The sequence below is a fragment of the Salmo trutta genome, chromosome 6 (assembly GCF_901001165.1).
Source record: "Salmo trutta chromosome 6, fSalTru1.1, whole genome shotgun sequence".
NCBI lineage: Eukaryota > Metazoa > Chordata > Actinopteri > Salmoniformes > Salmonidae > Salmo > Salmo trutta.
In genome coordinates this window covers 56,473,966-56,593,965 of record NC_042962.1, presented here as the reverse complement: position 1 = coordinate 56,593,965, position 120,000 = coordinate 56,473,966, and the positions used below count along the sequence as shown (strand labels likewise).

Sequence of the window (120,000 nt, the reverse complement as noted above, 5' to 3'; positions counted from 1 at the left end):
CAACTTACCATCTTGAGACAAGGCCGAGTATAGCCCACAAAGATCTCTGCCACGGCACAACCCAAGGGGGGGCGCCAACCTGGACAGGAAGATCACATTAGTGACTCAACCTACTCAAGTGACGCACCCCTCCTAGGGACGGCATTGAAGAGCACCAGTAAGCCAGTGACTCAGCCCCTGTAACAGGCTTAGAGGCAGAGAATTCCAGCGGAGAGAGAGGAACCGGCCAGGCAGAGACAGCAAGGGCGGTTCGTTGCTCTAGTGCCTTTCCGTTCACCTTCAGACTTAAAGGTTGAGACCAAGTCTGCGTCTCTCACATGGGTAGGCAGACCATTCCATAAAAATGGAGCTCTATAAGAGAAAGCCCTGCCTCCAGCTGTTTGCTTAGAAATTCTAGGGCCAGTAAGGAGGCCTGCGTCTTGTGACCGTAGCGTACGTGTAGGTATGTGCGACAGAACCAAATCGGAAAGATAGGTCATCGTGGTATGGTGTATGTGGTACGGTCACCATGGTACGGTCATCGTGGTATGGTCTACGTGTAATTCGTTGATGTTACGAGGACTCTTCCATACAATGTTTTTCCTACTCCTTTTCGATTGCTAACTATTGTCTAAATGTGATGTCTAATGGCTAAATGGCTAAAAACACAAAGTGAGCCGTATTCAACTGGAGAACACTATTATCCAGAGCATGAGAGCACTTTGCAGGAAATCGCTTCATGTTGCTCTTTACACTTTCCCTGTATATACATCACCGCTGGGTTTTGGTTGGTTGGTTGGTCCTCAGAGGCTTCACTAATGAGCCGCAGAGCATCTCCTGTGTGTCATCATTGTCATGTGCCGTCATCAGAGAGCAAGGCAAGACAACAACCATTACACTACAACCAACCAGTAGAAAAGCAGGAATTAACTAAGAGCCTTTGCTCATTAGTATTAGCAGACGATACATTGTGGCAAACATTGTTGAGGAGAAAAACAGTGATTTGAAATGCTGAGCTCACCTCTATGCACAGTGCAGCAACACTGAACACTACCTGAGAATTGTCAGAGCCAATCAACACCCTGGACATAGAATCTCCACAATAAATTGTAGATAGGCACTGCACCACACTATTTAGCCTGCATTAACTGTACTCAGCTCCATGATTAAACCCTGGCTGTCCCTGGGTAGGTGTCCTGGAACGTACTCCAGTCTTAAAAGGTCTACATCATCTTCGCAAGCAAGCAGGCAGGCAGGCAGGCAGGCAGGCAGGCAGGCAGGTAGAGATTGTGTAATTTGTATCGTTTTCTAGACTGGTTCTGGGAGTAGCAGTGATCTTTATACAGTGGTTCCTCAAATACCCTTTTCAGAGGGGCTCCTCGAGGAACCTTTTTCAAACTGGAAAGGTTTCCCTTGTGTGGCAATTCCTTTCTAAGAGTGTAGCATATGTGATGATTGCACAGTACTGGTGCAATCATCACATTTGGTACTGGTGCAATCATCACATTTGGTACTGGTGCAATCATCACATTTGATATAATCCTGACCTGTCTTGTATTGCTCTGTTGCACTGTGTAATAGGCCAGTGACCCAGTACTAGTGGATGCACAACAGAAATACAATTGTTGAGTGTAATGAGCCAACATTAAAATAGAAAGCTCTGATAAGCAAAACTTGACCAGAGGTTAGGGAGGCACCGGAGTGGGACTTGATCAAGGCTCATGGGTACTGAGAGCAGTCCATGGGGTTATGAAGAGGCACAGGGGGGAAATACAAGATAACAGAGAACAGAACGCAGGCTTTAGACTGGAGAAGGGTACCATTTGGGATGGAGCCAGAGGCAGCCTTTTAGCCATGCCAGGCTGATTGCTGGGTTGATGATTGCAGTCTGTAGAGTGGCTTCAGGTGAATTGGTTTGGAGCTATCGACAGATCAGCAAAAGTGGAGGGCCAAGTCCCCTGTAATGGTGATTGCAGAGTAGCCTCAGGAGGAATGGCTAGTTCAGAGAAACAGGAGGTAGACAGTGGTAAAGGACATGCCTGGTGCCACTGTCCAGGTTCCTGTCATGTGTAGAGGCCCGGAGGTGCTGAAGGGGTAACTTCAGGGTGTGTTTCTCTGGACAGCGGGTACTACTAATACTAATGAGTCCTCAGGATAATAGTCATCATGTGCTAGAATGTTGCAGGGGCTCCGTGCAGTTAAAAAGGCAGAACCCGATTTTAATAAATACCACCGGGGGGAAATCAAGGCATTTTCTCCCTAGAAAGTGGGGACATACCAGGTCACAGAGAGTCATGTATTGAGCATCTTCTAAACACTCAATCACACCATGGATGCACTGTACTGTACAAACATCCAAGTTAACATAACATTTGAAAGAAGATAATATATATATATGAGACAATATGATAAGAAACACTCAATGTCTTCTAATCATGCATGCAGAGAGGAGTTTCCCCCGTGTTTATGAATTTTTAACATGCCAAGGAGTCCATTACATTCCAGTGCATCAAAGACATCAGCCAGTCATTAGTGACTGGACATGAAATATTTACAGGCCCTGTTCTGTCAGTCAGCTAATATACATTAGCAGGATCTTTCTTAGGAGCTGACCAGAGTTAATATTCATGACAATGAGAAACGTCACCATAACGAGGAAGGAGAGTTATGCGTCAAGTCAACTTTATTACTCTACCTCCATAAAATAAATGAAGAGCCAGATAATTCTGCACCAAACATTAATGAAATTGTAACTGTATAACTTTACTAGGGGAACATTAGGTCCAGTCATTTAGATGACATTTACATGTCAGCTTTTAGAGTTAAAGATCAAGGTTACAGCGTAGGTTGAATAAAGCTCCTCTTCAATCATTACAGCTTGTATGCAGAATGTAATGAATACTCAGGGAGAAAAAGGTGTAGATTCACGAGCCGAGCGCGGCAGGTGTTAATTTCGCCTTCACAGAAGGCAAGAATCATGGTCGCAGGCAATGGTCATACACAGATAGGCAAACAGGCAGGTGAATCAAAATAAGGAGCTGATGAGACCAGGTGAAAAACTAACACAGGTGAAATCAATGAACAAAAATGAAAGACAGGCATTCCAGAACGAAACAGAACATAAGGTTGACTAAGAAAATAAAATACAGAACCTTACACAGAATTAACATGTGATTACTGTACATATGATTGATTTCAACACCCTTGGGATGTAATATCTCATACCAGACTGATGTCAGCTCTCAAAAATAGCCTTATCTTTTCGACTGGGTATTGAGTCAAACTGAGGCAAATTAAAAACAAGGGTGACCTTTTACTGGGTGTCAGGAGCCAATAAGGACTTGGAACCACAGAGCTGTTGCATTAATATAGATTAGAGCTGCAACACATTCATGCATGACCACCTGATCACTTCAAAGGCTGTAGTCTCTGCTGTAGTCTATACTGTGGTCTCTGCTGTAGTCTCTACTCTGGCTTTAGTCATACAGGGAGTGTGTCTGAAATGGCACCCTATTCCCTGTAATGCTTTTGACTAGAGGCATGTGGGCCTTCGTAGTGCACTATAAAGGAGATTAGGGGGCCATTTGGGACACACACAGGGATTAAAACAGCATTAATGATACAGAGAAGAACCAGAGTTTTGTTATGGTAGGTGACCCGTGCTACATGTAATGTAATGTTGGTGATGTGCTGCTTTACCTCTGTCTATATGCACGCTGACATCCTGTATGACTGCTTTACCTCTGTCTACATGACGTCCTGTATGACCGCTTTACCTCTGTCTACATGACGTCCTGTATGACCGCTTTACCTCTGTCTACATGACGTCCTGTATGACCGCTTTACCTCTGTCTACATGACGTCCTGTATGACCGCTTTACCTCTGTCTACATGACGTCCTGTATGACCGCTTTACCTCTGTCTACATGACGTCCTGTATGACCGCTTTACCTCTGTCTACATGACGTCCTGTATGACCGCTTTACCTCTGTCTACATGACGTCCTGTATGACTGCTTTACCTCTGTCTACATGACGTCCTGTATGACCGCTTTACCTCTGTCTACATGACGTCCTGTATGACTGCTTTACCTCTGTCTACATGACGTCCTGTATGACCGCTTTACCTCTGTCTACATGACGTCCTGTATGACATAATAAATCCCAGGGCTCTGGTCAAATGAAGTGCACTACATAGGGAATAGGGTGCCATTTGGGACACATCCTGTGTGTCTCTTGGAAGGCCCTGTCACTGAGCCCCGTGAGGCCCCAGGATGATGTCCATCACACGCTGGATTGTTGTAGGGGCAGCAGGTAGCCTAGTGGTTAAGAGCCTTGGGCCAGTAACCGAAAGGTCGCTGGTTTGAATCCCTGAGCCGAAGAGGTGAAACATCTGCCGATGTGCCCTTGAGCAAGGGACTTAACCCTAATTGCTCCTGTAAGTTGCTCTTGATAAGAGGGTTTACATGTTTTAGGATCTGTGATGTACACTCCTAATGAAGCTGAGAGCTGTAATCATAATACAGATCCTGGGTCAGTCAGTAAGGGTATCTCCAGGGTGGGGGTCTCCTTCCCCAACTCCCCACTGGTTTCATTGGATTAGCTGTGCTTGTGCAGTAGGTTACACCAACACTACTGTATACCAGAACAAACCAGCTTTATCAGGACTATAGCTTGACCCAGACCTGAGCCTTGTAAAAATTGTCTACGTTTTCAACTACAGTCCTATTTCTCAATGACCCAGATGTTTTTAGTCAGATTCAGGAGGCACGGTCATAGAAATCTGGAAACACTGGACAGTTATTTTAGGGTATATAAAACTCCAAAACTGGCCTTACTGCTGGTAAGCAGTAAGGCCAGAGAAACAGTGAGTCACCGTAGTTCAATTAGTTGGCTGGCTCATTCACATCAAAGGTCATCCTGTGGCCAGGGAACTACAGTAACCTACATGCAGAGTTGACATTTGATATAGTTATTTTAAGAACTTGAATTTAACAATCATTTTGGGAATTTCCCCGGCAAGCCATGACCCATCTCAGTATGACATGGAAATTACATTTTAAGTGCTTGTTAATCACTTCCTATTACTCTCACCATGACCAAGTTACCTAGTAAAACACATGGATATAAAAGCACTGTAGGCTTATACCAATGGAAAGAAATCAGTCACATGTGGGCACATTACATCGCATAGTGTGAGATTTTTTGGGAGAAATGATTGAGACATTTCCAGGACTTTCTTCTCATAAATATCCCCCTGCCCCTTCCCATATTCTGTGGCTCATATCTTCAGACAGCGCTAGGAAACGTTAAATAACTCATTGAATTCAGTGCAACTGTGCCCACGCCTTGCCCCAACATGGCTACATATTGAAAACCAGCTGATTAGCATGCCTTCTACAATATCTCTGGTACTCCTCATCACCTTGATCAAAACAGCCGGGTTACTACAGCAGAGCCCCACTTATGACCAATCAGAATCCACTTCCACCAATCAGAGCAAATCGGGAACCAATTAGGACAGAGCACGGAGCACTTAATGTTAATTTGCTAAATGAATGCCTCCATGTTGCAGACTGAAGATAAGTCATTTAGCATTGATTGGGAAACTGACATTTGTACCCTCTTTAATCCAATTTAACTCAGAGAGTACAAGCCCTATTTGATTAAATCCAGTAACTGGGTTACTGAGATAAAGTTAGGACATTTTTAATGCAGGACTGCACATAGTGTACCAAAACCTAGTGGGTTATTGTTAAACTGATACTTAGACTCGTGACACATGGACATAAACACAAACACACACAATCTCTCTCACTCACACACAGCCTCACACACATCACAGGGGTCAAGGGAAAAGAGCACAGAGTAATCTCTAGCTTTGGAAGTTGTCAGGTTAGACTGACTGGAAGGGAGATGGAGAGAGAGAGACATTAGTCTCATGTTGCTCCAGATGGGATGGCCTTTCTGCAGAGGCAAGATAAGCCTCGTTCACCTGAAAGTGGCAGACGCAACAGCAGCTGGAGGCCTATATGATATGGCTCATAGACAGATGGAGCGTTGTCGTATCACGGCCACAACTGAGCCGTCTATACAGGGAGAGACAACAGCGTTCAGCTGCAGAACTTTAGTATATTGCTATAGTAGCATGGTTTAGATGGGGTGAGAGAGATAGAGAGGGTGTGTGTGTGTGTGTGGCCTAAGAGTTAGGAGACAGCAGCAGTGTTGTTACACATCATGAACACACGTTACCATGGCAAAACATGTGAAGCAATCACAAGGCAGGATTAGTTTGACCTCTAAAACATAGCTGCATTATGTATAGGCTCTGGGCAGTACATGTCCTTTAGATAGAATGGAGAGTTGAACGTAGACGGGTTTCAGCCGCATGGCTCTTCTCAAGACAATTTCTCCCATTCAGACCACAGGAGGTTGGTGTCACTTTACAGATTTTTTTCAATTGCTAACAAGCTGCGGTCAATACTGAAGCCACTTTCTCAAAACACTTCACACAGTCTGCATTACCAACATGCAGCTTGGCCAAACAGTTAATCTCACCACCAAAACACTTCACACAGTCTGCATTACCAACATGCAGCTTGGCCAAACAGTTAATTTCACCACCAAAACACTTCATACATGTCTCAAAATAAGCTCGTTCGATCATAACACTGGCAACAATTCTCACTCAGAAAGCATAAAGTCACTCATAACACATTGACCTAAAAAAGCACTAAGAACAGGGAGCATTACATGAATTATGAACTTTTCTCTTTGAAGTTTGAATGATTTTTCACATAAATCAGTATTTCATTATAGAATAAGAATAACACCTTTTCACTTTATTGACTGTACTAAAGTAATGTATATGTCACAACAATGAATCAGAAACACAGCCATTTGCTTCAATAGCCTTTATTTATTCTATATCTTTGCATATAGTAATTTACTTGTAAAAAAAATGAGTTGAAACAACAAATTCCTGAAATTCCAGGGCTGCAATAATAATTTAAAAAAGAAAACCGTCAACAACATGTATAGTATAATCACTCATACTGTACAGTACTGTGAGGGTTCTAGTTCTCATCAACATGTATAGTATAATCACTCATACTGTACAGTACTGTGAGGGTTCTAGTTCTCATCAACATGTATAGTATAATCACTCATACTGTACAGTACTGTGAGGGTTCTAGTTCTCATCAACATGTATAGTATAATCACTCATACTGTACAGTACTGTGAGGGTTCTAGTTCTCATCAACATGTATAGTATAATCACTCATACTGTACAGTACTGTGAGGGTTCTAGTTCTCATCAACATGTATAGTATAATCACTCATACTGTACAGTACTGTGAGGGTTCTAGTTCTCATCAACATGTGTAGTATAATCACTCGTACTGTACAGTACTGTGAGGGTTCTAGTTCTCATCAACATGTGTAGTATAATCACTCATACTGTACAGTACTGTGAGGGTTCTAGTTCTCATCAACATGTGTAGTATAATCACTCATACTGTACAGTACTGTGAGGGTTCTAGTTCTCATCAACATGTGTAGTATAATCACTCATACTGTACAGTACTGTGAGGGTTCTAGTTCTCATCAACATGTATAGTATAATCACTCATACTGTACAGTACTGTGAGGGTTCTAGTTCTCATCAACATGTATAGTATAATCACTCATACTGTACAGTACTGTGAGGGTTCTAGTTCTCATCAACATGTATAGTATAATCACTCATACTGTACAGTACTGTGAGGGTTCTAGTTCTCATCAACATGTATAGTATAATCACTCATACTGTACAGTACTGTGAGGGTTCTAGTTCTCATCAACATGTATAGTATAATCACTCATACTGTACAGTACTGTGAGGGTTCTAGTTCTCATCAACATGTATAGTATAATCACTCATACTGTACAGTACTGTGAGGGTTCTAGTTCTCATCAACATGTGTAGTATAATCACTCATACTGTACAGTACTGTGAGGGTTCTAGTTCTCATCAACATGTGTAGTATAATCACTCATACTGTACAGTACTGTGAGGGTTCTAGTTCTCATCAACATGTATAGTATAATCACTCATACTGTACAGTACTGTGAGGGTTCTAGTTCTCATCAACATGTATAATATAATCACTCATACTGTACAGTACTGTGAGGGTTCTCGTTCTCATCAACATGTGTAGTATAATCACTCATACTGTACAGTACTGTGAGGGTTCTCGTTCTCATCAACATGTGTAGTATAATCACTCATACTGTACAGTACTGTGAGGGTTCTCGTTCTCATCAACATGTGTAGTATAATCACTCATACTGTACAGTACTGTGAGGGTTCTCGTTCTCATCAACATGTATAGTATAATCACTCATACTGTACAGTACTGTGAGGGTTCTAGTTCTCATCAACATGTCTAGTATAATCACTCATACTGTACAGTACTGTGAGGGTTCTAGTTCTCATCAACATGTCTAGTATAATCACTCATACTGTACAGTACTGTGAGGGTTCTAGTTCTCATCAACATGTCTAGTATAATCACTCATACTGTACAGTACTGTGAGGGTTCTAGTTCTCATCAACATGTCTAGTATAATCACTCATACTGTACAGTACTGTGAGGGTTCTAGTTCTCATCAACATGTATAGTATAATCACTCATACTGTACAGTACTGTGAGGGTTCTAGTTCTCATCAACATGTATAGTATAATCACTCATACTGTACAGTACTGTGAGGGTTCTAGTTCTCATCAACATGTATAGTATAATCACTCATACTGTACAGTACTGTGAGGGTTCTAGTTCTCATCAACATGTGTAGTATAATCACTCATACTGTACAGTACTGTGAGGGTTCTAGTTCTCATCAACATGTGTAGTATAATCACTCATACTGTACAGTACTGTGAGGGTTCTAGTTCTCATCAACATGTATAGTATAATCACTCATACTGTACAGTACTGTGAGGGTTCTAGTTCTCATCAACATGTATAGTATAATCACTCATACTGTACAGTACTGTGAGGGTTCTCGTTCTCATCAACATGTGTAGTATAATCACTCATACTGTACAGTACTGTGAGGGTTCTCGTTCTCATCAACATGTGTAGTATAATCACTCATACTGTACAGTACTGTGAGGGTTCTCGTTCTCATCAACATGTGTAGTATAATCACTCATACTGTACAGTACTGTGAGGGTTCTAGTTCTCATCAACATGTATAGTATAATCACTCATACTGTACAGTACTGTGAGGGTTCTAGTTCTCATCAACATGTCTAGTATAATCACTCATACTGTACAGTACTGTGAGGGTTCTAGTTCTCATCAACATGTCTAGTATAATCACTCATACTGTACAGTACTGTGAGGGTTCTAGTTCTCATCAACATGTCTAGTATAATCACTCATACTGTACAGTACTGTGAGGGTTCTAGTTCTCATCAACATGTATAGTATAATCACTCATACTGTACAGTACTGTGAGGGTTCTAGTTCTCATCAACATGTATAGTATAATCACTCATACTGTACAGTACTGTGAGGGTTCTAGTTCTCATCAACATGTATAGTATAATCACTCATACTGTACAGTACTGTGAGGGTTCTAGTTCTCATCAACATGTATAGTATAATCACTCATACTGTACAGTACTGTGAGGGTTCTAGATCTCATCAACATGTATAGTTTAAATCACTCATACTGTACAGTACTGTGAGGGTTCTAGTTCTCATCAACATGTATAGTATAATCACTCATACTGTACAGTACTGTGAGGGTTCTAGTTCTCATCAACATGTATAGTATAATCACTCATACTGTACAGTACTGTGAGGGTTCTAGTTCTCATCAACATGTATAGTATAATCACTCATACTGTACAGTACTGTGAGGGTTCTAGTTCTCATCAACATGTATAGTATAATCACTCATACTGTACAGTACTGTGAGGGTTCTAGTTCTCATCAACATGTATAGTATAATCACTCATACTGTACAGTAATGTGAGGGTTCTAGTTCTCATCAACATGTATAGTATAATCACTCATACTGTACAGTACTGTGAGGGTTCTAGTTCTCATCAACATGTATAGTATAATCACTCATACTGTACAGTACTGTGAGGGTTCTAGTTCTCATCAACATGTATAGTATAATCACTCATACTGTACAGTACTGTGAGGGTTCTAGTTCTCATCAACATGTATAGTATAATCACTCATACTGTACAGTACTGTGAGGGTTCTAGTTCTCATCAACATGTATAGTATAATCACTCATACTGTACAGTACTGTGAGGGTTCTAGTTCTCATCAACATGTATAGTATAATCACTCATACTGTACAGTACTGTGAGGGTTCTCGTTCTCATCAACATGTATAGTATAATCACTCATACTGTACAGTACTGTGAGGGTTCTCGTTCTCATCAACATGTATAGTATAATCACTCATACTGTACAGTACTGTGAGGGTTCTCGTTCTCATCAACATGTATAGTATAATCACTCATACTGTACAGTACTGTGAGGGTTCTCGTTCTCATCAACATGTATAGTATAATCACTCATACTGTACAGTACTGTGAGGGTTCTAGTTCTCATCAACATGTATAGTATAATCACTCATACTGTACAGTACTGTGAGGGTTCTAGTTCTCATCAACATGTATAGTATAATCACTCATACTGTACAGTACTGTGAGGGTTCTAGTTCTCATCAACATGTATAGTATAATCACTCATACTGTACAGTACTGTGAGGGTTCTAGTTCTCATCAACATGTATAGTATAATCACTCATACTGTACAGTACTGTGAGGGTTCTAGTTCTCATCAACATGTATAGTATAATCACTCATACTGTACAGTACTGTGAGGGTTCTCGTTCTCATCAACATGTATAGTATAATCACTCATACTGTACAGTACTGTGAGGGTTCTCGTTCTCATCAACATGTATAGTATAATCACTCATACTGTACAGTACTGTGAGGGTTCTCGTTCTCATCAACATGTATAGTATAATCACTCATACTGTACAGTACTGTGAGGGTTCTAGTTCTCATCAACATGTATAGTATAATCACTCATACTGTACAGTACTGTGAGGGTTCTAGTTCTCATCAACATGTATAGTATAATCACTCATACTGTACAGTACTGTGAGGGTTCTAGTTCTCATCAACATGTATAGTATAATCACTCATACTGTACAGTACTGTGAGGGTTCTAGTTCTCATCAACATGTATAGTATAATCACTCATACTGTACAGTACTGTGAGGGTTCTAGTTCTCATCAACATGTATAGTATAATCACTCATACTTTACAGTACTGTGAGGGTTCTAGTTCTCATCAACATGTATAGTATAATCACTCATACTGTACAGTACTGTGAGGGTTCTAGTTCTCATCAACATGTATAGTATAATCACTCATACTGTACAGTACTGTGAGGGTTCTAGTTCTCATCAACATGTATAGTATAATCACTCATACTGTACAGTACTGTGAGGGTTCTAGTTCTCATCAACATGTATAGTATAATCACTCATACTGTACAGTACTGTGAGGGTTCTAGTTCTCATCAACATGTATAGTATAATCACTCATACTGTACAGTACTGTGAGGGTTCTAGTTCTCATCAACATGTATAGTATAATCACTCATACTTTACAGTACTGTGAGGGTTCTAGTTCTCATCAACATGTATAGTATAATCACTCATACTGTACAGTACTGTGAGGGTTCTAGTTCTCATCAACATGTATAGTATAATCACTCATACTGTACAGTACTGTGAGGGTTCTAGTTCTCATCAACATGTATAATATAATCACTCATACTGTACAGTACTGTGAGGGTTCTAGATCTCATCAACATGTATAGTATAATCACTCATACTGCACAGTACTGTGAGGGTTCTAGTTCTCATCAACATGTATAGTATAATCACTCATACTGTACAGCATTGGCGAAAATCTGATATCATCTTTGGAGGGGACAATTACATAATTTTCTCAAGAGCAATTCCTGAGGGGGACACCAAAAGTAGTGCTGTAACACACATAGCCTACATTGTAATATGGTAAATGTATATTGAGGAACCAAAGAAATAAGGTGCTTGCCGTACTCCTAACTACCGGTACCCAAAACTACACAACTAATCACAACAGCAATACCATTGCCTTTAACAAATCTTAGTTCAGTCACCAGTTTAAGTTGAGAGTGGGGGTATCCATGGCATTTTCCAATTATGTTCCTATTTTACAAGTCCAAAAAATTGAGAACCTTTCATAATGTTGCCAAACAAAGACTCAACAAACTTACCTGAGACTCCCTGTCTCTGCCAGTCTGTTCCTGCATATCTGTCCCCAACTCTGCTGTCTGTGTGCCATCTGTTGCCTGCTCTGCCTAATGACATCATTGTGAAACATTTCCATTAGAATTTCATTTCTTTCTTATGAACATTTTATCAACTAGTCTTTGAGATATTAGGCTACTAGGGTTCTTACTATGCGTTTTGGTGTATTGAAAAATACTCTGATGTCCGTCTTTTATTTTTCTGCCATTTTTCTACCTGGCTGGCTGGCTACACACACAGTGTGTAGGTTATTTACAGTAGGAGATGGGCTTCTATCATCTTCAATCATTCTATTTGGGCTTCGATCTAAAAGGTAGCTAGCAAATGTGAAACGGATTAAAATGACAAGAGTTGACAGCTGTATGAGTTCACCATTTACACAACATATGCTGCAACCTTTTGTAATTGTAATAGTTTGTTTCATATTGGCTGGGTTCCAACAATAGCTGAATTTGCAAAGCTAGCGAGCACCAATTCAGTTTCAGTGGTGTTTGCTATAATCTTTGCTACCCGGGTTAAATAAAGGTGAAATAAAATAAATTAATAAAAGTTCACTTGCGACAATTTAGCTTTTGCAACGAGACCATTAAATATATTTAAGACAATGGTAGAAGAGAGTGTAGTTCTGTTCAGTTTGGATTTCAGTTTATCGCTAACCTTATCACAGGGACTTTGAAGCACTAACTTACATCATCTGCATGCTGATTCCATCTTTGACGACGCCACATAAATGGAATAGGTACTAGCTAGCTTAATAGTTAATATTTGCGCGCTAGCTCTGCATATTCAGCTAGTGTGTGTGCGCGATTGACTGGATTAACCTCACGTCAGTTACGTGCATTGAGTGCCTTTCAGACAGTAGATACGACCTCTCTGTTACCTAGCAAGCTAAGGAACTGGCAGTGGATCAAACCATTGTGAGGCAAAGGGTGGGGGGGTTGCAATCTTTTGAAACTTAAAAACACGCTATTAAGTGTCTATAATCAGCACAATTGCTTTCATTGCATATTATTAATATTATTTAAATTACATAGTTATGTTTCAGTGATATATTGGGGAGGACAAATCATATTTTTCTCAGGATGGGGGGGGGTCGTGTCCCCCCCCGTCCCCCCCCGGGATTTCCGCCCCTGCTGTACAGTACTGAGAGGGTTCTAGTTCTCTCTCCTGCATTTGGCCATAAGTTCTCATCAACATCACATCTTATGTCTTCTCTGGCGATGCATCTTGGAAAGTATCTTCTGGAATGTCTAATCCAACCCTGGCAGTCTTCAGGAGAAGTGTCCCCACACCCTGAAAAAGTATGGAGGCAGGAATAGTACTGACATCCTGGGATGTGCAGCAAACCAGTCTGACTGCAGCAGAGTGGTGGAATGCCACATTATCCCACACAACAACGAAGGTAGGGGAGTTTCTTGCCCCTCTCTCCTCCGCTGGCACAAGTCAATTATGCAGGTCATCAAGAAAATAAATTAGCCTCTCTGTTGTAGGGGCCAATGAATGGTTTGTGTAACAGCAAACCATCATTGGACAGTGCTGCACACATTGTGATGTTAGCTCCTCTCTGGCCTGTCCAATCACATTTCTTCCCCTGCGGCGTGTTTTTGCCAGGTTGAATCCAGCTTCATCCACAAAGATGAATGTATGTGCAGTTTGCCTGGCTTCCATCTCCATTACTCTCTAAAATACAGTAAATGCACAGTTTTACAGTACTTTACATTATGCATAGCTGTGTATGTACCCTGTTTGGTTACAGACATCTTACCTGGACATATTGATACCGGTGTTCTTTCACACGTTCCCTGTTTCTCTCAAAGTGTACAGTGCTTCATCTTTATTTTGTTTCTCCATTATCGTTGTGCTGACCGTATTCACATTCCCAAAAGTGATAGTCTGCCAGCACTCTGTCCCGAATTTCCCGCAGTTTTATTGTATTGTTGCCAGTTACCATGTCAACCACGGCAATTTCCTGCGCCTCTGATAATATTCTGCCTCTCCCTCCTGTGGGAGGCAACCTTTGGATCCTACTGAAAAACACAAAACAAATCAATATATTTCAAAATGTCAGTACATGTAAAAATGTGAACATACTGTATTGCACTGTAATATGTAGTTCAATTATCATTAAAGGATGCACATCTCACCTGTTGTTTTGCCAGAAAATGTGTACTATTGATGCAACTGTTGAACACTGCAGATTTGGTTGCACCCTTAAACCGGCCTCTCTCAAAGAGAGACCAGGGTTTACAACACGGTCAATAATTGTGGCCCTTATCTCATCAGAGACCACCGCTCTTGTTGTCCCTCTCCCTGCCACTTTTCTTTCCCCACCAACCTGTCTTCCTTCATCCATGTTTCCAAATGAAATCATTCGCAAGCCGTCCTCTTTTGTCTGTTTGGTAACAAGACTAAAAACAGCTGAAATTGCAATCAGCTGTGTTTGGAATGATTAAATATTCTGCTGAGATTTTCTATATGTTTCAATCTGGTTACAGCAGAAAGGCAAAACATTTGCCATCATTCTGTTTTCAATATGTTTTTAACAGTTTTGGAAACTGTGTGTTTGCATTTGAAAACATGTGCTGCAAATATATAGTTTTGCAGGTGGTGGAGTATGAATGAGAAAAGAGTTCATGGATTTCGTGGTCATTTGTAATGATGTGCGCTGAGAGTCGGGAACCAAGTTCAGGGAGTGAGTGTTTTAATAAAATAAACACAACATAATACAAAACAAGAAACACGACCAACGCACAGACATGAATCTGAAACATTAACAATAATGCCTGGGGAAGGAACCAAAAGGAGTGACATATAGGGAAGGTAATCAGGGAAGTGACGGAGTCCAGGTGAGTCTGATGACGTGCAGGTGCGTGTAACGATGGTGACAGGTGTGCTCCATAACGAGCAGCCTGGTGACCTAGAGGCAGGAGAGGGAGCACACATGACATCATTGAATGCATTTTGTGTGAAAGCAATGAAAAATGATTCACAGTTTGGTCCACATACGTTTCTGTTTCGCTGACTGTGTGAAGAGTTTTGACAATGCATGCTAGCAATTGAACAAAAAAAAAATTGGGGAGGACGGGCTCGTGGTAATGGCTGGAGCGGAATCGGTGGAATAGTATCAAATACATCAAACAAACCAGGTGTTTGATGCCATTCCATTAGCGCCGTTCCAGCCATTATTATGAGCCGTCCTCCCCTCAGCAGCCTCCACTGATTCAGAGGCTGTATTGTTTTGTTGGGCATGCGTACAAAGTCAAATACTAGTGCTTTCACGTCATAGTCTTCATAATGTTGAGCTACAGTTGGAGTGAATGCTATCGCTATGGCAGACTAGTATAAGAATACAGTCAGGTAACAACTCATATAAATTCTGTAGACCTACTCATAGAAGTACGGTTTCTGTAAATGAGTCTAATGACAGTCTGTTCATGTTATGTGACTCACAGTGTGACTGGCTCCAACTACATTGAGGTTTCAAAGACAAAGACAATAGGAGAATAATGATTTTCTGTCCGTCCTCCATTTCCCTTTCATCAATCTGTAGAATCACATTAAGTCAATATACTATATCTTACTAGGACACACGCAGTGGACGATTCTACAGGGGTTTTGCTGAGAGAGGTATAAATTCACAGACATTGAATGATCTAATTTTGCATCAGTTATTCACACTTTTAAATTGTGAAATGAATTAGGTCTACTTTGACCATTCCTTTTTAACGTCTTGTCCAAATGAATCAAGAACATGTACTTGTAAGAGTAGGATAAGTCCATTGAAGAACTGATGTAGTATAGGGACCTCTTGTGGTCACAAGCAGCTCTCATGTGGTTGTTGTCTGAGTTAGATCAACTCTCACCATTTGTGACCTACTTCTTTGGAATACTTAATATTTCATGATATTTTCACTTAGTCTGACTGAAAAAGCAATGCAATCAAACTAGTTTAGCATAATGAATAGACATTATCTGATATAGGTTTAGTTTGTCTTCATGTTTTTGATATTTACATACATTACATACACATTTAAATATATACTCGTTTTTTTTTAATGAAAAACTACATACAACTTGATTAGAGATTTCACTTCTCCTGTGGAAATCCTTCACTTCTGCTGCATAAAAGTCACGGTGTCGCCATGGAGAGATGACTTCCTTTTGGAAGAGAAAGCGGTCCAGCCGATGCTCAAATAAAGAAATAAAAAACTGTCATGGTGCAATACTTTGGGATGACAAAAGAGGTTGCTACATGTACTTCCCTAATGAAATAGCATGCAGTATGGATGCATCTCATACTGAAGTGGCTTCCTTTCCTTTCCTCCTTTCCTTCATCCCTACTAGGCACACACTGGTTGAATCAACGCTGTTTCCATGTAATTCCAATGAACCAAAGTGGAATAGATGTTGAATTGACCTCTGTGCCCAGTGGGTCTGCACATATCTTGTTGGATAGAGTTGGACATGTTAAAGCAAACACCTGATAAAGGTAATCACCATGTTGCTTTCACCGTTGCTTTATTTTCAGATCAGCGCAGATGAGGAAGTTGAGAAGAAAATAGGAAGCAGCGTTAGACTATTGAGAGTCACCCTCACTCACAGGGGTAGTGGTGGAAACCACATGTCCTGGTCTTTAGTGCAGTAGTCTATATAACTCAGCACATCACTGTCCCCCTTCCACTTTTCACTCTCTCTCGTTCTCTCTCTCTCACACACACACTCAATCATCATTTCACATGGGCAACTTTGCTGCCAACGAGGGACTTTCGGTCTTTGTCATTGTAAGTCTGTCAAATTAAATTCTATAATTACTCTACATTTCTGTTTTGGGGTGTAATGTCCTATTGATCTAACCAGGTGAATTGGGTCTGTTATAGCTGGTATGGCTGGGAATCAACGCTTACCTGTTTGTCCAGTTCTACATGAACTTCCTTACTGAGAGATGGTTCTACACACGGGTTCTTCTTGGGGTAAGTTTGAGAACCAAAGTCCTTAGATTTTCTATTTAAGAAATGGAGGTCAGTTTAAGATTTCGTACTCTGCTCTTAGTGTGTTAGACATCTTGGCAACCCAGAACCAAATCTGGAGTGCTGGCCTCTGGCCAACTGTTGTCATCTGTCAGCAGGGCCTGCTATATTACATATTTAGCATGTAGACCTTTATTCTTATTTTATTTTATATTTATACATGTATATTGTACAGTTAGTAGGTCATTCATATTGAATATGTGCAGTCCATATTACGCCTAACCCCTCTTGTCTGACAGAGATTGAAACAAAAAAGGAGTCACAAGTTGATGTGATATCTTTACTCTGTGGTTACAGCTGTGTGTACGGCTGACTACAGGTTCCTCACAGGAAGCCCAGGTGGCTAAACTAAAAGTAGTAATGACCAGAAGTGAAACTGAGTCTGCACTCTACTCTACGTCCCTCTCACTCCTGCTCAGTCCCTGAGGGCCCCTTTCAATTGAAACCAGTAACCAGAAGTAAAAAAAAACAGATTCAAACTGTAAAAATTGTTTTGTTCGACTAATTATTCCCACTTCATCTCTCTCTCCCCCTCTCTATCTAACCCTACTATCACTCCCCCCAGGATGCCCTCTCCTGGGCCAGGGCTCCTGCAGCCTGCCTCAACTTTAACTGCATGCTTATTCTGCTGCCAGTCTGCCGGAACCTTCTGTCCTTCCTCCGCGGCTCCATTCAGGTAACACAGACACACCCCGACCTTATTTAATTCAAATGTGTATGGGTAGTCATCTATAAATAATAGTTGGATCACATTTTTTCAAACGTTTCCTACACGTTCAGTGTTGCAGTCGCACAGCTGCTCGACAACTGGACAGAAACATCACCTTTCACAAGCTGGTGGCTTACATGATAGCATTTCACACAGGTACCCTTCTCACTCACTTAGTTTGCTTTACATTGCCGTCGATCGTCTTCATTGTTCATCTTCATTGTTCATCAAACAGATGTCTCTGTACAGATTGTAATCTTTACTTTGCCTTTGTCCTTGCCTAGCGGTCCACATCATCGCCCACCTGTTTAACTTTGAGTGGTTCATGGGAGCCCAGCTGTACAGGAACAGCAGCTCTCTGCCCTTTGTGCTGTCCCAGATTGGCACCGGAGACAATGCCTCCTACCTAAACCCCATCAGGACTGACCAGACCGTGAGTATTCTATTAGCTACAGATTTTCATTGTTCATTATGTCTATGACTGCCTAGAACACTGTGTTCATTATGTCTATGACTGCCTAGGACACTGTGTTCATTATGTCTATGACTGCCTAGAACACTGTGTTCATTATGTCTATGACTGCCTAGGACACTGTGTTCATTATGTCTATGACTGCCTAGGACACTGTGTTCATTATGTTTATAACTGCCTAGAACACTGTGTTCATTATGTCTATGACTGCCTAGGACACTATGTTCATTATGTTTATAACTGCCTAGAACACTGTGTTCATTATGTCTATGACTGCCTACGACACTGTGTTCATTATATTTATAACTGCCTAGGACACTGTGTTCATTATGTCTATGACTGCCTAGGACCCATTCTAGTGTCTTATGTAGTGTTATAAAGGCTTTAGGAATGCATAAAGTGTTACAGAGTATTCTGTATTTAATGTAGCTATGTCAAGAGGTCAGTTCTAACCAAGGACAGAATGTTGACACTTGATAGCAGATTATGACAGAGAGGAATCCCCCAGCATAGAAATAGAATGAATAGAATGATAATGTATTTCTATGTTCATCAGCTCATAACACACTATGACTCCTTCATTACTCATCGGCTGCCTCCTCTGAACAGAGAGATATAATATAGCTCATTATGCTGAGTCAGAAGGAAGCATTTCTGAACATTACCGACTTCCCTAAATAGGTTGAGCAGATAGTCCCAAACACAGCCTCCACACTCCCTCCGAGGCAACAACATGACTGCATTACTCTGAAATCCCCCTTCTCTGATTGGGTCAGAACCCAACCATAGTGATGTTCACTACCATCGCGGGGTTAACGGGCGTGGTCATCACCTTGGCCCTCATCCTCATCATTACATCATCCATGGAGGTCATCCGCAGGTCATACTTCGAGGTTTTCTGGTACACCCATCACCTCTTCATCATCTTCTTCATCGGACTTGTCTTCCACGGCTTTGGGTGAGTCAGTTAAAACTCTCACAAAAATGTGTGCACATTCATTGTTTCTCCATAATACCCCTTTTGAGTCAGTTGAACATTTCCCACAGAGACATAACATATTATTAGCCTCATTTTAAGATATTAAAAGGGTTCATACATGCTTATAACAAGTAATAAAAGCATTACACCTGCAGGTAAAGCCCTACCGTTTTATGTTTAAATCTCTCTAAAACGGTTTGCCACAGGCGAATTGTCCGAGGGCAGACCGCTACAAGTCTCCTGGAGAACAAGCCATCGCAGTGTGCAGATCAGTTTGAGTCATGGGGAAAGAACGGGACCTTCTGCCCTAAGCCAGAGTTTGCTGGGAACCCTCCTATGGTGAGCTATGACAGTTCGGTTTTTTACATGACTTAAGTGTGCTGCTTCTTTTTTGTAAAGAACATTTTTCTCTGTCGGTTTCCTCTTCAGACATGGAAGTGGGTGGTGGGGCCTATGATCTTGTATGTGTGTGAGAGACTGGTCCGATTCTACCGCTCCCAACAGAAGGTGGTCATCACCAAGGTCAGTACTGTCCTTCAAGCCAGTTTCTACACTCCCAACAGGCAATTTCTCTAACGGCCAATTTCTTTTAAAGTCAAAGCCAGCGTGATTGAGACAGTCGTCCTTGTTAGAAGGCAGCCCTGGTCAAGAACCAGAATCCTGCACTATGCAGTTCACGTCTACTCATCCAACAGTTAGTTGTCTCTTTTGGCCTCCAACTTGTTTTTCTCCCATCCTTCTCCTCTCCAGGTGGTGATGCACCCGTCCAAGACCCTGGAGCTCCAGATGAAGAGGAAGGGCTTCAGGATGGAGGTCGGCCAGTACGTCTTCATGCAGTGTCCCTGCGTCTCCCAGCTGGAGTGGCATCCCTTCACCCTCACCTCCGCCCCCGAGGAGGATCACTTCAGCGTCCACATCCGTATCGTGGGCGACTGGACCCAGGGCCTGTACGAGGCCTGCGGGGGGGACAAGAACGAAACCCAGGAGGCATGGAAACTGCCCAAGTACGTGCTTGAATGCAGAGAGCGAACATTTTCTACGACCCCATCCCCTTAACTAATCTTCGGTTAAATATCCATTAGGTTGAATGTCAATTAGGTTTTTTACTGCTATTTCTGCACTTAATGTCCCTACTTGACATCATAGTGTAGTTAGTGGGCTGTCATTTAGAACGTGAAGATGCGGTAGTAGTGTTTTCTTTTTACTGTGAAATAACGGTGAGGGGAAGTGCCATAAGAGAGGAAATGTGGTTTTCAGGAGTAGTACATTTCAATAACGGCAACATTGTGTAATTGTTTAACCAGAAAGTATCCAGTATATTAGATTCTTTCATGTTTTTACCATATAAATGTAATTAGAAAACTATTAAACTGTTATATGACTGTAACTCTCTCCCTGTATGCAGAATGGCGATAGATGGCCCGTTTGGTACGGCCAGTGAGGACGTGTTCGGCTATGAGGTGGTGATGCTGGTGGGTGCTGGCATCGGGGTCACCCCCTTCGCCTCCGTCCTCAAGTCAGTGTGGTACAAACACATCCAGGAGAACCAGAACGTCTTCACCAAGAAGGTGAGAGAGGGGCTCTGTCTGTCTGGTTTATTGTCTTTCTAAACTGCAGTGTAGGGTACTTCCCCATTTCATTCCAACAATGCTTCAGCTGAAATGTTCTTCATTGCATTATGATTTGCTTTTCTATTTCATTTCATCAAGTGAGAGAAAATCTCACTGCTATGAGTGCAATGTTCATTTATTTTCAACGTTTGCATCGTTCCTTTAGTCTGCTCTTCACTCCTTGTTATATGTCCAATATGTGATTCAAAAGGGCACTCTCACATCTGAGCTATCTTTGTTGCAGGTGCACAGTAACTGTTGAATAAGATGAGGAAAAAGAAGAAACCTGCACACTGCTCTTGATAGTATCACTGCTCTTTATTAAGCTTCACGTTGCAGCCTCAAGGCCTTCGTCAGAGCTTTGTTTTGTCCAATATGTGAAACGGACAATCTTTCTTCCATCTCCTCCATGCCAGATCTACTTCTATTGGCTGTGTCCTGAGACCCAGGCGTTTGAGTGGTTTGCTGACCTGCTGCAGTCTCTGGAGGGACAGATGACAGAGAAAGGCATGGTGGACTTCCTCAGCTACAACATCTACCTGACCCGCTGGAAAGAGACCGAGGTCAGCACACCACACTTTTCAGCAGGGGCGCAACTTTGGTTTTAGAAGTGGGGGGGACATCTTAAAAAAATAAATAATAATATCCAGTCGGACAAAACACTCCAAACAGCCTACCCGACCGGTCGGAGATGTCCGCATGGTCCTAAAGCACACCTTCGCCTCATTTTGTATCACATTCCAATGATAAAACTGTGTGGGGACAAAAATGCAATTTCAGAATGTGGTCCTCCCCCGGTCCCCAGTGAAAGTTGTGCCCCTTCTTTTCAGAGTAATACGTAGTAATTTTCTTCAACTCAAAAGAAAAAACCGATGTACAGATACACAGCACTAACACACACATATTTATGTTGTATGTACAAGGATGAAAGCAAAAAAATCTGCGTTGTCTCAAACTGAATAGCTATTGCCCATAGATGAGTGGGACAATGCATAATCACAAAATGAATCTCAAAAAGTGATTGTTTTTTTACAAAAGGCTGCTCACTTCAGAGTTCACCATGAGGCAGAGAATGACCCTATCACAGGGCTGAAGCAAAAGACTCTGTATGGGAAACCTAACTGGGACAATGAGTTTACTACTATTGGGACAAAGCATCCAGAGTGAGTGCCTTTCATCCTCTTTAATCCAAATTACAGCCAACAGAAATGGCATATTCCAGAGAGACATACGAGTTAGATGTACTCAAATTGTAAAATGTGTTACATGTACAGTTCACAACTTGTGGACTATTTGTAATTAATGTGTGTGTCCAGGAAAAAAGTAGGAGTGTTCCTGTGCGGTCCCACCCAGCTGGCTGACGTCTTGGAGAAGCAGTGCCTGTCTCACTCTGAGGCTGGCGTCAAGTTCATCTTCAACAAGGAAAACTTCTGAGACCCCAACACCCCTCCAAGAGCACCAATGAGGCAATAGCAATATTCCTACTTTGTTACCAACGTTAGCTTTCAATATTGCTCAGACCCAGAGTATCCTCTGGCTTGTAAGCCGTTTCACATTCCTAAACTGTTGTGTTGTTATCCCCAACATAAACAATCAATGGTTTTTAATATGGATTCTTTGGGTGAATCACATTTTTTTTAAACTTAAGTGCCCTTATCTCACACAACAGTTTATCAGATCATAGCACCAAAAATGGAAGTAAACTTCACTGTTCTAATGATCCTGACCTTCTACACCCCTCCTCCTCAGTGACATTTCACAATGTGTTTCTTGCACAAATCTCTGAAGAAATTACCAAATCTACCCGCATTTACCACAGAGGCAAGAACGTTACTCTTGTTCTGCAATACAACATGCAAAATCTAGTGTCAAAACTCTCTAGTTCCACTTCCTCCTGTTTCTGGTGTTGTATTTACAAGTTTGTATAAGCAAAATAGTATGCATAAAGCTTACTTAATTTAAAAAAACATTTTCTTTTCACTGCACCAGGTATAGCCTACCAGACATTTTGCCTTTGCAGCTTTCTTCAGTGTGTAGGTACAGCAAAAGTTTGTCTAAAATGAAAATGAGCAGCAACAAAAAGCTGTTTGGGATGTGATATTCTAGTTATCCCAGCTGCAGCTTCTCCTGCTGGACTCAATAGCAGCTGAGAGTTTCTGTAGGCTGGCCAAGTGAGTGATACATTTCAGTGACCAGTGAGCACACTGAGACATGTCAGTCCTGTGTGTGTCCTGTGTGTGTGAGTTCAGCTTCTCTTTTTACTGAGGTCAGAGTCAAATAAACCTAAAGTGCTGGTGAGGAAAAGTCATGCAGCTTGTGGCTGATCAACTAGACTGCATAAAGTATTGTAATAACGCTTGGCTAGTTGTTAAATACCTATGGATCTGCATGGTGTTGTATTTGTGCTGCTTGATATAAGTTATACACAGACATAAAAAGGTTTAATTTGAACGTTTAATGACATTGAGCTATGGGTCCTACAGTCTATCAATGGCATCTTCCACCCCACAAAATTACAGGCATATTATTATTTCTATGGAAACTTGTTTTTTTATTCTTTATTTGTTTAAACAATGATTGCAACTTGAAAGTCTGTATACAATATCCTGTGATCTGTTTACATTGCATTTCCTAAAGCAAGTTCATCTGATCTGTGATGAAAAATAATGTGCATAATAAACACACTGCTTTTCCTCACCCTATATCAAGGTAGTGGGACAACAGGACAAATATAAGCACCCAACAAAATAATTATTTATTCATTATAAGTAAAGCCAACATTATAGTTGGAACATTGGTATCGTAAGGTAGCAGCTTTGAAGCCAAGCTGTCATAATAGGAACATTTCAACTGATGCATTTAAAGTCAATGAATAAAGTCCCTTCAGGGTAGACAGCATTTCAGCCCATCCAGAGCATTTCAATAGATGCAGTAAATAGGTCAATGGAACGCAGACCGTGGGGATAGAAGGACGCAGGATTGGTGCACATTCAACATATCTGATCTAACAAAGTAGATATTTGTCAAATCCATCATGATTGATGTACTGTCACGGGCCCACAATGTGGTTACTAAAGTTCGATTTGGATATATTTGGCTGTTTTCACTGCATAACATTTAGAAGCAGTCCCTTTTCAGGTTTAGAAGAAGTGACTGCTAAATGCTAACTCCCATTCCTATAAGCTGGTAGCATAGCTAGCATACAGAAGTCAGTGGTCATCAGTCGGTTTTTCTTCTTCTAGTATTACATTGTTCTTGATTATTGCAATGTTGGGTTTTGAGTTTGCAAGAAAGGCATTTCACTGTACTTGTGCACGTGACATTAAAAACGTGACTCTTGATGGCATGAACATGTCTTGTCAAATACACAAACAATTACCTTATTTTTTTGGAGGGCAATTAGGAGAGTTGGGATCTTTCCTACATGCATTTCCATTGTTTTGGTTGAGTTACATTGACCCTTTACCACATCTATAGGCGTCTCGCTGCTTGTCCCATTCAGCATAGAATATACAGTGAGCTACTGATTACTGAATACCTCCCCTGCAGGATGGGTGAAGCATTGCACCTTCTATAAGCAGTATCAGGGTTGGTCCTGGTCTAGGGGGTTAAGGCCACAGCAAACACACTGACCACACAGTACATGGTGCGGTTCTCCCACTTCACTGTGCAGCTCCCTGAGAGAAAGGAACAGACAGTGCATGAGTCAGTTTGATAAGCAGTGTTTCCTAGGCAGCTGGGGAGGGCTGGTTTAGTGAAGAGACAGGTGGTTCCACCCCAAAGTGCCGCATGTCATGACACACCTGTTTTGTTGAATGAAAGAAGATTTGAAAGACAAGATGGCGGTATACACATTGACGATTACTTCATGGAGTAATAAATTTTTTTTAAAATAATGGCGCATTTCTAAATTAAAACACCACCTGCCACTGGACATTTTATTATATACATGTTTGGCTGAATCAAGAACGAAGTATTGCCAAGTTAAGGTTGGTCGAAAATTCTCTGTGCTACCAAACAGTACTTAATCTGTAACTCCCAGTAATAGATACCAAAAATCCTTGGTTAAATATCATTATCTGGTGTAAGAATCTGTAGCTAGGAAACCCTTTGAACTGAGCAGTGGTGGATGTTATCTTACCATCAGTAACAGTGTCCCAGTAGCAGGAGTTAGCTGTGTGGAGACCAGCACCACTCTTCTGCATGACAGCACAGCTAACTGTAGAGAGGAACAGGCAAGGGTCAAATTATGATCATCGTTAACAAAATATCAGTAAGCAATTGTGTTTTGTCACGTTTTTCACCATTGGCATCATACAATAAGTTTGCATGCTGGATTTACAGTAAAATGAACAAGTCTGTGTTCAATAGGAGATGACAGCAGCCATACCGATGTACTTGTATGACTTAGTCTGTTTGACCAGCAGGGTGAGGGCTTGCTCCACAATCTTAGCTGTCCACTGGTTCACAGTGTCCTGTCTGTAGCTCTCTTCTCCAATGATACTCTGAATACACTGCAAGACAGACAGTTTGGACACAGACACATCTGAGAAGGCTGGCCCCTTTAGGCATGTGGGGAGCATGGGACCTGATGTGAACAGTGCTGTATTCAGAGTCACGTCTATACTGGGGATATGAGTGTTTGTCTTGAGTAATCAGGGGACAAACAGACTGCGAGGCTGGAAACTGTTTCACGTGATACCTCAATGTCAACTTACACTAAGTATTAGCTAGCTAAATCTATATTTCAAAACCCATCTTAATATCCATATTCCCATTTGGTTATTCAAAACGTATTGATGCTGAATCAATAGTTACCTCTTTCACGGAGTTACTGGCCTCTTCAGAGTTGAAAGAGCCCTAGAAACAATGACGAGTCAGAGATGCCAGTGCAGGTCTTCAACTCATAACACCTTTCACTGCAGTTAGAATGGTCAAAACTCTAGGACTAAAACTGAAATGCAGTATTATCAAGGTAGTTAGGTAAATGCTGTAAAGCAGAGATTATATCTAGGTAGTTTAAACTTTAAACAATAGCTAACTAGTTGTCTTTCCCACTGTAATTGTATGGCTATTTGGCTAGCTAAGAAGATAACTCGGCTAGCTAACAGGCGTTGTTGTGCCAGCTAGTTAGCTAGCTACATTTTGGATTTCATACTCAAGAGTATAACAACGACATAGTTGGTAGCATATTCAGTACCTCGTCACCAGAAAATTCCTCCATTCTCGCCTTCTTAAAGTGATAGAAATAGCTGCTTTTCCAGTGAAAATCTGCTTGATAAATGTTTGAGAGATTTCCTGTTTGCCGTCACAGGTGGTTAACGAGTGGAGGGAAGCAGGTCACAGCCCCAAGAAATGAACTGAGAGTCTGTGAACACTGCCACCTAGCGAGCGAGCCTTAAATAACACAGGATAAAAGAGGACGGCGCGTTCCAGCAATCTCGTTGCATTAAAGTGAAAAATGATCAAATCTTTTACATAAAGTTGTTTTATTAGTATCCAAATCATGAGATGATTGTCACACCAGAACCAAGATCAAACGGTTTATGAAACGATGAAAATAAAATATCAGAACACACACAAATGTTATATTTCCCTGAAAAACACACAATAAGGTTACATTTAAAGTGCAATTGTGCATTTGGGATATTTCAGTCAGCAATAAATAGTATATCCACACAGTTTATAACACACGACTACGTTATAAAAACACGATCAAAACACACTGTGGTTAATTAAAGACATTTTGGTGCACATTAAATACAAGTATACACATTTATAATACATGTTTCGCATATGGGAAATTTGGGAACTGAATGTCAATAAATAGGTCACTTTGTGAGAAGTTAGCTAGTGTTCAAAGTGGAGTGGTTGTTTGTTGTGTACAGTCAATGTGCAACCTCTTCAAGGGTTTATTGGTTGTTGGCGCTGCCAGTCCAGTTCTCCAACCCCCTGTGAGTGGTGTCACAGTAGGGTGCAGGTGGTAGAGCGGGCACCTCTACCACCAGGGTCCGAGGGTGCTCTCAGAGGGGGCTGGGCACCACTAGCGCTGGTCTCTGATGGATCTCTGTTCTCCAGCCCTGCAGAGGGACCCTTGGCACTGGCAGGCAGCTCCCCCATGCCGGTGTCCTCTGTCTGCTTGGCTTTGGAGGAGGACAGGCGTTTGAACAGCAACAGCTGAGGGCAGTACAGAGGAGAGAACACTGAGATCTGACCTACTCAATCACTGACGTTCACAGAGCTTTATGAAGTGGTTTTCTGTTGTTTAAATTCCACCTCTTTGTTCCAATGACTTTCTGTTATACCTTTCTGTTGGTCCTTGGTTGGTTCTTGGGTTTCTCCTCTGTTGTTTGATTCTGCAGCTGAGTGCTGGATGCAGAGCTCTCCTCTGTCGGAGCCAAAGGACTGGGCTGACCCGAGTCCTCTGCACCTATACAAAACAGACACTTCATTATATTCCATCCACCCTTAGCACAGAAACAGTAAAGCATTAACCACATAAATAGTTCAAGACAAAGTTCACCTGTTTGTCAGACATTTCAGAAAATGTCTTTTATGCTCACCTTTCTGCACACCGTCTGGGAGAGTTTCTTCTTTCACACCCTCTGGTCCCTAGAAAGAGGGAATTCTGTTTTAGAAGTTAACAAACATACAGGTCCTAGATCTGTAGATTAGGGTCATTTGTAGGGTAGCGTACCTGGAGGGGTTCTGCTGTGGACTGGCTCTGACCCTGTAATGATTGTCCCTCCATGTCCTCAGATTTCTCTTTCTCCTCTGCTTTGGTGTTCTCCTCCTCTTTTTCTTCTTCTTCCTCCTCCTCCTCCTCTTCTTCTTCTTCCTCCTCCTCTTCTTCATCATCCTTATGTCCTTCCCCCTCTTCAGCTCTTAAATCCTGCAAAAAGGGATGAGAGTGAGTGGGGCAGACTGGTTAAAACAAGCGATAGTAAGTTAGGTAACAGATACAACTTAGTCACAGGGGAGAAACTACACACACACACACACACACACACACACACACACACAGGGAGAGTCAGCACTAAAGAGACTTGAGGAAGACTAGAGGTGGGTGCTTCACATTGGATATGGATAGTGGAGTCACAACAGGGAGCTAAGGGATTACAGACAGGGATAAAGGAAGGAAAGGGAACCCACCTGCCACTGGAAGGTTAATGCAAACAGCACTATGTATTCATGTGTAGAGAATGTGTTCAACACAAATGATATGATATCATACGTGATGGGACTAGTTCTTGACACTGATTTGGATCATTTTAGAACAACAAATATTTATTTAAACAGCAATAAAACTATTCTGTAATATTCATTATATCAAACAAATCATGATAAAGAAAAAGTTGTACAAAATCGTTAGAGGGCATGCCTGGAAAATAGTAGCTACAGAAGAACAAAGTTGAAAAGGGGATTTAAAAAAAGCATTTTAGCATCAAATCTTAACTGCCATGTAAAATGGTAAAGGACTATACAAGGAGATTGAAAGACAAGGCTGTGGACATTCAATTGATAAAGTAAAACAAAATGGAAGTCGTGAATAAAAACAGTGAGACAGTAAAGGCAGTTGATATAAAGTAAAACAAAATGGAAGTCATGAATAAAAACAGTAGGAGAAAAATCTAAAGTACACAAAAAGGTATAGGTTGTAAAAAGGCATTAAAATGCTCAATTAAGAGTGTTCCTGAGAGAAGTTGACAGACAGCACTGGTTTGGAACAGAACAGATAGGGCTATCATTTGAGATTGAGGTACTGAGGTAAAACATTGTCCCAGAACTCTTCCCCTTTCCCTGACCTCTGTTTGGACCCGTTACCTCTGGCCGCAGCATTCTGATGACTCTCCTGGCCTTTATTAGCTTTTCTTTTGTCAACCACCTCTTCTTCCTCCTCCTCCTCCTCCTCCTCATCATGTTTACTCTCCTCCTCTCTGGCTTCATTTCCTTCTTTCTCCTCCTCACCTTCACTCTCCTCCTCCTCTCCAGGTTCTTCATCTTCCTCATCATCTTCACTCTCCTCCTCCTCTCCAGGTTCTTCTTCCTCATCATCTTCACTCTCCTCCTCTCCAGCTTCATCCTCATCTTCACTCTCCTCCTCCTCTCTGGCTTCTTCTTCTTCTTCAGCCTCCTCCTCTTCACTCTTATTCTCTTCTTCCCTCTCCTCTGCAGTACCGCTCTCTTCCTCTCCTTCCTCCTCTGCCTCCGTTCCACTGTCTGCCTCATTCTCATCTTCCTCCTCTACAGATCCTACACTCTCATCCTCTTCCTCACCTTCTTCTTCATCCTCCTCTTCATAATTGGATTCCTTACTCTTGCTCTCAGTGTCACTATGCGATACTTCCCCACTCTCTTCCTCCTCCTTGCTCTCTCCCTCCCCTTCTTCCTCCTCCTCTCCCACACTCTCTCCCTCTCCTCCCACTGGGCTACTCGTCCCGTCACCCTCCTCCTCTTCCTCCAGTCCACTCTCCTCTTTCTCTGCATCCTCTAACTCACTTTCTTCTCCCTGATCTGTTTCAGTCTTACATTGCTCATCTCCTCCCTCGCTCTCCTCCTCTAATTCAGAGATCCCTCTATCCTCCTCCTCCTCACGGTCTTCCTCATCCGTCACCTCATCACGGCTCTTGGCCACTTCTTTTCCACCCCCACTTTCTACCCTCCTCGTTCCAACCCCTCCCTCACTCTCTTCCTCCTCACCCTCACTCTCCTGCTTGGCCGGTGTCTGATCGTCGCTGCTCCCTGTCTCGTCTCCACTCTCTTCCCCTCTTCTCTCCTCCTGTCTTCTGTTGTCTGGGAGACCAGAGTAGGACCTGCATTGCTCCTCCTCCACCCCCTGATCAGAGTTCCCCGGGGCGGGGATGATGTTGATGCGGACTGCTGTTCTCTTGCCTCCTGGTTCGGAGGCCATGGATGCAGACGACTGGCTCCAGGAAGACTGGGCGTCCTCAGCACTCTGTCTGCTGAACCTCTGGGCCCTGCTCTGACTCCGGACTGACTCACTGTCTGAAGGGGAACCAAACTGTCTGGCTGCCACTAGCCCCACACCTGACCCCAGAGATGACACTCCGGTCAGTAAGCTGCGCAGCGGTGTCCGTTCAGGTTGTTCAGTCTTTGGTTTGCTCTTTCCTCTTTCTGTGTTTTCATTCGTCGTTTTTTGTGGCACTTCAGACACCAGGTCTGTTTCAGCGGTCTTGTCCACAGGCAGTGCATCAGTTAGCTTAAGGCCTTGTGAATGTCTGCCACTCTTTCTATCTGGTGTCCTCCTAACAGCTACATGTTGACTTTTCACCTTTGTAGATATAGGGTTGACCTCTAAGAGAGTCTTTTTGACCTCTGCACTTTGACCTTTGGCTGCGCCCTTTATTTGGATTGCCTTAGAATCAACGACAAATCTCTCCCTCACTTTTCTCTCAACTGCTAACAGTTGTTTTTTCTGTGCGGACGGACAGGGTTTGGACTTGGCCTTGCTAATGTCCCCTATGCTGGAGGGCTTGGCAGGGCCAGCCTTCGGCTCAGCATGCTTTATCGCCTCCAGAGCCACAACGAGGTTCTCCTTGCCACTGCCTTTGCCCTGGGCAGCCCTGTGGCGCGGTCTCTTCTCTACCACCAGAGACCTGTCACTGGAGCTCCTCAGCAGCTCTGTGGGCAGTGCCCCCCGCGGGGTGGGTTCCACCCTCCTAGGGGTACAGAGTTCTGGCTGTTCCCCAGCCTTACCATGCCCTTTCACAAGCTTACCCTTCCTCTATCACCAGCGCCAGGAAGCAGAGGATGAAGAAAAGATGAAAGAGTTAGAGGAAAATAGTAAAGATGCATAGAAAACAGAGTGAAGAACACAACAGAGCTCAACGCTGAAAGAAAACCACAGACAGATGGTAGATAGTCACTGTAAATGGTACAGGGAAGCAGAATGGCTAGCGTGACATAAATGGAAGTGTATGCCCTGAGTTCCTCAGTCAGACCGTCCCTTGTTCAGGAAGACTTATTGATCATGCTGAGTAATTTTGCAAGGAGCTTGCTGGTCAGTGCGCAGAAGCTAGAAGAAAAATCTTTAGTTGACAGTTATGCTGTGTGTGCGTCTTACCTTCTGTACAGGGGACAACGTCAATGTCTTGTCACTGGGGTCCATTTTCATCACATGAGTCTGCCACAAAGAAGAAGAGATTTTTGTTCAGAACTTTTGTGATACCTTCTGTATGAAAGCGCCACAGAATGTACAGGACAGAATTGGGTCAGAGTTGGTGACTCACCATGTTGAGGAAGTCTGTGGTGTCTCCCAGATCTTTAACACTCTCGTTGTCCATCACGTTCTCCACAGCGCTGCTGTCTCCCTCATCTCTTCCCTTCTCAGCTGACCTCTTTTCTGCCATCAACAAAATATCACAAGAATCTTTTGACTTCTAAAAAGGAATATATAGGCTCAAGAAAAGTTAGTAGAAATGTGAACAGTTGCAATGTGATGTGTTAATGAAAAAGGGATCATGCTAGCTGTTGAAAATGCAATCCTTCACCAAGGAATATGCGTGTTTTCTAAATAGTTCAACATTCAAAACAGATATGCCTGCAATGTAATGTAATGCAATGTAGTTCAGTGTAGATACCCTTCTTGTTAGACCCAGTGCTCCTGTGTTGGTGAATGCCGTTGTGCACCTTTCTGTTGGTTAGCTCCTTGGGCGGCAGGCTGGAGGGGATGGTCTGGCTGGACACGGGCAGGGGTGCGGAGGTATTGAGGTGTCCGGACATCAGGGGGGGCAGGGTCCGGAACATGAGCCCAAACTGCTCCGGGGAACGCTCCTGAAACACAGAACACAGGGTTAGTTAGCTGTGTTAGCTTAGCTAGCTTACTTATATCCACTACCTGTTAGGCCCATAATTAGGCTCCATGTTGTTACTTATATCCACTACCTGTTAGGCCCATAATTAGGCTCCATGTTGTTACTTATATTCACTACCTGTTAGGCCCATAATTAGGCTCCATGTTGTTACTTATATCCACTACTTGTTAGGCCCATGATTAGGCTCCATGTTGTTACTTATATCCACTACCTGTTAGGCCCATAATTAGGCTCCATGTTGTTACTTATATCCACTACTTGTTAGGCCCATGTTGTTATTTATCTCCACTACCTGTTAGGCCCATGTTGTTATTCATCTCCACTACCTGTTAGGCCCATGATTAGGCTCCATGTTGTTACTTATATCCACTACTTGTTAGTCCCATGTTGTTATTCATCTCCACTACCTGTTAGGCCCATGATTAGGCTCCTTGTTGACAGTGCTAAAAGGTGGAGGATGTCTAGTTAGGGATTTCCTTAGAGAACCAGGCCGCTAACATTAAAACAAACACTGACTCAATAGTTTCAGACAACTATCTGAGGAACTAGACCACAACATCCCAGGGACCTGTGGTGGTTCAGGGACTGGATGCTGAGACTCCCAACACTTTCACATGTGTGGACCCCCAGGCCAGTACCCAGTACCCACCCTCTCTCTCCTCCTGACACGGGCAGAGAGGCTACTGTTCAGGGTAGCAGGGGTGGAGGTGAGGGTGTCCCCTAAGAGCTCTGTGTAGGACTTCTCCAGGTAGTCCTCTGTGACATCATTCTCCTCCAGAGTCACTTCCTGATAGCTCTTGTCTCTGGGCTTGGCTAGAACCAGCATGTGGCATCCTCCGCATGTCACCTGGAACAAATACTAAATGTAATTGACCTGAATCTTGCACTAGACAAAATATGAGAAGACTGGATGTCCAACTATTGTCACTTTTTTACACTTTCAGGGAAAAATCTGAACTTGAGATAAATATGCAGAACTTTTAAATTTGGCATCAGTGAAATTCTCAAATTACAATTCAGCCTTCAGTTGAAAACATGAGGTACAGTTGAAGTCGGAAGTTTACATACACGTAGGTTGGAGTCCTCTGGTCTGTTGAAACAAAAATAGAACTGTTTGGACATAATGACCATTGTTATGTTTGGAGGAAAAAGGGGGAGGCTTGCAAGCCGAAGAACACCATCCCAACCGTGAAGCACGGGGGTGGCAGCATCATGTTGTGGGGGTGCTTTGCTGCAGGAGGGACTGGTGCACTTCACAAAATAGATGGCATCATGAGGTAGGAAAATGATGTGGATATATTGAAGCAACATCTCAAGACATCAGTCAGGAAGTTAAAGCTTGGTCGCAAATGGGTCTTCCAAATGGACAATGACCCCAAGCACACTTCCAAAGTTGTGGCAAAATGGCTTAAGGACAACAAAGTCAAGGTATTGGAGTAGCCATCACAAAGCCTTGACCTCAATCCTATAGAAAATATGTGGGCAGAACTGAAAAAGCATGTGCAAGCAAGGAGGCCTACAAACCGGACACAGTTACACCAGCTCTGTCAGGAGGAATGTGCCAAAATTCACCCAACTTATTGTGGGAAGCTTGTGGAAGGCTACCCGAAACGTTTGACCCAAGTTAAACAATTTAAAGGCAATGCTACCAAATACTAATTGAGTGTATGTAAACTTCTGACCCACTGGAAATGTGATGAAAAAATAAAAGCTGAAATAAATCATTATCTCTAGTATTATTCTGACATTTCACATTCTTAAAATAAAGTGGTGATCCTAACTGACCTAAGACAGGCAGGGAATTTTTACTAGGATTAAATGTCAGGAATTGTGAAACTGAGTTTAAATGTATTTGGCTAAGGTGTATGTAAACTTCCGACTTCAACTGTACATACCGCTTGGACGTTGTATTTGAGGAAGCGTGGACAGAGAGTGGGCTTGAATTGATTGGTGAAGTTCTCCTCTCCCAGACCCAGCTTCCCATGTCTCCCGTCCCCAAAGGTATAGAGAAGACCATTGTCTGAAACCATGACAACTACATGTCAGTCAACTTAATAGACGCAAGCAATGATATCATGGCAAATGGCAATGGAGTTAATTCATAAAATGCTAATACCACTGTTGTATAAAAGTTTGCACAGTTACAATGTCTTTGTAACATTTTCTGAATTATAACTGTTTTGGGGTGACAATTGTGTCAGCTAAGCCTGTTTACCTGTGATGACAGCAGTGTGGTTCTCCCCACACATCACCTGTCGTACTCGGCCCTTCCTGAAGTGATCCACCGCTCTGGGCAGCCTCGCCTCAAAGATGAAGGTCCCCTGGCCCAGCTGTCCAAACTGACCCAGGCCAAAGGTGTACAGGTTCTCCTCTAGAGTCAAATCAAACCCAGCACTACATGGTTAACCCACTATCTCCTGATGCTTTGTGCCATAGAGAAAACCCCCAGACAGTTTCATTACGCATATAAAACATAAAAGTAGTACACAACCACAAACAGGTACAACAAAATCTTATACCAATGTGCATTTAGACTTTACACGACCTAACTTCACTATTTGGATAAATACGAGCATTTTAAGGACACTTTCAAAGTGGGACCAAAACTTGTTCATGGGACATGCTGAAAGCCACAGCCTTGTGAGAGTCAACTGTCCATTGGTTGACACCAAGCTGCCTACCTGTCACAGCCACGGTGTGCCCGCCTCCACATGCCACCTGGGTCACCTGGTCTGTGATGCCCTTCACCAGCTGGGGCACGCAGTGTCCATCCAGCTGACCCGTGGCCAGGCCCAGTTTGCCGCTGTCGCGCTCCCCAAATGTGTACAGGCCCCCGTCAACTGTGACAAAAGAGATTCTCTGTTGTTAATCGCATTAACATATTTTTATCTATACCTAGACATTATTCTACCAACCCAAGAAAAATGACATGTTCATACACGATGGGGTAACTCCCTATTCCTACAAAGTTGTGGAATCATGTGACCTGCCACACTGACAGTGTTGAAGTAGGCTATAACATTGTCCTCTCACCAGTGACGAAGGCAGAGTGGTAGTACCCACAGGACACCCAGGCCACTGGGCGACCCACAGTGACCTCCTGGGGGGACAGGGCACTGCTCTCCTTCCCCAGGCCGATCTGACCCTCAGCGTTGTCACCCCACATGAACAGCGTCCCACTCTCTACAACAAGGACATCATCACCGTGATTATTTCCAGCAAAAACCAGGTGAGGAGGAGCAACAGAAATATAGACAGTTGATAGTAAATTAGTGCAACTCTGGCCCATGAAGTACATTTTTTTAAATGTTTGTCAATAATATGAACCAGAAGACACTCATAGTTGTAACTCAGAGGTTGTGACTTATAACGGGAGAGTCTTACCTGTGAGGGCAGCAGAGGTGTTGGAGCCGGCAGCAAGCATTTTGATTGGTCCATGTGAACTGAAGAAGTCCACCAATTGAAAGGCTGTCCTCTCCTCACAGTCTCCCAGACCTAGCTGACCTTCGTTGTTTCCACCGGTAGAGTACACGTTTCCCCGAGCTGTGGACAGGACACATACATGAATCAGTCTCAGCTCTACTACAACAAGGATTATAATATCAACGTTAAAGGCAAAAACTTCACTTTCCCGTGTTTATTACACATATATATACACATACACCACACACACACGGTCAAAAGTTTTAGAACACCTATGCATTCAAGGGTTTTTCTTTATTTTACTATTTTCTACATTGGAAAATAATAGTGAAGACATCAAAACTATGAAATAACACATATGGAATCATGTAGTAGCCAAAAAAGTGTTAAAGAAAATCAAAATATATTTTCTATTTTAGATTCTTCAAAGTAGCCACCAGTTGCCTTGATGAAAGCTTTGCACACTCTTGGCATTCTCTCAACCAGCTTCATGAGGTAGTCACCTGGAATGCATTTCAATTAACAGATGTGCCTTGTTAAAAGTTCATTTGTGGAATATCTTTCCTTCTTAATGCGTTTGAGCCAATTAGTTGCTTTGTGACAAGGTATGGGTGGTATACAGAAGATGGCCCTATTTTGTAAAAGACAAAGTCCATATTGAGGCAAAAACAGCTCAAATATGCAAAGAGAAAGTCCATCATCACTTTAAGACATGAAAGTCAGTCAATACAGAAAATGTCAAGAACTTTGGAAGTTACTTCAAGTGCAGTCGCAATGAGTAGGTGTGTCCAAACTTTTGACTGGTACTGTATGTATGTTATGTATGTACACTGCCGTTCAAAAGTTTGGGGTCACTTAGAAATGTTCTTGTTTTTGAAACAAAAGCAACATTTTTTGTCCATTAAAATAACATCAAATTGATCAGAAATACAGTGTAGACATTGTTAATGTTGTAAATGACTATTGTAGCTGGAAATTTATTATTTTTTTATGGAATATCTACATAGGCGTACAGAGGCCCATTATCAGCAACCATCACTCCTGTGTTCCAATTGCACGTTGTGTTAGCTAATCCAAGTTTATCATTTTAAAAGGCTAACTGATCATTAGAAAACCCTTTTGCAATTATGTTAGCACCGCTGAAAACTGTTGTTCTAATTAAAGAAGCAATAAAACTGCCCTTCTTTAGACTAGTTGTGTATCTGGAGCAGCAACATATGTGGGTTCGATTACAGGTTCAAAATGGCCAGAAACAAATAACAATAACAAAAACTTGGTAAAAGGCCTACTTAAAGGCCTACTCCTTGCAGGACACAAAGAGTCAACTTTCACTATTATATGATCATAATTTGGTACATGTCATCATTTATATTGTACCTGTGGTCATAACTGTGTACTTACAAGTGTAAACTATAGTGTGATTTCTTCCACAGGCTGCAAGCCGCACCTTTTCAGACTTCAAAGCTTAGAGAAAGACAAGAATGAGAAAGACACCCATTTTCAGATTGCAATCAGCCACAATAGCAGGCCAACCCTCTCTTTCTCTCCTCTGCTGCCCTCCTGCTCAGGAGATTAGATTATTCCAGATTACAGACCCCTCCAGATTGGGATTACAGCAGTGACAAATCTCTCTTTGTCTCCTGCTACTAGTATACCCATTCACAATTTACAAAACAACAGCATCAACACTTAGTTTAAGACACAAAAAATCCAACTAATTTTGTGGGGGAAAAACATCATGGGACATTTGATTTCAGTGGCTATATTGTCTGTCGTCGTCCCCCACTCCCTCTTGTCTAGTACATTCAAGGGGAGATAAGCAGCTGTGTATGACAGCAATACAAGAGAGTACTGCTTTTGAACCAAAACAAAGGGAGAGCAATTTAGACCCACCTTTCACACAAGTGGGCTTGTTCACCATGGTCTTTGATCCCAAACCCAGCTGACCCCAGTTGTTACTGCCAAACATGAAAAGCTTGCCATTCTCTGTTGAAAAATAAATAAATACAACCACTTTAGAAAGCTACAGGAACAGCGACATTAATACTAATAGCAGCTGCAGTTGAGCAGCATATCATTTGCATAAAAATGTATTTGAAACGTGTGATAGGGTGTCTTAGCAAATTATTTTATCTTACTTCAGATGTTGCATGTTCTTCAGAATTGCAGGCCTATTTTCATATGGCTCTGATCACTACTATCAATTTGAAAACGTAATCAGTCACTGACCTGTTATCAATGCTGTGTGCTCATCCCCACAGGCAATTTTCAGAGGTACATCATTTTTCAGCCAAAATTTACTAGGGACGTTATCTGCAAATTTGCTTTTTCCAAAAGTGAAGACTGCTCCCGTTTCTGTTAGAACACAAACAACATCGATCACATCTCAAATAGCTAGCTGGCTAATAATACACAGTCATGGCTAGACGGGATACAAATTGACGTCAAATGATGCATTTTAGCTAACCCTAAAGCAACCTTTTATTTTTTTTAATTTAACTAGGCAAGTCAGTTAACTACAAATTCTTATTTTCAATGACCGCATACCCCAGCCAAACCCGGACGACGCTGGGCCAATTGTGCGCTACCCTATGGGACTCCCAATCACGGCCGGCTGTGATAGAGCCCGGATTCGAACCAGTGACTGTAGTGACGCCTCTTGCACTAAAATGCATTGCGTTAGGCCGCTGCACCACTCGGGAGCCCGAAAAGTTCCAATACAGCCATTTTGTTTTTAGCTCAATATCAAATAATTTCTGGGTAACAATGAAGTACCTTAATGTGATTGGTTTCAATTGAAATAGCCAAAATAAACAAAAATAGTTAGCAAATACTAGCAATTTCTCAAAAATGTTACTAGGACTGTTGGTGTGGTCTGAATGGGGAGGGGAAAAGTAGCTGTTATTGGCAGAGGTTTGGACTCTTTCTTATTGGTCTTTTAACTAATTTACCCCAAAACTCCATCCCACCCAAGCAGGCTGAAATTACAAGTGTACTTTTTCAAACAGCTAAAATGGCATAGTCATAATTTCCACAATTTCACAGTATTATTGCAACATCATATATATATAAAAAACACTGGGAAATCACGTTGTTGGCTGCACTGGCCCTTTAAACCAATTCTCATAACCTGCTACTCAAAGTCCACTCTGATATAAACTGTATCCCATCTAGTCCAAACAATAATACACCACTAGAAGCTAATTTAGCTAGCTTACTACCTGTTAACCACACTATCAATGATACTGATAACTTTTTCTTGTGACATTATTCTCCGTGACAGACGTAAACAACGGCGCACATGGAGGTTGTCCCGTGTTGCCAGCTAGTTAGCTAATTTTCACTGGTGTTATCTTGCCTGGCTACTTTGCTCATGCGTGATAGTTTATGTTAGCTAGCACACTAGCTAGCTAACGTTAGCAAGCGATATATTTCATGTTCATTCCGAAACATTTTCAAACGGGTGAATAATGTTAACTAGCTAGCGTTAGCTATATAGCGAGCTATCTTACCAGGTATCTCGTCTTCTGTCTCCCCTGCCATCGTAGTGTCAAATCGGCTTAGCAACTACACTACACAGAGTTAGCTGCTTCTATGCTTGTTGTGTGTTGTTTTCGTCCGAAACAACCCGGATGTAAACAAAATTTCACCTGTAGCAACCAAGGCTACGTTTCATTTTGATTCGAGTCGCACCCTCCCCTGTGTCATTTGTTCAGTCCCCCTCGCACATCTGGGGCGTCTGTTGAAAGCAAATGGCAGAAATAATGTTTACCTTTTGCTTACATTCATCCAGTGGTCTCAGATCTGAAAGGGAATGAGGCAGGGCAGAGGGGATAAAACATATTTTAAACCGAACCCAGCCCAGGGATCAACTTCTATTGTGCAGCCATACGTTACGTTCCCTTCCTCAACGAATGGTTGCGTGCAACGTCATCGACTGACAGATTGCTATAACATTATGATGTGGTTAGCTGATATGTTAAATACCTATCCAGGCGTTGTAAGATGTGGCAGGCGTAAGGAACGCCCGGGCAGAGGAACGTGCCGACAAATAGGAGGATTAGGTAGTTACCGGTATCTTTTGTGCGGTCAGTGCCAGGGGTGTATTCATTAGTCGGATACCGTTTACTCCAAACATAAAACCAATAGTTTTATTGGACAAATTCAGTTAGGCCCCTCCCCGTTTCGTTCAAACCGGTTTTGCAACAGACAATCAACTGAATCAACTAATGATACACCCATGGTTAAAGATGGTTTTTAACTCTGTTGCTACGTTTCCCTTAGTCTGGCTATAACGCCTAACTCTCGGAGTCCTCCTGACTTCACAGTTAGCCTGGACGAGGTTAACTGGCCTATTAGACTATGTTTGTGGAGCCTATGCCCCCTTTGGTTGCTAAGATCTTTCCCTTGCGGGTTCACGATAAGTTGCAATCTCAAGCATCTTACATGGAACACCAGCCTGTAAATTATGTTACCAGTCTGTGAACTCTTTTCACACCTTGTCAGATGATCACATGAACTTTAGTCACTCTCCAAATGGCAATACCTCCTCCGCAGCCAACCATCTTGCTTTAACATTGAGCAAAAGACTTGTGGCTTCATTTGTGGATTCATTTCTTTCCAATAGTTGTACCCCTAATAGTTTTTTTAAATTAAGTGCAATAAATAGGCTTTGTCTTTAAACCAGTATTATATTTTTGTAACGACTTTCACATATTTTAAAATGATTAATTGACTATATAACACCTGTTATATACACCCCATAATAATCATGGATCAGGGTTTTCACAGTAACCCGTGAACCCCGCCAGACGGCGCATGGAGAGGTCCGAGGCCTGTAGAATCACCTGCAGCTCATTCATTTACGGCCAGTGAGGAGAGAGCGACTGCGCTGTGAAAGACTGCGGGTGGATCAACTGAACCAACGAAGCCCAGTGGAGAATCACAGCAACGCAGCCCCGCTGAAAACCCAGCGCCCCATTTTACTGGAGAATGGCATCAAGAAGAATGGAGACCAAACCAGTGATAACCTGCCTCAAAACGCTCCTCGTCGTCTATTCCTTCGTGTTTTGGGTAAGCAGACATGACAAAGCGATAGTTTATTGTCGTCCTAAATGTCATATGTAGGTAATAATCTAGTTTGTAAACGGTATGATTGAATAGTTTACGTTGAAAAAAAACGGATGTTGTGCCGTGCGCACAGGCTGCTGCCTTGGAACAAGTGCATGTGTATTAGTGGGCGCGCTGTGTGGACCGTTATCTTTATTATAGGATAGCATTATTATAACGTTTGATGAGTTTTTTTCTTCTGTAGGCTAGGAAATATATTTGTATCAAGTGGGCTATAAATATTGAAACAAATATTGATTATGTGAAATGGCGTTAATATTTTTTCGCTAATGCTGAGGAAGCCATCATTTTTTATTTTTTATTTTTTTTACATACCTTCATTTTCCTGTGATTTTGTAAGTGGACACTGACTTTCGCATGCTATTGTAAGAATGTTAAGAATAGTCCAACAGGTAACCTAATCAACATCTGGTCACACTTTATTTGGATAGTCCGGATTTTCCATCTGTAGATGCTCTACAGATGGTCATACTATCAACAAACTATCTGTTGATAAGCAACTGCTTCATAAGGTTAGGGTTAGGCTTAGAATAAGGGTTAGTGTTAGAATAAGGGTTAGGGTTAGAATAAGGGTTAGGGTTAGGATAAGGTTTAGGGCTAAGGTTAGGGTTAGTAGATAGTTAGTTGAAATGTTACTGATGGACTATCCAAATAATGTGATACCCAACATCCTTGCATCTAATGGTGGCAGGTTCTCAAAGTACCATGATGGACACTGTGCACATTAAAGCAAATGCGCAAACTCTCCTGTAGCACTACCCCAATTGGTTGAATGATGTGTGTGAGACAGACAGAGTACTGTTTGGGTGTTATGCCTCTTATTTATTGAGATGGCCTATAATTGTCTCACTGTATTGGATGAATGATCTTATTGCTTTACAGGAAGGAAAGGGGTAAGTAAGTTACCCAGGTTGTAATCAAAGGCCAGTAGTCTACAGCTATTTTAGCACAGGGCTCTGCATTTACATGAACCCTCTCTCTGCATTTACATACATGGGTTCATATGGAATATATGCTTGTGACGGATGAGAGTAGGCGTGGCTCAGTCAGTCCCATAGGTTAGTGGGGCTGGAGTCCCTTACACAAGGCATAGCAGCAGCGGTGGAAAAAGTACTCAATTGGCATACTTGAGTAAAAGTAAAGATACCCTAATAGAAAATGTCTCAAGTAAAGTGAAAGTCACTCAGTAAAAAAATATACTTAAGTATTAAAAGTAAATGGAATTGCTAAAATGTACTTAAGTATCAAAAGTAAAAGTATAAACCATTTCAAATTCCTTATTTTAAGCAAACCAGACTGATAGCCAGGGGCAAACTCCAACACTCAGACATAATTTACAAATGAAGCATTTGTGTTTAGTGAGTCCGCCAGATTAGAGGTGGTAGGGATGACCAGGGATGTTCTCCTGATAAGTGTGTGAATTGGTGCATTTTCCTGTCAAAATAAGTTATTTTGGGTGTAGGAAAATGTATGGAGTAAAAAGTACATTATTTTCTTTAGGAATGTAATGAAGTAAAAGTAAAAGTTGCCAAAAATATAAATATTAAAGTAAAGTACAAAACCCCCAAAAACGACTTGAGTAGTACTTTAAAGTATTTTTACTTAAGTACTTTACACCACTGCATAGCAGGGATGATCTACCTCAACGAGCTCCTGAGTGGGGCAGCGGTCTAATGCACTGCATCGAAGTGCTAGAGGCGTCACTACAAATCAGGGTTTGATCCCAGGCTGTATTACAACCGGCCGTGATCGGGAGTCCCACAGGGCGACGCACAATTTGGCCCAGCATCGTCAGGGTTAGGGGAGGGTTTGGCCGGGGGGGGCATTATTGTAGGCCATTATTGTAAATAATAATTTGTTTTTAACTGACTTGCCTAGTTAAATAAATGTCTAGTTAAATAATGGTTAAATTTTAAAAAGGTGCTACCGTACTTATTGGAGCATCAGTAAGGCAGTTAGGCAGAACCCACACCTCCCATCAGCGAACACATATTTCCAGCTCTAATCTCATCCATCCATCCATCCATCCATCCATCCATCCATCCCATCTATTATGTCTGTGACCCACATTCTCTGTGTCTGCGTCCCAAATGGCACCCTATTCCCATATATAGTGCACTACTTTTAACCAGAACCAGTGTCCCTCAATCCCTTCTCTATCCGTGGCCATGGGGGGTCTGACTAATACCTTGCCACCCTCTGTGCAGTCCATATCTGCACAGAGGGTGGCAAAGGGGACATACAGAAGAAATAGGCTTTCACGTCATCTCACATGATTACAGCATGTGTCGTCACAGGATCGACCATGATTTCTCAGGATGAGGTTTTTGTCACCTCCTATGTAGTGAATGAAAGGATGGTGATGGTGGTGGTGGTTAGGGGAGAGGGGATTTGACAGACGCCTCACAAGTCCTCAACTGGCAGCTTCATTAAATAGTACCCACAAAACACCAGTCTCAATGTCAACAGTGAAGAGGCAACTCCGGGATGCTGGCCTTCCAGGTAGAGTTGCAAAGAAAAAGCCATATCTCAGACTGGCCAATAAAAAGAAAAGATTAAGATTGCCCAAAGAACACAGACACTGGACAGAGGAACTCTGCCTAGAAGGCCAGCATCCCGGAATCTCCTCTTCACTGTTCACACTGAGACTAGTGTTTTGCGGTAATTTTTAATGAGGCAACCAGTTGAGGACTTATGAGGCGTCTGTTTCTCGAACTAGACACTCTAATGTACTTGTCCTCTTGCTCAGTTGTGCACCGGGGCCTCCCACTCTTCTTTCTATTCTGGTTAGAGCCAGTTTGCACTGTTCTGTGAAGGGAGTAGTATACAGCGTTGTACGAGATCTTCAGTTTCTTGGCAATTTCTCACATGGAATAGCCTTCCTTTCTCAGAACAAGAATAGACTGACAAGTTTCAGAAGAAAGTTATTTGTTTCTGGCCATTTTGAGCCTGTAATCGAACCCACAAACGCTGATGCTCCAGATACTCAACTAGTCTAAAGGCCAGTTTTATTGCTTCTTCAATCAGCACAACAATTTTCAGCGGTGCTAACAATTACAAAAGGGTTTTCTAATGATCAATTAGCCTTTTAAAATGATGAACTTGGATTAGCAAACACAACTTGCTATTGGAACACAGGAGTGATGGTTGCTGAAAATAAGCCTCTGTACGCCTATGTAGATATTCCATAAAAAATCTGCCGTTTCCAGCTACAATAGTCATTTACAACATTAACAATGTCTACACTGTATTTCTGATCAATTTGATGTTATTTTAATGGACAAAAATTTGCTTTTGTTTAAAAACAAGGACATTTCTAAGTGAACCCAAACTTTTGAACTGTAGTGTATTCATACTTGGGTTATCACTTTTCAACAGAAAAATATAAAAAATCACTGGAGGACGTCTTTAAGGAGTACATCGACTACAGGGCATTACCACTTAGACTGTGATTAAACAGAAAGACCCACTCCAATGAGATTAATTGCTCAGATTATATGTAGTGGACTGGTATTGTGTTCACTCTGGGATGCAACATTACAATACAAGAATGTGGAGGGAGTCGGATACAAATAAAATTGGCTCGTTCATCATGACACAATAGGACCTGTAATTGTAGTTCTGATCACATTTTCTCCCCATTCAATTTTGACATGTTATTCTCTGTGTTTATTGGCATCTTGAAGTTGGGTTGGGCTTTGGAGGGATGTTTGATGTTATGGGTCCTATGCACAGCGCAACAGCAACAACCTACGTATGTATCTTATTGAATATTATAAACCGAGTGGTTTGAGCCCTGAATGCTGATTGTCTGAAAGACCGTAAACCACGGGTATGACAAAAAAGTACATTTTACTGTTCTAATTAAGTTGGTAACCAGTTTATAATAGCAATAAGGCACCTCTGGGGTTTGTGGTATATGGCCAATATACCACGGCTAACGGCTGTATCCAGAACAGCCCTTACCCGTGGTATAATGGCCATATAACACACCCCATTGTGCCTTATTGCTTAAACAACCAAACCAGACCCATCCACCTTGACCCAGCCAGCCACCCTGACCCATCCACCCTGACCCATCAACCCACCCTGACCCATCTGCCCTTACCCATCCGCCCTGACTCATCCACCCTGACCCACCCTGACCCACCCACCCAACTTGACCCACACTGACCCACCCACACTGACCCACCCGCCCTGACCCACCCGCCCTGACCGAACCGCCCTGCCCTGATCCATCCGCCCTGACCCATTCGCCCTGATCCACCCACCCTGACCCATCCACCCTGGCCCAACCACCCACCCACCCACCCTGACGCACCCACCCACCCACCCTGACCCATCCACCCAGCCAGCCAGCCACCCGCTGCAGCTATACTTGTATTAAACTCAACCCGTTCCTTCTCCAACAAGCAGACTCCATTGATGTTGACCAGAGGGCCACTTACACAAAGAAAGCCATATGGCCTGCTTAACTAAACATATTAGAGGCTGTTTTCCTCCCCAGCCAGACAGACAGATGTACGAGGAGGGACTGCAGAGAGAGATAGATAAACAGAGACAGGAGGAGACAGGATGAGACAGAGTGCCACTGCTCTGCTGTCTTACTTGTTTTGAGAGCTTACCAGGGGGAGGTTGTTTGAGGCAGCTCAGCTGTCATTCTACTCTGGGTGCCTACTCTTTTTGTCTCTAACTTCTATGCCAAGAGCTCCAACCCCAACAATGGTACACTCTTAGAAAAAAGTGTTCCAAAGGCGTTTTGTGGCTGTCCCCATAGGAGAACCCTTTTTGGTTCCAGGTAGAACCCATTTTGGCTCCAGGTAGAACTATTTTGGGTTCCATGTAGAACCCTCTGTGGAAAGGGTTCTACATGGAACCTAAAAGGGTTCTACCTGGAACCAAAAGGGGTTCATCAAAAGGTTCTCTTACGGGGACAGCCGAATAACCTTTTTTGTTCTAGATAGCACCTTTATTTCGAAGAGTGTACCTAGAGCCTGGCTATCAATCTGTTATTTACTGCTGTTGCCTGGACCAGTACCAGAAAGGTTCTTTGCATGATTACTGTGAGAGTATCTGACAAATTTGGCATAGTTACTCAGCACTTCTCACTCCGTTTGTCACATTGTAATAAACCAAGGGCTTAGCATTGTGTAACGTACACGCCGGGAGTCAGCAAACAGGTGAAGAAGGTGATTTTAATAAAGAACCGAAGCAAATGAACAAACATGAGGAGCGGACATAACGTGAGAGAAAACAATAACACCTAGTGACTGGAGACAACTGAGGGATAAATAAAGGGGGAGCAATCAAGGAGAAAACTATCAGCAGGTGTGCACAATGTTGGTTGTCAGGACCGGTGGTTAGTAGACCGGTGACGTCGAGCGACGGAGGGAGGGCATGACACATTGTTAGATTTACTACTGTTATTTTGGAGAAATATCGTTTTGGGTACAAGACTGTCAGTGTCAAGACAACAAAACTTTTATTTTGAAATAATGTTTTGCACAAGCACCTTTTAACCATCTAATTAACCTGATAATATCGTGTAACTCTGCTCTCTAACATGGTAGCTGGTTCATAGGTTTCATTTAGTGCCAGGCTGCCTGTCATTTCCTCAATTAAGATTTCTGCAGGGACTGAAGATTGACCTAGTTGGTATTAGGCTTCTCTGTGTAGTAGGAACGGCAGCTTGTTCAGTAGGCTAAGAACAGACAGACGCCCTAAGACTTGGCCTAATTCATGCTGTGGATGCATATTATTAATGCCCAGATGGGAATTAGAAGCATAATGTATTGTGTGTTTTGTGTTCCCTCTGTAGCAGGCTTTTGTTGGGGCTTATTCCTCTGAGAATGTGATTGTGCGTCTTATTGTACAGCATTTAAATGACTGAGCTCAGCTAAAGTTATTTCTAAATAATCATAGGAAATTGGCTAGGCTGCCATCTGAGCAAAGACATCAGATCAATATTCATTTTTGGCTCATATATCATTGTCAACAAACGTGAATTAAACTTAAAATAAATACTTAAAAAAAAAAAACTAATGTTGATTCTGTGTTAAAATGTCATCAAAAGAAGTTGAAAAACAAGGAGTTAATGTCAACGTTGTGTGTGTAGGTGGCAGGGAAGTCAGGCGCAGGAGAAACCAACTTGGTATAACTGGAGTAGTTTAATAAAGAAATAAAAAAAACTCCAAAACCAACGTACATAAATAAAATAACATGGGTAAAAATAACCTGTGGCACACCAATACAAAATACACGAGCACATACCAAACAAACAAACAAACAAACAAACAAACAATCTCTGACAAGGACATGAGGGGAAACAGAGGGTTAAATACACAACATGTATTGAATGGGATTGGAACCAGGTGTGTAGGAAGACAAGACAAAACCAATGGAAAATGAATCAATGATGGCAAGAAGACCGGTGATGTCGAACGCCGAGCACCACCCGAACAAGGAGGGGCATCGACTTCGGCAGAAGTCGTGACAGCACCCCCCCCTGACGTGCGGCACCAGCAGCGCGTCGACACCGGCCTCGGGGATGACCCGGAGGACGAGGTGCAGGGCGATCCGGATGGAGACGATGGAACTCTCGCAACAGGGAAGGGTCTAACACATCCTCCACCGGAACCCAGCATCTCTCCTCCGGACCGTACCCCTCCCAGTCCACGAGGTACTGAAGGCCCCTCGCCCGACGTCTCGAATCCAGGATGGATCGAACGGAGTACGCCGGGGCCCCCTCAATGTCCAGAGGGGGCGGAGGAACCTCCCCCACCTCTGCCTCCTGGAGCGGGCCAGCCACCACCGTCCTGAGGAGAGACGCATGGAACGAGGGGTTAAGGCGGTAATGGGGCGGAAGGTTTAACCTATAACATACCTCGTTCACTCTCCTCAGGACTTTAAACGGCCCCACAAACCGCGGATCCAGCTTCCGGCAGGGCAGGCGGAGGGGCAGGTTTCTGGTCGAGAGCCAAACCCTGTCCCCAGGTGCGAACACTGGGGCCTCACTGCGGTGACGGTCTGCTCCAACTTTCTGGCACCGCACGGCGAGCTGAAGGTGGACGTGAGCGACGTCCCAGGTCTCCTCCGCACGCCGGAACCAGTTGTCCACCGCAGAAGCCTCGGTCTGACTCTGATGCCAAGGGGCCAGAACCGGCTGATACCCCAACACACACTGAATGGGAGAGAGGTTAGTGGAGGAGTGGCGGAGCGAGTTCTGGGCCATCTCTGCCCAGGGCACGAACGCCGCCCACTCCCTCGGCCAGTCCTGGCAATAAGACCTCAGAAACCTACCCACATCCTGGTTAACTCTCTCCACCTGCCCGTTACTCTCAGGGTGAAAACCCGAGGTAAGGCTGACCGAGACCCCCAGACGTTCCATGAACGCCTTCCAGACCCTTGACGTGAACTGGGGGCCCCGATCAGACACTATATCCTCAGGCACCCCGTAGTGCCGGAAGATGTGTGTAAACAGAGCCTCCGCAGTTTGTAGGGCCGTAGGGAGACCGGGCAAAGGGAGGAGATGACAGGACTTAGAAAAACGAGCAACAACGACCAGGATCGTGGTGTTACCTTGTGAAGGTGGAAGATCGGTTATGAAATCCACCGACAAGTGCGACCACGGCCGTTGTGGAACGGGTAAGGGTTGTAACTTACCTCTGGGTAAGTGTCTAGGAGCCTTGCGCTGGGCGCACACTGACCAGGAGGAAACATAAATCCTCACGTCCATAGCTAAAGTGGGCCACCAGTACCTCCCACTAAGACCAGGATGACCAGAGGAGGGTAACGTGTGAGCCCAGTAGATCAATCGGTCGGGGACAGCAGACGGAACGTCCAGACGTCCAGCTGGACACTGAGGGGGAACGGGCTCTGCACGTGAAGCCCGCTCACTGTCCGCGTCCAGCTCCCACACTACCGGTGCCACCAAACACGAGGCTGGGATTATGGGAGTGGGCTCCATGGACCGCTCCTCTGTGTCATACAGCTGGGACAGTGCGTCTGCCTTAACGTTCTGGGAACCTGGTCTGTAAGAGAGGGTAAACACAAAACGTGTGAAAAACATGGCCCACCTTGCCTGGCGAGGATTCAGTCTCCTCGCCTCCCGGATGTACTCCAGATTGCAGTGGTCAGTCCAGATGAGAAAAGGATGTTTTAGCCCCCTCAAGCCAATGTCTCCACACCTTCAAGGCCTTGACGACAGCCAACAGCTCCCGGTCCCCCACATCATAGTTTCGCTCTGCCGGGCTGAGCTTCTTAGAGAAGAAGGCACAGGGGCGGAGCTTAGGTGGCGTACCCAAGCGCTGAGAGAGCACAGCTCCTATCCCAGCCTCAGACGCGTCCACCTCCACTATGAATTGTAAAGACGGATCCGGATGAGCCAACACAGGAACCGAGGTAAACAGAGCCTTCAGTTTCCTAAAAGCCCTATCCGCCCCAGCTGACCACTGCAAGCGCACCGGACCCCCCTTCAGTAGTGAGGTAATGGGAGCAGCTACCTGACCAAAACCCCGGATAAACCTCCGGTAGTAATTGGCAAACCCTAAAAATCGCTGCACCTCCTTCACCGTGGTGGGAGTCGGCCAATTACGCACGGCTGCAATGCGATCACTCTCCATCTCCACTCCTGACGTGGATAGGCGATACCCTAATAAGGAGACGGACTGTTGAAAGAACAGGCATTTCTCAGCCTTGACATACAGGTCATGCTCCAACAGGCGACCAAGCACTCTGCGCACCAGGGACACATGCTTGGCGTGTGTAGCGGAGTATATCAGAATGTCATCGATATACACCACTACACCCTGCCCGTGCAGGTCCCTGAAAATCTTGTCTACAAAAGATTGGAAGACTGATGGAGCATTCTTCAACCCGTACGGCATGACGAGGTACTCATAATGCCCTGAGGTGGTACTAAATGCTGTCTTCCACTCGTTTCCCTCTTGGATACGCACCAGGTTGTACACACTCCTGAGATCCAGTTTAGTGAAGAAGCGCGCCCCGTGCATTAACTCAATCGCCGTGGCGATCAGAGGTAGCGGGTAACTGTACCCCACTGTGATTTTATTGAGACCTCGATAATCAATGCACGGGTGCAGACCTCCATCATTCTCCTTCACAAAAAAGAAACTCGAGGAGACGGGTGAAATGGAGGACCGAATGTACCCCTGATGCAGGGATTCGGAGACATATGTCTCCATAGCCACCGTCTCCGCTTGCGACAGGGGATACACGTGACTCCTGGGAAGTGCAGCGTCTACCAGGAGATTTATCGCACAATCCCCCTGTCGATGAGGTGGTAATTGAGTCGCCTTCTTTTTACAGAAGGCGAGAGCCAAATCGGCATAGTCGGGGGGAATGCGCACGGTGGAGACCTGGTCTGGACTTTCCACCATAGTAGCACCAACGGAAACCCCTACACACCTACCTGAGCACTCTCGCGACCACCCCGTGAGAGCCCTCTGTGGCCAAGAAAAAGTGGGGTTATGACTAGTTAACCAAGGTAGGCCCAGCACCACAGGATACGCAGGAGTGTCAATAAGGAAAATACAAATTTTTTCCTTGTGACCCCCCCTGCGTCACCATACTCAAAGGAGCTGTGGCCTCCCTGATCAACCCTGACCCTAATGGTCGACTATCTAAGGTGTGAACGGGGAAAGGCACATCCACAGGTACAATGGGGATCCCTAAACTATGAGCAAAAGCTTGATCAATGAAATTCCCAGCTGCGCCTGAATCTACTAGCGCCTTATGCTGGGAATGCGGGTAAAATTATTATTTTTTTAAATACATTTTAAAAAATCATGAAAAGTAACAGACACAAATATATGTGCAACAGAGGGCTCTGGATGAGAATGGTGCCTACTCACCTGGGGTGGCGCCAGAGCGCCCTGCCTGCTACCTCGATTCCCAGAGGAACCTACCCGGCACCGACCAGCAGTGTGACCTCTGCGGCCACAGATGGTGCACGAGCGGGAACCCCCTCCGGTCTCCCTGTGCACCCTCCCAGTTCCATGGGTATAGGAGAGGGGGTGCGGGAGGATGGAACCACCAGACCCCGATCTGGACGTCCGCGAGCAGCCAGCAGGTTGTCCAGCCGGATGGACAGATCCACCAGCTGGTCGAAGGTGAGGGTGGGGTCTCTGCAGGCCAGCTCCCGATGGACGTCCTCACTCAGACTGCAGCGGTAATGGTCGATCAGGGCCCTGTGATTCCATCCTGTACCGGCTGCCAGGGTCCTGAACTCCAGGGCAAAATCCTGGACGCTCCTCGTCTCCTGCCTCAGATGGTAGAGGCGCTCACCCACCGCTCTGCCCTCGGGTGGGTGGTCGAAGACTGCCCGAAAACGGCGGGTGAACTCCTCATAATGGTCCAACGCCGCATCTCTCCCTCCACACACAGCGCTGGCCCACTCCAGGGCTCTCACGGTGAGGCACGAGACGAGGGCGAAACTCTTTTCACGGTCAGATGAAACTGGGTGGACCGTGGCCAGATAAAGGTCTAATTGGAGGAGGAAACCCTGGCAGCTGGCAGTATTTCCGTCGTACCCCTGAGGCATAGATAGATGGATGCCACCGGGTTCAGGTTGAAAAGGGGTGCTCAGGATAGACCCCGGTTGGGCTGGTGGAGGCGCTGGAAGAACTCCCTGTCTCTCCCAGCGGTCCATATTCTGGACAACGCGATCCATGGCGGCGCATAGATGGTGAAGCTTTTCCGCATGCTCCTGGATGCGCTCCTCCACCTCCATGTCCGGGGTACCTTCTCCTGCTGACTTCATATGGTTGGTCAGAGATTCTGTCAACGTTGTGTGTGTAGGTGGCAGGGAAGTCAGGCGCAGGAGAAACCAACTTGGTAAAACTGGAGTAGTTTAATAAAGAAATTTAAAAAAAACTCCAAAACCAACGTACATAATTAAAATAACATGGGTAAAAATAACCCGTCGCACACCAATACAAAATACACGAGCACATAACAAACAAACAAACAATCTCTGACAAGGACATGAGGGGGAAACATAGGGTTAAATACACAACATGTAATGAATGGGATTGGAACCAGGTGTGTAGGAAGACAAGACAAAACCAATGGAAAATGAAAACTGGATCAATGATGGCTAGAAGACCGGTGACGTCGAACGCCGAGCACCACCCGAACAAGGAGGGGCATCGACTTCGGCAGAAGTTGTGACAGTTAAAACCTTTACCCATCTACTTTAGCCAGCTAGAAGGATGGTTAACAGAGACAAACAGTTGCACCAGCCCAGCACACATCTCCCAGGCAACCATATCAGTAGTCGCCTCCTTGTCCACTCTGTTAGTGCTGCTCATACAGATGTGGGATCTTCATTTGAGCCAGTTTGATACAGCAGGAAAATAATCCTGCAGCAACAGGAAATGTGAATTATTATGTGGATTATAATTAATGGACATTTTTGTAGGGGTTAATAATAAAAAAAATTCTTACGGGAAAATTGGAAAAGTGGAAATTACAAACTTCAGAAGCCTTTTTAAACCTGAAATTGGTGTCCTGCAACAGGTTGATCAAATTAAGATCCTACATTTATCTGTTTCTCAGTATTCATTACAAATCCCCCTCAACGCTATCATGATCTCCACCGTCTGGTGGACTCCCTCCTCAGACCGACATTAGCCTAGCTAGCTCACCTCTGTCTGAATCCCATTACTGAAGCCCTCAAGAGGAAGAGGAAGCAACCTCTGGTCTCCAGGCTGAAAGCTAGGCCTTAGAAGCTCCAGCTAAAGCTTACAATGTGTAAGGCTTAGCCGCGGCTGTGTTAGCGAACAGGTAATGCATTAAATCTGTCTGATAGGAGCTGCCTGGATCTGATCTGGATCTGGCCTGGCACCGCTTAGTTACATTGGTTGCTTGGCGACAGCATTTACACTGGTCCAAAGGTCACTTATTTTCTTCTCAGAAAGGGAAAACAACGTAAATGGGTCAATCTGCAGTTGCAACATTCATTTTTTTTTAACTCGTATATTAATGATATGTACCCATTGATTCGTGAAGAATATAACTTATAAAAGCCTCATGAGGTTCGTTCAACTGTCGTATCCCGTCAGAACTCGCAATAAAACCTTGTTTTACTCCAATGTTTGTAAACAAAGTAAATGTAAACAAACACTGTAAAGCCTCAAAACATGGTTAAAATGATACTTTTGATATGAGTCATTTGGCATATATAGCTCTGTCTATTAATTTGAGAGTGGTTACATTTCTCCAGCACCACCCCTCAGCTTTTTACCAAAACAGTGGCGGGGTGAACACTTTGTTATTGTTTCAACTGCGGATTGACCCTTTAAACACTGGGAGAGTGAAGGTTACAGGGGAATTGAATGAATAAGACCTCGCCTCCCTTGCAGAAGAGATGATTAATAAAAGAGCCTAAGGCCTACAGTAACACTACACGAGACTGAAGAAAGTAAGGGATTTAGAGTGATGAACTTCTGGTCTCGGTGCGTATAGATCTCTCCGGGCAGCCGGCAAACTGCCCATCACTGAGGCAGCTAGAAAATATCTCATTAAGAACTTCCCTTCAGACTTCCAACCGAGTGGGGTTCAAAGGTCAAATAGCCACAGAGGTCATCCAGTCCTGGCCATCCAACCAATTAGTCTGTGATTGAGGAATTCCAAGGTGGCTGAAAATTCCAGTAATTGTGTGGTGTGTTAGATTTAGAACCAATAGACGTTGAACAAACAGTGTCTCTGACTCTTAGTCAGGGCTTTACATGTTGCTGGTAATGAAATATGGCCTAAAATTAGCCTGCAGCCAGGGAGGAGGTGCTGAATGCTTTGGATTGACTTTGATCGCTCTCCATAATTCCCTATGTGTGAGTGAACACAGTAGAGTGAGTAGGCAGATGTTAGCATCTCAGCTATGTTTAGCATGTGGTGATTTGGACGCTCACCCAACAAACGCATTCTCAATGTCTAGGTCATTTAACTCTTTCACATCGCTACTGATTGTCATTATGGGAAATGTACAGTAGTTTAACAGTTCGCTTGTCACAAATCAAATCTATTCAACACGGCTCATTTTGTGACAGAATCCCCCACCAAACCAAGACCAAGCAGCGGAGAGAGGAGCGGCACGCTCAGTATATGGACTATGGGGAAAGATGGACTTGGGAGGAGATTTTGGATGGGGCTGGACCTTGGCATCAGGCTGGGGAATACCGTTGCCCACGGGAAGAGATCGAGAAAGCGAAGGCTGAGAGGCGGCGGTTTGAAGCCATGGCGAGGAAGCCGGAGAGGCACCCCCAAGATTTTTTTTTGGGGGGGCACACAGGTAGTTTGGCTAGGTCTAGGAAGAACCATAAGCCAGCTACCCGTGAGTACATGGAGGAGCGTAGGAGGTGGAGAGCGCCATGTATCGCTGAGGTGCGCAATATCTCGCCTATACGCACGCACAGCCCAGTCCGCCCTGCACCAGCACCCCACTCGTGCAGGGCTACTAGTCTCATCCAGCCAGGATGGGCTGTGCAGGCGGTGCGATCACGGCCACCTGCGCGCCTCCATGGCCCAGTCTTTCCGGTTCCTGCCTCTCGTGCTTTCTCGGAAGTGAGTACCTCCGGGCTGGCACGTCCAGTACCAGCCCCACGCACAAGGCTTCTAGTGCATCAGTTCAGCCCCACCAGTCAAGAGTCGCCAGTGCTGCCCGTCAGTCAAGAGTCGCCAGTGCTGCCCGTCAGTCAAGAGTCGCCAGTGTTGCCCGTCAGTCAAGAGTCGCCAGTGCTGCCCGTCAGTCAAGAGTCGCCAGTGCTGCCCGTCAGTCAAGCGTCGCCAGAGCTGCCCGTCAGTCAAGAGTCGCCAGAGCTGCCCGTCAGTCAAGAGTCGCCAGAGCTGCCCGTCAGTCAAGAGTCGCCAGAGCTGCCCGTCAGTCAAGAGTCGCCAGAGCTGCCCATCAGTCAAGAGTCGCCAGAGCTGCCCGTCAGTCAAGAGTCGCCAGAGCCCCCCACTAGTCAGGAGCTGCCAGAGTGGCCAGACTGCCCGGAGCTGCCAGAGTGGCCAGACTGCCCGGAGCTGCCAGAGTGGCCCGACTGCCCAGAGCTGCCAGAGTGGCCCGACTACCCGGAGCTGCCAGAGAGGCCCGACTGCCCGGAGCTGCCAGAGTGGCCCGACTGCCCGGAGCTGCCAGAGTGGCCCGACTGCCCTCCGGGTCTGCCAGAGTGGCCCGACTGCCCTCCGGGTCTGCCAGAGTGGCCCGACTGCCCTCCGGGTCTGCCAGAGTGGCCCGACTGCCCTCCGGGTCTGCCAGAGTGGCCCGACTGCCCTCCAGGTCTGCCAGAGTGGCCCGACTTCCCTCCGGGTCTGCCAGAGTGGCCCGACTGTCCTCGGGCCCAGCCCGAGTGGCCCGTCTGCCCGGAACTGCCAGAACCGGAGCCACCTCCAGATATAGGTGGGTTGGGGAGGGGGGGTGTAGCACAGTGCCGTCGTTGACGGCAGCCACCCTCCCTTCCCTCCCTTTAGTTTAGGGGGGATTTTTTGTTGTTGTTTGGGTTTTTTTTGTTTTTCTTGAGGTGCTTCCGGGGTTAGCACCTTTAGGGGGGGGGTACTGTCACGTCCTGGCCAGTATAAGGGTTAATTGTCATTGTAGTTTGGTCAGGACGTGGCAGAGGGTATTTGGTTTATGTGGTTCGGGGTGGTGTTTTTGTAGTAAGGGCATTTGATTTAAGTATTCCGGGGTTTTTTGGGCACTGTTTGAGATTCATGTATTCTATCTTTAGTTAATTAGGGTGGGGACTCTCAATTGAAGGCAGGTGTGGTCTATTTGCCTTTGATTGAGAGTCCCATATATTAGGGTGTGTTTGTGTTTGTCATTTGTGGGGGATTGTTCTTGCACTGCGTTTTTGTATGCCTGTAAGACTGTTCCTGTCGTGTGTATTGTTTTTTTTCCAGTGGATGCTTTACTCCTTTTTTAAAAATTAAAATATGAGTATCCATATTCCCGCTGCAGTTTGGTCTATTCAACACGGCTCATTTTGTGACAATAAGATGAATCACTATGGTGCCCTTCAAAAGACTTTTAAACAAGACGATATCCTCCTCCAGATAGGCAACTGTCTTTCCAATGTTCTCGCCCAGTCCCTGAAAGCAAGAACCTCAGAAATGTCCAGTATGTTTGTAAACACATAGGCCTGCAGAACCCAGAATGTGCTTCTGTGACCCTGTGTCAGCAAGGCCACTGTGGTATGGGCTACGGACCTCAACTGTGGTATGGGCTACGACACCTCCACTGTGGTATGGGCTACGGCACCTCCACTGTGGTATGGGCTACAGCACCTCCACTGTGGTATGGGCTACGGACCTCCACTGTGGTATGGGCTACGGCACCTCCACTGTGGTATGGGCTACGGACCTCCACTGTGGTATGGGCTACGGCACCTCCACTGTGGTATGGGCTACGGCACCTCCACTGTGGTATGGGCTACGGCACCTCCACTGTGGTATGGGCTACGGACCTCCACTGTGGTATGGGCTACGGACCTCCACTGTGGTATGGGCTACGGCACCTCCACTGTGGTATGGGCTACGGACCTCCACTGTGGTATGGGCTACGGCACCTCCACTGTGGTATGGGCTACGGACCTCCACTGTGGTATGGGCTACGCACCTCCACTGTGGTATGGGCTACGGCACCTCCACTGTGGTATGGGCTACGCACCTCTACTGTGGTATGGGCTACGGCACCTCCACTGTGGTATGGGCTACGGCACCTCCACTGTGGTATGGGCTACAGCACCTCCACTGTGGTATGGGCTACGGCACCTCCACTGTGGTATGGGCTACGGCACCTCCACTGTGAATTGTGCGCCAATAAAATGTCTCGGACAACCGTTTGGGGGTCACACTGACAGCCACCTGACTCTGCAGGTGGAGGGGAACAGGCTCCTCACAGGCTGGCTTGTCACCTGTTGGGAAACATTTGTGTCGGCTTTGTGCTAGCTAGCGACTCACAAGGCCTAATGTCACGCTGGACTCCAGGTCAATTAAAAACAGGCTTATTTCCATACACCATGCCTCCACTGGAGATATGTAAACAATATGAAGTATATCTTATCTATCCCATACCAGGAAGTCTCACAGGGCACAGGCAGAGGAGAAAATGGATGCTGCTAATACCTAAGTGGGACTGGAGAGCCAGGCAGTGCATAACCCAAACAATGCTGCTGCCTGTTATTACACCTATCCAATAATAACGCTGCTGCCTGTTATTACACCTATCCAATAACAACGCTGCTGCCTGTTATTACACCTATCCAATAATAACGCTGCTGCCTGCCAGGCTGCCTGTTATTACACCTATCCAATGACAACACTGCTGCCTGTTATTACACCTATCCAATGACAACACTGCTGCCTGCCAGGCTACCTGTTATTATACCTATCCAATAACAACACTGCTGCCTGCCAGGCTGCCTGTTATTACACCTATCCAATAACAACACTGCTGCCTGCCAAGCTGCCTGTTATTACACCTATCCAATGACAACACTGCTGCCTGTTATTACACCTATCCAATGACAACACTGCTGCCTGTTATTACACCTATCCAATAACAACACTGCTGCCTGTTATTACACCTATCCAATAACAACACTGCTGCCTGTTATTACACCTATCCAATGACAACACTGCTGCCTGCCAGGCTGCCTGTTATTACACCTATCCAATAACAACACTGCTGCCTGTTATTACACCTATCCATTGACAACACTGCTGCCTGCCAGGCTACCTGTTATTATACCTATCCAATAACAACACTGCTGCCTGCCAGGCTGCCTGTTATTACACCTATCCAATAACAACACTGCTGCCTGCCAGGCTACCTGTTATTACACCTATCCAATAACAACACTGCTGCCTGCCAGGCTACCTGTTATTACACCTATCCAATAACAACACTGCTACCTGTTATTACACCTATCCAATAACAACACTGCTGCCTGCCAGGCTACCTGTTATTACACCTATCCAATAACAACACTGCTGCCTGCCAGGCTGCCTGTTATTACACCTATCCAATAACAACACTGCTGCCTGTTATTACACCTATCCAATAACAACACTGCTGCCTGTTATTACACCTATCCAATAACAACACTGCTGCCTGCCAGGCTACCTGTTATTACACCTATCCAATAACAACACTGCTACCTGTTATTATACCTATCCAATAACAACACTGCTGCCTGCCAGGCTGCCTGTTATTACACCTATCCAATGACAACACTGCTGCCTGCCAGGCTGCCTGTTATTACACCTATCCAATAACAACACTGCTGCCTGTTATTACACCTATCCAATAACAACATTGCTGCCTGCCAGGCTACCTGTTATTACACCTATCCAATAACAACACTGCTGCCTGTTATTACACCTATCCAATAACAACACTGCTGCCTGTTATTACACCTATCCAATAACAACACTGCTGCCTGTTATTACACCTATCCAATGACAACACTGCTGCCTGCCAGGCTACCTGTTATTACACCTATCCAATAACAACACTGCTGCCTGTTATTACACCTATCCAATGACAACACTGCTGCCTGTTATTACACCTATCCAATGACAACACTGCTGCCTGCCAGGCTGCCTGTTATTACACCTATCCAATAACAACACTGCTGCCTGTTATTACACCTATCCAATAACAACACTGCTGCCTGTTATTACACCTGTCCAATAACAACACTGCTGCCTGTTATTACACCTATCCAATAACAACACTGCTGCCTGTTATTACACCTATCCAATAACAACACTGCTGCCTGTTATTACACCTATCCAATGACAACACTGCTTCCTTCCAGGCTGCCTGTTATTATACCTATCCAATAACAACCCTGCTGCCTGCCAGGCTGCCTGTTATTACACCTATCCAATAACAACACTGCTGCCTGCCAGGCTGCCTGTTATTACACCTATCCAATAACAACACTGCTGCCTGCCAGGCTACCTGTTATTACACCTATCGAATAACAACACTGCTGCCTGCCAGGCTGACTGTTATCACACCTATCCAATAACAACACTGCTGCCTGCCAGGCTGACTGTTATCACACCTATCCAATAACAACATGGCGCAGAAGAAAAGTATTGGGTGTGAAAACAGGGACAATGGCAGGTTATAGTGAGACCAACACAGCACAATAGTAACTCTCATGGCCACGCAGGCTGGCTGGCAGGCAGGCGGGCTGCTGAGACTGCCGTTGCCATGGAGATGAACTCCCCCGTTGGTTCTGTGTACTGCCTGGTTTAGTTTGGTTCCTTCACTGTAGAATGGACCCACAGCTTTTCTGAGAGAGCAAGGGAGCCTTGTTGAGCTTATAGTTAAATTCCCAAGCATCGTACTTTACTTGGTACCATTTTGAGCCTTTAATGAGCTAATGATCAGTCCAACTCAGAAACCCTGCCAGCACCAGTGAATGATGTGAATCCCCCTCTTTCTCTCTATCCCCCTCGTTCTGCCTTCTCCGATTGTTTCTCTTTCACATTTTCTCTCCCTCTCTGTCTCTCTCTCCCTCTCTCTTTGTCTCTCTCTCCCTCTCCTTCCCTCTCATTAATCAAAAGTGAACAGGCATTTACATATAAACCATGGTTGAGAGGTACCCTTACCTTCAGTCTCTGCTAGCTGTTTCAGCTACTACTGTATAGCTCAGAGTAGTCAACCCTAATGTACAGTATAAATGCAATCATTTCCATCTTCCTTTTCCACTTCGGAAGCTCAGACAATCCCTCTGGGTCTGAAGAGTAGTGCAGAGAAGGAGGCCTGTGGTGTGCTCAGCCAAGGATGCACAATATGGCTGTCGCTTTAAGGACCATTTTAGGATGTCATTATCCACCTTGACGAGCACAACACTTCCCGTCTTGTCTTCTTTGTCTGTGTTCATTACCTCCAATGATGTAGAGAATTCTGTCGTTGACCCCCATCAACTTGCATTACAGAGTCATCTTGGAGTTCTATCATTGTTGTAGTTCCAGCTGGTTACATTAGAAGCACAGATTCACTCTAGAAACACCAAAGTCCTCTGGAGTAGAATGTTTGTATTTCAGAGGTGAATGTTATTGATCACTCACTACACAGACTAAGTGAATTTAATGGCCCGCAACAAAGCAATCATTGTAATACTGTTAGGGCTGCCATCAGGCGACATCAAACGTTCTGATCCATGCTGTCATGCACGCACACATTAATTACTGTAGTGTTTTTGCAGACATTACTGTAGTATTTACTATAGTGTTTTTGCAGACATTGCTGTAGTATTTGCTATAGTGTTTTTGTTTTATTATCTTTTATTATCCTACTGGACAAATTCTAAAAGAGTTGATTTTCCATAACCTGTAGGTAGGTAGGACTGGAGTCTGAATGGATAGCTGAGAGCTTCAGTTCTTTTCTATAACACAATATATGGTCTATACTGTACTTGGCATGTAGGTTTCTCATTTATGGCTGGCACAAATTGGCATATGGAGGAGGGGAATAGGCAGGTTATATGCAAATTAAATACTGTACTGTTACTATAGTTAAACTGTAGTGTTTTTACGGACTGTAGTGTTTTTGCGGACATTGTGTTTTTTTGGGGGATAATACTGTAGTATTAACAATAGTATTCTACAGTGTACTACACAATTCTATAGTAAGTACTACACATGATTGAGGGATACTACAGTGTGTAGTATAGTATTCTACAGTATACTACAGAATTCTATAGTAAGCATTTCTTCATGTGGGCTGTCAGTTATGCAACATAACATTTCTTGAACACCACATTGGAGTTTCAATAAATACATTTCTGTAACAAAATTCAGATTGGGGTTTCGTTTTCACTCTGGTTCTAGTCCCCCTTCAACCCCCCCATCCTAAAGTAAACAAATAAATAACAAAAAAAAAAGCATTTTATTTGAACGAGATTCAACTATAAGAGCCTGGCTTTGAGAGCCCATAGAACAACAGTGCCTTTGATCATGTCTGTGCTAAGAGGAGAAGGAGGGGTGCGCTTCCCCTTTCAAATCTAATGTGCTCTTTTCATTTCTACATCACCCTCCCTGCCATTTCTCCCGCTCTGCCATCCACTGAGCGACTGTTCTGGGGACACACTGAGTCACTGTATCTCCCACAGATTCTTTTGTCTGTCTGGTTTGATTGTAGCCGTGTTGTTTTTAAAGGAGAAAGCTGGATGAGACGGTGTGAGCCAGATGAGTGGCTTGTTAAAGGTGTCTGTTCTGTTGTTGTTGGTGGTTTCCTCCAGGCATCATTAATGTGCTGTGTTTAATCTGTCAGGAAGTGGCTCAGTGTTGTTTAGCTGGCTCCCAGGGGAGGATGGAGTGTGACTGTAGTCCATCTGTGAGTGGCTGGAATCCTACAGGGAACATAGGGGTGTGGCTCCCCCTGCTTCCCTGCTCCAGGAACATCAGGATCCAAAGAAACAGAGCAGAACCAAACAGAGCAGGACAGAGCAGAACCGAACAGAACAGAGCAGAACAGAGTAGTGCAGAGCAGAAAAGAAAAGAACTGGGCACAACAGAGCTGAACATAACAGAACAGAACAGGGCTGAACAGAGCAGAGCAGAACAGAGCAAAACAGAACAGAGCAGCAATTCCTGTTGATGCAACACCAAAGCAAACACAAGTGCCTTGCTTGGCTTTCAGATACAGAATAATAATGATCCAAGGGGGTCTCCTACCTAAATGCCTTGCATGTGTGTCTTTTCATCATGTTCCCCTTACTGTATTTCTACCGAAGCTAAAGCTCTAGCTCAAAGGCTCTTCCTGCAGCTCACAGTGGCACAGCATAAAGGTGCGATGTCGTCTCATGTTTGCATGAGCGTCAGTGCACCTGCCAGGGCAGATGGTCAGACCATTAGTCAGGCCTCGGCCCCAGCCGTCTCATTTATACATAGAGGCACCTCCAATCACAGTCCCCGCCCAGTGGTGGTGGATGACGTGTGTTTCCTCTTACACAATGTGAAGCGTCTAGTCTGAGCATCTGGAAAAACTCTCTAAATCGAATCAATTATTCATTATTGTTTGGTGACAAATCTCTTCCTGTTAGTGTTTTTCTGTGGATTGTTCCTGGTATCACTGGGCCACTCTTTTGGGGGGAGTCAGGAGAGTGCTTGAAGAGAGCAATAAGTAAGACAATCAAAACAGGTTGAACCGTTGTTGCTGTCGGCCCAGTACCTCAGCTCTAGGACAGGATTCTGACACCTCTACGTGTCACACTGTGAGACGTGAAAGTGAAATCACACTAGAGTACATATCGTGCCACCTCAGTTCTTGGAAGTCTCGTCTTGTCTAGAAAAGTTTGGGGTGAGCTGTGGATCTTTTTAATCTAGCTCAGCCAAATAGGGCGCTACATTACATTTCATCTACATCAAAGTGTCTCTGGATATGAGCAATCCTGACATGAAAAAACATTTAGAGCTCAACCTTCAGAGGCAACTCTGCTTGGAACAACGTCATGACATAAAAGTCCCCCACGGTTCATCCTAATCCTCTGAGTGGTGACAGTGGTGACCCCATGCTGTCCTGGCGTCTGCCTTACTCTGTTGTCACAGAAAACAACATGAATCTGCCCATCAGGATGGAACCTGTTCAAAGTCTGAGGAGTTGTCATAGTGCTCTTATTTCTAGTTCCTTTCTCGTTCTGTATATTAACAGCCACAAATGGTTTGCCATCGACCAGATGTATTGGGACTGCATACGGGTGCTGGTAGCTTGCCAAGAAATATTACCTCGAACCCATCGTCAGTAAAAAACAGCATGTGGTTGTACCACTATCTTCACAAACCTCATTTTGTATTTCTGCGAGGCCAGCAGCTGCAGTGATAGACGGATGAGGAGAATGTCCGGAGGGAAATTGCCATAGCTGACGAATTCCATTACCTCTGTCAGGCTGTGTGAAGACTCCAATCTGGTGTTGAAATGAAACTAGCTTCTGTGCACCATCCGTGACGGACTCTGATAAAAGTGGCTCACTTTAACAGACTGGGAACTTCAGCGTTTATAGGTAAAATGGCTGACTTGCCTATTCCTGCTCTGCAAGCCCTAGTTCACTCAAAATCAACATAGGCTACACACAGTACATCACAGTGTAAAGGGACTTCGCCATCTAGCATCGTGTATACATTTGTGTTTCAGATGTTGAATTTATTTTTACTGTAACCAAAACACGTGCAGTGTAACCGGCAGTAAAGGGTTGAAACCCTATGAGCATGTCTCATGACTGTGGTGTAACGTCCCAGCTGAGATAATATACAGTACACATAAATACTTAAACACATAGCCCTGCTGAGTTAACTGAGGCCAATATGGCCGCCGACTGCAACACACCCCACCAGGCCTCTGCTTCATTTTAGCGGGGCTCTTTTTGTCAGTCCCCTCACACATACACACACACACACACACACACACACACACACACACACACACACACACACACACACACACACACACACACACACACACACCCTCTCCCCTTAATCCCTCCTACCTAGGACGGTACCCCCTGCTGATGGAGCATGTAGGGGAGGGAAGCCCCTCGCTTGCTACAGCAGATGGCTCCATGAATCATTCATAGTGTCACGTTGAATAAGACATGAACACTGTAGAGGAGAGGAAACTGAGGACAGGGGAACAGTCCATTACAGGGAAATTAACCTACCGCTGCTCCCAGACATTACTAGAGAAGGGACAGTGGATGGGCATGAGATGGGGACAGAGAGAACTCACTCATATGCTATCTCTCAGATGTGTTCTACAGCGCTGTCTAAGTGTCATGCTACATGTCGGGCAGTGACTCATCTCTCGCTCTCTTTAATCTCTCTCTCTTCTATCTCGCACTAAATACACTCTCTCTTCCCTCCCTTTGTCTTCCTTTCTTTCGTGCTCTGTTTCTCACTCTACCTTTCTCTCCATGTCTCTCTCTCTATATATATCTCCCCCATCTCCCTATCTCTTTCTCTCTCTCTCTCTCTCTCTCTCTCAGTGTCTGACTCACTCCATCTGTGAGAGTGTTGCTGTTCCTTCTCATGCTGTGTTCTTGGGTAATCAGGCAGACAGACAGACAGGGATTGAGACAGACAGACAGACAGACAGACAGACAGACAGACAGACAGACAGACAGACAGACAGACAGACAGACAGACAGACAGGGAGGGAGGGAGGGAGACAGGGAGGGAGGGAGACAGGGAGGGAGACAGGGAGGGAGACAGGGAGGGAGACAGGGAGGGAGACAGGGAGGGAGACAGGGAGGGAGGGAGCCAGGGAGGGAGGGAGCCAGCCAGGGAGGGAGGGAGCCAGGGAGGGAGCCAGGGAGGGAGCCAGGGAGGGAGCCAGGGATGGAGCAAGGGAGGGAGCCAGGGAGGGAGCCAGGGAGGGAGCCAGGGAGGGAGCCAGGGAGGGAGCCAGGGAGGGAGGGAGAATGGCAGACAGGGAGGGGGCAGGGAGGGAGGCAGGCAGACAGTGAGGGGGGAAGGCAGGCTGCTCTGTATGTGTCAGCGGGCCTCTGACGCACGGCCAGCGCCAGACATGCTCAGAATCACAACAACATTTCCCAACGCATGGTGGCTACAGGGAGGTGACGCTTCCCAAATGGCACCCTATTCCCTATACAGTGCACTACTTTTGACCAGAGCCCTATGAGAAGTGCACTATGTAGGGAATAGGGTGCCATTTGGGATGCAGACGCTGTGCCACTGCTCGAGGTAGATGTTGCCCTTTACCACAGATCTAGGATCAGATCTCTCTAACTCCTATCCTAAACTTAACCATCAGGGGAATGACAAAATACCTGACCCTGTATCAGTGGTTAGGTAGCCTTTTTCCATGTGCTTCCTCTCTGCCGTGTTCGTTGTCATGTTAACCATGAGGCATAGCAATGATAAGGGAATTTCTTAGCTGTGCCACTACTACCATGCACTCCTTCCTGGTCTGAAACTGTGGTGATGCAGTTATTTCTGTGCCTCAGCAGCATGCAGCTCTGGTATCTCATTAGCATGGCCATGAGACACACCGATCTTGGGGGGGGGGACTTTTTTCTGGTTCATGTACAGTCAATGAACTAAGCAGACCAGACCCAGCTGCTAATGCATTGGGGCCTATGGGAGAGCCACCCCTTAAGCAGACCAGAAATGTGACCATTTCTTTCAATGGTAAACGGCCTGAGTGGGACCTCTTTATTTATCCACCATCTTTGATATAGATCTCTCCGATAAAGTCTTCCTCTGGTGCTGTTCAGTGTGGGTTAGACACATATTGGTTTGGGGCGGCAGGTAGCCTGGTGGTTAGAGTGTTGGGCCAGTAACCGAAAGGTTGCTAGATCAAATCCCTGAGCTGACAACGTAAAAATCTGTTGTTCTGCCCCTGAACAAGGCAGTTAACCCACTGTGTCTAGGCCGTCATTGTAAATAATAATTTATTCTTAACTGACTTGCCTGGTTAAATTGAATAGGCTGATATTTATGGCAGAGCACTGCGTTCACATTTCACACCAGCTGTGCCAACGCCTTCTGGCTTGTGTAAGGAAGGAGTGAGCTTCTACCAGAGAAGCTATAAGGTGAGATAAGATAAGCATATTTAGTTATGGTTGAGGGCAGGGGGGATAGTTTCTTCAGTGATGTCATTGCTATGCTAGTAAGGGACGACTAGCCGCCTTAACTATGAAGAAAACCTTGACCCAACCCTGCGACCTGCTAACTGGTTTTACAAAGAAAGGAACTCCAGTTATTGTCATTTTAGATGTAATCCTGATTCCTGATCTTCCCTACCACACATATGCTGTTAATTAATGACTGAAATATGCATATATTAATAATAATGGAGAGATATAGAGAGGAACTCCATGGAGAACCCAGTCCTTGAGTGGAACCCCTGCTTTGAATAAGGACCCCAAATCCCCAAAGTGAATACATTAACCCACTTTTCAATCCACATTCATTTAATGATATGTAGGAGGAGATTCATATCTGTCATGTTTTTTGTGTATATGTGGGGCTCCTGAGTGGCGCAGCGGTCTAAGGCACTGCATCTCAGTGCTAGAGGTGTCACTACAGACCCTGGTTCAATTCCAGGCTGTATCACCATGGGCTGTGATTGGGAGTCCCATAGGACGGTGCACAATTGGCCCAGCGTCGTCCGGGTTAGGGTTTGGCCGGGGTTGGCCGTCATTGTAAATAAGAATCTGTTCTTAACTGACTTGCCTAGTTAAATAAAGGTTAAAGAAAAATAATAATTTACCAGGTACACGTTGAGGTTAGGTTACCAGTAGTAGCCTTCCTTTCTAGACCCACAATCTCACACTGTTCAGAACAGTTTTTATGATTTTTTTCCTCATCTTCTCCTCTGGACAGGTGGACGTGCCACTGCTGAGCTGTTCTTGTCTAATGATGTTCTGTATTATGTCATTCTGTATTATGTTTCATGTTCTGTGTGGACCCCAGGAAGAGTAGCTGCTGCTTTTGCAACAGCTAATGGGGATCCTAATAAAATACCTAATTCCAGTCTTTACCAATACCCACAGCACCATCTGCTGGTTCAAGAACACACTACTAGAGGGCTCTACACAATTTATGAAAACATTTTCCTTAAAGTATAATTTGTTTTATTACTAATGTTACTTCAACAAAAAAAATACTTAAATACATGTTCTTGAAACATTTAACTGAAATACAGTAGCATCCCATGTATTCCTATGGAGGACTGGTTCTACTGGGGAGTGCCAATATGGTCGACAGGTGGCTTCAAAGCCTCTCAATGGATAATACATAGAATTCACAATCCAGGGTTTATATACATCATTGGGTGCACATAATAAGCACTAGTAGAAACACACAAATATAACAACAACATAAAAGAATGGGAAGATGGTTTTGTATGATGCACTGACAAAATGCATCATAACCCAGGGTTAGAGCCAAGATGGAGGTGCGGTTGCTTCAACACAGCGTCACCTATGAGTCATCTAGTGTGTATATCATAGAGAGAGCAAAGCGTTCAGTCAACAGCGACTAATGCATGCTGGTGTTGGGTGGGCTTTTGGAAGGCCACCCAACAGTCACTCTTTTCACGCCACTCACTCAGTCACTCTTTTTACGCCACTTCAATACAAAGTGATTTTCATAGTAGGTTAGGAGAGCATTTTCGCTAAACCTAACCCATTTCCTAACCTTAACCTCGGTCTCCTAACCTGCTGCATTAATTATCCTAACCTGTGGTGTAAGTTCTACTAACCTTCTCTGAAAAAAATTGTTTTTCGCCTTATGAATATGGAGTTTTTCCTGGTCACGATACATGGTCAGGAATCAGTCATCATTCATGAGTAGGGCCAAAGATGGTGGAAAAATCAAGATATCCCATGAAGGCTGTTTGCCATTGAAATAAATGTTCACAGTTCCCATCTACTTAATGGAATTTGTATTTGTTTCATTGACCCATTATTGACATTGTCCCAAAATGTTTTGTTTGTCGGCACTCAAGTTTTCAAGATATGTAACTTTCAAAATACAGAAATCGTCTGATTTCTGTATTTTGAAAGTGAAATATCTTGAAAACTTGACAGCAGCTGGGTCTGGTCTACTTAGTAAGTATTAGTTATTTTTAACCAGAAAAAAGGAGCCTATAAAATGTCTCACTTTCTCTTCTGTCTCATGAGCCATGCAGTGAGGATTCAGTTTCTTTCATTGGGTGGCAGCAAAGAGCTATCTCCAGTGCCACTAACAGCATTATAGTGGATCGGCAGTGTATCATTTACAGTGTAATCAATGGTTTATTACACAGAGAACTTGACTGGTTTTATGGACGACTGCTTAAACAGACCACTGACATTTCATATCATATGTAACGTGTCATTTAGCATGAAGCTGTGATGGTTGTGTTACAGTTGTGCCACCTATCATCTCTATGGGTCTGAAACCTCCAGTGATGCCCTTGATGACTTTCTAGTGACAGGGCTCTAATGCTGTCTTTCACCTTCTCTCTCTCTCTCTCTCTCTCTCTCTCTCTCTCTCTCTCTCCAGATCACGGGGGCGATCCTCTTAGCTGTGGGACTATGGGGGAAGTTTATGCTGGGTGCGTACATATCTATCATCGCTGACAGCTCCACCAACGCTCCTTATGTTCTCATTGGCACCGGAGCATGCATCATCGTGTTCGGACTGTTTGGATGCTTCGCTACCTGCCGCGGGAGCCCATGGATGCTCAAGCTGGTGAGAGCTAGGAGAAGTTGGTGAGAGCTAGGAGAAGTTGGCGGGAGCTAGGAGAAGTTGGCGGGAGCTAGGAGAAGTTGGCGAGAGCTAGGAGAAGTTGGCGAGAGCTAGGAGAAGTTGGCGAGAGCTAGGAGAAGTTGGCGAGAGCTAGGAGAAGTTGATGAGAGCTAGGAGAAGTTGGTGAGAGCTAGGAGAAGTTGGTGAGAGCTAGGAGAAGTTGGTGAGAGCTAGGAGAAGTTGGCGGGAGCTAGGAGAAGTTGGCGGGAGCTAGAAGAAGTTGATGAGAGCTAGGAGAAGTTGGTGAGAGCTAGGAGAAGTTGATGAGAGCTAGGAGAAGTTGATGAGAGCTAGGAGAAGTTGGCGAGAGCTAGGAGAAGTTGGCGGGAGCTAGGAGAAGTTGGCGGGAGCTAGGAGAAGTTGGCGGGAGCTAGGAGAAGTTGGCGAGAGCTAGGAGAAGTTGGCGAGAGCTAGGAGAAGTTGGCGAGAGCTAGGAGAAGTTGGCGAGAGCTAGGAGAAGTTGGCGAGAGCTAGTAGAAGTTGATGAGAGCTAGTAGAAGTTGATGAGAGCTAGGAGAAGTTGGTGAGAGCTAGGAGAAGTTGGTGAGAGCTAGGAGAAGTTCATGAGAGCTAGGAGAAGTTCATGAGAGCTAGAAGAAGTTGATGAGAGCTAGGAGAAGTTGATGAGAGCTAGGAGAAGTTGATGAGAGCTAGGAGAAGTTGATGAGAGCTAGGAGAAGTTGATGAGAGCTAGGAGAAGTTGATGAGAGCTAGGAGAAGTTGGCGAGAGCTAGGAGAAGTTGGCGAGAGCTAGGAGAAGTTGGCGAGAGCTAGGAGAAGTTGGCGAGATCTAGGAGAAGTTGGCGGGAGCTAGGAGAAGTTGGCGGGAGCTAGGAGAAGTTGGCGAGAGCTAGGAGAAGTTGGCGAGAGCTAGGAGAAGTTGGCGAGAGCTAGGAGAAGTTGGCGAGAGCTAGGAGAAGTTGGCGAGAGCTAGGAGAAGTTGATGAGAGCTAGGAGAAGTTGATGAGAGCTAGAAGAAGTTGATGAGAGCTAGGAGAAGTTGGTGAGAGCTAGGAGAAGTTGGTGAGAGCTAGGAGAAGTTGATGAGAGCTAGGAGAAGTTGGTGAGAGCTAGGAGAAGTTGGTGAGAGCTAGGAGAAGTTGGTGAGAGCTAGGAGAAGTTGGTGAGAGCTAGGAGAAGTTGATGAGAGCTAGGAGAAGTTGGCGGGAGCTAGGAGAAGTTGGCGGGAGCTAGGAGAAGTTGGCGGGAGCTAGGAGAAGTTGGCGAGAGCTAGGAGAAGTTGGCGAGAGCTAGGAGAAGTTGGCGAGAGCTAGGAGAAGTTGGCGAGAGCTAGTAGAAGTTGATGAGAGCTAGGAGAAGTTGGTGAGAGCTAGGAGAAGTTGGTGAGAGCTAGGAGAAGTTCATGAGAGCTAGGAGAAGTTGATGAGAGCTAGAAGAAGTTGATGAGAGCTAGGAGAAGTTGATGAGAGCTAGGAGAAGTTGATGAGAGCTAGGAGAAGTTGATGAGAGCTAGGAGAAGTTGGCGAGAGCTAGGAGAAGTTGGCGAGAGCTAGGAGAAGTTGATGAGAGCTAGGAGAAGTTGATGAGAGCTAGGAGAAGTTGATGAGAGCTAGGAGAAGTTGATGAGAGCTAGGAGAAGTTGATGAGAGCTAGGAGAAGTTGATGAGAGCTAGGAGAAGTTGGCGAGAGCTAGGAGAAGTTGGCGAGAGCTAGGAGAAGTTGGCGAGAGCTAGGAGAAGTTGGCGAGATCTAGGAGAAGTTGGCGGGAGCTAGGAGAAGTTGGCGGGAGCTAGGAGAAGTTGGCGGGAGCTAGGAGAAGTTGGCGAGAGCTAGGAGAAGTTGATGAGAGCTAGGAGAAGTTGATGAGAGCTAGGAGAAGTTGATGATGAGAGCTAGGAGAAGTTGGTGAGAGCTAGGAGAAGTTGGTGAGAGCTAGGAGAAGTTGATGAGAGCTAGGAGAAGTTGATGAGAGCTAGGAGAAGTTGATGAGAGCTAGGAGAAGTTGGTGAGTGCTAGGAGAAGTTGGTGAGAGCTAGGAGAAGTTGGTGAGTGCTAGGAGAAGTTGGTGAGAGCTAGGAGAAGTTGATGAGAGCTAGGAGAAGTTGGTGAGAGCCAGGAGAAGTTGGTGAGAGCCAGGAGAAGTTGGTGAGAGCTAAGAGAAGTTGATGAGAGCTAGGAGAAGTTGTCATCCGAGTAACTCAAATGTGTTCATTTCTTCCCACTGGGGAAGAAACAGAATTCAACATCTATTCCACATTGGTTCAAAGTAATATCATTGAAATGACGTGGAAACAACGTTAATTCAACCAGTGTATGCCCAGTGGGTTTGTTTCTGTCTTTGTTTCGTTTTTGATTTCTTTCCTTCTAAAAATGTCTTCCTTTCCTACTGTCATTCAACGTTCCTTGCAGTGTTTCGAGGATCTTATTGTGAGCAAAGGGTGAGAAAGTCTGCAAAATATACACAGTAACTCATTGTCCGTTTTGTTGTCCCCTGTGTGCCCTCTCTCTGCAGTATGCCATGTTCCTGTCCCTGATCTTCCTGGCAGAGCTTGTGGCTGGCATCTCCGGCTTTGTCTTTCGTCATGAGGTAGGTGGCCCTGCCATACCTGCCTCTGGCACTCACCCACAGGATCATGAGTACCCACCCACTGGGTACAGATGTCAATTCAACGTCTATTCCACGTTAGTTAAACTTAATTTTGTTGAACTGACATGGAAACAATGTTGATTCAACCAGTGTGTGCCCAGTGGGCAGAATTCATCGGTCAGAGTGTCCATCTGTTTCACAACAGGAGAAGCTATGAACACAATAAGAACTGTGTGTTTGTGTTCCCAGATAAAGGGAACCTTCCAGAGGACCTTCAGTGAGGCAGTGAAGAACTACAATTCCCAGGACGAGAGGAGCCTGGCTGTGGACAATGTGCAGCGCAGTGTGAGTGACGGTCATTTTGACAGCCAAATTAGGATTGTGATTAAAAACGGATGGTGATAAATCTCTCTCTCCAACCCCCCTCTCTCTCTATCTCTCTTGCTCTCTCCATCCCTCTCTCTCTCTCTCTCCTCTCCCTCTCCATCCCTCTCTCGCTCTCTCTTGCTCTCTCTCCCTCTCCATCTCTCTCCATCCCCCTCTCTCCCTCCAGTTGAAATGCTGTGGTGTGCTGAACTACACCAGCTGGTTGTCCAGTATCTGGTTCCCTAACAACGGCATCCCACCCAGCTGCTGTGCCAGCATCTCTGACTGTAACTCTTCTGACCTGCGCAATGTCACCATAGCCCCCAGCAAGGTCCACCAGCAGGTCAGACACACACACGGACAGACAGACACACACCGTATACACTGACAAACACACTCACTTGTCTTGTCTTCTACAGGGCTGTTATGAGCTGGTGACTGACTTCATTGAGACTAACATGGGGATCATTGCCGGAGTGACATTTGGAATAGCTGTCTCACAAGTAAGTAACAGTATGGACCAGCTGTTCTTCCACTCTCCTTCTGTGTGTGTGTGTGTGTGTGTGTGTGTGTGTGTGTGAGCGTGTGCCCAGTGCAGGTTATTAATGATTACACACGGCTGGGGCGATGTTCACCGCTGCTCCTTCAGACCCAATCAGCTAGTCCGCCACTCAGAGCCTGTTCCATCACACACATACCATTCAGGCGCGCCTCGGGAACTATTATGCAGACCAGAGTACAAGAGCACACACACACGCTCTCCATCCCTCTCGCTTTTCCACATACGCATACAGACACACACACACTCTCTCTCTCCCCTACCTCCTTCCTTCTCCAGCTCCCTCTCTCCATTCCTCTTCTCTCTCCATTTCTCCTCTCTCTCTCCATTTCTCCTCTCTCTCTCCATTTCTCCTCTCTCTCTCCTCATTTCTCCTCTCTCTCCCTCTCTCCATTCCTCTTCTCTCTCCATTTCTCCTCTCTCTCCCTCTCCTCATTTCTCCTCTCCCTCCTTCGCTCTCTCCTCATTTCTCCTCTCTCTCTCTACTCTGCGCGAATGTGGTCGTTACCTCCTGCTCGGGCTGACATGCTCGATTAGCCCCACAGCGCCGCTCGTCGTCACAGCGACCCCCTCCATTACCCTTAATGGGCCTGGGGGAGGTAGGTAGAGAGAGTGAGAGTGTGTGTGTGTCTCCGTGGATGCTGTGACCTGCGACGGCCTGCTCTTCTGCAGTCCCGAGCCCATTAATTGCACCGTAAACGTTATGGAGGGAAGCGGCGAGGGGAGAAGGAGGGGTGGCAGAGAGATCAATGACACCTCTTAGAGGAGCAGCCACCCCTTTAATGCATCTTATCCCTGATCCCTCCTCTCTCCCTTCCCTGATCCCTCCTCTCTCCCTTCCCTGATCCCTCCTCTCTCCCTTCCCTGATCCCTCCTCTCTTCCTTCCCTGATCCCTCCTCTCCTCCTTCCCTGATCCCTCCTCTCTTCCTTCCCTGATCCCTCCTCTCTTCCTTCCCTGATCCCTCCTCTCTTCCTTCCATGATCCCTCCTCTCCTCCTTCCCTGATCCCTCCTCTCCTCCTTCCCTGATCCCTCCTCTCTTCCTTCCCTGATCCCTCCTCTCCTCCTTCCCTGATCCCTCCTCTCCTCCTTCCCTGATCCCTCCTCTCTTCCTTCCCTGATCCCTCCTCTCCTCCTTCCCTGATCCCTCCTTGGCCCTCCATCCCCCGGCAATGAGGATGGAGGGAAGAGGGGGAGGGTGGAGGGAAGAGGGGGAGGGTGGAGGAAAGAGGGGGAGGGTGGAGGGAAGAGGGGGAGGATGGAGGAAAGAGGGGAAAGGTGGAGGGAAGAGGGGGAGGATGGAGGAAAGAGGGGAAAGGTGGAGGGAAGAGGGGGAGGATGGAGGGAAGAGGGGAAAGGTGTAGGAAAGAGGGGGAGGGTGGAGGGAAGAGGGGGAGGATGGAGGAAAGAGGGGAAATGTGGAGGGAAGAGGGGGAGGATGGAGGGAAGAGGGGAAAGGTGGAGGAAAGAGGGGGAGGATGGAGGGAAGAGGGGAAAGGTGGAGGGAAGAGGGGGAGGATGGAGAGAAGAGGGGAAAGGTGGAGGGAAGAGGGGGAGGATGGAGGGAAGACTGAGGACCTCTAAGAGAGATGATTTATTGTGTTCTGTTGGAACTGACTCATTTTCATCACCACCCCTCTCCCTCTCTTTTTCTCTCTCTCTCCCACTCTCTCTCTCTTTCTCCCACCCTCTCTTTTTTCACTCTCTCTCTCTTTCTCTCCAGTCAATTGGTATGCTGTTGGCATGCTGTCTGTCGCGGCTTATCACTGCCAACCAATATGAGATGGTGTAGCAGTGAGGTGCAGGTGAGTCTGACACACACACAAATACTTTATTTGAATCCACCAATCAAATTTACAAAAAAAGGATCCAAACAGTTCAAAGGTCCATGTATGCATGGCACTCAAGGGTACAGAAAGCACATCCTTCTCCAAACAGCTAGGCTGCCACCATCTTGCACCTCCACCCCAGGCTGTCCCAGCATGCCACGAGGGGCTGGCATTTAAGCAGCTTCTCAGCAAAGGCCTGCTCCATGTAGCCGTCCAATGAGCAGCCCACTTCCAAAACGAACACCTCCCCCTGGCCTCCCCCCACAACAACAACATCTGGCACACAGGAAAACCCACCGTCATCAATATCAAACGAGCTTCCCTCACACAAGAATGTTTATGCATACGTGCTGTTGGTGAGACCACTTGTCCCACCTTGCTGGCTATTTATCACGGTTGTCGTAGGATGAAGCGGACCAAAGTGCAGCGTGATTATCGTTCCACATATTTTATTGAACTGTGAAACTATGCAATACATACAAAATAAACTGAATAAACAAAAACAACAAACCGTGACGAAGAGTTAACATACACGTACTCAAAAACAATCTCCCACAAACCCAGGTGGGAAAAACACCTACTTAAGTATGATCTCCAATTAGAGACAACGATGACCAGCTGCCTCTAATTGGAGATCATCCCAAACAAAACCTAACATAGAAATACAAAAACTAGAACATAACATAGAAAATCTAAACTAGAAAAACCCCTGTCACGCCCTGACCTACTCTACCATAGACAATAACAGCTTTCTATGGTCAGGACATGACACTATCAGGTCAACAAGGCGGTCATGTCTAGCAATGTATAAATCCTTGTATGATCAGCAGCCATTCATAACATGGGCAATGGACTCCATTTCATTTGACTCATGTAGAATACAAAATGGGTCATTATCTGCAGGGTACCAGAGTGCTACACACACACACACACACTTGTGTAGTGCTATTTGTCTCTGTGACTAAGCAGTGTAATAAGGGGTTGTGTCACAGACCTCCATGGCTGGAACCCCTACAGCCCCCTGCAAGTCGCAGTCAAACACACACACACACACACACACACACAAACGTGATCTCACTATGCAAGGTGGTTATCGCTAGCTCACACCTTCCCAGCAGGCCCCTCTAATTGGCCGTCCCCGACTGTGCTGCTGTGGATTATAACTAAAGCTGTTTGGCTCGCAATTAAACACTCTGATTTATACCGTGTTGGCAGGGCTGTGTGGCGTGATTATGCCTTAAAGAGTTAGAATCCCCCACTTCTCCCCCCTATGACACACTGGCTTAACCTCATAGGGTTTAGCCTCATAGGGTTTAGCCTGCTAGCGGTTAGCATGGCCGAGCTTCACCAGAGCGTCATTGTCAATTCGAAGCTTGCAGAAACTGTTACTGGCTCCTATCCACCAGACACTGGTTGGCTGTTTCGTCACTTCAGAAGCCTCAGGGCTCTAAATAGACCTGAAGCCTGGCACGGGAGGCTCCGGGAGGGTTAACCGACAGACTGCGTTCCACAGGTGCAGAGAGAGAGAGTGGCATTTAGGCTTCTTACACACGTCACAGTCCAAAGGCTCCGCTCATTACAGCAGACAAATGGCTATCCCTCTGGATGTGTGGCGGCCCTGCAGAGACTTCTCAGGGAGATCTGTCCTCCAAAAGCTTCAGGTGACAAGTTCCAAAAGAGAGGATCCCCTCGTTGTCACTGATTATGGGGGGTGGTGATGGTGTTTTCAGGGAATGTAGACACACATGCGCAGACACACACGTACACACACAATCATGTTGAGTCTCTCTGTGATTGTCGGCACCTTTGTTCTTGTTTCCTTCCAGGGAGACCAGGAGGAGGAGAAAGTACACGTCACCTTGGAAACTGGGGAGGAACACACCCAAACGCTGGCACACTCCATTACTTTTCCACTCCTTATCTTTCTTACTTTATCGCTCTCTTTTTCTCTCTTTCATCTCTTTGAACACATTCCTTAATATGCCATCATGCCATGATTAAAAATGTTACCTTTCAAGACTTTGAATGGTTGTCGATTAGCACCTGCCTCAGCCATATGCTCCGATCCAGGCATGCCATGCCTAATTGAAATAGTACCAATCTTCACTTACACAAGTTGACAATATTCCTAAGAAATTGCCTTGATGCAACATAGCTCCTTGTTCGACGGCTATCTTCCCCAGTCTAAATTTCCTGGAAATAATTTGAGAGATGCCATCAGAATTTCCAATATGAGGTCTTTGAAAGAAACTTGAGCCCACTCAGAAGGGACAGAGTTTCTCTAACTGACACACACACACACTCTCTCTCACACACACGCACACAGCATCTGCTTTTTGCTGCTACGTGGACAACAGTAAACCTACATCCTGCTTCTAATGACTATCACTCTAAATGACCTTGTGCAAGTTGCTCTCTGTGGATGTGTATTTGCGATGCGTTTAGATCCTCTGTATTCAGTTGAGTCCTGTACTTGGTGATCTCTGCCACTCCCTCCCCTGTGCCTTCTGTCTGTCAGTTAGTTAGTCATAATGTTGTTTTGTTGTTGTAATATTTTATTTCATTTTAAAAGTCTTAACTAGTCATGCGTGTTTCTATAACAGTAGTCTGAGACACAGCCATTTTTCTGGTTTAAACCCCAGTTTTGGTGTTCAAATGTTTTTACACATTCACCTTCTGCTTGAGATCCCACTCTATTTTACTGTCCTTGTCCGTTCTCCAGCACATCCAGTTCTCTCTCTCTCTCTCTCTCTCTCTCCACCGCCACACCCCAGTACATTCGGTTCCAACTCCCTTCCCCCTGACGAGAGAGAGAGAGAGAACTGGATGTGCTGGAGAATGGACAAGGATAGTAAAATAGAGTGGGATCGCTGCACAAACTAGAGTTTCACTGAGTCAGCACTGCTTTCTGATGATGAGAGAAGACTATTCTACTTCCGGTCTTTTGTTGTTGCCGTTTGCTTCTCACTATATGGGATTGGTAGACAGAGAGAGAGCCCACTGGGCACACACTGGTTGAATCAACGTTGTTTCCACATCATTTCAATGAAATGACGTGGAATAGACGATGAATTGATGTCTGTGTCCAGTGAAAGAAAGAGAGAGAGAGCGAGAGAGAGAGATAGAGAGAGAGTCATTCTCAGTGGTAGGACTTGAGGTGTTCGAGCTCGATTCGGTCTGTCATTGCTCTGGCTTGGAACAATCAAATGAAATACCACTTTCTGAAGATTTGCCACATTTGTGTATTACTTAAATGGAGAATCAGTAATATGACAGCAACCTCTTAGGTGGTAATGACTGTAGGAATACTAAGCTTTAGTGGGGGCCTGGGGGTAGAATGGAGTGGGGCAGACCACCGAGGTCACTGACACTGTTACTGGTTTAATTCAACTGTCATGTGAGTACAGCAAGCTGGTTCTAAGATTCTATTTCTGTAATTACTAGGATTATTTTAGTTTTTTTGTTTTGGGGTTTTGACGCATTCTGAAGTTGCTCTGTGTTTTCAGTGGATCAGTATAAAACCAATGTACATGATCAATTAATCTCTCAATCCAAAATTGGACAGATGAAATAAGACTTTGTATAAAAAAAAGAAAACGTTTTAAAATGCATCACCAGCTAGCATGCCAACAAATGTACGTTGATATTGTGAACAATTGTGATCTTGAATGTATTAATAAAATGGCCATTACATCGTTTCAGTTGTGAGCTTCTGTTGTGAGATATTTACTCTCTCTTTTGTTTCTAGAACCGAGTATTTTTTGTTGTTGATAATAAGGTGGGTAGTTAATCATCATTCATTAATTCTGCCCCTGATAAATCCAATATAATTTACAGGTAGCAATAATATTTTTTACCCCACGGTGTCACTATCACATCTATGAAAAACGTATTCGCGATCCCGTCTAGAAAGAGTGTTCGTGAGGCAGGCTTGACCACAGAATTAGCAATTAGAATAATTTAATTCGAGGAATTTAATAGGATCCTTATGGGCTTAACTGTAAAAAAAAAAAAAAAAATTGCGAACAAGAACAACATCCAATGAAATCCTTACCGTTTGTTATAATGTAACGTATTCACAATGGACATCCGTATTCGTGATCATGAATCTGTTACAGCATCAGAAACTATACTATGTTGACACAGCATAAAAAACGAACTACTTTGTTGATAGTGTATACATTGTTAAAATTGTCACTAGTACATCTACTACGTAAAGTGTTTTTGTGGGCAGGAATGACGCAACCCCAGCCTGAATTAAACTCCTGCTTCATCACGTCGCTAAGTTTCCTCAGACGAGCCTGCTCTTTCACCACTCAAATTGCATAATTATGATTCCTTCCTCGCCTCCGTATTTCTTTGAAAGGATGTCATTTGAGACGCTCATATTCAAATGTACACGAGCCCTGGTTTTACTAAAACTGTGAAAGCAAGTTTTTCACAGTACACATTTGAGTCATCAGTATTGAAGTGACATTATGTTATTTTCTTCATAAGTATGGAAGGAATGTAAAGATACGTGTTTTTGTTTTTTGAAGGAAGTAAACATGTTCTAACCGGGAGCTGACTTGGCAGAAAATCAGCCGGGTTGGTGAGAAACCGGCTAAAATGTGATTGGCTGGAAACGGAGTTACGGTTTGTGGGCTGATGCAAGTGCGCCACTACTGCACATCACCGTCCTCCTGCTGGTGCTGGGGATTTATTCAACTAGCAAACTGCTATCGCTCACAACAAGCTGGCAAATTAAGACTTTATGCCTTCCACAGAAGTTTAACAAGTGAAGTGGTTATTCGGGAAAATACCAGGGACAATAACATCACTGTGAGTTTGTACTGCTTGAGCTCAATTTATTCTCCAAATATGGCTAGCTAGCTAATGTTAGCTGTTCATTCAGTTAGATGCTTCCGTTCTCAACTATCGGCTAGTGTAAGGATTTCTTCATTTTTGCTAGGCCTACTGTGCAACTAGTGATACTGAAATAACGTTACCTGAAGTAACTAACCGTATGGTGTCTTATTTCAGGTCGTTCATCCTGTTACTTTGGCCTGAGGGGGAAACATCCGACTGAGACAGATCCGGGAACGCCCTTAGAAAAAAGCCACTTGTTAGTCAATTAGTGAGTAACGTTAGGTAGTACAGTTCTCACAAGGCAGGCAAGACGTTTGAGAAGTCTGGACGTTTCCTCGGACTGAGTAAGCTTTTGCAGCAGCTAAATTTGTAATTGTAATCCGATAAAGAGCATTAGCTAGTTAGCTTGCTAAGGTTGATTTCAGACTGAGTAAAACTGCATTATCATCGGTGACGTGAGGTAACTAGATTGTCTGCACGCGGTCAGATTTCTCGCAAAAATGATGCAAATTTCGGATTCGTACAATCAAAAGAATTCATTGTTCAATGCAATGAACCGCTTTATTGGTGCCGTAAATAACATGGATCAGACGGTGATGGTTCCTAGTCTGCTAAGAGACGTGCCTCTAGACGAGGAAGAAGAGGTGAAAACGATATCACCGATTAGGACCGCCAGCAATGGGTCAGCCACCTATTTCCAGGACGGGGACATGTACAATTACTATGTGCTGTTAAAATCGATCAGGAATGACATCGAATGGGGGGTCCTACAAGCAGACGACAGGCGGAAAGAAAAAATGGGGGTGACCGCGTTGGACATATCCAGAATAGAATCCGATGATGATGACTTGGAGAAACAATTTCATTATCATTTGACCGGACTGCACACTGTTCTGTCCAAGCTTACCCGGAAAGCAAACACCCTCACGAACAGGTACAATCAGGAGATTGGAGTAAGGGGCTGTGGACTGTGACTACTATAAAGTTGAGCGTGTCAGACGATAACATCAAAAGTCATTGGTGAACAGTGGAATGGGGGGGATGTCCTAGTGATATCGTTTGTATTTATTCCCACAGTGGGAATGTAACCTACTAGACGTTTCATATGCATTGTTAAACATTTTCCATCAACTGTTTGAATGATTGTTTGCACTAAGTCTTGTGTATTAATGGCTTGTTGTATGGATGGTCTATCCATGTTAAGATTTTGTTGTTGATTGGGCCACATTGCATAATGCCTACTGACAGTGATTTCATATGTTACGGTAGCAATGAGTCATTGCCATTAACTAAATCATGTGCTTGATAATCTATGAACTGGAATCAAATGATAATTATTTTGAATTTGAGAGATTCCAAGAGATTAACACCAACTGTAAACCTTATTTAAGCACCATTTTATTTTTCTATAGGAACGACGCCTCAGCGATTAAACATCTTCTCATTGTTATGTTGTGATCAGTTTATTTGACACAGTCACTGGTTTATTGAGAGGTACACAACTTCGGCATAACAGTTTTGTGACTTGATTGATTAAACTGTAAGATTGTGATTAGTCTGTGAACTGATGCCTACAGTGGGTATAGGAAGTCACCACCCCCTTTCAAAATGTTCACCTTTTGTTGCCTTACAGCCTGAAATGAAAACACATACATTTAGACTTTTTTCAGCTTTATTTACACACCCTAACCCACAATATCCAAGTGAATTTTTGTCTTCAAAACTCAAAGTAAAACAGTAAAATACCCTATTTGGATAAGTGAACACCCCCCTTAGAATTAAACTTGCTGAGGTATAACCAACCACCTTCCAGATCACAAGTCAAGCTAATTGTTTTCCATCTGTGATCCATTTTAGGACTTTGATTAGTTCAGAATAAAAGCAGTTGTTCATAGAGGACTCCACTGCTTAATAGTGCAATTCAAAGCAAAGAATCCACTATGGTAGGAAAGGTACTGTCAAAAGATCTACGAGATAAAGTCGGGATGGATATAAAAAGATTTCAAAGGCTTTGTCCCTCGGAGCACAAGACCATTATTAACAAGTGGTTAAGGCGTATGGCACCACTCAGACCCCGCATAGATCAGGCCGTCCCTCCAAACTGGATGCCTGGGCAAGGAGGAGACTGATCAGAGAGGCTACCAAGAAGCCATTGGTGACTTTGAAGGAGTTTCAGGCCTTTATGGTAAAGACTGGTCAATGTGTGCATGTGCCCACTATCACAAGTGCTCCACAAATCTGGCCTCTATGGGAGGGTGGCAAGAAGAAAAAACCTACATAAAGTCTCGTTTGAGCTTTGCCAAAAAGCACATTGTAGATTCCGAGACCAAGTGGCAAAAGATGCTGTGGTCAGATGACACTAAAATTGAACTTTTTGGTCTGAATGCAAAACGATATGTCTGGAGAAAACCCAATACATCTTTCCACCCAAAGAACACCATGCCTACAATAAAGAACACCATGTCTACCTTAAAACACGGTGGTGGCAGCATCCTATTGTGGAGGTGTTTCTCTTCAGCAGGGTCAGGATAGTAGGGAAAATGGACAGTGCAAAATACCGACAGATTCTTGAGGAGAACCGGCTGCCCTCTGCCAGGAAGTTGAAAATGGGATGATGGTTCACTTTTCAACATGACAATGACCCAAAGCACACTGCCAAAGCAACCGTACAGTGGCTGAAAGACAAGAAGATGAATGTCCTTGAGTGCCTAGTCAGAGCCCCGATCTAAATCCCATTGAGAATCTGTGGAATGACTTGGAAGAGTGCAGTCCATAAGCGGTCACCATGCAATTTGACTGAGCTTCACCAATTCTGCAGGGGAATGGGCAAATATTGCACGGTCTAGATGTGCAAAGTTAGTGGAGACGTATTCAAAAAGACAAATGACTGTAATTCAAGCAAAAGGTGGTTCAACCAAGTATTCACTAGGGGGTGTTCACTTATCCAAATAGGGTATTTTGCAGTTTTAATTTGAATACATTTTTGTAAGAATTATAAAAAATAAAAAAAAATTACTTGGATATTCTGGGTTACTGTGTGTAAATATAGCTGAAAAAGTCATTTTATGTGTTTTCGTTTCAGGCTGTAACAACATGCCCAAACCGGACGCGTGCGTGTGTCCGCGTGCGCCATCGTGCAAAAATTGAGTTTGTCCCCCCACACCAAACGCGATCACAACACGCAGGTTGAAATATCAAAACAAACTCAGAACCAATTATTATCTTAATTTGGTAACAGGTCGAAAAGCATTAAACATTTATGGCAATTTAGCTACCTAGCTTGCAGTTGCTAGCTAATTTGTCCTACTTAGCTAGCTTGCTGTTGATAGCTAATTTGTCTTGGGATATAAACATTGGGTCGTTATTTTACCTGAAATGTACAAGGTCCTCTACTCCTACAATTAATTCACACATAAAACGGTCAACCGAATCGTTTCTAGTCATCTCCTCCTTCCAGGCTTTTTCTTCTTTGGACTTTATACGGCGATTGGCATCTAACTTTCATAATAAGGTGGATTACCACGACCGACTGACCTCAATTCATCTTTCAATGACCCACGTGGGTATAACCAATGAGGAGATGGCACGTGGGTAATGCTTCTTTAAACCAATGAGGAGATGGGAGAGGCAGGACTTGCACCGTGTTTACTGTCACAAATAGAACTGACTTGCAAGCAGATGCTTGTTGGCGCACGTGAGCAGTTTCAGTGCAATGATTGAATAACATGTATGTGTAAATTTATTTTGCAATGCATGCGACACGAGCGATGTGGTCAGCATGTAAGGCAACAAAGGGTGAACATTTTGAAAGGGGGTGGTGACTTTCTATACCGACTGTATATTCTGGGCAAATAGGAATTTGTTAATAAGGTCATCTGAGGTCACACAAAGGTCAGGCATAAAGTAATCAAACATTCACAGGAACTCAAACGGGTCCATTTCCATTTGGCTAGAAATACCTCTTATGCAGTACTGTTGATTCCAAGATTCTTCTAGGTTGTGGGATTCCATGTATCCGGGATAAAACTATTAGATAGTCGACCTCTGAGATACAAGATCCAAATCCTTTAGATACTTGATCGTCCTTGAACCCCTTTCCCTGTTGGGCTTATCTAAAGAGTTGCCAACCACATATGGCCTGTGTTCTGGTGTGGTGCTGGGACGATTATTTGGCCAGTTCAGTACTGTATTTCTGGACATGAGATTAAAGTCACTGGCCAGATTTGGACCTGGCTGTAGTTGAGGCTGTGACACAACCTTTCTACTTGACTGTCTGCTAGACCCGCTGCCATTCACAGCCAGCTCCCAGATATCCCACCAGCCTCTCATCTCCATCCACATCAATCGTAAAAAATAAAAGAAATGAACACAAATTGGAGTTCTACACCGTTTAGGTCTAATACAGCTGTATTACGGTCTTTAGGCCTTCAGTATAGTCATTTATTAGGGGATTATTTTGATTCACTAGGCCTTTGGATTGCTGTGTGTCCTGTGCTTAAAGTTATGGTACGAATTATGGTTAGCATTCTAAACCAAAGTCACGAGATAGAAATTTCATAACTCCTAGAGTTAATTGCATCATCTACCTCTCAACTCCAGCGGATGCAGTAATTCTGAAATAGACACATTTCTTTGAGATGGAAAGGTGTTCCAACACCTATCCACTTACTCTCTCATTTCAAAGGTTGCCTTGACAACAGCCAAACCCCTTGACCCTCTGACAGCACAGATTATTCTGTATATCTAGTCAGACAGGTACAGTAGGTGACCTTCGCCCTCGAAGGGAGAGATGTCACACCTGATAATCTTATATGAGGTGGCATTGTGCTGGCAAAGCATCTCTGCCGTCACCAGGGATGACTGTCTGTTGCTGTGGAGAAATAGAAACTAGGCAGTACTTTGCCATCTATTGTAGTCAATCACAACATTTCTGACTGTATTTTCAGTTATTTTTTCCACACACAACACTGTCACCCCAGTTCACTCGAGTCTTGTTTGATCATATCACCCCAGTGTACCACAGTTCAGCCCGTTTGTTTGATTGTCTCAGACGTGACCACAGATAATGCAGTAGTGGCCAACTGTGTTAAGTAGCAACGGAAAGGATTAAATGTTCACTGTTAATATAATAATAACCCATGTCATTTAGCACACGCTTTCATCCAAAGCAACTTACAGTCATGCGTGCATTCATTTTAAGTACGGGTGGTCCCGGGAATCAAACCCACTATCCTGGTGTTGCAATCGCCATGCTTTACCAGCTGAGAAGTCTTTAGATCAAGGTCTTTGTCTTAAACGTGCATACAGTGGGTTCCTATACAGAAGGATCTGTTCAGGAGAGCAGCAGCGCTACAGTACATGATGAATACAATGCTAGCATTGAGCTGCATCCTCAGGTCAGTTTGGCTCACGTTCCAGACTGTATCAACTGACGTTGTCTTTGTGAGCAAACATCTGAAGGGATGTAAAAGGATAATTCACCCAAATTGCAAAATTACATATTGGTTTCCTTGTATGCAGTCTATGGACAAGGTATGACAGCAGACAGCTATCCATGCTTTGGTTTAGCTTCCCTGGCACTGTTTCCATGTGCAACAAAATACTAATATCGGTACCATGACTTGAATGCGATTTATGCCACAAATGCTAAAACATTAACATTTAGAAGCAGTGCCAGGGAAATAAAACCAAAGCATGAATTGCTGTCATACCTTTTCCGTAGACTGCTTATAGAGTAAGGAAACCAATGTGTCATTTAGTAATCTGGGTGAACTATACCATTAAGACGTAATGTCCCTTGGATATTGTTATAGGATTGTGGTGAGATGCATCACTGTAGTCTTAACACCCACATGAGAGAAAAAGACAATGTTGCAGGAGTATGGAAGTCTGTAGTGAAACTGTAAAGGGAAGTTGATAAAGCTCATGATTTGTAGCTAGCATGACTTGTACTGTACCTTTAAATGCCTGAGTTGACACGCAGGATGCTAAATTGGCCATGACAAATAAGAGTGTGATTAAACTCAGTCATAGAACGACAGACTGCCAGTCTGTAATTAAGTATACTGCTTTTTGGCACGTTCCTAACTTCCTCTTGAATTAGAAATCATTATAGGCCCTTTCCCATTTCAGCACATTAGCAATATGTCTGTGTCTGCATTCATTAAGGAAAGTGGAGCAGTAAGCAGTGGATGTAAGATATGTCATTAAGCTGATATTATCTCTTTCTTTCTCTCTCTTTCTCTCCCCTTTCCCTCCCTCTCTCTCTCTCTGTCTCTCTCTCTGTCTCCCTCTCTCTCTTCCTCTCCTCTTTCCCTCCCTCTCTCTCTCTCTCTGTCTCTCTCTCCCCCTTTCCCTCTCTCTCTCCATCCCCCCTCTCTTCTCAGGCACGATTTCCTGCTCTCTGAAATATGCATAAGTTGTTCATGGTTACGATGCATTTCCCTTTGAATGTGGCTAATTTGCATGATTTTTAAAAGAGCTGGCGAGTTAGAGAGCTGTGTGGGGAGTGCAGGAAATGAGAGAGCGAGGAGAATATGGATATTAAAAGAAGGGAGTAGGGTGAAGTAGGGGAGTGTATTGGTGTTTATCAAGCCTCATAATTGGTAATGTGTCTCTCCCATTGGACGCAGATAGTGCAAGTCTCTATCCAATTGGAAAATTGTGTTCGGCACAGCGGAAATGGAGATGCTGGCCTTTATTTTCTACCTAATTAGCTTTTAATTAACCCTTTACCTCTGGGGCTAGACTGGGTGGGTGGGGATCCTCTCCAGTGTCCCCTTGAGAGCCCCCCTCACACACACACACACACACACACAAATACACTCAGTCACATCACACACACCTCGGCCAGCAGCTCAATCATGTCTATGAATGTTCATGTTTCCCAGTGCAGACAGCATTGATTTGTATTGATGCCATAATGAGAGGACTATTAGCTGTGTTCTTCCTGAGAGGCTGAGGGTATTGGGGTGTGTGTGTGTGTGTGTGTGTGTGTGTGTGTGTGTGTGTGTGTGTGTTAACAGAGTTGTGAAGGCCAGAGGACTGTGCAGTACAGTGTGATTGGGCCTCCTATCTCTCCAGGGGACACCACGCTGGTCTGCTTGGCTCCAGAAGATGAGCGATGGCAGCGATAACTCCACCGCCCTTGAGGCTCCGTGCTACAAGAGAGCAATCACTGGCCCTGTGTGTATCTGACAGTCTGGGGACATACCACCCTAGTCCTGAAACGAAAGAAACAAGGTCTTTGAGGTTTCTGCTAGCTATGTGGGCTAACACAGTCCATTCCTGCCACTGCAGACCTGGCATTCAAACCACTGGCTCTCTGAACATAAAGGACTGCTGATGGGCTGCGGCTACTGAGCTCTGCATTTCTGTCCAATCAAAGCTGACCAGCTGACTCAGAGCTTCCACAACACTGGAGGGATGTCTCAGTTGGGTTATACAGAGTTGTCAGCATCCTATTTTGATTCACCCCTCCTCCCCTCCCTCTTGCCCCTGACACACTCCAACCCTCCCACCTTCTCTCTCCCTCTTGCCCCTGACACACTCTCCAACCCTCCCACCCCTCTTTCCACTCCCTCTTGCCCCTGACACACTCCATCCCTCCCCCCTCCCCTCTCCCTCTTGCCCCTGACACACTCCATCTCTCCCCCCTTCCCTCTCCCTCTTGCCCCTGACACACACTCCAACCCTCCCACCTTCCCCCTCCCTCTTGCCCCTGACACACTCCATCCCTCCCCCTCGTATCATTTCTCATCCCACAAGCCTGTCTCTGGGGGTGGGTGTTGCTGTGAATCAAAGCCCTACTAATCAATTCTGCCCATCGCCGCTCTCTCTCTTCCCCTTTCTTTCTCTCGCTCTCTGTCTCTGTGTTGGTGAGGTGCGGCGTAATGATTATCTACAGTCCTTCATCAGCCAGCCAGTGAGTCAGCCAGCCAGCCAGCCAGCCAGGCCGATTGCCAGGACAGAAGTGGCTAATTCAATTAGTGCCGACCACGCGCACGGAAACACGCGCACGGAGCGGGCTTGAGAACATTTTTATTTTTATTTCACCTTTATTTAACCAGGTAGGCAAGTTGAGAACAAGTTCTCATTTACAACTGCGACCTGGCCAAGATAAAGCAAAGCAGTTTGACACATACAACAACACAGAGTTACACATGGAATAAACAAACATACAGTCAATAATACAGTAGAAAAATAAGTCTATATACAATGTGAGCAAATGAGGTGAGATAAGGGAGGTAAAGGCAAAAAAAGGCCATGGTGGCGAAGTACATACAATATAGCAAGTAAAACACTGGAATGGTAGATTTGCAGTGGAAGAAAGTGCAAAGTAGAAATAATGAGGTGCAAAGGAGCAAAATAAATAAATACAGTAGGGGAAGAGGTAGTTGTTTGGGCTAAATTATAGATGGGCTATGTACAGGTGCAGTGATCTGTGAGCTGCTCTGACAGCTGGTGCTTAAAGCTAGTGAGGGAGATAAGTGTTTCCAGTTTCAGAGATTTTTGTAGTTCGTTCCAGTCATTGGCAGCAGAGAACTGGAAGGAGAGACGGCCAAAGGAGGAATTGGCTTTGGGGGTGACCAGAGAGATATACCTGCTGGAGCGCGTGCTACAGGTGGGTGCTGCTATGGTGACCAGCGAGCTGAGATAAGGGGGGACTTTACCTAGCAGGGTCTTGTAGATGACCTGGAGCCAGTGGGTTTGGCGACGAGTATGAAGCGAGGGCCAGTCAACGAGAGCGTACAGGTCGCAGTGGTGGGTAGTATATGGGGCTTTGGTGACAAAACGTGACTCACACCGAGAGAGAAGTAGGGGATTGAACTGTGAGTCGCCATGACTACACACACACACACACACACCAGTGGAGGCTGCTGAGGGGAGGACAGCTCGTAATAATGTCTGGAACAGAGCAAATGGAATGGAATCAACACCTGGAAACCATGTGTTGATGTATTTGATACCATTCCACTGATTCCACTCCAGCCATTACCACGAGCCCGTCCTCCCCAATTAAGGTGCCACCAACCTCCTGTGACACAAGCTGTAGCCAGACTCCTGCTGATGATAACCTCTCCTAAAGGGATTATCATGTGTATTAATGCTAGAGGAACAAACTGAACAACATGTTTTACTGCGAGGGAGGTGTGAATGTACTGATGGCTTGTATAACATCTACACAGAGAGAGTGAGAGAGGGAGAGAGGAAAGGGTGCTTTAATTGGTGTTGTTCAGTGGAAAAGGTAATGACTGTATACCTGTGTGTTTGTGTGTATGTGTGTGTTGATGCATGCGTGTGTGTGTGTGTACATGTGTATATTGTTATACCAGTCTTTTAGTATTGGCACCAGGGTTGGGTTGTGATTTGAAATAAAATCTTATCAACTACAAAACTCCAGGTTGGGAAATAAGGGACCCTTTTCATAATTGGAATTCCAATTATTCCCAGTAATGGACAGCATCTGAATGGAACTGACCCCAACCCTGGAGGGCATTGGTTTTATATTCCACTTGACCACATGGTCAGAAGTGACATTTATCAGTGGCTGACAATCTGTGCCAAAAATCAATACATGGACCTAAAGATGTTACAATGTCATTTAGAGTGCAATCCATGGTGGGTCAAGCCTTTTGACCTCTCTTGACCCCAACTGATTGTTATTGGACATACAGTACCTCTAAGTGTATGGCTCCTTATTGGATGATTTCAACATCCATTCGGTGATAATTAGATCTGGTAAACATGTAAGATTTAGCTGTGATGTGTGTGCAGAGGAGGCCATGTACGGTAGGTTAGCAGTCTGTGGATCGGCCTCTCTCTCTCTCTCTCTCTCTCTCGCTCTCTCTCTCTCTCTCACTCCATCGCTGTCTGACACCTGACAACCTCTCTGCCCCAACCACTCTACTGTGTCTGAGTGACCGACAGCAGGGGGGAGAGAGAGCGAAGGAGAGCAGACCAGAGGAGAGAGGGGGAGCAGACCAGGGGAGAGAGAGGGAGAGTGGGGGAGCAGACCAGGGGAGAGAGAGGGGGAGAGAGAGGGAGAGAGATATTTTCTCCATCCCTTTAAGCCTATCCCCTCTGAAGTTATTTCCCTTGAGAGGGGACTGAGCATAAAAGCGAGGTTATATCTGAGCTAGCCGGTGTGAGAGGAGCACAAAGGGTTAAGTCTGAGTACCTCTCCCAGGGGAGGGAGGGAGAGAGAGGGATTGTCCCAGCTCCACCTCTCCTTCACCTCTCCTCCCTCGCTTTGTCCTCTGGCAGTTTGCTGGGAGGGTTGCTAAGTAACCACCAAACCTACTGTTAGAGAGAGAGAGAGAGAGAGCGAGACGGACCACAGATAAAGAGAGATAGAGAAGCGAGAGAGGAGGGGAAAAGTAATTAGAAAGTTGTTGGTTTCAGATGGTTCATTACTATGTTAGTGAGAACATATTGGCTCCTTAGACAAAGTTACGCTGAAGCTTTTATATAAACATGTGGAGCCATTGTTATATTGTTTAGAGAACTGATGAGAGAACTCTTCTGGTAACACACTCGGTGTTTGTCAGTGGAGGCTGGTGGGGGGAGCTATAGGAGGACAGACTCATTGTAATGGCTGGAATGGAATTAACCTCTACGGGATCGGTGTCCCCCCGCGGGACGGTTGAGCTAATGTGATTAGCATGAGGTTGTAAGTAACAAGAACATTTCCCAGGACATAGACATATCTGATATGGGCAGAAAGCTTAGATTCTTGTTAATCTAACTGCACTGTCCAATTTACAGTAGCTATTACAGTGAAATAATACCATGCTATTGTTTGAGGAGAGTCCACAGTTATGAATTTAAAATGTATCAATAAACCAATTAGGTACATTTGGGCTTGATACAACATTTTGAACAGAAATGCAGTGATTCATTGGATCAGTCTAAAACTTTGCACATACACTGCTGCCAAAATCTAAATTGCACCTTACCTGGAAAAATACATGATGGCCTTTCTCTTGCATTTCAAAGATGATTAAAAAAAATAAAACGCATGTTTTTTGTCTTTGTATTACCTTTTACCAGATCATATGTGTTATATTCTCCTACATGAATTGCTTCAGGTCCTGAGCTACATGCATTTAGATTTGGGTATGTCATTTTAGGCAAAAACTGAAAAAAAAGGGTCAAATCCTTAAGAGGATTTATTAGTGGAACAGAGTCAAAACATTTATTCCATTCCAGCCATTACAATGAGCCCATCCTCCTATAGCTCCTCCCACCAGCCTCCACTGGGGTGTGTGTTGATAAGGATGCCATGTCATTGTGATTTATAAGGTTGTTTTCGTCATGCCTCGTAAAGCCATGTCAATGAAATATATATGCTAGTTATTTGCCTACCCCGTGTGTTTGTCCTGCCTTGCATTGGGTCAGTCATTGTGGAACACAATGTGTCTAGCAGTGTTGCACAATAATCTGAAGGCTGGTGCATGGTGGGGGTGTGGGGCACAGTGGGTAGCATGGCAGTATGCTCATGTCTGTCACGTACCTTCACCTCCACATAACCCTCTGAGCAATATCAGCTACTGGCACCGTGACCTGAATGCTTTTGTCTTGATTTGGGGTGCTGGGAGGGGGGTGGGGGTTAAAAATCTATGTAAAAAAATCCCCTTTTTAATAAAGCGTCTATAATCGTATTTGTGTAGTGGCACACAGTTGAGCAGGATTTCTACACAGGATTTTTTGTTGTTGCAGGGTCTGGAAAAGGGTTTTGCCTTTTATGAACGCATTTCATGTAATTCTATGTCATTTACATGATAGAAGACATTAGCAGAATCTTTTGTAATACCACAAAATGAGTGGCTACTCTCACAGTGACAAACTGATAGCAATGAAAACAATAGCCCAGGCCAATGAAGAGACACACTGATTGTACAATATTAGGAGGAATATACTGTGTCTATATATACTGTATAGTGGAGGCTATATATATATACAGTACCAGTCAAAAGTTTGGACACCTACTCATTCAAGGGTTTTCTTTATTTTTACTATTTTCAACATTGTAGAATAATAGTGAATAAATCACAACTATGAAATAACACATAAATATATTTTTGATTTTAGATTCTTCAAAGTAGCCACCCAGGTGACAGCTTTGCACACTTTTGGCAGCTTCGAGGTAGTCACCTGGAATGCTTTTCCAACAGTCTTGAAGGAGTTCCAACATATGCTGAGCACTTGTTGGCTGCTTTTCCTTCACTCTGCGGTCCAACTCATCCCAAACCATCTCAATTGGGTTGAGGTCAGGGGATTGTGGAGGCCAGGTCCATCACTCTCTTTCTTGGTCAAATAGCCCTTACACAGCCTGGAGGTGTGTTTTAGTCCCAATAAGCGCAAACCAGAAGGGATGGCGTATCGCTGGAGAATGCTGTGGTAGCCATGCTGGTTAAGTGTACCTTGAATTCTAAATGAATCACAGACAGTGTCACCAGCAAAGCACCATCACACCTCCTCCTCCATGCTTCACGGTGGGAACCACACATGCAGAGATCATCCGTTCACCTACTCTGCGTCTCACAAAGAGATGGCGGTTGGAACCAAAAATCTCAAATTTGGACTCATCAGAGCAAAGAACAGATTTCCACCGGTCTAATGTCCATTGCTCGTGTTTCTTGGCCCAAGCAAGTCTCTTCTTCTTTTTGGTGTCCTTTAGTAGTAGTTTCTTTGCAGCAATTTGACCGTAAAGGCCTAATTCACGCAGTCTCCTCTGAACAGTTGATGTTGAGATGTGTCTGTTACTTGAACTCTGTGAAGCATTTATTTGTGCCGATTTCTGAGGTGCAGTTAACTCTAATGAACTTATCCTCTGCAGCAGAGGTAATTTTGGGTCTTCCTTTCCTGTGGCGGTCCTCATGAGAGACAGTTTCATCATAGCGCTTGATGGTTTTTGCGACTGCACTTCAAATTTTCCGGATTGACTGATCATGTTTTAAAGTAATGATGGACTGTTGTTTCTCTTTGCTTATTTGAGCTGTTCTTGCCATAATATGGAATTGGTCTTTTACCAAATAGGGCCGTCTTCTGTATACCAGCCCTACCTACTGATTTGTTCAAACGCATTAAGAAGGAAATAAATTCTACAAATTAACTTTTAACAAGGCACACCTGTTAACTGAAATGAACTCCAGGTGACTACCTCATGACGCTGGTTGAGAGAATCCCAAGAGTGTGCAAAGCTGTCATCAAGGCAAAGGGTGACTACTTTGAAGAATCTCAAATATAAAATATATTTTGATTTATTTGACACTTTTTTGATTACTGCATGATTCCATTTGTGTGATTTCATACTTTTGATGTCTTCACTATTATTCCACAATGTAGAAAATAGTAAAAATAAAGAAAAACCTTTGAATGAATATGTGTGTCCAAACTTTTGACTGGTACTATATATTATAGGCTACAGTAGGCTACTAAATACACTTTACAGTTTGCCTGTGTAAAATTCTAAGTAGAATCGTGAAAAAAAATACAGTTTGTAAAGCAAATGCCTGCTATTGAAAAGATGACATGAATCTGTCTGTAGAAGCTAACAAATTCTTTCTCAATGACTTTATAGCAATTCTGAGCGAACAGCACTGTTTTTCAGAGTAGCTTATCTTGAGATTGGCTGTTGGAACAAGCTCATCGGCCATCACCGGTGAGTAGCCCACGCTTCATCTTCATCATCGGCCATCACCGGTGAGTAGCCCACGCTTCATCTTCATCATCAGCCATCACCGGTGAGTAGCCCACGCTTCATCTTCATCATCGGCCATCACCGGTGAGTAGCCCACGCTTCATCTTCATCATCGGCCATCACCGGTGAGTAGCCCACCCTTCATCTTCATCATCGGCCATCACCGGTGAGTAGCCCACGCTTCATCTTCATCATTGAGACAGTGACTCTAGAAAGTTTATTTAGAAGCCTATCCCAAACCTTAACCAGTCGGAATTAATGCCTAAACTTATCCCCCCTGGACAAACGTTGAATACTGAAGAGGTCTTGTTGATTAAATAGGATGTAAATATATTTTAGTCAAAGCCAAGAGGAACGATAAGATACTCTTGTACGAAACAAGTGAGACAGTGTTTATTTTATTATTAAGGAGCCTATCAACAGACAAATAGGCCAGCGACCGACAGTAACAGCTGTGCCCAGCTACCTCTGCCTTTTATCTGGCGCTGAGAGAGAGAGGGGGAGAGAGAGAGAGAGAGAGAGAGAGAGAGAGAGAGAAAGAGAAGGACAACACAACACAGGACAAAGAGAGTTGGCTGATAAAGGAATGAAGGTCTGGAATTAGATTTTCTGTGGCCAGGGTATCGATCCCATATGATCCTCAGATGCAGGATAACACAGTGGCCTGTGTATGTTCTCTCTCTATCGCTCCCTCTAAACAAAAAAAAACCTCACATACGGGGGGAGGGGTGGGGCGGAAGAGAGGCACTAGGACCTTTCTATTTGCTCAGGGAACAGACGAGACAAGCCTTCTAGGATTCCTAGGAAATGGGGCTGAAAATATTCTGATTCTCCATGACACTCCTTCACTCCCTCTCTCCTTCTCGCCCTCCTGGGAAGGGGGGGGCGTTCTATTTCTGCCAGTCCCCTCCTGACATCAGCGTGGTTGTTTTCCAGAACAGGGTAGTGTGAAGACTTGTTCACTCCACAACTAACTAATGACGGGGGGAAAAACATCGATAGTTACATATCGCAATATTATTTTGGACAATATTATATCGATACTTTGAATCCAAGAATCGATTTCCAAATAATAATATTGATATATGTATTTTTTGTTGTTGTTGCTATTTAGCGTTAGCTAGAGCTATAGCTTGTTTTCTAGCTCCTTTTTAAATGGTGAGCCAACATGTTTTCAACACTTTTATTTCCATTACTGATAAAAAAATAAAAAAATAAACATATTCTCTCTTGTCTCTCTGTAGCAGACATATAGAGAGCAATATGTTTCGAAAATCAAATCACAATAAAATCGCAGTATCAAATCACGATACATATAGAATCGTGAGAATCATGTGAATTGCAACACATATTGTATCGGCACCTAAGTATCATTATATAATCGTATTGTGAGGTCCCTGGAAATTCCCAGCCCTACAGCTGACAGTATTGAGTGCATATCCTTCTCCTTGGCTGAGGCAGACCTAAACCACTAGCTGTTCCTGGCTGAGGCAGACCTAAACCACTAGCTGTTCCTGGCTGAGGCAGACCTAAACCACTAGCTGTTCCTGGCTGAGACAGACCTAAAACACTAACTGTTCCTGGCTGAGGCAGACCCAAACCACTAGCTGTTCCTGGCTGAGGCAGACCTAAACCACTAGCTGTTCCTGGCTGAGGCAGACCTAAACCACTAGCTGTTCCTGGCTGAGGCAGACCTAAACCACTAGCTGTTCCTGGCTGAGGCAGACCTAAACCACTAGCTGTTCCTGGCTGAGGCAGACCTAAACCACTAGCTGTTCCTGGCTGAGGCAGACCCAAACCACTAACTGTTCCTGGCTGAGGCAGACCAAAACCACTAGCTGTTCCTGGCTGAGGCAGACCTAAACCACTAGCTGTTCTTGGCTGAGGCAGACCTAAACCACTAACTGTTCCTGGCTGAGGCAGACCTAAACCACTAACTGTTCCTGGCTGAGGCAGACCTAAACCACTAACTGTTCCTGGCTGAGGCAGACCTAAACCACTACCTGTTCCTGGCTGAGGCAGACCTAAACCACTAACTGTTCCTGGCTGAGGCAGACCTAAACCACTAGCTGTTCCTGGCCGAGGCAGATCTAAAGAACTAACAGTTCCTGGCTGAGGCAGTTCTAAAGAACTAACAGTTCCTGGCTGAGGCAGTTCTAAAGAACTAACAGTTCCTGGCTGAGGCAGTTCTAAAGAACTAACAGTTCCTGGCTGAGGCAGTTCTAAAGAATTAACTGTTCCTGGCTGAGGCAGATCTAAAGAACTAACTGTTCCTGGCTGAGGCAGATCTAAAGAACTAACTGTTCCTGGCTGAGGCAGATCTAAACCATTAACGGTTCCTGGCTGAGGCAGTTCTAAAGAACTAACAGTTCCTGGCTGAGGCAGATCTAAAGAACTAACTGTTCCTGGCTGAGGCAGATCTAAACCACTAACGGTTCCTGGCTGAGGCAGTTCTAAAGAACTAACGGTTCCTGGCTGAGGCAGATCTAAAGAACTAACTGTTCCTGGCTGAGGCAGATCTAAACCACTAACGGTTCCTGGCTGAGGCAGATCTAAACCACTAACTGTTCCTGGCTGAGGCAGACCTAAGGCACCAACTGTTCCTCATCACTACAGGGGAATCTATATTGAAGTATTGTATGGTATCTGGGCTCCTAGTCCACCAGTAATTCCACAGGCAGTTCTGATGTTATTGTTGAACAACGTGACTGTGTGTGCTGTGTGTACGCACACAAGCCATTTTCTTATCAAACATGCCAACCTGTTACGCAGAGACAAAGGTGTTTTTGGCCTGCCTCGTGTGTGTGTGTGTGTGTGTGCGTGCGTGTGCGTGTGCGTGTGTGCGTGTGCATGTGTGTGTGCGCGTGTATGTGTATGTGTATATGTGTGTGTGAATGTGTGTCTGTGTGTGTGTGTGCAGGCAGTTAGATGGCTTCATAAATCAAGTAGACAGCTATTCTGTTGAGCTGAGAACATTTCAATGGGACCGCTGTCAAAGATCTACTGCCGGCACTGCTGCTATACTCTGACTCAGAGCTTCACCACACTATAGACGACAGAAAATAAATAGCACACTTTGACATGAAGGACTTTCTTTCTCTTTCCGTTTCTCACTCTCTCTCTCTTGCCACACACAGTCACACACAAACGCACAAGGCCAAACATTCCTGAACTGTGTATGTGTGTGTGTGCACACCCGTGCCTGCAGTTATGTGTGACCGCCCCAGTCTATTGAGCACACACAGTAACATGTGGCTCTCCCTAACTGAACATAATCAACATCAACCCGTCTCTGCCGTCACCACTCTGAGGAAATGATTCTATTAGAGAATGGATTAGGCCTGGGAGCTGGAAATCCCCATGAATCCACATGGCACTGGAGCTCCAAGCCTCATTTACCGGCTCCGCTATTGGACAGCACCGTAACCCTACCCTCCCTCTCATTCGACAACCCTCCCACTCCCCCACTTGTCAATATCATCATACCGGCCCCCAGTCATCGAGCTAACGTCTGACTCAGTTGATGGAAACAGGAAGTGGGGAAGGTGAGGACTTTTTCATAATTAGTCATCCCAGGTCTGTTGTTTGCTTAATATAGCTGCTACATAGTGTGTGTGCTTTAGACAGTGCTCAGTTCAAAGCACTGATAAGGAGTGGTATGGGGTTTCAGCCAACACAAAATAACCCAGGCCTATGAATAGATTCCATGTAAACAAAACACGGCAGACCACGACAAGAGAGCGTGGCTCAAGAGTGTGGTGTGTGTGTGTGTGGTGTGTTTGTGTGTGTGCGTGGCTACCTGCCTGCTTTTGTGTGTGTGTGTGTGGCGAGAACAAGCTGCTTTTATCCAGCTTGGTGCCGTTGATAAGCTGTCGTTTTATTGGCTAGCTAAATAACACCGAGTGACTGTGTGATATATAACTCTTTTTTAATTTGATATATTTATTTATTTTTCTCCCGTTTTTCTCCCCAATTTCATGGTATCCAATTGGTAGTTACAGTCTTGTCCCATCGCTGCAACTCCCGTACGGACTCGGGAGATGCAAAGGTCGAGAGCCATGCGTCCTCCGAAACACAACCCAACCAAGCCGCACTGCTTCTTGACACAATGCCCACTTAACCCGGAAGCCAGCCACACCAAATGTGTCGTCGGAAACACCGTGCACCTGGCTACCGTGTCAAACTCTCTAGTGGCACAGCTAGCACTGCGATGCAGTGCCTTAGACCACTGCGCCACCCGGGATGCGTGATACATCACTCTTTTCACAGAGACTCAGAAATAAAACTTTAGACAGAAACCATCCCCATCACGTAATGTAGAGGGCTGGGAAATATCACACTACTGCTGCTACTGGCCAGTCCAACATGCTATTCATATCTTACCCTTATGGGTTATCAGCTCACCAGCTGAAACTGCATGGTGATGACAAAGAATGTACTTTTAGGAGTGAAGTTACTGTATAGTTCAGCAGTACTGGCAAACATAATGTGAAAATCTTCATGTTTGAGAACCTGTTGCAGTGAAAGCAAATAACTGTAAAAATCGACTGTTGTTTACAGGATAATACAGTGTACTAATGCTACGTGATACAGTACAGTACAACATTATACCACACCACTCTTATCTCCCTGGTTAGATATTAGACAGAAATAGAGAGAGCTCACAGTGAAAACACTAAGGGGCCTCTGGTATGGGAGCCGTTACCCTCGGGCCCCTGGATACACAATGCTGAGGGATCGACTGTACTGATGCAGCTCCTGTCTCTGTGTACACTAGCTAACCAGCTCAGACCACTCTCACCTCACCTGTGGGAGAAAGGCCAGGTTGCTGACACAGACCATACAGAAGCCCAGACATGTCACAATGTCCTCCAGCTGATCTACCGCGAGTTGCACTCTGGGCCGCTGCATGGCTGTGAGGGACTAAGTCAATGTTTTGGACGTGATCAACTTGTTCTCTCTGTCCTATCTAGGGTCAGGTCAAGAAAGAAGTTAGATTACTAGATGTACTAAGCAACTCTTTTAGAAGAAAGTTACTTTTTCTATTACCTCAACCTTTTACCTTATTTTGGGGTTTTGTTTACTCATGCTGCAGTAAAATAGGCCCAAGACAGACATCATGGATTTTGCATCAAACCATATATTCTTTACACAAACTATCATACCAATCTGATTACAGTGTACTGGAGTGGTTCCAAACCTTTTTCAGTTACTGTACAAACAACTGAATTTTGCCCTGCCTGAAGTACCCCCTCGTGCATTTTACCAGTAACCTTATGGTCTCATGAGTATTCTCAAGTACACCCTGTGTATATGCAAAGCGCCCCCAGAGGTCCTAGTACCCCTGGTTGGGAACCACTGGTGTACTGGATAGGGTTGTAACGATACTGGTAATAGGTAACCACTGGTGTACTGGATAGGGTTGTAACGATACTGGTAATAGGGAACCACTGGTGTACTGGATAGGGTTGTAACGATACTGGTAATAGGTAACCACTGGTGTACTGGATAGGGTTGTAACGATACTGGTAATAGGTAACCACTGGTGTACTGGATAGGGTTGTAACGATACTGGTAATAGGTAACCACTGGTGTACTGGATAGGGTTGTAACGATACTGGTAATAGGTAACCACTGGTGTACTGGATAGGGTTGTAACGATACTGGTAATAGGTAACCACTGGTATACTGGATAGGGTTGTAACGATACTGGTAATAGGTAACCACTGGTGTACTGGATAGGGTTGTAACGATACTGGTAATAGGGAACCACTGGTGTACTGGATAGGGTTGTAACGATACTGGTAGTAGGTAACCACTGGTATACTGGATAGGGTTGTAACGATACTGGTAATAGGTAACCACTGGTGTACTGGATAGGGTTGTAACGATACTGGTAATAGGTAACCACTGGTATACTGGATAGGGTTGTAACGATACTGGTAATAGGGAACCACTGGTATACTGGATAGGGTTGTAACGATACTGGTAATAGGTAACCACTGGTGTACTGGATAGGGTTGTAACGATACTGGTAATAGGTAACCACTGGTATACTGGATAGGGTTGTAACGATACTGGTAATAGGTAACCACTGGTGTACTGGATAGGGTTGTAACGATACTGATAATAGGGAACCACTGGTGTACTGGATAGGGTTGTAACGATACTGGTAATAGGTAACCACTGGTGTACTGGATAGGGTTGTAACGATACTGGTAATAGGTAACCACTGGTATACTGGATAGGGTTGTAACGATACTGGTAATAGGTAACCACTGGTGTACTGGATAGGGTTGTAACGATACTGGTAATAGGGAACCACTGGTGTACTGGATAGGGTTGTAACGATACTGGTAATAGGTAACCACTGGTATACTGGATAGGGTTGTAACGATACTGGTAATAGGGAACCACTGGTATACTGGATAGGGTTGTAACGATACTGGTAATAGGGAACCACTGGTGTACTGGATAGGGTTGTAACGATACTGGTAATAGGGAACCACTGGTGTACTGGATAGGGTTGTAACGATACTGGTAATAGGGAACCACTGGTGTACTGGATAGGGTTGTAATGATACTGGTAATAGGTAACCACTGGTGTACTGGATAGGGTTGTAACGATACTGGTAATAGGTAACCACTGGTGTACTGGATAGGGTTGTAACGATACTGGTAATAGGGAACCACTGGTGTACTGGATAGGGTTGTAACGATACTGGTAATAGGGAACCACTGGTATACTGGATAGGGTTGTAACGATACTGGTAATAGGTAACCACTGGTGTACTGGATAGGGTTGTAACGATACTGGTAATAGGTAACCACTGGTGTACTGGATAGGGTTGTAATGATACTGGTAATAGGTAACCACTGGTGTACTGGATAGGGTTGTAACGATACTGATAATAGGGAACCACTGGTGTACTGGATAGGGTTGTAACGATACTGGTAATAGGTAACCACTGGTGTACTGGATAGGGTTGTAACGATACTGGTAATAGGGAACCACTGGTGTACTGGATAGGGTTGTAACGATACTGGTAATAGGGAACCACTGGTGTACTGGATAGGGTTGTAACGATACTGGTAATAGGGAACCACTGGTGTACTGGATAGGGTTGTAACGATACTGGTAATAGGGAACCACTGGTGTACTGGATAGGGTTGTAACGATACTGATAATAGGGAACCACTGGTGTACTGGATAGGGTTGTAACGATACTGGTAATAGGGAACCACTGGTGTACTGGATAGGGTTGTAATGATACTGGTAATAGGGAACCACTGGTGTACTGGATAGGGTTGTAACGATACTGGTAATAGGTAACCACTGGTGTACTGGATAGGGTTGTAACGATACTGGTAATAGGGAACCACTGGTGTACTGGATAGGGTTGTAACGATACTGGTAATAGGTAACCACTGGTGTACTGGATAGGGTTGTAACGATACTGGTAATAGGTAACCACTGGTGTACTGGATAGGGTTGTAACGATACTGGTAATAGGTAACCACTGGTGTACTGGATAGGGTTGTAACGATACTGGTAATAGGGAACCACTGGTGTACTGGATAGGGTTGTAACGATACTGGTAATAGGGAACCACTGGTATACTGGATAGGGTTGTAACGATACTGGTAATAGGTAACCACTGGTATACTGGATAGGGTTGTAACGATACTGGTAATAGGGAACCACCGGTGTACTGGATAGGGTTGTAACGATACTGGTAATAGGTAACCACTGGTATACTGGATAGGGTTGTAACGATACTGGTAATAGGGAACCACCGGTGTACTGGATAGGGTTGTAACGATACTGGTAATAGGTAACCACTGGTATACTGGATAGGGTTGTAACGATACTGGTAATAGGGAACCACTGGTGTACTGGATAGGGTTGTAATGATACTGGTAATAGGTAACCACTGGTGTACTGGATAGGGTTGTAACGATACTGGTAATAGGTAACCACTGGTGTACTGAATAGGGTTGTAACGATACTGGTAATAGGTAACCACTGGTGTACTGGATAGGGTTGTAACGATACTGGTAATAGGTAACCACTGGTATACTGGATAGGGTTGTAACGATACTGGTAATAGGTAACCACTGGTATACTGGATAGGGTTGTAACGATACTGGTAATAGGTAACCACTGGTGTACTGGATAGGGTTGTAACGATACTGGTAATAGTTAACCACTGGTGTACTGGATAGGGTTGTAACGATACTGGTAATAGGTAACCACTGGTGTACTGGATAGGGTTGTAACGATACTGGTAATAGGTAACCACTGGTGTACTGGATAGGGTTGTAACGATACTGGTAATAGGTAACCACTGGTGTACTGGATAGGGTTGTAACGATACTGGTAATAGGTAACCACTGGTGTACTGGATAGGGTTGTAACGATACTGGTAATAGGTAACCACTGGTATACTGGATAGGGTTGTAACGATACTGGTAATAGGTAACCACTGGTGTACTGGATAGGGTTGTAACGATACTGGTAATAGGGAACCACTGGTGTACTGGATAGGGTTGTAACGATACTGGTAATAGGTAACCACTGGTATACTGGATAGGGTTGTAACGATACTGGTAATAGGGAACCACTGGTGTACTGGATAGGGTTGTAACGATACTGGTAATAGGTAACCACTGGTATACTGGATAGGGTTGTAACGATACTGGTAATAGGTAACCACTGGTGTACTGGATAGGGTTGTAACGATACTGGTAATAGGTAACCACTGGTATACTGGATAGGGTTGTAACGATACTGGTAATAGGGAACCACTGGTGTACTGGATAGGGTTGTAACGATACTGGTAATAGGTAACCACTGGTGTACTGGATAGGGTTGTAACGATACTGGTAATAGGTAACCACTGGTGTACTGGATAGGGTTGTAACGATACTGGTAATAGGGAACCACTGGTGTACTGGATAGGGTTGTAACGATACTGGTAATAGGTAACCACTGGTATACTGGATAGGGTTGTAACGATACTGGTAATAGGGAACCACTGGTGTACTGGATAGGGTTGTAACGATACTGGTAATAGGTAACCACTGGTATACTGGATAGGGTTGTAACGATACTGGTAATAGGTAACCACTGGTGTACTGGATAGGGTTGTAACGATACTGGTAATAGGGAACCACTGGTGTACTGGATAGGGTTGTAACGATACTGGTAATAGGGAACCACTGGTGTACTGGATAGGGTTGTAACGATACTGGTAATAGGTAACCACTGGTGTACTAGATAGGGTTGTAACGATACTGGTAATAGGTAACCACTGGTGTACTGGATAGGGTTGTAACGATACTGGTAATAGGGAACCACTGGTGTACTGGATAGGGTTGTAACGATACTGGTAATAGGTAACCACTGGTGTACTGGATAGGGTTGTAACGATACTGGTAATAGGTAACCACTGGTATACTGGATAGGGTTGTAACGATACTGGTAATAGGGAACCACTGGTGTACTGGATAGGGTTGTAACGATACTGGTAATAGGGAACCACTGGTGTACTGGATAGGGTTGTAACGATACTGGTAATAGGTAACCACTGGTGTACTGGATAGGGTTGTAACGATACTGGTAATAGGTAACCACTGGTGTACTGGATAGGGTTGTAACGATACTGGTAATAGGTAACCACTGGTGTACTGGATAGGGTTGTAACGATACTGGTAATAGGTAACCACTGGTGTACTGGATAGGGTTGTAACGATACTGGTAATAGGTAACCACTGGTGTACTGGATAGGGTTGTAACGATACTGGTAATAGGTAACCACTGGTATACTGGATAGGGTTGTAACGATACTGGTAGTAGACCAAAGTTAATGGAATATTCAGTAATTTTGGTAATTAACAGAATATCTATGGCAATCTATCGTCACTTTGGTCATTTATACTTGAATAACTATTGTCCATGAGTTTCTAGTAGATAGACCATATGGTTCAAGAGAAAACAGTGTAATTAATGAAAAAAGCATCTAATCAACAATATCATTATTTTCACTTACCTCTCTAACTATTGACTTTTTTTCACAACTGCCTCCAGTTTGACGCCAAAACATTTACAACAAAGACATTGACATAGTAAAATAAAAATGCTAAAGATATTTCATGCTGAATCCTTCATATTAAACACCATTGGTATTCACTAAAATTATTGTTTTTATTTAGGATAATGTTTTACAGCTTTGTCATTCCATTTTTTATTTTAAAATCATCTTATTTCATTATTTCATATATTTTACATGTGATAAGGCCACATGGAGGGCCAGAGATTATTAGACACGGGATAATCTGAAGTACCCAAAATAGCCGCTAATTGTTTTGTGATAGAAAAAAAAACATTAAATCCTTCAAAGATAAGAATTCTGGTAGTTTACTGATAAACTTTGGAAGTTTCGAGTAATATACCCTCCCTTGGTAACTCTAGCACTGAACCCACAAGGTTATCTCCCAGGAAATGTCTACCTTTTGTGTGCTCCCCTAGCCTGTGCATTATCAGTCAGGCCTCCAGTGTGGGTGGTAGGTGTTTAGTGGTGTGTGTTCGGTGGTGTATGTTGGGTAGTGAGTGTTAGGTGGTGTGTAATGGGTGCCAATGTGAGTAGAGGTGGCGTGTGTTGGAACATGACTCCTGTTTAGTCTGACAGGCCAGGAGGGGTGTGTTGGAACATGACTCCTGTTTAGTCTGACAGACCAGGAGGGGTGTGTTGGAACATGACTCCTGTTTAGTCTGACAGGCCAGGAGGGGTGTGTTGGAACATGACTCCTGTTTAGTCTGACAGGCCAGGAGGGGTGTGTTGGAACATGACTCCTGTTTAGTCTGACAGGCCAGGAGGGGTGTGTTGGAACATGACTCCTGTTTAGTCTGACAGGCCAGGAGGGGTGTGTTGGAACATGACTCCTGTTTAGTCTGACAGACCAGGAGGGGTGTGTTGGAACATGACTCCTGTTTAGTCTGACAGGCCAGGAGGGGTGTGTTGGAACATGACTCCTGTTTAGTCTGACAGGCCAGGAGGGGTGTGTTGGAACATGACTCCTGTTTAGTCTGACAGGCCAGGAGGGGTGTGTTGGAACAGGACTCCTGTTTAGTCTGACAGACCAGGAGGGGTGTGTTGGAACATGACTCCTGTTTAGTCTGACAGACCAGGAGGGGCGTGTTGGAACATGACTCCTGTTTAGTCTGACAGGCCAGGAGGGGTGTGTTGGAACATGACTCCTGTTTAGTCTGACAGACCAGGAGGGGTGTGTTGGAACATGACTCCTGTTTAGTCTGACAGACCAGGAGGGGTGTGTTGGAACATGACTCCTGTTTAGTCTGACAGACCAGGAGGGGTGTGTTGGAACATGACTCCTGTTTAGTCTGACAGACCAGGAGGGGTGTGTTGGAACATGACTCCTGTTTAGTCTGACAGACCAGGAGGGGTGTGTTGGAACATGACTCCTGTTTAGTCTGACAGGCCAGGAGGGGTGTGTTGGAACATGACTCCTGTTTAGTCTGACAGGCCAGGAGGGGTGTGTTGGAACATGACTCCTGTTTAGTCTGACAGACCAGGAGGGGTGTGTTGGAACATGACTCCTGTTTAGTCTGACAGGCCAGGAGGGGTGTGTTGGAACATGACTCCTGTTTAGTCTGACAGGCCAGGAGGGGTGTGTTGGAACATGACTCCTGTTTAGTCTGACAGACCAGGAGGGGTGTGTTGGAACATGACTCCTGTTTAGTCTGACAGACCAGGAGGGGTGTGTTGGAACATGACTCCTGTTTAGTCTGACAGGCCAGGAGGGGTGTGTTGGAACATGACTCCTGTTTAGTCTGACAGACCAGGAGGGGTGTGTTGGAACATGACTCCTGTTTAGTCTGACAGACCAGGAGGGGCGTGTTGGAACATGACTCCTGTTTAATCTGACAGACCAGGAGGGGTGTGTTGGAACATGACTCCTGTTTAGTCTGACAGACCAGGAGGGGTGTGTTGGAACATGACTCCTGTTTAGTCTGACAGGCCAGGAGGGGTGTGTTGGAATAGGACTCCTGTTTAGTCTGACAGACCAGGAGGGGCGTGTTGGAACATGACTCCTGTTTAGTCTGACAGACCAGGAGGGGCGTGTTGGAACATGACTTCTGTTTAGTCTGACAGACCAGGAGGGGTGTGTTGGAACATGACTCCTGTTTAGTCTGACAGACCAGGAGGGGTGTGTTGGAACATGACTCCTGTTTAGTCTGACAGGCCAGGAGGGGTGTGTTGTCAGAATGTGCTGCCTGCTCCCTGACAGCCAGCCTCAGCAGTGATAGATAACCACCCCTCTCTCTTCCTACTCCCTCCTTCCCCTCCCTCACACCACATCCTCACACACTCAGAGGAAAGGATGGAGAGAATGAGAGCGAGGGAGAGAGCGAGAGAGAGAGAGAGAGAGAGAGAGAACACTCCCACACATCTGGAGTTTGTCCTTGACACAGGGTGAATTCATTCCTCTGCTCACGCCTCCACACAACTCACCATCCCTCCATCATAGGACAGAGAGAGAGAACAATAGAGAGATCCCTGCCGCCCCCTTCCTCCCTCCTTCTCAACCCCTTAATCTTCTGTCAGGCTCTCAAACTATTTCTGCTTGGAAGAAAAGTTACTGAGAGAGAGAAAGACAGGAAGAAGTGGAGTTGCCAGGTTTATTTGTTTTCCCTCTCTCCTCTCAGTGTTGCGCTCTCTGTTGTCAGCAGACTCTCAGGCTTCATTAAGTTGTTAAGGAGCCTGCTTTGCTGCCAGAATCATAAGCCTTCAACCCAAATGGCACCCTAGTCCCTATTTAGTAAATGACAGCCCTTGTCAGAAGTAGTGCACTAAATATGGAATAGGGTGCCATTTGGGACACACTCAAGGGTTCTCTAAAAGCACTCAGGAGGAGATGGAATAGGACGTTGAGGTACACTTCCCTTCAGTGGTCATTTTCATTTTCCACCAGGTGTTTGTTTTGCTTCCATTTGTGTGAAAGGGGGGGACCATGTTCACGGAGGAACTGAGACAGTTTGTGCTTTCAGCTACTGTACAACAACACTGTCTCACTCCCGGTTACTATACAACAACACTGTCTCACTCCCGGTTACTGTACAACAACACTGTCTCACTCCCGGTTACTGTACAACAACACTGTCTCACTCCCTGTTACTATACAAAACACTGTCTCACTCCCGGTTACCATACAACAACACTGTCTCACTCCCAGTTACTGTACAACAACACTGTCTCACTCCCGGTTACTATACAACAACACTGTCTCACTCCCTGTTACTATACAAAACACTGTATCACTCCCGGTTACTATACAACAACACTGTCTCACTCCCAGTTACTGTACAACAACACTGTCTCACTCCCGGTTACTATACAACAACATTGTCTCACTCCCGGTTACTGTACAACAACACTGTCTCACTCCCGGTTACTGTACAACAACACTGTCTCACTCCCTGTTACTATACAAAACACTGTCTCACTCCCGGTTACCATACAACAACACTGTCTCACTCCCAGTTACTGTACAACAACACTGTCTCACTCCCTGTTACTATACAAAACACTGTCTCACTCCCGGTTACCATACAACAACACTGTCTCACTCCCGGTTACTATACAACAACACTGTCTCACTCCCGGTTACTATACAACAACACTGTCTCACTCCCGGTTACTATACAACAACACTGTCTTACTCCCGGTTACTATACAACAACACTGTCTCACTCCCGGTTACTGTACAACAACACTGTCTTACTCCCGGTTACTATACAACAACACTGTCTCACTCCCGGTTACTGTACAACAACACTGTCTCACTCCCGGTTACTATACAACAACACTGTCTCACTCCCGGTTACTGTACAACAACAGTGTCTCACTACCGGTTACAGTAAAACAACGCTGTCTCACTCCCGGTTACTGTAAAACATCGCTGTCTCACTCCCGGTTACTGTAAAACAACACTGTCTTACTCCCGGTTACTGTAAAACAACACTGTCTCACTACCGGTTACTGTAAAACAACGCTGTCTCACTCCCGGTTACTGTAAAACAACACTGTCTCACTACCGGTTACTGTAAAACAACACTGTCTCACTACCGGTTACTGTAAAACAACACTGTCTCACTACCGGTTACTGTAAAACAACACTGTCTCACTACCGGTTACTGTAAAACAACACTGTCTCACTACCGGTTACTGTAAAACAACGCTGTCTCACTACTGGTGGTTGTGAAGTGAAGGAGTTGTTGTAGTTTCTAATGTTTGATAATGTATGTACACTAGTTGGTGGGTGACGTGTTCACTTGGAATTGGTCCAATTCCATTTAATCTCAAGTCAATGAAAACATTTCTATTGTTTGTATGAAGCGTCCATCTCTTTCGTATTTCCATGAACTTCCACAGTGGATCTGTTTCATCTTCTCCTGTGTTCTGTTCCGAGCCCTCCGATGACCTGCTCTTTCACTGTGTAGGACTGGCCTTTCAGACAACACGCAAAGGGATGTGGGAGAGTTGTGTATACCTGTGTGTGTGTCGCTCTTTCTGACTGACTGTGTGTATGTCCGTATTTGTTTCAGTCAGTCTCTGTCTGGGTGTTGGTTTGTGTGTGGTTGGTTCTTACGTGTGTGCTGAGCTCTCCTCTCCCTCCTGTGTGTGTGTGTGTGTGTGTGTGTGTGTGTTCAGGTGCCGCTCGGCATCGGCGCGGCGGATTAGGCAGGCTGTTATCTTGACACTTGCAGGCACTGAGCGAGAGGTAGACCGCACCGCTCCCGTTTACACACCTCCTCGACTGTGTCTGCCGCTCTCCCCCCTCCTCCCTCATCCCCCCCTGTCGCCACGGTAATTGAAAGCAGAAAGAGAGCGAGCACGTGGAGAGACATGCCCTGTGTGGATAACACACACTCAGACACGTACGGTGTACGTGCGCGCACGTGCACACACACACACACACACACACACACACACACACACACACACACACACACACACACACACACACACACACACACACACACACACACACACACACAGACTGTGTACTGCCACTGTCTCCAGTCCCAGTCAGTCTTCACAACAGCTCAACAGTACTGCTACTTTGTTTTAAAAGCAGCCCTCTCTACTTATTTTCTTCCAGTGATGCCAGGATGTAAACACACAGCTGCTGCTCCTCTGGTTGCATACTATAGTATATGTGTGTTTTGTCCGTCCGCCTGTCTGTTGGTTTGTCTGTTAGTCTGTATATCTGGCCGTCTGTTAGTCTGTGTGTATGTCCGTTGGTCTGGCCGTCTGTCTGTTAGTCTGTCGCTCTGTCCGTTAGTCTGTCGCTCTGTCCGTTTGTTGGTCTGTTAGATTAACAGACTAATAGACTGTCTGTTAGTCTGTCGGTCTGTCTGTCGTTCTGTTGGTCTGTTAGCCTATCCGTCTGCAAAGTTGGACTCTGTGGATACTCTGTGTTGTCTATATCCCCATTGGCTGAGACTGTGTGTGTGTGTGCGTGCGTGTAAATGATGAGGTCCCTGTGGCTTTAAGCTGGGTGACTTTACACCCTGAGCAGTATTACTCCAAACTCCAACACAAAGGAAGCCCTGGCTGTGTGTCATTTAAGCAATAAGCCCGAGGGGGTGTGGTATATGGCCAATATACCACAGCTCAGGGCTGTTCTTAAGCACGACGTGACGCGGAGTGCCTGGATACAGCCCTTAGCCATGGTATATTGGCCATATACCACAAACCCCCGAGGTGCCTAATTGCTATTATAAACTGGTTACCAACGTAATTAGAGCAGTAAAAATACATTTTGTCATACCCGTGGTATACTACGACTGTCAGCCAATCAGCATTCAGGGCTCAAACCACCCAATTTTTAATAAAGGATATACAGCACCATGAAACATTCACACCCCCCTGATTCTAATGCTGCTGTGTTGGTTTGGTCCTCTGTCTGTCTGATCTGGACCTGGTCCTGTGGGGTTCTGTAGATGCATTTCAGCCTATAAGATCAGCCAGTTTTAAACTGTCCAAGGCTAGACAGAATGCCCCATAGATCGGTTAAATGGACTTACAAGCTGCCGTTGAAAAAAATAATTATTGCAGCAATCGTGGCTCCCACTGAATTTATTCAGGATCTCTATGGTGGCCCCTTCCCACTACTGCAGATATGGTAATTAGGTAATTATATTGGAGCAGACTGGACTATGTCCTCCTGAACACTGATAGGTTTGTCTGAGTTTGACTGGTTGCTGACATTTGCTCTGCCTCTGCTTGACACCCACTCACTCAGTGTGAACAGTGCCAAGCTCTCAGCGCCCGCTCTGTGTGTGTCAGTCTCTCTCTCTCTCTTGGTTTCTGTATGTGTGTGTGTTTCTGTCTCTGTTTTCTGTGTCTGTCAGAGGGTCTTTGTAGGACCTGGCGGGCCTCCAACACAGTGCCTGAACAGAAAGCTGTGACAGAGAGAGAGAGGAACAGTGTCCGAGCCAGGGGTGAGAGGAGGGGAGAGTGAACCTGGTGATGGGAGCACCGGGTTCATCCATTGTTTGGGCTGGGTCGGATGGATGCTTACGATGTGACTGCTTTGTGTTCGTGTCTACGTGTGTATGAAGTAGCCCAAGGACAGGGGAGTCCACTGTCTGTACCATGAGCCTCCCTCCATCTCTATGACTGAGAGACTGGCATTGATCAAAAGCCCCTTAATGATTCAGTCTGCATGTGAAACAGGGCTGAGCTCAGATCCTTAAGCAGCCATGGTGACGATGAATGACAAAGGTTTTATTTATTTAACTAGGCAAGTCTTTTAAGAATACATTCTTATTTACAATGATGGCGTATTTGTAAAGCGCGCCACCGATCATGGCTGGTTGTGATACAGCCAGGGATCGAACCCGGGTCTGTAGTGACGCCTCTAGCACTGCAATGCAGTGCTTTAGACCGCTGTGCCACTCGGGAGGCCAAATGCCACACAGGGTTTAAAACCATTTCATGCACCGGCCTTTTTGTGAGGTGTATGTGTGCATGTACCCTGGTGGATGTATGGTGGTTGGTAGGGTTTTTACACAGAGAGATAGAGGGATAGTATCTGTGTTCTTAGGTAGGCGATTCAAGTGTGTGTGTGTGTGGGTTTAGACTGCTGCTGTGTGTATTGGGACATGGTTTGCGGTCTCCTCTCTCCGCTGTAGCCGTCACACTCTGCAAACAGCTGGTTTCCCCTGAAGACATATGAGACCGCCAGCTTTCTGGCACCACATGCTCACATCACACGGTGCCACGACACACTGCACCACACAAACAGGAAACACATCATCGCCACTCGCCTCCTTCTTACATAACGCCTCAAACACACACAAACAAACTCTTCCCTCAATTGTTTGGGTTAAGTCAGGACAGCCTCTTTGGGTTGCCATGGGTTACAATGCTTGTTCGGCTCCACAGAAGCTCTTTGTAGAGGATGGCGGTACATTGTGTGTGTCTTTTCATGCTAAAACTCTCCTAGCATTGAAGGGAGGCAGTAGTTCTTCTCAGTCTGCTGTCTTGAATGGCTTGAAGCAGCCCAAAGTAAAGTTTTTCTTCACTTATTTCTTCAATTGAATCAATGCTTGTATAGATGAAAACCAGGGGCGATTTTTAGAATTCATGACAAGAACAGAGAGCGAGAGAGAGAGATTGAGAGAGAAATAGCTGGCGCGGAATGGAGCAGAGAGAAAAGGAGTGAGAATTTCAGTGTTCGGCAGCGAGTCAGGGTCTAGTCATTACAGGCAGGGGGAGCTGCTGTAACGCTGAGCTCCGTACCTCTGAGCTCCGTACCTCTGAGCTCCGTACCTCTGAGCTCCGTACCGCTGAGCTCCGTACTGCTCTCCTCTCATCTCTCTGCTCCGCTGTTCACAGACACACGCTCCCATCCGCCACTCCGCTCCCCTCAGCGCAGGAGCCTCTCCCTCCCTTTCTCTATCGCTCTATAGCTTTGTCTCTCTGTCTCTCTCTCCTTCTGTCTGTCATCTTCAGCGGCACTAGAGCAAGGGAGCGTGACACTATCAGACAGGTGTGTGTGTGTGTGTGTGTGTGTGTGTGTGTGTGTGTGTGTGTGTGTGTGTGTGTGTGTGTGTGTGTGTGTGTGTGTGTGTGTGTGTGTCTGGCTCTCTGTTGAGCAGCGGAGCGGATGCCCGGCAGCTTTGTCTGGCCGTGTGTGTGTCTTTCTCTGAGTGCACACTTGTCCGTGTATGAGTGCGTGTGTGTGTGTCTCTGTAGTGACTGTTGGATGCCCGGCAGCTAAGTGTGCTCTCAGCAGGGGGGCTTCAGTGCAGCATGGCAGGGGGCACAGCGCAGAGGGTGTGTGTGTGTGTGTGGCGAGCAGCATATCCCCTCTGGCTCAGTAGAGAATGGCAGAGGGTGTGTGTGTGGCGAGCAGCATATCCCCTCTGGCTCAGTAGAGAATGGCAGAGGCCATCCCAGTTCACTGACAAAGACCCATCTTTTCTCTGTTCCTTCTTTTCCTATTTTCTCTCTTTTTCCTCTCTCTCGCGTCTGCTCATTCCCCTCTACTCTCTTTCCATTATCCTCTCTCTCGCCTTTCTTCTTTCTCTCCTCTACTCTCCCCCTTTCACTCTCTCCTCCTCTCTCATCTCTCTCCTTCCCTCTCTCCTCTTCACGGATCAATAAACCCATGATGAGAGGAAAGTGGAGCAGTGGAGTTGAAATGAGACGTCCTTAGCCTTCCTTCCCCTCTCTCCTTTACCTCTCTCTTCACTGTCTCTCCATTCTACATCGCAGGAACGGAAACAGCATCCCAACACTGTTCTTGCCAATGCTGTAGAGTAGACAGGCTTTAGGTTCCTGGAGGTTAGGCTGTGCAGACACCTGATCGATGCTCTTCAGAGAGGGAGAGAACAGTCAGCCCATCCATATCGACTTCCTCTCGGCCAAGTATTGATGCATGCTGAGAGGCCCGCAGTTTAACGCACACACACAGAAACACACACACAGACGCGCACGCAGCTACACAGGCGTGCAGGCAGGAAGGAAGGCACGGACGCACCAACACTCCAGCTACACAGGCGTGCAGGCAGGAAGGAAGGCACGGACGCACCAACACTCCTTGTCTCTCTTCACTATTTCTCTCTCTACCACTTTTTCTTAGTCTCTTTCGCTCTCTCTCTCCCACGTGTTTTCTCTTTCTTATCTCTCTGCCTCGGTCTGTGTCGTGTCCATGGAGAATAGGATAATAACCCTAACCCTAGCTTCATGTTAACATTCTGGTTCAATCGTAAGCCTAGCTTCATGTCCACATCCTGGTTCAACTCTACCTTCATGTCCACATCCTGTTTCAACCCTAGCTTCATGTCCATGTCCTGGTTCAACCCTAGCGTAATGTCCATGTCCCTGTTCAACCCTAGCATCATGTCCACATCCTGGTTTAACCTTAACCCAAGCTTCATGTCCACATCCTGGTTCAAAACTAACTCTAGCTTCATGTCCACATCCTGGTTTAACCTTAACCCAAGCTTCATGTCCACATCCTGGTTCAAAACTAACTCTAGCTTCATGTCCACATCCTGGTTCAACCCTACCTTCATGTCCACATTCTGGTTCAACCCTAAAACTAGCTTCATGTCCACATCCTTGTTCAAACCTAGCTTCACGCCTACATCCTGGTTCAGCTCTACATTCATGTCCAAATCCTGGTTCAACTCTAACCCTAGCTTAATGTTACATCCTGGTTCAAACCTAGCTTCATGTCCACGTCCTGTTTCAACCCTAACCCTAGCTTCATGTCCACATCCTGGTTCATTCCTAGCTTTATGTCCAAATCCTGGTTCAACCCTAACCCTAGCTCCATGTCCACGTCCTGGTTCAACCCTAACCCTAGCTTCATGTCCACATCCTGGTTCAACCCTAACCCTAGCTCCATGTCCACGTCCTGGTTCAACCCTAACCCTAGCTCCATGTCCACATCCTGGTTCAACCCTAACCCTAGCTTCATGTCCACGTCTTGTTTCAACCCTAACCCTAGCTCCATGTCCATGTCCTGGTTCAACCCTAACCCTAGCTCCATGTCCATGTCCTGGTACAATCCTAACCCTAGCTGTATGTCCACATCCTGGTTCAACCTTAACCCTCGCTCCATGTCCATGTCCTGGTTCAAACCTAACCCTAGCTGTATGTTCACATCCTGGTTCAACCTTAACCCTCACTTCATGTCCACATCCTGGTTCAACCCTAATCCTAGCTTCATGTCCACGTCTTGTTTCAACCCTAACCCTAGCTTCATGTCCACGTCCTGATTCACCCCTAACTCTAGCTCCATGTCCACGTCCTGGTTCAATCCTAACCCTAGCTCAATGTCCTCATCCTGGTTCAACCCTAATCCTAGCTTCATGTCCACATCCTGGTTCAACTCTAACCCAAACCCTAGATCAATGTCCACATTCTGGTTCTATCCTAACCCTACCTTCATGTCCTTCATTCTGGTTCAACCCGAATCATAGCTTCATGTCCACATCCTGGTTCCACACTAACCCTAGCTTCATGTCCACATCCTGGTTCAACCCAAACCCTTGCTCCATGTCCACATCCTGGTTCCACACTAACCCTAGCTTCATGTCCACATCCTGGTTCAACCCAAACCCTTGCTCCATGTCCACATCCTGGTTCAACCCTAACCCTACCTTCATGTCCTTCATTCTGGTTCAACCCTAACCCTAGCTTCATGTCCACATCCTGGTTCAACCCAAACCTTTGCTCCATGTCCACATTGTTGGTCAATTCTAACCCTAGCTTCATTTTAACATCCTGATTCAATCATAACCCTAGCTTTATGTCCACGTCCTGGTTCAACCCTACCTTCATGTCCACATCCTGTTTCAACCCTAGCTTCATGTCCATGTCCTGGTTCAACCCTAGCGTCATGTCAACATCCTGGTTCAACTCTAAACCTAGCTTCATGTCCACATCCTGGTTTAACCTTAACCCTAGCTTAATGTCCACCTCCTGGTTCAACCCTAACCCTAGCTCCATGTCCATGTCCTAGTTCAACTCTAACTCTAGCTCCATGTCCACGTCCTGGTTCAACCCTAACTTTAGCTTAATGTCCACCTCCTGGTTCAACCCTAACCCTAGCTCCATGTCCATGTCCTAGTTCAACTCTACCTCTAGCTCCATGTCCACATCCTGGTTCAACCCTAACTTTAGCTCCATGTCCATGTCCTGGTTCAACTCTAGCTTCATGTCCACATCCTGATTCATCCCTTCCTTCACGTCCTGGTTCAACCCTAATCCTAGCTTCATGTCCACATCCTGGTCCATACTAACCCTAGCTCCATGTCCACGTCCTGGTTCAAACCTAACCCTAGCTTCATGTCCATGTCCTGGTTCAATCCTAACCCTAGCTGTATGTCCACATCCTGGTTCAACCTTAACCCTCGCTCCATGTCCATGTCCTGGTTCAATCCTAATCCTAGCTGTATGTCCACATCCTGGTTCAACCTTATCCCTCACTTCATGTCCACATCCTGGTTCAACCCTAATCCTAGCTTCATGTCCACGTCTTGTTTCAACCCTAACCCTAGCTTCATGTCCACGTCCTGATTCACCCCTAACTCTAGCTCCATGTCCACGTCCTGATTCACCCCTAACTCTAGCTCCATGTCCACGTCCTGATTCACCCCTAACTCTAGCTTCATGGTCACGTCCTGGTTCTACCTTAACCATTGTAAACCCCCAGAAGAGGAAGCCACAAGCAAATCTGGTTGTTTTTTTTCACAGAGATTAAGGATTACGATTATATTTATACATAGAACATTTGGGATTATACCACCGGAAACATCTACCTCTTGAGAGCATTGAACTTTTGAACTTTGTCTGTGGGCAGTTGTTTGAACTGAACAAAATCTGTCCCTGGTACTGGGTGACATGACATATGGGTCAAATTTCTTCCCTGTCTCTGTGTGTTTGTGTGCGTGTGCTTGTATGTGCTTGTGTTTGTTTGTGTGTGTGTTCAGCACGGGGATCAAAGCCTGTGGTCATGTCAGGGGTCCTTCAGCTAAGCTGAATGAGGGAGGGGGGTGTGTGTGTGTGTGTGTGTGTGTGTGTGTGTGTGTGTGTGTGTGTGTGTGTGTGTGTGTGTGTGTGTGTGTGTGTGTGTGTGTGTGTGTGTGTGTGTGTGTGTGTGTGTTGCGTAGCCTCAGCTCCTAGCTCTGTGAGACAAAGCAGAAGCCATCTGCACTTTGTATCTGTAGTGACTTACTGAGAAGAAAACCTAGAGGGACGTGGTGTCATTGACAGACAGGGGTGTGAGCGCATCATTTGCCACATATGGTTTTTGCTAACAGGGGCATGTGCATACAGTGTGTGTTTGTGTGTGTTTTGTTTGTGTGTGTTTTGTTTGTGTGTGTGTGTGTGTGTGTGTGTTTCTCTCTTCATCTACAGGATGGGGAGTTGTCTAGGACACACATGCATTAAAATGCAACAGATACAAATACACACACACACACACACACACACACACACACACACACACTCACAAACACTTTTACATACACACACTCACACTTACATACACACACACTTACACACAGACTTTGACTCAGAGAGCTGCTCCGAAAAGTGACTGCTCCAAAAAGAGGGCTCTGCAAACAGATTCTCTCTGCTTTGATCTGAACAACTTTACTGTCTTACAAGGCATTGCATAAGGGAAGGGGGTGATAGAAAGAGTGAAATGGAGAGAAAGAGAGAAGGGGGAGTGAGACGGAGACGGAGACGGAGAAAGGAAGAGAGAGACAGGGAAAGTTTGGGGGAGACTCCTGTGTCCAGTTGTTCTTAGAGCCAAGGCCTCATTAAATGTGTTTCCTTAGGGAACATTCACCTGGCCTTGAGTGTTTGAGGGCTGTGGATGCCTAGCGAATGTACTGTGGGAGCAGCTGGGGTCCATATGGTTGGCTGTTAACCTGTCTGGGAGGAGGGGAGAGAGAGAAGGAAGTAGGGAGAGAGACGGGGAAGGAGGGGTATGGGGGAGCAGAGGGAGGGAGAGAAAAAGGGATAGCGGCAACCCTGAAGCTCTTCAGCAGATTTTTTTTCTCCCTTCCTAAAGGGGTCATCCCTCCATCCATCCCTCCGTCATCCCTCTCTCAACATCAAACACTCCTCCTCTGGGCTCTCAGTGGTCTTCTTTCCCACAGCGCTGCATAAACAAACACACATCTCTTATATCTCCCCCTGGAGTCTCTGCCTTTAACTCTCTCACTGACTCACACTCATTCCCTCTCTGTCTCTCCAACTCTCTTTTTCTCTCTCGCTCACAATCCTTCTCCTCCTCCTCCCATCCCTCTCTCTCTCTCCACCTCTGCTCCTCCACCATAATGAAGACAGCCCAGTCCTTGTACAGCTGTGACCCCTACCAGCCAATAAGACAAGAGAGAGACGACAGAGCCTGAGGGAGATTCCTCCCTGTCCCCTTACAGGAAACATCTCCACGCTAGCTGCTGTACACCAACAATTACAGTCGCTCACAGGCAGACATCCTTTGGCAACCTCACACCTGAGCCATGGGTGGAATCGGGGGCTTGGCTTTGGGGAGACAAAAGCAAATATTTGAGTCAGCCCACCAAGTTGGAGCATTGCTGGTGGGTAAAGTCCGGGTGGTGGGGGGCTTGGGAGGTTGGCAGGCACTGTGTAAATAGCCATATAGTCGTATAATGTCTAGCTAGTGTGGATAAGCTGACATATACACAGACACAGGCAGAGCCAGGGCAGTCCATCTCCCTTTTGTGATAAATGCAGTGTGCCCCACCTCACCCCCCACCCCCCACCCCCACCCCCGTCGATCAGCAGAACGGAGAGATCCGTCAATACAGTTTGTTTGGCTTGGCAACGCTCAACGTTTCCCCTGCTGCTGCTACTCTTATCCGCCGATCCACAGATTCTCATGGTGCAATTTCTCATGCAGAGAGCCTGAATAATCAGAACACAGAGAGAGAGAGAGAGAGAGAGAGAGAGAGAGAGAGAGAGAGAGAGAGAATATGTGAAGAAGTGGAGGGCAGGTGTGTGTTGGATATAGAGGGAGGAAGCTAGAGAGAGGGATAGAGCGATTGTATGCAGAGTAGATCTGGCTTCTCTCATTGCTGCTGCCACCCCCTCCTCCACCCCCCAGTGCTCTCAGTTGTGGCCGAGCGTCATCTTTCTTCCTGGCAGATAATATCGTGCAATTACCAGAGGAGAGGAGCGGGGCTCCGGCTGTCTGCCTGCCTGCCGACTGACTGTCCCCCCTCCCTCTGCTCCTCCTCTCTTTCTCTCCTCTCCTTTCCTCCATCTCCCTCTCTCTCTCTACCGCTGGGCCACAGGGAAGCTGTTTAGGTCTGCAGAGAGATCCCAGGTCCTTAGTGCACTACTTTCTCTTGTACATTTTATACGGCCCCCCTTAAGAGTTGTTTATTAACCATTATTTTACCAGGTTTATTGACAGAACAGAGAGTGCACTACTTTCTCTTGTACACTATGTCGTCAACTCTTCCCCAGTTCCTTAGTGTACCAGAGAAAGTAGTGCACTATGTTGTCAACTCTTCCCCAGGTCCTTAGTGTACCAGAGAAAGTAGTGCACTATGTTGTCAACTCTTCCCCAGTTCCTTAGTGTACCAGAGAAAGTAGTGCACTATGTTGTCAACTCTTCCCCAGTTCCTTAGTGTACCAGAGAAAGTAGTGCACTATGTTGTCAACTCTTCCCCAGGTCCTTAGTGTACCAGAGAAAGTAGTGCACTATGTTGTCAACTCTTCCCCAGGTCCTTAGTGTACAAGAGAAAGTAGTGCACTATGTTGTCAACTCTTCCCCAGGTCCTTAGTGTACAAGAGAAAGTAGTGCACTATGTTGTCAACTCTTCCCCAGGTCCTTAGTGTACCAGAGAAAGTAGTGCACTATGTTGTCAACTCTTCCCCAGGTCCTTAGTGTACCAGAGAAAGTAGTGCACTATGTGTTCTGTCAATATACCTGGTAAAATAATGGTTAATAAACAACTCTTAAGAGGGGCCGTATAAAATCTTTATATATATATACAGTATATATATATTTTTTTAAATTATGTTCTCTGTTTTATTTTTCACACTTAAAATTACAATTGTTCATAGAGAAACAATGAAATTGGATGTTCTGAGTCCATGTCACATCAGAACATTTTCTTTTTTAGATCTGGGAGAACTTTTATTTTACTGTAATTCCCCTTTAATTGTGCATCTGGCCCTTTAATTGTGCATCTAGAGAGTGAGGGATGTGCCATCTAATGTTTTGGTCTTGTGATGGTTCTGTACTGCTGCTGCTCATTTCACGGCAAATTTGCAAATAACAAAAAAAATATATACACTGCTCAAAAAAATAAAGGGAACACTTAAAGAACACAATGTAACTCCAAGTCAATCACACTTCTGTGAAATCAAACTGTCCACTTAGGAAGCAACACTGATTGACAATAAATTTCACATGCTGTTGTGCAAATGGAATAGACAACAGGTGGAAATTATAGGCAATTAGCAAGACACCCCCAATAAAGGAGTGGTTCTGCAGGTGGAGACCACAGACCACTTCTCAGTTCTTATGCTTCCTGGCTGATGTTTTGGTCACTTTTGAATGCTGGCGGTGCTTTCACTCTAGTGGTAGCATGAGGCGGAGTCTACAACCCACACAAGTGGCTCAGGTAGTGCAGCTCATCCAGGATGGCACATCAATGCGAGCTGTGGCAAGAAGGTTTGCTGTGTCCGTCAGCGTAGTGTCCAGAGCATGGAGGCGCTACCAGGAGACAGGCCAGTACATCAGGAGACGTGGAGGAGGCCGTAGGAGGGCAACAACCCAGCAGCAGGACTGCTACCTCCGCCTTTGTGCAAGGAGGAGCAGGAGAAGCACTGCCAGAGCCCTGCAAAATGACCTCCAGCAGGCCACAAATGTGCATGTGTCTGCTCAAACGGTCAGAAACAGACTCCATGAGTCTGTTTCAATTTGAAGGCCCGACATCCACAGGTCGGGGTTGTGCTTACAGCCCAACACTGTGCAGGACGTTTGGCATTTGCCAGAGAACACCAAGATTGGCAAATTCGCCACTGGCGCCCTGTGCTCTTCACAGATGAAGCAGGTTCACACTGAGCACATGTGACAGACGTGACAGAGTCTGGAGACGCCGTGGAGAACGTTCTGCTGCCTGCAACATCCTCCAGCATGACCGGTATGGCGGTGGGTCAGTCATGGTGTGGGGTGGCATTTCTTTGGGGGGCCGCATAGTCCTCCATGTGCTCGCCAGAGGTAGCCTGACTGCCATTAGGTACCGAGATGAGATACTCAGACCCCTTGTGAGACCATATGCTGGTGCGGTTGGCCCTGGGTTCCTCCTAATGCAAGACAATGCTAGACCTCAGGTGGCTGGAGTGTGTCAGCAGTTCCTGCAAGAGGAAGGCATTGATGCTATGGACTGGCCCGCTCGTTCCCCAGACCTGAATTCAATTGAGCACATCTGGGACATCATGTCTCGCTCCATCCACCAACGCCACGTTGCACCACAGACTGTCCAGGAGTTGGCGGATGCTTTAGTCCAGGTCTGGGCGGAGATCCCTCAGGAGACCATCCGCTACCTCATCAGGAGCATGCCCAGGCGTTGTAGGGAGGTCATACAGGCACGTGGAGGCCACACACACTACTGAGCCTCATTTTGACTTGTTTTAAGGACATTACATCAAAGTTGGATCAGCCTGTAGTGTGGTTTTCCACTTTAATTTTGAGTGTGACTCCAAATCCAGACCTCCATGGGTTGATAAATTGGATTTCCATTGATTATTTTTGTGTGATTTTGTTGTCAGCACATTCAACTACGTAAAGAAAAAAGTATTTAAGAAGATTATTTCATTCATTCAGATCTAGGATGTGTTATTTTAGTGTTCCCTTTATTTTTTCAGCAGTATATATTTTTTTTATTTCACCTTTATTTAACCAGGTAGGCAAGTTGAGAACAAGTTCTCATTTACAATTGCGACCTGGCCAAGATAAAGCAAAGCAGTTCGACACATACAACAACACAGAGTTACACATGGAGTAAAACAAACATACAGTCAATAATACAGTAGAAAAATAAGTCTATATACAATGTGAGCAAATGAGGTGAGATAAGGGAGGTAAAGGCAAAAAAGGCCATGGTGGCAAAGTAAATACAGTATAGTAATAGATACAAATAATATACTTCCTCATGATACACTTCTGCCAGCTAAGACTACTCTGGTTAACATTTAATTGAGACGGTTTTGGGGAAAGTATTTCTGTCGACCAACAAGACGGTTATCACATCAACTGGTTACACACTGAGTGATAGACAAACGCTCGCACCACACAGAGAAACAGGGGCAGTATTGGTGGAAATTATTTGGCAGATATTGTGTTAGGTTTGGCCAATAGTGGCTAACCAGGGGTGGGATAATGTCAATGTTGTTTTCATTTGATAGTAGCTGGGAGCTTGCAGTGTCTGATACTTGTGAGATTTGATTATGACAGTTTGCATGTACGTTCTGAATTGTTTGGCGAGCTACTGGTAGCTGGTCTAGAGACTTACAGTGAATGTGACAGTCTCTTGGGAGGCCCCCCTGCCCTCCGCCACCAGTTAACATATGCCTTCCTATTGTACCTGGGGTGTCTCCCGTCTCCCAGAACTGTGATGCTGGAGATTAGGCATGGAGGATCATGAATCTTCATTACTTCTGATGAGGCCAAATGAGAACAAAGGTTTTAGGGAGGGAGGGAGGGAGGGAGGGGGGAGGAGAGAGAGAGAGAGAGAGAGAGAGAGGGAGAGGTGGCTATACCAGTTGTATGCCAGTTTGCAGTGACCCCTGTCATGCCTAATCACCGACAAGAGCTTGAGGGGCGTAATTTGGCAGGGGTGCCATGAGGGTAAGCTCACCATGAAGAGCAGGAGGGGCAGGATTTGGCAGGGGTATTTAGGGTGGCTGTGTTGAGTGGAAAACATTCTCTCTGCCTCGATCCGCTCCCGTAGTGTGAAGCTGGTGCTGGCAGCGCTGTCGGCAGGCGCCGTTGTTGCCGTGACGCCTGGCGTCAGCGCTTGGCAGCGTCGCTCTGATTAGACACCTCTCCTGGGTTGGCTGTCACACTGAATAAACCTGCTGCCACACAAACACACAACACACACGCACTTAAACACACACACGTGCGCTTACACACACACACACACACGCACTTACACATACACAAATGCAAACACCTTGCTGTTATCGATTGAGACAGAAAAAA

The 120,000-nt window shown here is 45.1% G+C and overlaps 5 protein-coding genes across 6 annotated transcripts; 3 read left to right on the top strand and 2 right to left on the bottom strand.

Moving 5' to 3' along the window:
- The first annotated feature begins 17,035 nt into the window (after nt 1-17,035).
- Nucleotides 17,036-23,864, top strand: LOC115196370 (cytochrome b-245 heavy chain). The gene is made up of 13 exons (XM_029757134.1): nt 17,036-17,148; nt 17,245-17,337; nt 17,960-18,070; nt 18,175-18,259; nt 18,388-18,536; nt 19,352-19,533; nt 19,761-19,893; nt 19,984-20,076; nt 20,305-20,558; nt 20,960-21,122; nt 21,581-21,727; nt 22,203-22,327; nt 22,481-23,864. The coding sequence occupies exons 1-13, from the start codon at nt 17,104-17,106 to the stop codon at nt 22,596-22,598; spliced, it is 1,698 nt and encodes a 565-aa protein (XP_029612994.1). The 5' UTR covers nt 17,036-17,103; the 3' UTR covers nt 22,599-23,864.
- LOC115196373 (dynein light chain Tctex-type 3) lies at nt 23,605-26,516 on the bottom strand. The gene is made up of 5 exons (XM_029757138.1): nt 26,365-26,516; nt 25,983-26,024; nt 25,555-25,678; nt 25,306-25,383; nt 23,605-24,841 (listed from the first exon to the last, which is right to left on the bottom strand). Exons 1-5 carry the CDS (start codon nt 26,386-26,388, stop codon nt 24,765-24,767), a joined length of 345 nt encoding a protein of 114 aa, XP_029612998.1. The 5' UTR covers nt 26,389-26,516; the 3' UTR covers nt 23,605-24,764.
- Nucleotides 26,517-26,634: 118 nt separating this feature from the next.
- Nucleotides 26,635-39,342, bottom strand: LOC115196368 (X-linked retinitis pigmentosa GTPase regulator). 2 transcript variants are annotated; one of them, XM_029757133.1, is made up of 17 exons: nt 39,195-39,342; nt 37,652-37,777; nt 37,316-37,408; nt 36,824-36,886; nt 35,384-35,542; nt 35,033-35,182; nt 34,681-34,839; nt 34,215-34,370; nt 33,895-34,019; nt 32,649-32,846; nt 31,766-31,958; nt 31,415-31,527; nt 31,249-31,308; nt 27,862-28,056; nt 27,728-27,776; nt 27,470-27,594; nt 26,635-27,341 (listed from the first exon to the last, which is right to left on the bottom strand). In XM_029757133.1, exons 3-17 carry the CDS (start codon nt 37,389-37,391, stop codon nt 27,129-27,131), a joined length of 2,034 nt encoding a protein of 677 aa, XP_029612993.1. In that variant the 5' UTR covers nt 37,392-37,408; nt 37,652-37,777; nt 39,195-39,342; the 3' UTR covers nt 26,635-27,128. The 2 variants fall into 2 exon arrangements, with proteins under 2 accessions (XP_029612993.1, XP_029612992.1); XM_029757132.1 differs by lacking the exon at nt 39,195-39,342 and adding an exon at nt 38,935-39,161.
- An 876-nt stretch (nt 39,343-40,218) lies between these two features.
- On the top strand, nt 40,219-76,843 carry LOC115196371 (tetraspanin-7-like). The gene is made up of 8 exons (XM_029757135.1): nt 40,219-40,495; nt 67,598-67,786; nt 70,317-70,391; nt 70,641-70,736; nt 70,945-71,100; nt 71,177-71,260; nt 73,040-73,121; nt 74,972-76,843. The coding sequence occupies exons 1-7, from the start codon at nt 40,415-40,417 to the stop codon at nt 73,106-73,108; spliced, it is 750 nt and encodes a 249-aa protein (XP_029612995.1). The 5' UTR covers nt 40,219-40,414; the 3' UTR covers nt 73,109-73,121; nt 74,972-76,843.
- An 818-nt stretch (nt 76,844-77,661) lies between these two features.
- On the top strand, nt 77,662-79,443 carry LOC115196372 (mid1-interacting protein 1-B). The gene is made up of 2 exons (XM_029757136.1): nt 77,662-77,966; nt 78,168-79,443. Exon 2 carries the CDS (start codon nt 78,494-78,496, stop codon nt 78,965-78,967), a length of 474 nt encoding a protein of 157 aa, XP_029612996.1. The 5' UTR covers nt 77,662-77,966; nt 78,168-78,493; the 3' UTR covers nt 78,968-79,443.
- The last annotated feature ends 40,557 nt before the right edge of the window (nt 79,444-120,000 follow it).

Excerpts from the sequence above, each read along its gene's own strand:
- LOC115196370 (XM_029757134.1), top strand. The coding sequence starts at position 17,104 with ATGGGCAACTTTGCTGCCAACGAGGGACTTTCGGTCTTTGTCATT. Across the intron at positions 18,537-19,351 it reads CCATCAGGACTGACCAGACC|AACCCAACCATAGTGATGTT; the intron begins GTGAGTATTCTA and ends TGATTGGGTCAG. Across the intron at positions 21,123-21,580 it reads AGAACGTCTTCACCAAGAAG|ATCTACTTCTATTGGCTGTG; the intron begins GTGAGAGAGGGG and ends CCTCCATGCCAG.
- LOC115196373 (XM_029757138.1), bottom strand. The coding sequence starts at position 26,388 with ATGGAGGAATTTTCTGGTGACGAG. Across the intron at positions 26,025-26,364 it reads AGGAATTTTCTGGTGACGAG|GGCTCTTTCAACTCTGAAGA; the intron begins GTACTGAATATG and ends CATTGTTTCTAG. Across the intron at positions 25,679-25,982 it reads CCAGTAACTCCGTGAAAGAG|TGTATTCAGAGTATCATTGG; the intron begins GTAACTATTGAT and ends TCTGTCTTGCAG.
- LOC115196368 (XM_029757132.1), bottom strand. The coding sequence starts at position 38,965 with ATGGCAGGGGAGACAGAAGACGAGATACCTG. Across the intron at positions 32,847-33,894 it reads TCAAATACAACGTCCAAGCG|GTGACATGCGGAGGATGCCA; the intron begins GTATGTACAGTT and ends TATTTGTTCCAG. Across the intron at positions 31,959-32,648 it reads GTGTCAGGAGGAGAGAGAGG|GAGCGTTCCCCGGAGCAGTT; the intron begins GTGGGTACTGGG and ends TCTGTGTTTCAG.
- LOC115196371 (XM_029757135.1), top strand. The coding sequence starts at position 40,415 with ATGGCATCAAGAAGAATGGAGACCAAACCAGTGATAACCTGCCTCAAA. Across the intron at positions 40,496-67,597 it reads TCTATTCCTTCGTGTTTTGG|ATCACGGGGGCGATCCTCTT; the intron begins GTAAGCAGACAT and ends CTCTCTCTCCAG. Across the intron at positions 71,101-71,176 it reads CCAGCAAGGTCCACCAGCAG|GGCTGTTATGAGCTGGTGAC; the intron begins GTCAGACACACA and ends TGTCTTCTACAG.
- LOC115196372 (XM_029757136.1), top strand. The coding sequence starts at position 78,494 with ATGATGCAAATTTCGGATTCGTACAATCAAAAGAATTCATTGTTCAAT.